This window comes from Martes martes (assembly GCF_963455335.1).
Source record: "Martes martes genome assembly, chromosome: 2".
Lineage (NCBI taxonomy): Eukaryota > Metazoa > Chordata > Mammalia > Carnivora > Mustelidae > Martes > Martes martes.
The window spans coordinates 129757097-129901275 of NC_137889.1; the positions used below are offsets into that span (position 1 = coordinate 129757097).

General features: G+C 34.8%; 1 protein-coding gene across 1 annotated transcript; it reads left to right on the plus strand.

The window, feature by feature from the left end:
• Positions 1-40950: 40950 nt before the first annotated feature.
• On the plus strand, positions 40951-100312 carry PCDH10 (protocadherin 10; the record flags this gene model as incomplete). The annotated part of the gene is made up of 5 exons (XM_080796273.1): positions 40951-43581; positions 45127-45185; positions 45741-45847; positions 53511-53816; positions 100245-100312. 5 exons carry the CDS (start codon positions 40951-40953, stop codon positions 100310-100312), a joined length of 3171 nt encoding a protein of 1056 aa, XP_080652399.1.
• Positions 100313-144179: the final 43867 nt, after the last annotated feature.

Consider the following 144179-nt stretch of genomic DNA (forward strand, 5'->3'; position numbering starts at 1 on the left):
GAACCTGCTCCTATTCACATTTATCTATTGTACTGTTATTTTTGTGCATCTCTATAGGATTTATTTCTGGTCTAATCTTATTATTTGCCTTCTTCTACTGGATTTAGGCTTCATTTGTTTTTCTTTTTCTAGCTCCTTTAGGTGTAAGGTTAGGTTGCAGATTTGAGATTTTTCTCGCTTCTTGAGGAAGGCCTACATTGCTATATAGTTCCATTTAGGACCATGTTTTGCTTCATCCCAAGGTTTTGGACTATAGCGTTTTCATTTTCATTTGTTTCCAAATTTACTCTTTAATCTCCTGGTTGACCCATTCATTCTTTAGTAGGATGCCCTTTAACCTCCATGTATTCGTGGTCTTTCCACATTTTGTCCTGTGGATTTCAAGTATCACAGCATTGTGGTCTGAAAATATGCAAGGTATGATCTCAATCTCCTTATACTTGTTGAGGTCTGCTAAGTGACATAGTATGTGATCCATTCTGGAGAATGTCCCAGGTGCACTTGGAAAGAATGTGCATTCTGCTATGTTAGGATGAAATGTTCTGAATATATCTGTTAAGTCCATCTGTTCCAGTGTGTAAAATTTCCTTGTTGATTTTCTGCTTAGATGATCTGCCATTGATATAAGTGGGGTGTTAAAGTCCCCTACTATTATTGTATTATTATCAATGAGTTTCTTTGTTATTTTTAATATATTTGGGTGCTCCCAAGTTGGGGGTATAAATATTTATAATTGTTAGATCTTCTTGTTAGATAAAACCCTTTATTATGACATAGTGCCTTTCTTTACCTTGTTACAGTCTTTGGTTTAAAATCTAGTTTGTCTTATTTCAGTATTGCTACTTCAGCTTTCTTTTGATATCTACTTGCATGGTAAATGTTTCTACATCCCATCATTTTCAATCTGCAGGTATCTTTAGGTCTAAAATGAGTCCCCTATAGGCAGCATATGGATGGGTCTTGTTTCTTTAGCCATTCTAACACTCTGATCTTTTGATTGGAGCACATATTCTTTTACATTCAGAGTGATTATTGATAGATATGAATTTAGTGCCACTTTATTACTTCTTTCATTATTTTTGGAGATTTTCTCTATTTCTTTCTAGGATTTGTAGTTGTTGATCTTTCTTTCCAATTCAAAGAGTCCCCTTTAATGTTTCTTGCAGGGCCAGTTTAGTAGACATGAACTCGTTTAGTTTTTGTTTCTCTGGGAAACTCTTTATCTCTCCTTCTATTCTGAATGATAGCCTTGCTGGATAGAGTATTCTTGGCTGCATACTTTTCCCATTCAGCATGTTGAATGTATTACTCTACTCTCTTCTGGCCTGCCAAGTTTCTGTGGAGAGACCTGCTGTTAATCTTATTTGTCTTCCTTTGCAAGTTAGGGACTTCTTTTATCTTGCTGCTTTAAAGATTTTTTCTCTATATATTTTGCAAATTTAACAATGATATGTCTTGCTGTCGGCCTGCCTTTGTTCATTTTCATGGAAATTTTCTGTGCTTCCTGGATTAGGAAATCTGTTTCCTACCCCAGATCAAGGAAGTTTTCAGATATAACTTCCTCAAATAAGTTTTCTGTCTCTTTTGTTTTTGGATTCCCGTGATATGAATTTTATTATGTTCGATGGATTTACTGAGTTCCCTAAGTCTACTTTCATGATCCAAGATTTTTGCCTCTTCTGATCAACTCCATTATTTTCTAAAATTCTATCTTCGATATGATTTAATCCATCCCTCTACTTCTTCTATCCTTGTGGTCTTTATATCCAGTAAGTTTCAAGTCTCAGTTATTGCATATTTCATTTCAGTCTCATTGGTTTTAAGCTCTTTTATCTCTGTGGTAATGTTATCTGTGATGTCTTCTATGTTTTTCTCAAGCTCAGCTAGTATCCTTATGATTGCTGCTTTAAATTCTGGATCAGGCACATTACTTGCATCTGTTTCAATTAGATCCCTGGCTGTAACCTTTTCTTGTTCTTTTTTTTAGGATGAATCGCTCCATCTTGGCATTTTGTCTAGGTCTCTCTTTGTCTGTTGCATTGTATGCATGGAGATATCTATGATTTATGATTTATCATGCATAACTGACCACCCTGACCTGCATGTACTTAGGCAGGCTAAAGAATGCTGTTTGTGGGCACTTGGGTGGCTTAGTGGGTTAAACCTCTGCCTTTGGCTCAGGTCATGATCTCAGAGTCCTGGGATCGAGCCCCGCATTGGGCTCTCTGCTCTGCAGGGAGCCTGCTTCTGCCTCTCTGCCTCCTTGTGATCTCTCTCAAATAAATAAATAAAATTAAAAAGAAAGAAAAAGAATGCTGTTTGTGAGACTTGTGCTGCTTGAGTGACCTCGGGAGCCTGGTTAATTGACATTAGCTGGTCTCCAGGTCAGAACTGACCCTTCTGGTCTAGACACCAAGGGCTATAAATTTTGCCTTGTATCTCCTCTGGCTCCAGGCTGGGCTCGCCCCCCAGAATGGAATCCAGGAGTGGAAACAAGCATATATTGCCTAGGCTCCTTAAAGATATAAAGACAAGATAAAAATGCAGCCTGCTTCAAACTGCACATAGGCAAAAACAAAACAAAACAAACAAAACAAAACCCCTGCGTATAGGCAAACAAATGTCTAACTTCAGACCCCATCATTTACCCCATATATAGGGCCCATATAGGGATGGTCAGTTGGAAGTCTCACCTGAGGGGAAGACGCTCCACCTACACCTCTCAATCGGGACTTCAGCCTGACTATCTCCATGGGGCTTTCCCAGCTAATGAAGTTGCGTGTTGTTAAGTAACTGATTTGATGTAACTCTGTCTTATTCTCCTTTTACTGCTTACTATTGCCCTCATCTTTGCTCAGATTTCCCTTTTCTTGTTCCTAGATTTTTTGCAATATCAATAATGTGTTTTTTCCCTTTCAAAACTGAGACTACAGCTGCCGTGAATCTTTCCTAGAACATCTGTGTATTAGTAAAGTCTATTAGGTTTCCTGCTCCTGAGAGTAATGGTTTTATGAAGAAGTCATATACTCTCCAGAGCCTAGTGCTTCAGGGAAGTGTCTCCTGTGTATCCTGTGTGTACTCTACTGCTGTGTTATGGCTGTTCTATCCCTCAAGTCACTCCTCAGCAGAGTATCTCCTCGCCTGCAGTGGGGAGTGTTTGGACTTTGGCCAGAGTGTGGCGAGTTTTAACTAGGAGTGCTCTGGTCCGCTTGTTGAAAGGAACCTGATGCTATTTCCACTAGAGCTGAAGTTCTGCAGAACTCTGTGGTCAGTAGATGTGGTGCATGCAGGGGTTTATGCCTGTCTTCTGGGGGAGGGGCCTTGCTGCACTGGTTCTCAGGCACACCTGTCTGAGAAAAGCAGTATCAGCAGAGCATGGGGGGTGGGAGGAGGCAGACAGGGCTTGATGTAAGCAAGTTAGGTCCCATTGTTGGCACTACACTGTTTACTGAAGGTAGTTTATGCTGAGGGGTGGAGTAGGGAAATGGCACCAGCCAGCTCCTTTGTCCCTGAAGAGAGGAGTTTGTGCGTGCTGGTGTCAGGGAAGCCCTCCCAGAAGAGTAAATAAATGTCCCTCGTGTATCCTAGGTGTTTTTCACATCACTGTTTTTATACTGTTGCTTGCCTGCCTGGAGTGATGCAGAGCACTTTGGGCTCTATCCCAGCAAGGTTGGCTGAATTTTTAAAACTTCAAACTTTAGGGACCTGATGTGAAGGGGACCTGTGCTGGTCTTCTGGGGGGAGGGTCTCACCATGCTGGAACTGATGCAGGTTTGACCCAGAAGGCCAGTCACACCAGAGGACAGGAGTATGGGGTTTGGAGCAAAGCACATGATGGAGTCAGTGTTCAGATTAGTCACCCTCAGCAGATGTCTCCGTGCCTAGGCTGAGGGGTGGGGGAGGGAAATGGGTCCCACAGGCTCCTTTTTCCATAGAGAGGCAATGCCACCTCTCTCAGATGCACTCCAAGAAGGGGGAAACTTCTCTTCTAGTGCTTCTCTGGGTGATCTTCAGATCATGCGGTCTGCCCACCCCACCCCCTCATTACCTGCCTGCCTCCTATACAGGAGCACTGCAGTGCCCTCAGGGCTCTACACCAGCCACACAGTAGACCACTAAAACTCCGGTCTTTGAGCTCCAGTGGTTGTAAAAACTCGGGAAAAACTCAGCCCCTCTCATTTCCCCAGTCAATGGCTTCAGAGAAGTGTTTTCCTTATGTGATCCATTCCTCTGCACTCTCTCTCAATATCGCCTCTTTCTGTTACCAGGGCTCCCTCCCCTCCGCAGCACCTATGATCCTTTTCTCCCCTAAAGCACATCTCCATACCCCCTACTTTCTACAATGTGGCCTCCTCTCTCCCTCTAGTTGTGAAGTTTATTCTGTGAGTCCTCTGATCAATTTCTTTGGTATTCAGGATGATTTCATATTTATCTAGCTGTGTTTGAGGGAAGAGGCAAGCTTCGGGTCCCCCTACTACTCTACCACCTTAGCTGCTCTTTGTCTCTTAATGTAGGCATCTATTACTACAAGTTTTGCTGCATCCCATAAGCTCTGGTATGTGGTGTTTCCACTTTCATTTGTCTCAAGAAACTATTTCTCCTTTAATTTATTATTTGATCCATCAGTTTTTCAGGAGAGTGTTAATTTCCATGTGTTCCTGAATTCTCCAGTTTTTCTCTTGTTATTGATTTCTAGTTTTATGCCACTGTGGTCAGAGAAGATATTTGGAAAAATTTAAATATTAATGAATTTTCAAGAATTGTTTTGTGGCCTAATATATGGTCTGTTCTAGAAAATGTTTCCTGTGCCCTTGAGAAGAATGTGCATTCTGCTTTTGTTAAACATTCTGTACATGTCTGTGAGGTCCATTTGGTCTATAGTGTTCAAGTCTGCTGTTTCCTTATGGATTCTCTGTTTGAATGATCTTGCCATTGTTGAGAATGGGTATTAAAGTCCCTGTTATTGTATTGCTCTTTATTTCTCCTTTTACTTCTGTCAGTTTTTGCTTTACATATTTCAGTGCTCTAATTTGGGCTCTAAATTTGTAAAAGTACAACTAAATTTGTGAAAGTACTCTTACAACTTCCTGATGTACTGACCCTTTATCATTTATAGAATGACCTTTGTCCTTTTCTTAATGCTTTTACTTTAAAATATGTTTTGTCTGATATTAGTATAGTTTCCATCTGTATTTCTCTTACATAAGTACACTTATATATAACTATATTGCCTTTTTGGTTACCATTTGTTTGAAATGTCTTTTTCCATCCCTTTATTCTCAGTCTGTGTGTGCTTTTAAGGCTAAATTGAGTCTCTTGCAGCAGCATATTGTTGGACATTGACTTTTTTTTTTTTAATCTATTTAGCCATTCTATATCTCCTGATTGAAAAATTTAATCCATTTATGTTTAAAATGATTATTTATAAGTAAGGAATTATTATTGCCTTTGTTAATTGTTTTCTGGTTGTTATGTAGATCAATTATTCTGTTTCTTATCTTGCTTTCTCTTTTGTGTTTTAATGTTTTTTAATATCAGTATACTTTGTTTCATTGTGTTCTTTTCTGTAACTACTACCAAAATTTCCCTTATAGTTACCATGAAGCTTAAATAAAACATCTTAAAGTTATAAAACTATTTTAAACTGCTAACTTCAATAGAATTTATAGACATTACACTTTTTTTTTTCCTTCTCCCCCTCACATTCTAGGTTATTTCTGTTACAATTTACATGTTTTTTATATTCTGTAACAATGACAGATTAGTGTACTTATGATTACTTTTGCTACATTCAGTTCCATTAACCTACTGCTTGGAGTGAATGCACCACCATTACCTGCAAAATATAACTATGACCATATATTTACCATTACCAATGAAATGTGTGCTACCTTTTTGTGTTTTTATGATGTTGATTAGCATTATTTTATTTCCACTCAAATAACTCCCTTTGACATTTCTTATAAAAGAGGTCTGCTGCTAATAAATTCTCCCAGCTTTTGTTTGGGAAGTCTTTATCCTTCCTTCATTTCTGAGGAACAGCTTCAGTGAATATAGAATTATTGATTGAGTTATTTTCTCTCAGTATTTTGAATGTCACTCATTCTCTCCTGACATGAGAAGTTTATGTTGAGGAATCCACCTATATCCCCTTGTATGTAACTTCTCTCTATTCCCTTGCTGCTCTTGAAGTTCTTTGTCTCTGACTTTTGACAAAGTAATTACACTGTGTCTCAGGGTAGCCTATTCAGATTCAATCTATCTGGGGTCCTTTGGGCCTCACACTTCTAGATGTCTATCTCTCTCCTTGGACTTGGGAAGTTTTAGTCATTATTGCTTTAAATATGCTTTCCCTTACTCTCTCTTCTTCTGGAAATCCCATAATGTAAATATTTATTTTCATTACATCCTACAAGTCCAGTAGGTTTTCTTCCCTATTTTTCATTCTTTTATCTTTGTGCTTCTTTGACTAGTTAATTTCCAATATTTCTAGGTGGCTGATTCTTTCTTCTACATCATAGAAGTCCACTTCTAAAAATCACTATTGAATTCCGTAGTTCACTTGTATTTTTCAACTCTAGGATTTCTTTTTGTTGTTGTTGTTTTTAATGGCTGATATTTCCTAGTCAAACTTCTTATTTTACTCATGCATTGTTTTCTTAAAAAAAAAAAAAAAAGATTTTATTTAATTATTTGACAGAGATCACAAGTAGGCAGAGAGGCAGGCACAGAGAGAGGAGGAAGCAGTCTCCCTGCTAAGCAGAGAGCCTGCGGGGCTCGATCCCAGGACCCTGGGATCATGATCTGAGCTGAAGGTAGAGGCTTTAACCCACTGAGCCACCCAGGTGCCTCTCATGCATTGTTTTCTTAATTTCATTTAGTTATCTAGGTTTTCTTACAATTCATTAAACTTCCTTAGAGGATTATTCCCTATTCTCTGATGGTTCACAGATCTCCATCTCTTTAGGTTTAATTATTGAAGCTTTATTTATTTCATTTAGAGGTATCATAGTTACCTGATTTTTTGTGATCCCTGATTCCCTACATTTGTATCTGTTCGTTTGAGTAATGGGGCTCCTCTTCCAGATTTTACAGGTTTGTTTTGGCAGAGACTGTTTCTCACCAGTCAGCTCAATTAGAGTTTCTGGGTATGTCTGCTGATAATGTCCTTGGGCAGCTGGGGCCCTCTATCATGATCTATTTTGAGGCTAGGCAACTGTTTGAATGCTGAGGACCAGGATAGCAGGTGTCTCACTGACAGAATAGTTGGATAAGACTGCTGGCTTGGTTCCCTACCCAGGTGAGGCTTAGGATGGTCTCTGTATTTGTGAATATTCTGGTCAGGCTTACAAGAGGGCTGGGACTGGGTCTATAGTAGTAGATAGGGCTATGAATTAGCTTCCCTGCCCTAGAAAGAAAGCAAGCCAGCCTATAACTTGTACAGCTTGTTGTTGGGGTGGCGGGGAAGTTGCTGAATCAGGGCTGAATGTGCACTGAGTTCTTGGGTCAGATAAGGCCACCAGTTTTGCTCTGCAGACAGGAGAAGCCACAGGCTACACTCTGGTCAAGGACCACTGTATGTAGTCCCACTGTTGAATCAGCTATGTAGCTTCCTGTTTGCTCTTATTAAGTTCTCTGGTTAAACAGACTAGAGGCTGAATTTAATAATGAGCAGGGCTATGAACTAGATTCCTTGCCTGGGTGCAGCTGAAGTAGCTCTAAAACTGGTGAAGCTCTTTGTTGTCTTAATTTAGGATGACTTGCACCCCAAGGTCCCTGGCTGTACAAGGCCACTGGGTTTTCTCTATAAACTGCTGTCTCTGCCTGTCATTTCTTTTGGCATGAGCACTAAACTACATACCTTTCAGGTGTTCTTGCCAGATCTTCTAGTTACAAGGGACTGAAGATACTCTCCACAGCAAGTGGGGCTATATCTCAGCCTCTTTGCCAGGACGGGATGGGGAGAAGCCACTCCACACTACTCTCAATTTCCCAAACAGGCTCTCTGTTTCAGTGGAGACTGAGGCCACTCTCAGCCTTCTATGAATTAATTCTCCCACCTGTGCATAGCACAGGAAGCCTCAACATGAGGTACTAGTTTTGCTCTGGGGGCAATCAACTCTGCTTGTCTGCCTCTCAGCCCTATGAGTCACATGTGAGTCTCCATAGTGGGTGGGGCTATGGCTCATGATTCAGCGTCTATATAGACATACTGGGCTCTAGGCTAGCAAACTCTTCCTTTGAAGATCTGAATCAGGCAGATCTGCACCCTTCCAAGTCCCCTGATCAGAGTGCACCCCTGATTAGGTTCTGCAGATGAGCAGATGTGCTCTTTGGGATCACTATTTGGGCACTTCAGGTATCAACTCAGTCTGCCAAGATATAAGTGCTGGTTGTTGGAAATCCCTCCCACTCTTCTCTATGGCAGTCAGATTCTCAGTGATTGAGCCCCACAGATTCTCTTCCAATCTTCATGATGCAAGATCAGAGTGAGGGCTCCCACAAAGACCTGCAAGTTCTCTTTTCCTACTGGAAAATAAAGACGCTCAAGGAAGACCACTCTGTATGGTGTTATGCTATCCTGGGAAAGTGCAATGCAGTCAACATGTAGCTCTTTCTGTTACCCTTCTAATGCAGTTTGTCTTGGTCTCTGAGGTACAGGGGTATGCTTCAGCCTCACCCCATGTTCTAGAATTCTCTCAGTGATATCTTGTTCTTGAATAGATATCAGCTATTATTCTTGTGAGGGGAGCAAAACCAGGATTGACCCATGTTGGCATAATGGTGATGTAATTCTCCAAAACACATAATTTGAAATACAATCTTAGTACCTTAGTTTCACTATTGAAATTCATTGTTTCCAAAATCATTAAATATTTACTTATGAGCTTACTATTCATTGACAATATAGTAAGCTAATAAAAATTATACTACTAAGCTATTAATCTTGAATAATGTGCCATGAACTTGCATTCCACAAGGAGAGAAGACATAGCCCTTACCTAGGAAAGATGAGTTTAAGGCTTCTAATCTCTTAAAAATGTTCTAGAAAATTAATTAAATTACTAGCCCACCATCTATGAGAATTCTTGAAGCAATTCCTCAGGATTTTATTTGGAGAATAAGGCCATAATAAGTCAACTAAAATCCATGAATTTATGCTAGTTGGGAATACACAAAATAAATTTTTGGTTTTTGAAAATACACTGTGTGAACACAAAAGTAGCATGTATGTATCATGCTTATAATGCTAAAAAGTATTCTACAATATTGGTAAGCTAAAATTTAAAAGACAACTAAATGCGGAAATAATTACAAATATGTCTCTAAACAATCAAATAGACTTTGCAGTGTAAAAAGAAAAATAATGGTTCTTTTGAAACATAAATATCAACAAAATTCTAAGAAAGCTAAAACAAATATTTAAAGAAAAAAAATTTAAAGGTTCAAGAGGTCTTCCTGATTTTAATCCCATTACTTAGGAAACTCAACCCTAAGCAAGACAACAGTAGAAGCCAGGAGACCAGGTTCTAATTGATATTTTACCACTATTTCACTTTGCCACTTAAATCAGTTAAATCTGTCTATACCTTAGCTATCTCCTCCTTAAAATTAGGGAATGGATTAGATGATTTCTATAGTTGCCTCTAGTTTTAAAAGTCTAGGATTCTGATTACATTCTGGCTTGAGACCAAAAATCTTTAGAGCAAGATAAAGGCTACCACTTAATGATGATGTGACCTTTATAGATTATATTCTCACAAACATTATAAGAGGGGCAAAAGCTTGAAGGTAATTGAATGAAAGACTTATACTCCCTCAGAGAGGTACATGACTCATTTCCTCACTTCATTCAGGTCTTGGCCAATAACCCTCAACAAAAAGTCTTTCCTGAACACCCCATGTAACAATCCACCCATTGTTCACTGGACACTATCATTTTTATTTTTCTCCCTAGTATTCCTTAGCACTGTGTATTTTACATATTTAATATTTTGGATGTTTATTTTCTCCACTAATATAAACTTGATGAGAACAGTTTTGTTCTTTCTTAACTCAGAGTACAGCTGCCAATAGAATGATACTTAGTATACTCAATGAATGTTTGTTGATTGAATGGTTGATGCTTTCAACAATAAGTAGACCCCCATGACTGAATCCATAATGCTGGAAAAGTAAGCTGGAACATGTTATGGAAGGGCTTGTACAACATTCTAAGGCAGAGTTATCCAATAAAACTTTGTGATGATAGAAATATTTTAAATTGGTGCTATCCAATTCAGTAGTCACTAGCCACAGTAGCTTTTGAACACATGAAATGAAGCTGTGATTGAGGAACATATTTATTTTATTTACTTTTAATTAAGTTTACATTTAAATGTAAAGACCTGAATATGGCTGTGGCTACTCTCTTAAGCTGTGCATTTTCTAAGGAATTTGGAACTTCAAAACCAAAGAGCCATGGAAGATTTATAGGAGGAAAAATAATGGAATGAGAATTATATTTCTGAAAAATAACACTGAAAGTAACATTTAGAACGAATTGGAGTATAGAGAAACTGGAAAACTAAACAGCCAGACAGAAATTGCAAAAATCTGGATGTTAAGGACTGAAGACCTGAATTAGGGCAGTGACAGGATGAATGGAAGGGGAATAAATGACTGGGAAACACTGAAGAGGCAAAATAAACAGGATTTTAACTTTTTTCTTTTTTAAATGTCTGCATGATCAAAGGTTAAGAGAGAGAGACTATCCATCATGAGTCATGTTCAGATTTCCAGGAAGCCCTCTACAGTTCACTCTTGCAATTCATGCACAATATGGATGTTAAGAATTCCTAAGTATTCTCCTGCCTTCCAAAGTAAGTGTGTAAAACAGTCCACATCTTTCAACCTCTCTTACCCAAGTTTTGGTGTCCCTTCTTTATTGGTGGAAAGATACCCACCCCCTTTCTTTTGGGTTGGGTTTTAAGACTGTAGAGGGCTCTCTAGTACAAGTACCATAACTCCTAGAGCATAGAACAAGGATGAAATAATAGCAACAACTGGCCTCAGAAAGAAAAAAGGGAGAGGGGTTTATGGAGAAGAAGAAGACCAGTTTTTTACCAAACTATGCTGAAGCATGTGTATTTCAGCTCATCCAGAGTCTGTTTCTTTAACTGTTCAGGGATCAGAGTTCTCATGATTCTCCCCAGGATCTGGCTTGCATACTTTCAAGCAAATGATAGACGTCTTCCCTATCATTCTTCTACACCTCACTCATGAGCCATCTTCTGGCACTGTAGCACCATTCCAGCACCATTGGGACTTCTCTTTTCAGTCATGCCTGAGAAATCTTGGCTCCTTCAACTCCCAGGCCCTTGGCCAGAGGAGCTCTGAGCCAGGATTTTGATGTTTTTTAACTCTGAATCCATCTTTGCTGCTATGGGTGATTAGAATGCAAACACCACCATTAACAAAAGAACCCAGGTAGCAGAGAAAAACCATACTAGTGTCAAGAAACATTCACTGATAAAAATTCAGATCATTTTGGATACTTTTTAAATCCAAATGCCAAAGTATCAGTCATGGTTCAAAAAACAAATGCATACATTAAAAAAAAAAAAAAGTCTTTGCTTGCTTGCCTAGTTGGTCAAAAACAAGTCCAACTAAATTCTGTGTCCAATTTAAAGCTGATATTAAATCAAGACTTTATCTCACACACATACACACACACACACATATATATAAAATATATGTAAGCACATACACATATAAATTGAAAAATAATTTAAGATTTAAGATGTTATCAAATAAATCCACTTTGTTCCTCATTCCTGTAGAAAGCCATCTGGGACAAACAGGCACAGGCTTTTTTTTTTTTTAATGGAGGAATACATTTTTATTTTAAGTTCACATCTAAACAGTGAAACCCTTTCTATCACAACACAAGGAAGACTTCTCCCACACTGGCAACTGTTTTTATATGGTTGGCAGGTTTCAATGGATCTGAACTCATATGAATAAATTCCAACTACTCCACTGGATGAAAGCTCACACACTTCCGCTTTTACAGATGAAGTAGAAAATAACTGTCAGATGTAAGAAGACTAAAGAGTGATTTAATATTTCATCAACAAAGAAGCTTTGACCCTTATTTGCACTATTAAAATCTTAATATAACAAAGTCATATAATGGGACAGTCAGAATTTAGAAGCAAATAAATTCCTTGGCAGATCAAGAATTCTTGCCACCTGTATCTCAAAGCAGAAGGAAGCATACTCTGCGTTCAGGCTCTGTAATAAGCACATTAAAGTCAAAGGTGTATCTATACATCCCAAGCTAAGTAAAAATGAAAAGAAATGCCTGAGGGCTCATGTTCTGAATAAAACTGTCTACATTTTGAGAAATTCCAATCTCTATGGACTTCTAATAATTACAACAGCAGGAGATTGAGCCAAAGAGACTCAAAGGAAATTGAAAAGCATGATTTTCAGGGAAAACCCCAACACCCAGAAGAATGACAATATAGATTACTCAGATTTCAATCTATATCAACTAGTAAGACAGTATATTTGTGTTTGGACAACAGCAGCATGATAGAATATAATCCATCTGAGAGACTAGCATATAATAGCCACCTTTTGTATTGTTCTTCTGAAAGACAAGTGATTATAATTATAAAGTACAAGAAACTTTTGAAAGAATTAGATTTAAAACCTAGGAACTACTAAAACTTTTCAAAATAAGAAATCATACTAAAAAGCAACCATAAAAGAGCATGTGCAGAACACGGCTTACCACTTAGTGGCTAATGCTAGTCAAGGTCAGTCTTATTTTGAATAAATTTTCATTAGAATTTAGTATTATATGGATAATATAGTAATTTCTAAGAATTAAACAGATAATAAATTATTCATAGCCTTATGCTAGAAGACAAATGAGGATTAGAAAATCTCACAACTGTGAGCATATTTATCTGAAGGTACTATATTGAACTAGACACTACATCTTAGTTTTTTTTCTTAAAATTTATCAATTAATTCTATATTTTCATCACTTTGTTAAATAGGATCAAAAGATAGATATTCCCTTTTTTTTTTTTTTTAAGACTTCCCTTGTCTATTTCATAACCTCAGAGGTATAGCCTTCATCATTGATTTGGATCTAGTAGAAGCATTTGGAATTACTATCTGTTTTTAAAGAATAATTTAAAGAGTATTTTAAAGATATAAGGTTGGAACTTATCCCATTACAAACATCTAAGTGTGATTTTCAAGGTTTTAAGGCAAATAAAACTGTATTAGCTTAACGGGAAATAAGTATGCTCTTAGGAATAAACTTTCAAAATGGCAACCATAGTCAAATCTATTGCCAACAAATGGTAAGTGAACTTCTCTATTTGGATCTTTTTTCTTGTCTTGCCTATCTTGCCCTTATTTCACTTATCTAAAATACTTGCTAAAAAGCAAACAAGGAAGAAAGTCTATTTGCTAAGCAAGTTGTCCTCGAAAGACTCCCTATGACTCACCCCAAAATTCCTCAAAGAAAAAGAAAATACATTAACTAACATGTAAAACAACAGGAATAACTTTTAAAAAGATTATAAATGTAAATAATTTTACTTGAATATGGATAAGGGAAGAATGCTCATAGGGAGAAATTTGGAAGTAGTTTAAATTAGAGCAGGGCTCTTTCACTTATTTTTAAATTGGCAATGTCATATAAAATATGTGAATTTGTAACTTTAAAGTTTGAAAATGCATTTAAGGAGAGACATCAAAGGAGTCTAAAAAAATGAGAGTTGAATACATATTTTAACTCATAATTTCCTAATGTGTCCTTAAGTATAATAATGCCAATCAATCTCATAATTTTCATCAATAATATGATTATAATTATATATAAATATATATTTGTAGTTTTCATGAAATAACTGAAATGTCATATATAAAATATCTGGTAAAGAGGCAACTTCCCATGTAGTCAGATACCTAATCAACATGAAGTAGGACCAACACTGAAATCAGTTGAGGAGATTCTTTATCCAAAAAACACTATCAGAGTAAAACCAATTTCAAACCCAACCCATTTTTATCCATACTTACTAGATAGCAAAGGCCCACTGTAAACAAATCTCCCAAGAAGATGAAAATGAGCAAATTAAGATCGGCCTCCAAGTTAACCTAGAAAAATCAATATACAAGAAATGTACAACACGCCTGAAAGTGACAGAATTGCTCCCAATAAGCAAGACTTGATTATAACCTAAAAATACCACCATCTCTAAAAAAGGAAGTGTCAATCAGAAAAGGTTTGGTTGGTCAAAGAAAAACAGACAAAAGGAATTACGAACAGTAGCACTGTTAGGAAAGAATAGGAAATTTTTTTAAAAGCACTAATCTTAAAGAAAAAGATGGACTGAACTGATGTTAAAAGAACTCTTGCTCGTTAAAACATACACAAAAGGAGAACAAGACAACCATTATATGAAAGGAAATATTTACATTACATAAAATAAAAGTGGGCTCCTACCAGAATAATAAGAAAAAAGAAATAACAAGAAAAGATAAATTGGAAAATGGGATAAAGAACTGAACTGGCAGTTCATAAAAGTACAAATCCAATAAATTTATGATACTCATTGGTAATTAGAGATACTTAAGTGAAAACTATCATGGAATTGGCTGCACACCTATGAAATTATCAGATAATTAAAATTTCAGCCGATGCCATGGGTTATTAAATATGTGAGAGCAACCGAACTCAAATAAACTGCTGATGAGAGGTATATTGCTACAGTTGCTTTGAAAATATGTTATCATCTAGTAAGCATATATCTCACATAAAACTTTGCAGTTACATGAGGATAAATATACAAAAGTGTGCATAACAATAGTGTTTTTGATAGACACAAAAATATAACAAACATATGCAACAAAAATAAAATTTACAAGTTGTAAAGAAAACAAATTAACCACAGCCACCCTCAATGATATCTATGATTCCTATACAGTATTAATTGAAAGAAGCATAACACAAAATAAAATATGTGATAATGTTTCATTTATATAAATTTAAAAAATATATAAAACCTTTATTTCACTACACGAAAAGCAAAATTTTAAAGAAGAGTAAGGAAGTGATTCACTTTAAGTCAGAACAATTCTAATGAACACAGGGAGAAAATCATTAAAGGAAACAGTGTATTTTCAGATTGCTGAGAGTGTTCTATATCTTGATATGGGTGGTGGCTACCTAGGTGATCACTTTATAATTACTAACTATATTGTACATTATGTATTATATATTTTTCTGTACTTTTGTTACATTTCAAATTTTTTTAGCGTTTTAAAAATTTGGCCATGCCCATTGTAATGGGTTGAAAAGTGATGTTCCAAAAGTCTTTCCACCCGGAACCTCAGAATGCGATCTTTATTTGGAATAAGGGTTTTACAAATGTAGTTAAGAATCTCTAGAGACCATGCTGGATTAAGGTGGGTCCTACATCCAATAACAACTTTCCTTATAAGCCACAGAAAAAAAGAGACACTGACATACAAGAAGGAAAGTCTGCAAAGACGGAGGAAGCAACTGGAGTTACACTGTCATATGCCAAGGAAAACTGTAAGCCACCAGAAGCTAGAAAAGGCAAAGAATTCTTCCTTAGAGGCTTTGGCGGAAGCCAACACTTGATTTTGAATTTCTGGCCTCCACACCTTTGAGAGAACAAACATACGTCATTTTAAGCCAGTAAGTGTCTGGTAACTTGTTACAGCAGCCTGAAGCACTAATACATGCATCCTATAGACAATACTGTACACTGAATCCTTTACATTTTGGGCTGTGGAAATGGCCTTGGTTACAATTCTGACTGAATCACTCACAACCCTTGGACAATTCATAATATTTTGTAACCTCAGTTTTCTCATGTGTAAAATGAGAATAATACTATTAACCTTAAAATGCTGCATTAAAGGGTGAACAAAAGCATTTAAAGATCTCAGAACACTGGGCACCTGGGTGGCTCAGTGGGTTAAGCCTCTGCCTTTGGCTCAGATCATGATCTCAGGGTCCTGGGATCGAGTCCCGCATCAGGCTCTCTGCTCAGCAGGGAGCCTGCTTCCCCCCTCTCTCTCTGCCTGCCTCTCTGACTACTTGTGAGCTCTCTGTGTCAAAAAAAAAAAAAAAAAAAAGATCTCAGAACATTAATACATGTTAAGGGCCTGAACAATTACACACATTTATGTAACAGTGTGCACAAATAATAGACTATTCTTCAGAGAAGACCACCATGAGATGAAAGATGAATTAAACAATTTTAGTAATACTATAAGATTAAATTAAATCAACTTGTCTTGGTCTCATTTCAGGAACACCTACCAACTGGTCCCAGAGGAGGCTTAACTACATGAAATAAAGATTTTTCTAGTCATACAGGTTTTTACAACTCTGGTCTCTGTGAAGTTACTCACTGTTGTGGTTAAATACATTCTGCTCATATGCATCAGTCTTATACTGTTGGTCAATACGAAATGATACTAGAGAAACAGAAATAATTTCAATACATTCAGAGAATCAGGTTATTCAGCAACCTTGAAAAATCCACTTAAATGAAGACTTTTTAGGAAATAAACTATTGGTCCCTCCCTAAGAAGTAATCATACCCTTTTTCTACTCTATACACTTATTGAACGTCCACTGCAAAGCACGGTTCTAAAGGACAAAATCATCTAAAAATGTAGTCACCAGGGTGCCTGGGTGGCTCAGTGGGTTAAGCCTCTGCCTTCGGCTCAGGTCATGATCTCAGGGTCCTGGGATGGAGCCCCGCATCAGGCTCTCTGCTCAGCGGGGAGCCTGCTTTCTCCTCTCTCTCTGCCTGCCTCTCCATCTACTTGTGATCTCTCTCTGTCAAATAAATAAATAAAATCTTTAAGAAATAAATAAATAAATAAAAATAAAAATGTAGTCACCAACTCAATGGACACTTATATAAACAAAATTAATTCTAACATTATCACAGTTATCGTAATTGTTCTTTATTTAAATTTTTAAACAAGAGACCAAATAAAACTAAAAATAATGAAATGTAAAACACAACCACTAATTCCCCTAAGGCAATATTTATAGTTCAAAGAGGATTAGTAGTATTAATTTTATTAAAATATGATCATCAGCTTCTGCTTTGGAAACATAATTAGAACATGTACCTTTGGCACCTAATCTAGTTTCCTGGTAAAACTGTTTTGAAATTTCTCATCTTTAGGAAGTTTTTTTTCCACTAAAAGCTTACTCATTCATTCTCCATTCTGACTAAACCTATCCATTCACCTTCACTGAGCTCCTTACCTTCCTAACTAAAAATGCAAGTATTAAGTTGAATGGTGGTTCAGAGTAGAGATCCTGCCTATTTTTTTTTTTTAAAGACTTGTTTGTTTATTTATTTTTAGAGAGACAGAGAGCAGAGGCAGCAGGGGAGGGAAGGAAAGAGAGGGCAAGGACTTCAAGCAGACTCTGCGCTGAGCACAGAGTCCAAAGAGGGGCTCAATCTCTTGATTCTGAGATCAGGACCCTGAGATCATGACCTGGGCTGAAACCAAGAGGTGGTCACTTAACCAAATGAGCCACCCAGATGCCCCTAGGGAGATCTTGCCTAATTAAGAAGAAATAGGTAAACTGTGATTATGAGTTGACAAAGGGTCTCTTACATATAAAATTCTTAGATCTAGTATTTAGCAACTCCGGCTCTCAATTTAAGTCATTTAATTTTTCAGACCTAAGTTTATTCATTTATAAAATGGAGATTATTATACCTACAGCAAAGGGTTAGTGCATATAAAAGCATTCAATACATCAATAGATAGCATCACTTAGTAAATATTAATTGGTCCTCAGCCTCAACACATCCTCCATTTCTGAGTCACCTTTTTCTGAATTAGCTTCATTCTTCACAAACCCTGTATTTTTGGACTACTGTCCTATCTTCTTTCTTATCTCTCATCCAAGCTTTTTGAAGGATTTTTCTGTTTCTCTTTAGTTCCTCATCTGCCATTCATTGCTCAACACACAAAAATCTGACTTCAAAATAAGGTTTTTTTAATATACATGCTATGATTTATACATATCCACATTTCAAAATGCAATCTATATGCCAGTGACTTAATATAGGACTGTGAGATGCATACTCCATCTTCCATTCCCTTATTTCTATTTAAATATAAAAAGTCATTTTTTTGTTTTGTTTTTAGCTTTCCATGTTACCATATAGAGTAAAAGATAATATTTCCAAGGCATCCTGGTAACCTGGTAAGATACAACTAAATCCTTGTGAAAGAGACATAAACAGAATGGGGTGAAAGTTTGGCTAAATCTCCTTAAAAGGGAGGAGTTATGCCTTCTTCCATTTTGCTACTGGATACACCATTGTGATGGAACACTTATACTAGAAATTTTCAATCCTATGGAAGGGGTGCCACACCTTGGAATGGCAGAATGAATATCTGAAATAAGTCTGGATGAATGACTTCTTAGTGTTCAATTCAGCCCAAGTTGACTTTCACTATGTTTCTTTCACAAGTGAAAAAAGTTAAGCACCTGTGATACGGGAGTCTTCCTGTTCTGTAAAGCTTAGCTAATTCAATCAATTCTATATACTTGAACCAAACCTTTCTGATGAGGTCCAGTCCTCATCAGATTGCTGATTGCTATTTAATATTTCAGAAGATTACAGATTACAGGTTGCTATTTAACATTTCCAAAGATCCTCAAGGTTAATGCATCTGAAACCAAAACAGTTGTCTCTCCCAAACTTCTTTCCCATATATCTCATAAACCTACATTCCCATAAACCTACATTCCTTTGGATGTTTCCGCTTTCATTTGTAATATGAAATAGTCAACAATATTACCTTGAATTGACTTGAATTCATCTCCTTCCAGAGTTTACCCCCATTTCAATAGTACACTCTTATCTCTAGCTCAATTATAGAAATGTAATGCTACATATGAATATGCTCACTGAATTTTATACATTTGAGCAGGACATTTTATGACATTGGCCAATGATATCGATATTTTTATAAGCATTAGTGACGTCTGAAACATGGACAACAACAGTAGCAGTTTTTCTAGAAACAACAGATTCCAATATTACTCATAGGATGTCTCATCCATACACTTTTAACATTTGGAACTCAGTACTTTAGAAAATCAATTGAACACTATGGTAGGACTGGTGATACACTTTTACTGATGAAGGAATTCAATCAGTATATAAATATACATATTTTTTAAATCATCTTTATTCCAGTAGAAGATCTGATTTGAATTCTATTGTTAGCAATAATTTCTCACAAGAACATTTCACCATCTCACCTAACATAAAGTTATTAATGTGAATTCACTAAAATAATAAAAATTTTGAATTACCAAATTGTTTTACAAATTAAAATTATTCTACGTACTGCTGGTTGAACATGGTTTCCCTCTGATGCCTCTCAAAACTGTATTAAAATGACATGTAAAAAATAAATAAAATAACAAATTAATTTTTAAGAAGTTACATATACAGAAGAGAAAGAGAAGAAAACACAGCAGATGAGAGATGTCAGGAAATTTTTTGGTAAAAGAAAAGTAGATAGATACATGATAACTGACATAGCATTGCAAACAAAGCCAATGCTAAAGTGCCTTCCAGGGAGAAAGTCATGTCCCTCCTTAGACACCAATGAATTGTTCAGGAATTGGAGTTACCAGTAGAGCAACATGGAGAGAACATGGGATAAGACTGAGAATAAAGAGATTTGTTAAAAGATGGAATAGATCACTTCTCAGATCTTTTTAATCATTCCCCCAGTCCTAAAAGTACCCCTTCCTCCCCTCAACACACATTAACTTTATGGAATTGGGAAGTACAAGAGGCTGTTATTTCTGGGTCATCAGACAAAGGTGACAGAGGTAGAGTTGAGGTACCCAAATAAAAACAAATGTTTTAACACGAAAATCTGCAGAGTCAAAAATGGCATTTCCAGCCCATTTTACATCTTTCTGCAAGATATTAGAAGATCCTGCTTTGTACAAATTAGTCCCAGATAAATGATCCCAAACATTCATTTTTAAGAATCCCTGATTAGATTTTTCCTACCGTGAGGGACACATATTATTCTCACACTGACCCTTGTACACTGAGCAACCAGTGAACTCTTTTATTCTGATCATTAAAGCAACATTTTAGTTCTGCTTTTAAAACTGAATTGATGGTCAATGAGCACCACACATAAAACAATCCTATAAATTAAAAACATTGAACAAAATCAACAAACAGAAAATAGGATCTGAGAAGAAAAGTAAATAGAGGAAAAGAATAATAATTCAGAAGAAAATCTTTTTTTTTTCCTCAGAGAGGTATTAAAAAGGTGCATTAAGAATAAAAAACCTCTTATGAGTTAAATATATGATAGCAGACATAAAAATATCTAATAGACAACCTGGAAGATTAAATTGAGAAAAAATTTAGACAGCAGGCAAAAGATCACAAAGACATAGAAAATAAACAGGAAAATATAATAAAGTTAAGACACTGATTTAATTAAGTTTTAGAACAACAAAATAGAGAAAGTTTAAGAAATAGTATCAAAATATGTCCAAAAACTGAAAGATACACATATATATGTATATTTAAACAGATGTATTTTTAAAAACACACATATTTTAGAATGCAAAATGGTCCAGTGAGTACTCAGCTCAATGAAATGTGTTTTTGTTTTGTTTTGTGTGGAGCAGCACACAGGTTGTATCATCCTGAAATTTCATAATACCAAAGATAAAGAGAAAAATCCTAAAATCTTCTGGAAGATAAATAAGCACAACAGGTCACATTACACAGAGCTAGATTTAGAATCAGAATGTCAGATTTTTCAAGAGCAACCTTGGGAGCTAGAAGAAATGAAATCTTCAACTTTTGGAAAAATAAACATTTCTGAACTAGAATTAGATCTTCAGTCAAAATACAATGTTCAACAATGTTTTTCAGAATTCTATGACCTCAAAAATGTGACTCCCAAGACAAACCCCTTTCTCATTTGTTTCTGGACAACACATTCACCTAAAATTAAGGAAAAACCTAGAAAGAGGATAAATATAAACTGAACAAAAGAGAACACACAGGAAATTTTCAGATGATGGTGAAAGGAAACCCTGGGATTGATAACTGTTTCTCTGACCTGCAGCTCAGCTGCAGCAGAACAGAATAAGATGCTGGCAGTGAAAAGGGAAAACAAAACAAAACAAAACAAAATAATCTAAAAGATTATCTGATATGTATGTACTGAGGGAATTTTATAGCATTTCTGGAGAATTTGGAGAGATAGATATATACAAATTAAAGACATAATTTATCACCCACTCCATATAAAATCCATTGCACAAGAAAGCAATTATATTCATAGTATACGGCATTTAACTCAGATATAAACAAATTTCATACTTATAATAATGTAATCACCAAATAATATTTTAACCAAAATTATAGTAAGATTCCAGTTGGATAATGGAAGGTATAGAAGCATGTTTTAATATGTATGAGTGCATTGTTAAAAGAGCTTCTACTCTGGGACATTAATAGCTACATGCATCCTAAAATTGAGAGGTCAAGAAATAAAAATATCAATGAGGTATTTAGATATATAGCTAGAAATAGCCAAAGAAAAAGCTTATAAAGTTCAAAATACTTGTCCTTGGTGACTGGGTATCTTGGATGGGGAGGGTGGGAGCAGAAAATTCCCGTTTTCTGCACACTGAACTATTTAGTTAAAATGTATGCAAATGTATTACATTTAAAAATTAAAATTAGTTAATTTTAAGCAACTGTAACCTGAAACATGCTAAAATCTAAAATATTTCTTAGGAACATAAATGCTATAATTAATAAATAAGTTGAAACTGTCATGTCAAAGTGATGAAAAAGAATGCTTTCAACAACAAAAAAGAATGTTTTCGACATTTTCAACTATTTTTAAGACTTTGAAAACTGCTTGATCTCTAAGTATGTATACTTCTCATATATGATTTTTTACACTATTATTTGTTTCATATACTCTTTTCCACTGGGCCAAAAAAGTTCAATACTACACCAAGATTTTCAAAAATTCCAAATTAATCAAGTGTGAATTAATAGACGCTAGACAGCAAAATCCCAAATGCTGGCATAATTTCTGCCTTTGAATCAATCTCAAAAAGTAGCAAAACTGAAAATAATCTCCATAAAAATCCAATATTTTACAACACAAAAAAATAATTGGTAAGAAAAAAAAAGCAGTCTTCATCATCTATTCGAGTTGAGGTAGGAAACACAAACAAAATGTTCATTCTATTACTTGTGCATTCAGTTCTGCAATTTATGTTCTCCCTGTCTTGTGTTCATTTTAAGAAAAGTTACCCTGCTTTTTTATTAAAGTGAGAGGGAAAGGAAAACATTAAAGGGACTGGCCTGGTATAATGCATTTGCAAAGGTGAAACCTTAAAGTGAAATCGAATGGGGCACAGGAAATCAAACGAGCTTAAGGATTTAACTATAACCAGGGAATAAAAGGTTATTCACTTTTGCAAAATCAAAGCAGTCTCTGACGAGTCTAATTAATGAATAAAATTATTGTTTCTTTTACAATAGACCTTTAAACTATTTCTACTCAGCAGTCTCAAAATGATTTCACTAGGAGCTACTGGAGTTATTGAGCTGAAATGGCAGCAGCTGTTTTTCTTAGTTTCCTTTATTCCATAAAAGGATTAGTAACTTACATTGGGCTTCAAAACACTTCTCCACTAGCATCTCCCCTTGGCTTTGTTTCTCCCCAAAAAGTTTAATCTAATTTAGAGTATTTAAAGGGGGAAAGAATCGGGTTATTTTTATAAAGTAATTAAAAGCATGATGCTTTGTATTCAATTGCTTCTAAATTAGGACTGCCCTTTCAAAGAAATATTAAGCTGAAACAGGTAAAGTTCACCTTCATAAACACTACAATTAACTGGGGACAGAAGGATCTATATGTAAGCCAAGTTCTCCACACCTATGGTTTACCAATGTCCACAAGAAAGATTAAGCAGCTCTCAAACTACATTTTGAACTATTCAGTAGATGTCGAAATATTAAACCCCTTTCTCTTAAAGATCAATGAAATCTATTTTCATATTTGAATACGTCTTTATAAAAAAAAAACATATTCATGCCTTTCTGGTAACAAAATAAGTTAGATATTGACCCTAGATTTGACCATAGAGAGATTTCAACGAAATATTACTTAGACAAAAGTATACAGTCTGGAATTTTTTAGTGAGTCATTTAGAGTGACTAAAACTAAATCAAATGAGTAGAGAGAAATGTAAAAAGGTGAAAAATCCTCTGATTCAATTAACTAAAGGCGAGCTCCCTCTGACTTTTTACAACTAAAGATTCTTCTGTGGATACAAGTAGGCTAATTAAATAGGTAGCTTTGTGCTGCTTAATTACTCACATTTCTCCCAGAAAGATATTATATGAACTTTAACAATTATTCTATAGAAACTAAAACACATATTTCCAATATGTGATAAAATTATTAGAAACAAGACATACACAAGCATATATAAGATAATTACATATATGGTGTACTGTACTGAGTTCAGTGTATGTAAATGCAAGAATGATTTAAATATGATTCTTTTAACATTTAGGATTACAAAAATATTCATTAACTGCATTATAAATCTGTAAAATAGGAAAATCTTTATATAAAAAACAGGTTTGCAGCAAATCAGGTACAGCAAATCAGTAAGCTAAATATATATGAAGCATCTTTTAAAAAACGTAGATAGATTAAATACAATCTATAATGGTATAATTTATTTACCAAATTCTAAAAATATAATCCACACAAAATAATTTTCTTTACGAAAGAACTTTAAAAATAACTAATCAAGGACTTCACAAACTTCTTAAATACATAAACGTAAAGGATTATTACCATTAATGTAATTTATTATTAACTTTGTATAAATGTGGACCACTGTGTTGAAATCATTCTGAAATATATTAAAAATGTCTCTTTCTTATTAAAAGGACTACAAACAAAAACATTTAACTTTTTCTCTTTGTCTTCATTATGTACATCATCACATGTATAGCACTTAACTGAATTCATACAGATACCTCTCTCTGCTTTCTGGTGTATCTGGTGTATCAGAAGTATCTAGTGATACTTCTACCCATATCCTGCCTGTCATCCATCTCTTCTTATCTCTATACAACTATAAGCCAGAAAGAACTAAACCATGGCTCTCAAATCAGGTACTCAGACTAGTGGTATCACCTTACCACTTTTCATACGAAATTTTTTGACTAAAAAGTTTTTGTAAGCACTGAGCACAATGTCCCAAACATATAGGACTTCATTTCACATTTTTAAATAAGTGAGTAAATAAGTATATGAAGTTAGTAACAAATAAATATGTAAGCTTGGAAGATAGGCATTTTGCTAAAATAAAACTAGGAAATTGAGGCAGCAGGAGAAAATCCTTCAGAGCATTAAAACAAGAGTGAGCATTTTGTAATCAGAGTATGCATTCAGAGAGGACAGGACTTGTTCTAAGACTTCTGCTTGCATAAGAATGGTAGTTTTGCAAAGAGCAATGGAGGCAGGCTCTTGGAGCAGTCAAGTTTGATAAAGTTCTTTGTTGTCAGTTTCCATGTGAAACTTACTTGTTCAAATGACAATAACAACACTTTCTTTTTTGCTTTTAATTTATTTTTATTATTGTTTAGCCATTCCTCATGGAAGATAAGAGTTTTGATAATGTAACCAACAAATTCTCCTAAGGTCTCCTTCTGGGAACTCAAGATCTTAAACCACAGTTTTACCTCCACTGACACATTCTTAAATACCACCTTCCGTTTCTGCCCTGGGGGAAAAAAAAAAAAAAAAAGGAAACCTTCTCTCTATCCAAACAGCCCTTTACACCTTTTCTTTAAAAGCCTTCTTGCCATTAGAATGACAAAGTTATCTTAGTGGTTCTCCCACTAATTTAGTGTTTGGGGCAAATCACCTAGTGGGAAAACATTCAATTTAATGGCTAATGAGAAATCTACTTCAAAGCAACTCCTGAAGGAAATCTTAAAAAAGAACAGCTAAGGTTGTGTTTGTTTTCTCTTCCTATGGAAAACAACCATAGTCACTTAATAATAACACACTCTATCTCATCTCTGAATTCTATAACCCTCACGAATTTCGGAGGTACTTAATTTTAAATTAAAGATCGTCTTAACCTGTTCAGTTTTTCCTTTTCTCCATAGCACTTTTCACCTTCTGACATACTAAATGATTTATTTATTTAATACATTGATTTGTTGTTGTCAGTACACACACACACTAAAATGGCAAGAATATTTGTCTGTTTTATTTACTAATATATCCCAAACACCTTGACACATGGTAGATGCTGAATATGCATTTCTTTAAGGAATAAATGAATGAACCAAAACTTCCTGCCATTTTTTATTTCATTTTATTTCATATTGAAGCATAAAGATGTATTAACTTCTGGGGAAGGCCCTATATTTAATAAATTTGAGTTCATAAACTTGAAATCTAGATTATCACACATATCTATGCAAGCACAACAGAAATAAATGATTTTTTCCTAGGCTCTAGACAAACACGCAAAATAACTCCGCTGTACTCACACTGCAATATCTATCGGCATCTTGAACATGTTTATTCATTTATTTATTTTTATTAAACCTAGGCATCTGTAGTGGGAAAGATTGAGATCTCAACTAATATAATAATAAAACATTTTCAGAAAAACATAATCTGTGGGAATATGATAGCTCCAAGCATAATATGTCTTTCAGGTGAAAAGATACTCATTCTTAACATAACTATTTGACTCAAAAGCTATCTGAAAGAGTAAATTATTCAAAAACAGGGAGGCTAATTCCTGGGGTCCACTGCATTTCTCCAATCCAAATGGGAGGAGATTTGGGGTTTATTTTCATGGTTTCAATTTGTTTTTCAAACGAACTTAGCTCAATACATTTAACAAAAGTCTTCTTACATTTCTGCAAGCCTATGCCTACCTCAGGACTCCAAATGCTCAAGGGTATTCAGACTTTCAAATGCTAGAGAACCACATCTTATCAAAAAACAATAAAACCTGTTGGAAAGTACTTCAGAAACACTAAAGTTTTGAGAACTTATCTTTTTGACCTTGAAAAAAATCTGAAGAAACAGTTTCTGAATTCCTCTACATCTACTTATTTCTTATTAGAATTAATAATGTTTCAGTATCAGCTTGAGAGAACCAAATGATCCTAAAACAATTGCCCAGCATTAATGTGAGCATTTGCAAGCAAGCAAATTTATTTGAAAATTATAAGTTACATATAGGCCAAAAATTGCAAAATAACTGACTGCATTAAAATAAATAAACAAATTATGGTACGGAAAGGGACAAAGCAAGCAAGCGAACAAACATAAAAAATCCCCACAACAGAGAAAACACATATACAAAGTAAATACCACTTATTGGTTAGCAGTATAGTAGCAATACTGGGTAAAGGCAGCCCTACACTGCTAATTATTGACTTGACCCTCAGCAAGTATCTCAATCTACTCCATTGTCAATTTTCTCCTTTATATGTAAGGATTTGGGATTAGATAAAATGGTTTTAGGTTAAACGGTAAAGAGATTGTTTTACAAAGTTCAACATGTAAAACAAAGCAACAGGAAACTTGCAGGGCACCAGAGTTTGACCTGCTTGCCTCTTTGGCTCTCACCTCCACTCTGCCACATCTTCCAACCCTGCATGTCTCTGAGTAACCTTCATAAATCCTTTGAACACACTTTGTGAAAATTTCCGGAAGGGATGGTGTCAATGGACCACTTTAATACCTAATGTTCTTATTCTCCATAAGATGGGTATGGGTATTGATCATCAATTTAAAGTTTTTCTGTTTCTCTACAATATGTATAATTTTATAATCATACTCATGAATATAATGCTTTCAGAGTGGATATGAGGCATAAAGAATAGCAATTTTCTACTTCTTCTCAAAGACAGATATCACACCTCAAGAAAGTAAATCAAGAAAGTATTGAATTTTTACAATTAGCAGTCAAAACACATTTGCTTGTAACTTTTAAAACAGAAGATATAAAGACAGGTTAAAAAATCTCCCCTCACTGGTTTGATATATAATTCTAAGAGGATTTTCAGTTTTAATATTCTGATGTTAATATTAAATCAACTGGTCAGTGAATATTATCCGTTTCTAATGCACCTTTAATAACATTACCAAAAAAAAAAAAATCTTTGTATCTTTCAGAATAAACTTAAGCTTTAAAATACTTCCCAAGAGCATATTCTTATTTGAGGAAGTTTATCTGATATTTTTATATCAAAAACAAAAAGAAGAGGGGAGTTTAGAATGGAAGTTAGAATTACAAAAAGCTTAAATATGAAATTGTTAACTAACTGAAATATCTCCCATCTACCTGCAATAAAACATAGAATTTAGCTGTGTATACTGCCACCTATAATTCACTGAAATAAAACACATTCTTCTCAGATAAAAAAAGAAAATTTGCAAATGTTGCTGAACACAATACAAATTCAGCAGGGATTCTGTGACCATCAGCAATTTAAGAGAACAGCACCCTATTAAAGAGATGTTCTTAAATGTCATAACGTTTAATTTTAATCTATTTTATTCATAATTATTTAAGTTAGAATAAACTATAAAATCAACAGCATTTCTATCCTTATATCTAAGATTCTTCTTCATAAGTAAAATTTCAGAGCACAGAAATAGAGGCGTTCCTGTTATAGTCTTCAATCTATAAATCAGATCTTACGCTCCCATGAGTGTCCTTACTTTAAACATAAAAATGCTACATAAGTCATAAGAAAGTCAGCTAAATCTAAGCCATCAACTTTAAGAGTAAGAATAAAAGGAGCATTTGTTTAAATGAGCATTTATTTTAAATTTGTAAATGAATTTTCCCATCCTAGATTAATTCAGGTGTGCCATTAAAAAGAATCATGACAAAGATCAATAGATTTTTTTTTTTTTTTGAGATTTTATTTGTTTACTTGACTGATCACAAGCAGGCAGAGAGGCAGGCAGAGAGAGAGAGAGGGAGAAGCAGGCTCCCTGCTGAGCAGAGAGCCCAAGGTGGGGCTTGATCCCAGGACCCTGAGATCATGACCTGAGCCCACGGCAGAGGCTTAACCCACTGAGCCACCCAGGCGCCCCAAAGATTAATAGGTTTTTAAAATAAAGCGTGTGTTCTAGGTTGATATTTACCCTTTTTTTTTTCTTTTGCTTTTCAGAGATAAATCTTATATATTTAATTGTAGAAAAACAGTTAAGAAATGATATACTAAAACATGAATGAAAAAACAAAAACATTTTAGACAAATTTTAATTTGAATTTCAGTAAGAAATAACCATAAAATAACCAATAACTTAGTTTTCCGGTCAGAAGACATTGTCAAAGCTGTCTACGCATGTTAGAAATACTCTCCACTTGGGGGATGGGGGCGCCTGGGTGTCTCAGTCGATTAAGCGGTTAAGCATCTGCTTTCAGCTCAGGTCATGATTCTGGGGTCCTCGGATGGAGCTCTCTGCTCAGCAGGGAGTCGCTTCGCCCTCTGCCTCTGCCTACCACTCGCCCAGCTTGGACTTATGTGCCTTGCTCTCACTTCACGCACGCGCTCTCTTGCTCACTCGCGAATGAATAAAGAAAAAAAAAAAAACTTTCCACTCAGAATCTGAAAAACAGGTTATTATTTCAGGATTCTCTAACTGAGTAACCTCTTACGAGTTTCTGGGATCTCAACACCAAAAAATGGGTATTTTTCCAACCCTGGTAATGAAGAAAGGCTAATATTAATTCCCCTCCTCCTAATTTCCCTCCTCCCACATCAATGTCAAAAGGGAACTCACATTGCAGTAAAGAGAGGTCCAAAAAGTTCAAGCCTCGATTTCCCCTTCCAGAATCTCCATCTGTTGCCACCATTAGCAGTTGTGGTTAATTCGGTGGGGATGCCAGGAGTGCCTCGGAGGAGAAGGCTACTGTTCTCCATTGGAGGGCCTCACGTAGTGGGAAGAGCACAGTTTCTGCTCTCTCTCACGTATTTACTCCGGAAGTTTTTTTACTTGCCTTCAGGAGTAAACCCGAAGAGCACAACGTTAAGCCCTGTTGCAAGAAAGGTATCTGAGCGACGTAAACCTGCCGCGTTTGAAAGGATTTCAGTCTAAAACCGAAACCAAGCTTCAGAGGTTCGGAGATGGATAATCTCACGCATGCGCTCTTAGGGAAACCTGGGATACTGATTTGCCGTAAAAGCCCCCTTTAAAAAAGAGGGAAAGTTATCTCTGGGCCAATGGATATCCGCGAAGAATCTCTCCCTCTTCTCAAGCCAATAAATTTACTGCTTAGATTCTGGCTGGACTCCCCACTCTTTGCACTCCTGGTCCACTGCAGCAGCCTGGGGCCCTCAGGGTCACAAAAGCTCGGTAAGTTTTGCCTTCCAATTTGTAGTTCTTTTGCTATTCCTGAATAAACTCAATTTCTGGTAATTCGAGTTTAACTCTTTTTTCAGTTGACAGATGCTATCATAAATCTAATTATCCCATGGTTTTATATCTTTTAATTAATGCTCAAATCCTGCAGGGAATTCATTTTCATTTATCATGAAATATGAAAAAATAAACCTTTCTTTTCACAATAGACATGAAACTTCTCCATTTTAAACCAAGCAAACTTCTACATCATCTGATGTGTCATCTATCCTTTTCCACTGGTACTTTTTTTTAATTTTCCTATACCAAAAACATAGTTTTAACTACTATGCCTTTTTTTCCCTAATGTGTGTACTTTACCTTTACACTGAAACCCTTTCATTCTGGTCAACTAATCCTGACTTTATTAGTCTGTGAAAAACATCACAGGATTATTCTGAATCTTGCATATGTAAAATAGTTGTCAGACTAATTACAGAATTATTTCCAAACTCCATAACATCTAAACTACAATATGGGTCTGGCAGTTATGGAATAAGGAAGCTGGGGAATATGAAAGGAAGATATATATATCTATACACACTAAGGCAACTGATAGCCTTTTCTTGAAGTGACATAATTCCATTCAGGGAAATGAAAGAATAGAGAAGCTTAGAAGCAAGACAGTGTCCCCTCTGGCTTGAAATCCAGTATATCACTTAGAGTCTACAAAATTAATCAACATTTTTTAACTTAATCCTAAAATACTCTTCTAAATTATAGTATTTTCTGATTCTGTCTGAGGCAGCAAATGTCCTCCCATTTCATCTATGTTTACCCTTAACATCTAACATTCTAATCACAGAGGACTCCTTAGTTTGTCATGACCTTATAAAGGAATAAAACAATTCAGAATATTGGCCATTTTACTTACTCTATTCTTATTTGTATATAAGGTCAACATAGTATATATGAAATAGGGTGAAAATTAGAAAACAAAATCATAATGATACATCACTTTTGAGTAGTAATTGGAGAGAGAAGAAATGCATTTCATTAGTTGTAAGCACTTACATGGTGAACTTTCCATCTTGGGTTTCTTTGCAATAACCAACTTAAAAAGACCTTTCTCAAATACAGATTATTAAAAACATAGATTGTGGAATTGAGCAAAATATCTTAGAAATATCTTTTGAGATGAATAATAGTAGAAAGTTAAAAGGTCAATCATTCATTTATTTAATCAGCACATTTTTATGAAGTACCGGTTATGCTGCCAACAAATCCATCAAAAATGTGACCAGTTAGCTGAATGTCTGTTAGGTTCCTTAGACTTAAGTAATACTTCTCTCTCTTATCTGTCCAGCAGAATGAAAATATGTTCTTGTTAAATTAGATACTTAGGTATTCTGAGTAGGAAAGGTTAAAAAATGGTTTGAGAAAATCAGCAATCAGCACTTCATCATTAGATTAACAACAGCCCCAAGGTCCTCAAATATATATGCTAATGAACAAGCAATAATATTACGTTTTATCATAATTCTAAGGCTGATCTTTGGCTATTAGCCCAAACCATACCAAAAGCATTACTCAGGTATATATGCTGAATGAGGATATCACCCTTGTCTGCCGACCTTAAATTAGGACAAGTTCTTGCAGATGGTGATGGAGAGGAAAAAAGTCCAATGAAACAAAATTAAGGCCTTCTGACATGGTAGACTTAAGGAACTGAGTCCAGGGTCAGGATATTGCCCCATAATTGAAAAGATTATTTTGCTCTTTTTATGATCTCTACAGAAAGCTTTTTGCTCTCACTGCCTTCACTTCTCCACTGTGCAAACCCCTCTACCCTGCTTCAGATAGTTTTAAATCATAACAAGAGGCACTTGTGTGGCTCAGAGTGACTGACTCTTGATTTTAGCTCAGGTCATGATCTCAGTGTCCTGTAATCAAGCCCTGGGTCAGGCTCTGTGCTCAGCATAGAGTTTGCTTAAGATTCTCTCCCTCTCCCTCACCCTCTGCCCACTCCCACTCGTGTGTGCTCTCTCTCTCTCTCTCAAAAGTCAATCGATCATAACCACAAATGCCCTTTAATGAAAATCTTTGCTTAACTAATTGGTTTTATTGTAGTCTTTTCTTTATTCGTTATGCACTTGGTGTCATAGTCACTATATGTTTTAACAGGTTTTTTTCATTCTGTTCAATGAAGTTATTCAAACCTTTTAATGTATGTTCTTTATATTTCAAATTGAGTATGAATCCTTAAAAAAATATATCCATGATTTACATTTTTTTCTATTCTTTCAGTATTCTTATGACTGTGCTCCTATCACACTAGCACCCATGCATGTTTTTGCTTCTAAAATTATAAGAAGCTGCTGAAGAGAATATAATACTAATAACAGCAATATTAGGCAGAAAAATTGCAAGGAGAAGGATGCTGAGGAGAAAGTCAAATACAATTGAGGCTTGAGACTCAGAATTGAGTCTAATTCTAACAAACTCATTCTATTTTAAGTAACTGATATTCACTAATTTGTTTTTAATTTTGAGAATTTTAGTACTCATCAGCATGAATAGAATAGTAGGTATGAAGGCTTTACATCAAAGAACTGGAAGAAAAATAAGTGAACCTATCAAATAAGTGTACTTTAATCCTAAAATTCTGATAAATACAGAAGTAAGAAAAACAAATTTTCACAATGAATGAGCATGTTCTTAACAAAATGATTTTTAAAATCTGTCTAGATGTCAGTATTATATAAATTAAAAACAAAATTTTAACTTATCTGGAAGAAAACAAGTAAAAGTTTTAAAATAAAACACGACTGTGAAAATGGTCATTATTGATTTTTATGTCTTGGTACCTAATTAAAATGTTGGTTTAGTCTTTTTCATATATTATTTGCATCCAATTTTCAAAATTATAATTTCCTGTAAAATAGAAACAATGTGAAATTGTTTTTGCACCTCAAAGTAAATAGTTTGTGTTTCATGAAGGAGATAAAATAGTTAGGAATCAATGCCAATTATTCTCAATAAGAATCCTATTTAAGGACACTTTATTCCAAACATCTTGCTATAATAATATTTAACATTTATTGAGAGTCTACTATGGGCCAAGAGTTTTACATAGAACATTTTAGTTAAGCCTCACAATGACTCAACAAGGTCAATATATATTATCATATTTTAACAGGTGTTCAGCATGTTAAATACACTTTCACAGAATTTCAAAGGAGTTAAGTAAAGTGTTCAAGTTCAAATATTTTGAGAAGCAGGGATTTGAGCCTAGTTTGACTTGATTCTCAAGTTTATGTTCTTCATAATTGACTGTATCATTGCCTTCCACAGTTGGGTACTTTTAGAAATAAGTAAGATATAGAACCTACCCTGTAGAGTCTACATTGCACATTCTCTGAGTGACTGGATGCACTTCTAAAAGAAATATGATATTTTCCTCTGTCAATACTTATTATCAAAATAATAATACATATTTTACTTACAGTAGGTTAAGTAAGATTCCATAATCATCTTTCTTTGATTATTTCTTTCCGTATTAAAATTATTTTAAAGTTGTTTCCTTTCATTTTCTGCTGGCACAAAATTGTCAAATAAATTTCTTTAACTTTAAAATATAAAGTTAAAACAATCTTTTCTGAGCAACACTGAAGAAATTAGTATAAAATGATAGCAGAAATTTTGCTTAAAGAAAGTTTTCCTTTTAAATTAAAGACAAGTTCAGAAACATATACAAAATAAACACTAATATTTGAATTGTAAAAAACTTATATACTTCTTGGTTTTTTTCTAGCTTTTAACAAACTCTAATAAACTAAGACAATACTTCTGGGACCATTGATTAACATTGCATTTTTCAGGACTGGATGAAGCAGAACTACCTTCCTTTTGGACACATTTGTTTTATCAATTTCCATTTTCAGTTATTAAAACCTACAATTCACATGTCAGACACTTCTTCATGAGAAAGAGGTGGGTGCTAGAAACCATTCACTCTTTTAAGAAAACATATTCAAGCTTGGGTTTCCTGACAATACTCCCTCATACATACACACACACACACACACAAAACAGCTCCTTAAATTCATTTATGAATTTTTCATGGCTCAACTCAATTTACTAGCCATTTTGACTAGGATAAAACCAGCACTATTGCTGTACAAAATCTGGATGAACACCACCTCTAAATTAGCTCATTTTTTGTTTGTTTCACCTCTTAAATAAATCTAACTCAAACTAGAAAAACATCATGGTATAGGAAAGTGAGCCTCAACATGAGCATCAAAGGGCCTGAATGTGAATTTTGTATTAATTCGAAGAGTTACTTAAACTCAGAACATCCTTAGTATCTTTACCTATAATGTTGAAATTATAAACTCATTCTAAATTCTAAACTCATTCTAATTTCTCATTTTGTCTATTTATAGATATGGGGAGGGATATGATAACTTATGTAAGAATGCTTGGAATACATTGGCTGTTTAAAAGTCATTAGTCAAGGGGCACCTGGGTGGCTCAGTCATCAAGTGTCTGCCTTTGGCTCAGGTCATGGTCCCCCGGTTCTTGGTTCTTGGATTGAGCCATGCATCAGGCTCCCTGCTCTGTGGGAAGCCTGCTTCTCTCTCTCCCACTCTCCTGTTTGTGTTCCCCTCTCTCTCTGTGTCTCTTTTCGTCAAATAAATAAAATCTTTAAAAAAAAAAGTCATTAGTCAATTTCATCTAAAAAGCCTCCAAAAACTGTAATAAAATAAAGCACTTTACAGTGTAGCATTCCTAGGCCCATTGAAATAAGACATCATGAAAATCAAGTTTCTGATTTATAAAGTTATATACTAAGTAGGGTGGCAATCAAACCAAAATAGATAATAATAGATAATAGATAATAAACAGTATCTATTTACTGTTTACTATTGTAATTCCAATTACTAATTACTAATGTAATTCTCAAGTTATGTTTGATATTCTTTGCCTGGTGTCTGTCTCCAATAACATTTTCAAACTCTTCAGAAAATAATGCTTTGGCTTATAACCCTAATCAAAATTTGGGTAATCTCATTTTGTATTTATAAACTCAAGGGGCTTCCGCTTAAGAACACAATTTATACTTACCAGACGAATGCTAGCATTATGCTGACTGTATCATTGTCAAATAAGAAGCAAACACACTGGGGAAGAAAAAAAACACAGAATTCTAAACATCTTTTTTTTCTTACTTATATAAACTTAATAAGGGCTTGCAATTACTTTTTGAAATTGTTCTGAATTGATCTTAATGTTTCAACCTTCATTTCTACCATTGGGCTCCATCAGTAAAACCCACACATCACTTATATTAGCAAAGCAGCTTGCTTTTTAAATGTGATATCTTGTAGTTCTTATTTACAATCCTAATCACTTCATTGATTTCAGTAAACTTGCAGTGAGAGTGATTATTAATGCTGTCAAAAGCAGAAGCTGTGATTCAATTTTTTTCTTTTTCTTTTTTTATAAACCTGGATAATTAAGATTAAGCCTAATAATGTGGCTCTGGAGGCCTCTGGGTAATTAGAAGTTTCCTGTGGTTGAGTACATAATACAGCAAAGACAGTCTTCACTTAAAATTCTATCCATGCCCTAAAATACTTATATAAGCCAAAAATGGTTAAATAAAAGTGCTAGGAGTAGACACTCATCATAACTCAGAAGTAACTAAACTTTTTTTTTTTCCAGACTCAACAAACAAGCACCACATAAAATTTAATCTGATTTTTTTTTCTGTAATTTATGACAGCCATAAGATTTATTCTGTCTACTAAGACCAAAATAAAACCAAGGTATATGACCTTTTTACTAACTCAGGTGTGTCTTTAACACACTAAGGAATTAAACAATGTTCTGGAAAAATAGGATAAAACAAATGTGAAGAAGGTAAGAGACATTTTGGAGAAACCAGATTTTTCAATATCAAAAGCAATGAAAGGAAAAGGTAAAATGAGATTATGCATTTTGATTTTCAGAGAATGAGGTCATGATGGAATAAAGCTTGTCATTCTAAATTAGACCTATTTATTTGCATTCTGAAAGGTGTGGAACAAAACATAAGTTTCCAAAGGACTATTTATCACCCAAAGACACAATATGTGAAGGAGCTGCTAGAATATTAGTATGTTCAATGTTCACCCCCTGCCCCATACTCAGAAAAAATATATATATTTGGAACCCATATCAGACACCATTGCCTAATTTAAAAATATTCCTGGACCTCTTATTGATCAATATCTCTTATAGAAAGGATGAGAGTGTAGCATCTGAACTGAAACAGTATTATTAGAAAATGATATCGTGAGCATTAGGATGTATAATTCATGTTGCTTTCATTTGCTCAGACCATTGTAAAAATCCATAAATCATTTTCTTCTTCATGTATTGCTTAAGTGCAATTTGTCATTTTGCATTAGAGGGCTGCTTCAGCTCATCAGTGCTTTTAATTCACTGTTTAGAGTTTAACAAAACGCTGGCCCTGTCTGATAACTGAAAAGACATTGAAATGTGAAGCCACACCAATATTAACTAGGTTAAACAAAATGGAGAAGAACATTTCTACTTTGAACATAAGTAATGTTTTAACGGAATAGCTAGTATTCCCAATCCCCAAAACATGGATTGGTTTGTTCTCTGTTGACCAGAACATTATAACACAGTATCTAAAGAGTCACCTAAATGCTTATAATAGCATAAGTTATCAATCTTTTCTAGAAACTCTAGTCAACATTCTCTTTCTAAAGTAGATGAACAAACTAACACAGTGTCTTGCCCCCAAAGCCTTGCCTTCCTACCTCATAAGTTAGGTTACACTACTACAAATAAACCTATTTCATGGATACCTATAAGAAATGCAGTAAGGTCCAGGTCCTCTGAGTTTGCTCTCTGCACCCTCCTTGCTGGGAAGACAAATGCCAGGAACCGCCTAGCTCAATCCTGGCAGGGTCTGGTGTTTGAAAGACTTCTCATTGACAATTTAAATTTTTCTCTTCCATTTCTTTAAAAAAAAAAAAAAAGAAAGAAAGAAAGAAAGAAAGAAAGAAACCCTCTCAAAGCTCTGGGCACACTGCAATAATAAGAGGATTTAGAAACAAATTGCTTTCAAGTCAAGTTAAATCACTGCAAACACTCATTTATCCAAACGCTGGTTAACAAACTTGTTTCCCTCCCACCTTTTCCAGAAAAGGGTAGGGAAGAAAGCAACCCTGTTACCTAGTTTTGAAGTTTGTAACTATGTATATAAAACACATTTGTGGGATCCTTAGCGCCCCCCAATTTCTGCTGTACTTAGAGGCCAATGAAATACATGAGTGTGCATTATCATTCTCAAACACCAACAAGGACTTTTATGACAATTGATTTTGATACATCCCTCGAAATAATAACTACTTTCCCCTTCTGGTTTAGGATGAAATTTGTTTTAGCCCATATGGTTGGCTCCCCTGGAGAGGGTGTTGCTGGTGGGGGATAAGGTTGTGTTCGCTAGGTGTTACTGCTCCCTTTGCGGTCCATAATGGGGGAAGGGAGGAGAGTGGGATGCAGTATCACAGGATATTCTGCACTTCAAAGAGGTCGTGAACCTCACTACCGAGGTTCTTATTTTTGTAATCATGGCCTCACTAAATTCCGGGGTTCACTGAAGGAAATGTAAAAGGAAAAGGAATTAAGAGGCCTTTTTAAAAGGCTTTTGTTTTGTGGGTGACGGGGTGGGGCTGTGTAATGGTTCCAGGGTAAAGAGGCAGGGAAGGCTATTAATGCCAGTATCTGAATCTTGCCCTGAACAAAATACTCTCTCAATTGCCCTTGGATGGAGCTACCTAGAGGGAGGAGACGGCTGGGCTCGGGTATGTTCCCCCTGGCAGAAGACCCCGTCGTCACCCCGAAGGTCCCGGGCAGCCTCAGAGACCAGAAGTCAGAGAGACGAGACCTCTAGAGGACCCGGGCCGGTGTCGCCGGCGCGGACACAGGCCTTCGCGACCCAAGAAATCCTGCAGAGCCCCCAACAGGCGAACCCTGCCAAACGAGAAAGCGCCAAAGAAAAATTCTCTGGCTTGCCCTATGCTGCTTTCGCCGCTAGGAGACGCCTGTAACCCACGTTTGCAGAGAGAATTCCCGGCTCAAACACAACAGCTACCAAAAAAAAAAAAAAAAAAAAAAAAAAACAGCTCAAGTGTTACAGTGGATGTAGTGATTATTTACAGGCAAATCTGGCCATCTCTCCACGTTCTCATCTTCACCTCTGGAAGCTCTGTGGCTCTCAGCGAACGCCCCAAGTCGGCTCAAACTTCATCTACATTTTGAAAACACAAACCCTCTTCCTCAAACAATTTCTGGATCTGCATTGTCATTCAGCCACATGTCTCTCACATGCAAACACGCGTGCACTCGCGCGCACACACAAATGTTTCCAAACGTATAAATGAAAACATTAGAAAATTACCGTCATTTTAAAAATGCTCCAGAATTCCGATGAGTCAGTTGGAAGAGCTCAAAATATTTCATTTCAATCCTGCAGATCTAAAGAAAAGGGGGGGGGGGGTAGAAAATACAGATGCAATGCCGTTATTAATATTCAGATACACTATAATCTCCTTTTCATTGATCCACAGGTCCTTTTTATAAACTGCCACTCCATTCTCAGCAGTAGACACGATGCTAAAATCATTTTAACTGCAGCGGTTTTCTCTTGGCTATGGCCAGTAGTCAATTTACTGCAGCTGAAAAAGGATTAGCCATTTTTGCTGGCATCTTTTCCTTCTAACCGCTCAAAGGCAGGACCCATCTCCATGAAAGAGCTAAGGGTGGAGGTGTCAGGGCACTAGACACGCACTCACGGGACTCACAGAGCCATGCCTCAGTCTGTAATCACGCCTGTGGACACTCGCTCTCCTTAATTCCCTGCCACGAAGAAATGTCGACGTACCTCGGGATTGGGTAAAGGGCTCTCCTTTTCTCGCAGGTTGTGGCGGTGTTACTCTCGGGTCATTCATTACCAGGAAGCCGCAGGGGACCATTCTATATTGTGGCATAGGAAGAAGACTGAACAGGGACAGCTGTAGTGAATAACAACCCTCTACAGCCCGTTAGTTAATATAAAAAATACGCTTTAAAAAATCTTTTTCTTGGAGAATTGACATTCATTCCACTCTCTAGCATTGAAGAGTTCGCGCTGTATTTTAACTTCACAAGAACTGGGTGCATGGATGCGCTGCTCTGCCCCCGCTTCACGGCAGTGGGCACTCGGAGCTCCTCAAGCGCATCCTTCGAGATCGGGGTGTGTGATTTGGCGCTCCGTTGGGGCTTTGCACAGACTTGTGCACCGGGCCAAGGAGAATGGATGCGAGCACCGATAAGTGTGCAAGCGCATTCTCTGATACCCGGAGCCACACAGACTAGGGCACTGCATGCGCTCGGCCACTGCCCACCTACCCATCCTCACCCCGGCCCGTGTTCTCAGCCGCTCCGCTGTTCTCACCCAGCGGTCTTGTCTCAAACTGGGCAACAATCGGTGCCCCGGTTTAGCATGGGGGTGAGGAGGGGAACCTCCAAATGTCAGAAAAAGCAGAAAATAGCCTGAGCGCGCCGCCGCAGCGTAGCACTTGGCGGGGTGAGGCGCAGGGATATCCGAAGCGCCTCACAGCGCCCAGCGATGCTCCGATGCCAGCGAGTGGAGCGTTAGGCTGGCGTGCTTGAAGGCAGTGCTCAAATGAAACTCCTCAGTCATTGATCAAAGCGCTCTCAGTTTGAACTAGGTCCCCAAGGGAATTAATCTATTTGGTAAGAATGTCGTGGATATATATACACCGAGGAAGGGAACAGGCAAGTCTGAGGGGTCTGCACATCTATAGTACCTGTCCTCCCATATCCCTTGGCGTGAATCCCTGGGCGTTTCAGGACCCACCTCCGCCCCACAGTCCAACCGCTTCACTCCTTTCCACACAGCCCCTTCAGACGCTCACGCTTAGTTTTACACAATCCATATCTCTTAAAAAAAAAAAAAAAAAAAAGCCAAACTCTGCCAGAGTCCCTTAATTAGGTAACCCCTGTAGTTAGTGGCCCCTCTGCAACTTTTTCCCTTCCCGGTGATTTATTTCCACGAACAGTAGTAAAGGAAAATACCTTAAAGGAAAAAGAATGTTAGCGTCATTGGAAACCCCGCTCCGGAGAGAGGACACCGCTGCTGTTGCTATTATGTTTTCGCATTTGCTGATGCAAACAGGGAACCTCTTTATTCCCTCTCCATTACCTGCGGCTGGGGACTGGGAACTTTCCGCGGCAGAGTCCCCAGCCAGCGCCTCGGGACCTGCGGGGCTGTTCTCGCTCTCACACTCACACTCACCCCGGCCGCCAGCCCGGACGCGGGTTCCATCCCGCCCCTCCCGGCTGCCGAATGACGCACATGCTTGACAGCCAGGTTGGCCAATTAGCGGCGACTCGGTGGGTGGTGCTCCTCAGCGATTGGTTGGCAGAATGAGGGCGCTGCGCAAAAACAGAAAAGCGGAGCGTTCGGAGCTCAGAAACTGCCAGCCGAGATCCAGGCTCTAGGGCTGAAGCAGGAGGGAAAGACTGGAAGGAAGAGAGACAGGTTAGAGGGAAAGAGGCTTGGGAAGAAAACAGCAGGAAAGAAACTGCTCATCACACTTATAGAGAGGCAGATGATGGTGGAGATGAGAACAGAGGGAGACAGAACTATGAAAGCCAAAAAATACAGATAGAGCGAAAAGAGGAGAAAATGCCAAGAAGAACATCCATCCGGAGAAATGAAGAGAATGAAAGTTTTATGCTGCAGAGCCGTTCTATGTTTTTCCGGCACAAAATTCTCTTGCTGTTTTTAAGCCCTTTTGCATTTGCCAGCCGTTGACATTGAGGCATGTTCAGCGGTGCCAGCAGCATCTCCTCTTCCTTCTCCTCTTCCTCTTCATCTTCCTCCTCCTCCTCCTCTTCCACCTCCTCCTCCTTCTCCTCCTCCTCCTTTTCCTCCTCTCCCTTCTCCTCCCATCAGCAAGAAGACAAAACCGAGGACAGTCTTGAAATATCGAAATTTCCTCCTTGGGATTTGCCAGCGCCGCGTTGCGCCAAGACTGTCGGAATAAAGGACGCTGACTATTGTATTATTATTTTATTAATTGGTCAGTGGGAAGATTACAGATGAGGAAAGGGGATGCCTGTCACCCTTCCTGCGCTAAGATTGAAAAATGAGGCTGATTTGGGGGAAGCCCTAAAATGAAGCTAAAGGAATAAGATTTTTAAGGACAGAAAGCCACAGGAGCCCCCCACATAGCGCACTTTTATTTGTATTTTTTTAAGATTTTTTTTTTTTTTTTCGTGGTGGTGGGGGAGGTGATTGGGTGGCTGGCTGGCTGCGGGAAGCTGCTTCCTTTCCCTTTGGAGATGATTGTGCTATTATTCTTTGCCTTGCTCTGGATGGTGGAAGGAGTCTTTTCCCAGCTTCACTACACAGTGCAGGAGGAGCAGGAACATGGCACTTTCGTGGGGAATATCGCTGAAGATCTGGGCTTGGACATTACAAAACTTTCAGCTCGCAGGTTTCAAACGGTGCCCAACTCGCGGACCCCTTACTTGGACCTCAATCTGGAGACCGGGGTGCTGTACGTGAACGAGAAGATCGACCGCGAGCAAATCTGCAAGCAGAGCCCCTCTTGCGTCCTGCACCTGGAGGTCTTCCTGGAGAACCCCCTCGAGCTGTTCCGGGTGGAGATCGAAGTGCTGGACATCAATGACAACCCCCCCTCCTTCCCGGAGCCGGACCTGACGGTGGAGATCTCTGAGAGCGCCACGCCGGGCACCCGCTTCCCCCTGGAGAGCGCATTCGACCCAGACGTGGGCACCAACTCCTTGCGCGACTACGAGATAACCCCCAACAGCTACTTCTCCCTGGACGTGCAGACCCAGGGGGATGGCAACCGATTCGCGGAGCTGGTGCTGGAGAAGCCGCTGGACCGAGAACAGCAAGCGGTGCACCGCTACGTGCTGACCGCGGTGGACGGGGGAGGAGGGGGCGGAGGAGGAGAAGGAGGGGGAGGCGGCGGGGGAGGGGGCCTACCCCCCCAACAGCAGCGCACCGGCACTGCCCTACTCACCATCCGAGTGCTGGACTCCAACGACAATGTCCCCGCCTTCGACCAACCCGTCTACACTGTGTCCCTACCAGAGAACTCGCCACCCGGCACGCTCGTAATCCAGCTCAACGCCACAGACCCAGACGAGGGACAGAATGGCGAAGTCGTGTATTCCTTCAGCAGCCACATTTCGCCCCGGGCGCGGGAGCTCTTTGGACTCTCCCCGCGCACCGGCCGGCTGGAGGTGAGCGGCGAGCTAGACTATGAAGAGAGCCCAGTGTACCAAGTATACGTACAAGCCAAGGACTTGGGCCCCAACGCCGTGCCCGCGCACTGCAAGGTGCTAGTGCGAGTACTGGATGCTAACGACAACGCGCCGGAGATCAGCTTCAGCACCGTGAAGGAGGCGGTGAGCGAAGGCGCCGCGCCGGGTACAGTGGTGGCCCTGTTCAGCGTGACCGACCGCGACTCAGAGGAAAATGGGCAGGTGCAGTGCGAGCTGTTGGGGGATGTGCCGTTCCGCCTCAAGTCTTCCTTCAAGAACTACTATACCATCGTGACTGAGGCCCCTCTGGACCGAGAGGCTGGAGACTCCTACACCCTAACAGTGGTGGCTCGGGACCGGGGCGAGCCGGCGCTCTCGACCAGTAAGTCGATCCAGGTACAAGTGTCAGATGTGAACGACAACGCACCGCGGTTTAGCCAGCCGGTCTACGACGTGTATGTGACCGAGAACAACGTGCCGGGCGCGTACATCTACGCGGTGAGCGCCACGGACCGCGATGAGGGCGCCAACGCCCAGCTAGCCTACTCAATCCTCGAGTGCCAGATCCAGGGCATGAGCGTCTTCACTTACGTGTCCATCAACTCTGAGAACGGCTATTTGTACGCCCTGCGCTCCTTCGACTACGAGCAGCTCAAGGACTTCAGCTTCCAAGTGGAAGCTCGGGACGCCGGAAGCCCCCAGGCTCTGGCTGGTAACGCCACTGTCAACATCCTCATCGTGGATCAGAACGACAATGCCCCTGCCATAGTGGCGCCCCTCCCTGGGCGCAACGGGACTCCAGCGCGGGAGGTGCTGCCCCGGTCGGCGGAGCCGGGTTACCTGCTGACCCGCGTGGCCGCAGTGGACGCGGACGACGGCGAGAACGCCCGGCTCACCTACAGCATTGTGCGGGGCAACGAAATGAACCTCTTCCGCATGGACTGGCGCACTGGGGAACTCCGCACCGCGCGTCGCGTGCCGGCCAAGCGCGACCCCCAGCGGCCTTACGAGCTGGTGATCGAGGTGCGCGACCACGGGCAGCCGCCCCTGTCCTCCACTGCCACACTGGTGGTGCAGCTGGTGGATGGAGCTGTGGAGCCCCAGGGTGGGGGCGGGGGAGGTAGCGGGGGGTCAGGGGAGCATCAGCGCCCCAGCCGCTCTGGCGGCGGGGAGACCTCGCTGGACCTCACCCTCATTCTCATAATTGCGCTGGGCTCGGTGTCCTTCATATTCCTGCTAGCCATGATCGTGCTTGCCGTGCGTTGCCAAAAAGAGAAGAAGCTCAACATCTACACATGTCTAGCCAGCGACTGCTGCCTTTGCTGCTGCTGCTGTGGCAGCGGGGGCTCGACCTGCTGCGGCCGCCAAGCCAGGGCGCGCAAGAAGAAACTCAGCAAGTCGGACATCATGCTGGTGCAAAGCTCCAATGTACCCAGTAACCCGGCCCAAGTGCCGGTGGAGGAGTCCGGGAGCTTCGGCTCCCACCACCACAACCAGAATTACTGCTACCAGGTCTGCCTGACCCCTGAGTCCGCCAAGACCGACCTGATGTTCCTTAAGCCCTGCAGCCCTTCACGGAGTACGGACACTGAGCACAACCCCTGTGGGGCCATCGTCACCGGCTACACAGACCAGCAGCCCGATATCATCTCCAACGGAAGCATTTTGTCCAACGAGGTAAGGCTGAAGCGAAAGGACCACCATCTCTCATCTCCTCCATCTGAAAGCCTTCTCTAGCCCGGCCCTTGTATCTCTGGTGCACTGTGTATTTATATTTAGGATATTAACTTATTTGTATCTTTGTGGGGGCAGGAATTGGGGGAGGCTATCCCACCCCTTCGTATGTAACCTAAACTTCGTGTTGTCCCTAATTTTCTGCGCTCCACCCTTCCACATTTACTTTCATTTCCTCCCCTTGGTGCTTTGCCACCTTGGACCCTCCTTCTTCCTTCTGGCATCGTTCCTTTAAAATCCTAACCCCTTCTCAGTCCTTTCCCTTCTCAGAATTCTGAGGGGAGCGAGGGAACTGCGATGGAGGGACTTTTTGGTACTGGCAAAGGTCTTTTTGCGTTTGTCCCAGGCATTAATAAAGTTAATTCTGTTTGCTTTGTTTATCGATGCTTTCAGTCGCGTGTAAAGTAAGCTATAGATTGTTTAACTTCGCACAGTTGTCTAAACTCAAATGCATGTTTTAGTGAATAAGTTATCAGATCCTTGTCCTCTGAACTCGGGTTGCAGAAAAGCCTTCAGTTTTGCTCTGGACAGCATTTACAGACGCTCCTCAAGTCCAATGCCCACACAGTGTGAATTTGAATGAAGTTGCTTTGGCACAAATCCCTGTAAGCGTAAACTAACAAAAGGCTTAAACAATTGTTACCTTAAATACATCTTTTAGCTAATAATCACCTTTTGCCACTGTTCTTGATAAATCACTGCTGTTGGCTTTCTTCCTTGAAGAATTTGGCTTGTCAATTCCGATTTCTTTTTAAAGATGGAGAAGTGGCAAAGTTGGAAGGAGGGAGGGAGGGGGAGAACAGAGTTGATTTATGTACAAGAAGGTTTGGAGCAGAAAAGGTGTGTGGATGGTGGAGGTGGGGAGGAAAATGCAGAGGGTGTTGGAGGGGGAAAAGTTTTGGAGGGGTATTATGAATTCCTTTCTTGGCAGGTTATTTTATTTATTTGAGTCTTAGATATTATTAATTGACTTTCATGAATATTTGTACAGCTCATTTGTATCTTAAGCACATTTTGAAAATAAACAACAAAATAATTCCATAAAATATCCAAACTTTTTGCTTATTGAGCGTGCTGTTTTTCTTGTGTCAACCAGTATGCACCTAAACACTTTTTTAGGCCACTGAAAGAAAGACTGCAGAGTATACCTAGGTTGACTCTATTAGGGACAATAGTTTATGAGCCCTAGCTATGAGGTCATTTGCATTCTCTCCTTAATGACACACACACATGCACACACACGTTTAAAATTGGCCTTTTATTTTTGCAATTTTTTTTTAACTTTTACTGAAAATCTAGACTGACATGTCCTCTGCATATTGCCCTTACCTTACCCAGTAATCACTAGGAGGAGGTCTTAGAACAACTTGAAAATTCATAAAACTATACACAAGTACTTAAACTAGACTCAGTTCCTAACCTCAGAAGAAGACTATTAGTTAAGCCCTTAGCATTCAAATGCTCTTGATTTATTTATTTTTTTTCTAGACTAAACACCAGAGAGCAGAGCTCAGCTATCTAGTTGACAGACCTCGCCGAGTTAACAGGTATGGACTTTTTTTTTTCCCCCTAGCCATGTGTGGACAGTTTACTACCTACGAAAATTAGGAATTAGATGTATTGTCCAATATTAAAATATAAGATGTATAAAGCATCTCCAGCTAGGTCAGAACATAAATACTGATTATGTTGGGGTTCCTAGACAATACATTAAAAATATGGATATAATTCATCTATATAAAGCTTACTGAATATATTTAAATATTTTAATATTTTATCAATTTATACTCCTACACTGCTTCTGATAGCCTCCCTATTCCAGGTGAATATATACTCTCTTTTATGAAAATGATATACACATATACATAATGCTAATCATAGAATAATGACTTAAGTGACATGTCTTAAAGGCTCAAACTGACTGTTCTGCTCAGTTTTAAAGAATTAGGCTTAAGGTGATGAAAACTAGCTTTCTGCAGAAATAAAGCCAACTGAGAGGTTTATGAATCTGCAGCACCATCGGTGACCATGTGGTGGCAGAAGAATGTTTTCTGTGTTTCTTCACATTTTTTATTCTAATACTCACGTTTTTATACTTCTAGTTCTGCATTCCAGGAAGCTGACATAGTAAGCTCTAAGGACAGTGGTCATGGAGACAGTGAACAGGGAGATAGTGATCATGATGCCACCAACCGCGGCCAGTCAGCTGGTAAGTGTGTTCAAAAGGCAATGCTGACTTTTGGTTTGTTGTTGTCGTTGTTGTTAAAAGTAAATCTAGAAAGAATGGTGTCCTGGGTAATTTTCTGTAGGTTTAAGGTTGGTAAGTCCACAGGAAAATGGTGTCATCCTATGTTGATAATTGTATATTCAAGGAGGATTATAAAAATCTAATGTTCCTTTGGGTAAAGTTATAGATTCGTTGTGAAATATGATAGAATATGAGCTATTTCTTCCTTATATAATGTTCTTTAGTGTAATCATATTGCATAAAAAAAAAACCCTATAGATTTCTCACCTGGTCAGGCCTCGGTCTTCAGTCAAGTAAGGTATTATTAGACTTGTTTATGGATGAGGTAACTGAAGATGAATGAAATTAATTGACCTGCACAAAATCACAGAGAATAAGTGGATGATTGGGACATAGAATCCAAATTTATTCCTTCCGAGAGCAATGCATTTTGTAAGCCACTGAGTATTGAATGAGAGAAGGAAAGGTGATTAAAAGTCATGAATAGGCTGAAAGCAAGATTTCCAATGCTGGGTTCTTAGGCTTCAGGTCATTAGTAAACATTTCATAATGTGTATTTTCTCAAGCATCCTAGGTTTCCCCATATTTTCAACGGGGTTCCTGACCTGTCAAGTGTTGAATCCCATGTGTATTTGTATGTAAGGGTAATGATAGCCACTGATGGGGTTGCAGTATAATGCATGTATTTTACATTGTTTATTTTACTTTTTTCTATATAAATTTAACTGTTAAATTTTATAGGATGCTGATAACTCTGTTTACTAATCCTTAAAGAAAACACTTTTAAAAATAAAACATATACCTTATAATGATGAAAATGATTTCACAATGGTTGGATTTTCTTCTCCCTTCATTTGCATTTCAACTAAGAAAGGTGCTTGTTGATTTTTTTTTTTACTTTTTATTTTTTGATTGAGTTTTTTGTTTTTCTGACATATAAAGAAATAGAAAGGCAAGTTAACCTTTGTAACTTATAAAAATGTCCATCACTGGGCCATCTCTAGATTCAACTCTGTTCACTTGATTTTGAGCTTCATTTTGGTTAATGATGTAACCACAAAGAGATAGAGCCCTCATTTTCAAGGTAACCTTGGTCCTAGAGAGCACACATTCCTTAACACACTTGGTGGACCTCTGAATGGTGCTGAGGCAGTGTGTCAAAGGGCAGTACCCGCCCCATGGTCTCCTGGCAGCAGTGGTTACTGCAAGCCTCTCACTTGGCTAATGTGTGCTGTGTCTGAGGCTGCCTTAGCCTTGGGAAACACAGGCAGGAGGAGGGGGAAAAAAGGCTGCTCAAGGGTCTCTTTATATTGCTGCAAGTCATTAATATGCAGACCTAATGAGACTTGAGAACTGCCAAGAATCCCCGGAGGTCCCTGCCCCTTGCGGGCCTTCACGCTAAGTGAACAGAGCATCTATTTAGTGTCTGGGAACCTGACAACAAACCAGATCTTGCCAGAAGTTTATATTTGAGTACAAAGTCCCTTTCATTTTTGGCCTATATATGGCATATGATTTATTGTTATCTTTAAAAAGCTGTATGTTTAGAATTGTTCATTCCTATTCGTTTTTCAGGGTTTCTAATTTAAGTTAGCCTTTTTAAACTTTTAAAACGAAACGTTTAATATTTAAACAGTATCTGCTGCATGTTTCCTTGGGTGCATTTTATTCTTTTCCCACTCCCCCACCCCCTGCTTTGTTTTTTTCTGTAGCACTCCAGTCTCAATGAACATTTCAATTAGTTTAGTCCCTCAGACATAATGAGCTATAATAACCTAACCAAAGAAAGAGAAACGAATAAACATCTGCAAAAAGTGCTAAATTTGTAAGATGGTTGGGAATAGATTCTTATCAATGCGCCTTCCCAGTACCTATTTTATTTCTCAGAGACTCAATGTTGCCATTTTGGTAATGTTTCTTTCAAATTATTTGAGATGTCAAAGATTTAAAAGGAAAATGAAAATGCCAAATTGTGTCCTGGAAAACATTTTTAAAAAGCAAGGCAGTTTGTATTTTTCTTTATCAATAGCAAAAAAAAATTCCCTATCCCTTTACATTCTTAAACATGAAAAATGTTACAGAATTAATTTATTTCTGTATTTCATTGGTGGTTCCAGGGCAGTTGCAACACTGAGCACAATAATTGCTGTTTGAGAATTGTAATGACACATTTGTGTTAAGAAGTAATCTCACCTTTGTGTACTGAATTGCAATCAGATTTAATATGTCTAATTTTATTGTAAGAATGATTTTGAAGTGTTTTCTTTTTTAAGTATAAAACCTAAATGCAGAGAATTGAAACACATTTACTTTTATGACTTTCTCCAGTTCACACGAATGTTGTGTACCATAAACTTTATAGCAAGCAGCTGTAATATTTCCTAAAAGTTAAACCCATTTCAGGTGAACAAGTACCTCTGTTTTATTTTCTTGTAAAGCCAGGTATTGATGACCTTCCAATTTTGTAATATTTAGGAAATATTATTCACAGCACATCTATTTCCAGGTTTACGATATGGAAAAAATTCATACCATGGCAAATTTTACTTGGGCAGTTTTTAGGGGGAAAACACCAGGTTATCAAGGAAAAATAATACTAGAAAGTCATAGACCCTGAATTCTGTCTTTCAGTCTGTACCTCATTCCATATTACATACATTATATATACTACTGAGCTTAGTGCTTCACCTGTTTAAACTTACTTACTGTTTATTCTCAATTTCTTTTTCTATGTTAACATTATTTTGTATTTATTTATTTAGATATGCCTTCTATTTATTCTTCTATGAATAGTTTTCTTTTTTGTTCTTTCTCCCCTACCCCCATGCTTTTCTCCTTTCTAAGCCATTTGCAGTCACCAATCTTGTTCATAGAAGGGCTTTAAACACGGAGGCAGCTGCACAGAGAATCACATAAGCTTTTTCAGTTTTCTACTGCACCTGGCTCCATGTGTGAAATTCTTCGGCTTGACCACTGCTCTGTGGCATTTTCTTTCTATAGCCTTGTCAAGGTGCTTTCCGTTTTTTTCAGTGCACTATTGATGTATTGGTTAGATATGGCAGAAGTCCAGGGAGATGTGGTAAATATATGCATAAAAGAGGAAAATCACAAGAGGAAAATCTGATTAATCACAACTCTAATAGCCAAAAAAAAAAAAAAAAGAAAAAAAGTCAAAGTGTACTTAAAAGAAACATAGTTACACTTTTGTTTAGTATCTTATTAGATTAAAAGAATTTTTTTTCTGATTTGCAACACTGATACAAACAGTTTAGTTGTATATTCTTAAACATTTTAACATTATTGCAGGTACATCTGAGGAGATTTATTCAGTTGTAAGAATGTTTTTTGCCTCGTTTTTTAAATATTTGCAATATGCATACTCCTGGAATTAATTGCTCCTTCTTAAAAAGTATATTGAAGAAGATAACCCTAATAAGTGATTCTGTTAATGTTACTTGTTATGGTGTACCTGAAAGTTGTCAAGTCACTCGTTCTTATAAATTCTTCTTTCAGCTACAGTTAGCTTCTAAGTGTGTTTCTTTTTTAATTAATTCTTGAGCTTGATACATGATACATGGTCAATATTAGGCTATACGTAAAAACAAATAAAGTGATTTGAATCGTCAGTATCTTCAAACTAGTAGGTAAAGTATATCATGAAATGTGTTCAGCCATTGCACAACTACTACATTATCAACAAGACAATTTTTGATTTATCGAAAGTACAAATTTCCCTTTCCCAACTCCAGTAAGAATTTAGATGCTGGTTGATTAGTGTCTGGACTTAACAAATAAAACGAATTTACATGATTGTTTGCAAAAGCTTATTCAGGTTTCTGGTGAAAACCTGAACTAAAAATTGATGTTACAGAAAGATTTATAATTAGAAAAATATATGACAAAATATTAGAGAAAATAGAGAAAAATATAAACATTTTGAATGATAAGTAGGGAGAAATTTTGATGTACATGTTTTGACTTTTTCATGAGTGAATTATGTTGATAAATATCTGACTATGAGCTATATTTTCCTAAAAATTATAGCAACTTTTGTGGTTGTAATTAATATCTCTCCATTTTTTTTGGTGCTAAGTGGTTAAAGGAGGACTGGAAATTTCTTCAAAAATTAAGTATTGATTTTCTTTAAAATTAATTTATCATGTTATGAAAAATTAAACATTTTTATGAAGCTTTGATGCATGAGGAAGAAATGTACCCATAACTTCATATTATTACATTCATCAGAAAACAGCACAAATTGAATACAATTATAATATTTTTGAAATGACAATTCATTCTCAGTGGTACTATTACTGCCTCTGACTATAAGGAACAAGTTACTTGCTGGTTAAAAAATATGTATTTTAAAATTGGTCTAAATATATCTTTGCATTAACAGGCAGTCTATCACGTCAGCTGTCATGCCTTGTAGAACAGATTATTTCTGAGAAGTTGTAAAAATAAATAACTAGAAGAAGAAATTTCAAATAATATATATATGTTGATATATTTCTTAGAAAATATCAAAACTTCAAAACTGAGGTTTGGTTGGCCTGTATTTTTCTGCTGTACAAATCTCACATGTTCTATAGTAAGGGCATTTGAATAAGAAAAACTAAAATCAAGTTAAATTTATTTTCTCTTGGGACTTCAATTTGAGCTTTTATAAATTCCAAGAGCAATGTGAAAGGCATGCATTTTAATATGTCACCTGCCCTATAATACCAGGCATTCCTGTATATCATGTAATTTATCACAACAAAATTGAAATATAATTCTGTTTATTTGGTCATTAAATAATATGTTTAATGGGCCTGGGGATAAATGAAAAAAAGGTAAATACTGTTAGTCTTTCAGAGACTCCCTGAAGTGAGGAATGATAATAGGAACATTTATCTGCTTCTCAAACTATACATCTAAAAGACAAATGATTTGAAATTTATTGATGTACTGTTTGTTATTTTTCTTTTAATTTTGTTGCTATGTCTGATATTTTTTTCCTCATGAGAAATCTTGTTTTATAAGTAAAACTGGTGAAATATATTCATGCACAATTTGTGGCACCAAATTTCTCATTCTGGTCATATAAAGCTGTGTGTTATTACTATGGGAATCACACTTTAAAAGTACTAGTTCATAAATACACTGAGAACATTATTTACAAGTGTTTTCTTTCTTCTGTCAAGTAAGATTATTCTTCCAACAAAAACTTTATCATATTTCACATTTTTCTTCTTATGCACATGACATATTTTCTGTACAGTTTCTTAACTCATGAGAACTTGAGTACATCATCTAAGGGAATTTTAACTAGCCTTTAATAACTAAAGAAGCCAAAAGCCAGAAAAACCATTAACTTCAAGAAAAGAAAATGGGCACAATTGCATATACACTATCTATAAAAACCAGTCCTACTGAAAGTAACTTCTAATAGAGTCAAACATCTTAATAATGTTGAGAGACTAGTTTATTACAATTTTTCTATAAGAGACATGATCTTATTTAAGAATATGAGTGTCTTTGGGTACAGGTGCTTGAAAAGACATTGACGATTATTAATGGTTCTGTGTAGTATATTTAAAATGATATTTATCAGTCCATGTGAGGAAAAATTGCATTAATTCCAAATTTTGCATTATATACCCATCTTTATTAGGGTCTAATAATACAATTTGATCTTACTATTTGAATTAATTCCACCAATTTCAAATTTAATGCCTTGAATTTAATTTTCAAACAAATGATTGCTCATAGTAATTGGACTTTTAACAGTAGTTCCATCTATCAAAAAATCATTTTTTCTCTATCACGCTGCAAATACAGAGCAGTTCTAGTACAGTATTCAAAATACAAATCTCTCTGGTTCTATAGCTTCTGCCGACTTTGTATGTCAATGTGTATCAGGGACATTGTCCTTCCCTTACTCTTTTCCTTTATACATAGCTCCTTGAAGAAATTGGATAAAAAAACTGAGCTACTCTGGTGTCTAGAAAAACATTGACTTGTTTTACATGCTTTTTTAGTCTGGTTCCTTATCCTGGTTTCAGCTCACGTTTTAAGTTCCTCAACAGTTCACTGATCAGTAATTTATTTCCCGGTTTATGCATGACAATTATCAATGGAACATTATAATCGAAGTCAGACTTGGCATTATACATAGTTTAATTTAAAATAAAAAAGTCATAAAGTGAGATTAATATAGGATAAGAAGCTTTGTTTTATTTCTTTAAACATAATTTACATAATTCACTATTCTGAACTCCAAAATACTTGTGGATAATCTAGAAGATTAATACTCTGAAAAATTTTTTTTCTCTATTTTATTCATACAGATGTTAACATACACACACAAACAAGTAAAGCAGTTTGTGACACAATACCATCAGGAATTTATAAACTAAAACTGACTCAAGAGTTCAAATCGCTCATGGTATTTATAAGAAGAAACAATCAGATGGGTTCATTAAACAAATATTAATCTGTCAATTAAAAAAAGAAATCCATGCTCATTCGAGAGTTTCTTTTATACAGAATAATCACACTCAAATTACTTTAAATTGATCTTGTTTATAAACAAGCACAATAAATGTGTTGGCATGTTTAGAAAAATATTAAAATGCGATTTGGGTTTATGTAGTTGTTTTTCTGCATGGGGTATTTAACAAAATAAATATCAAAAAGTATTCTATAATGCTCAAAAATTGTTGTGCTTTGCTTAAGAAACTGAACTTTCTTGAGTCATAATCAGATAATGTTGAATAATCTTGTTAATCTGTGGGAGACAGTGAAACTTGAAGATTTCATTTGAAATCTTAATATTCTCGGATTAGTAGGGAAACAGTTCTGTGTTGACTAGGACAAGTGTTTTTCCAATATGGAACAAGTAATAAAGTATTTGTCAATAGTATCTGCACCTGACTCACAATACACTTGATTACCCTGGTTTCACTAATTACAGTCGTTTGTTCTGGGTTTGTCTGCAGTGGTAAATAATAAGTGGTTTGTAGTAATATGGGCTACCAGAATGTCATTGAAATATACCTTTTAGGGTCATTTTCTGAGAACCTGAGAAAGCATGCTTTTGGCCACTCATGAAATGTTTCATTCTTGTTATTTATGAGTTTATCAATATGAGTGCTGTATTTCTGTTGAATTTCACTTTTTATTTCATATACAGATTTCATAATCTATATATCATCATTTGTGCTTCACATAGTTTGATGTTTTTGTCTCTAAGGAAGAAAAAATGTTGGATGCCTTATCATCATTAGAGATTATGGATTATAAAAGATTTACACTGTGCGTTTTTCTCTGTTATGAATTTCACCAGAGATTTTTAAAAAATATTTGTCCTTTTTCTACTCACCATTCCCTAGTTACTTAAATAATTTAGAGTCAGACCTTTTTCCCAATACTCTGAGAATTTTAGAAACATCTACGTCAGGGTCCTCTTTGCTAAAAGTCTAACCCTTTGGAAAATAGTACAAAGACATTTTTGGTTCCTATGAGGTTAAGGCAAGAAAATTTGGGCAAAACATGTTCATCCAGCCCTCTTTATGTTACCTGTAATCTCTCACATTAGTGAAACCCGAATCTGGAGTCTCTTTTTTTTCCCTGGTTACAGGTATGGATCTCTTCTCTAACTGCACTGAGGAATGCAAAGCGCTGGGCCACTCAGATCGGTGCTGGATGCCTTCTTTTGTCCCCGCTGATGGACGCCAGGCTGCTGATTATCGCAGCAATCTGCATGTTCCTGGCATGGACTCTGTTCCAGACACCGAGGTGTTTGAAACTCCAGAAGCCCAGCCTGGGACGGAGAGGTCTTTCTCCACCTTTGGCAAAGAGAAGGCCCTTCACAGCACTCTGGAGAGGAAGGAGCTGGATGGACTGCTGTCTAATACACGAGCGCCTTACAAACCACCATATTTGAGTAAGTATTACATAAAAGGCTTTATCAAAGTATTCCCTTTGAGGGAATAAGTTCAACATGCCATTCTTCTTAGTAAAAATAGAGTTCAGGTTGTTTTCCGAAACGAGATAAAAGTGACTCTTGGATGCAGGCAGCACTTTACTATGGAAAAATGAATATACGTATCAGGAAGACAGATTCCTGTGTTAGGATATGGTTGTTGACAACAATCAAACATAACTTTTGATGTTGAAAACATTTTTCAAATGTGCTTCATATTTCCTTTGAATACTGATCTCTTGTTTACTTGATTTCCATGTGTTTTGAAGGGCTTAATTAAGATGGAAAAACATCTCTTGACACTTGAGTCACTGGGAGATTTTATTTATTTATTTTTTTGATGCCAGCATTATCACATAATCATCCTTTTTCCATAGTGACATTAAACATTTTAGGCTAAATTAGGAAATCAGTGCAGCCATCACTTTGGCCATTAAATGTAATTTAGAAATATGTTCATATGGAGAGAGTCTCTGATCAGAATCAGAGAAACTATGTGATAGAAACATAGAAATAAAGCAATAATCTTCATTTACTTAAAATAATATGTTCTTCTAACATGGAGACATTGAAACCTGTACTCAGCTCTTTCAATATTGGGACCATATTCTCTAAGTGGATTATTTTATACAACCATTGTGAAAATAAAAATGCTTAGAGATTTTGTAGTGTATTTCCTTTGAGGATCTTAGCAATGAAACAATCCTATGTTCTCTGCTACATAGTTATCTTTTCCTTTAGTTAATGGGTAAATGCCACTGACAATTCAATAGGTTGGTCAAACTGTATAAACAAATGTTTGATAAAGGTGAAGCTCATAAAAACTCAGTCAAAAGATGACTTTTATCTTAAATAGCAGATCCAACATACATAATGCTTTCTTTCTTTCCTCTTTAGTATAAAAAAATCATAGAATCATAAGCTAGGAACAAAAATGAGACAGATTGCTGATGTGTCATTTCTTTTATGATTTATGGATGGGAGGGAAATCGAAAAAAATACTGAAAGGAAAGAAAAAAGCTAGAAGAACATATATTTTAGCTCTTGTGAATGTAAATATGAAAGGCATGGATTGAATGCATTGGGGACAAGATTGCTACTCTAGACATTGATAAGTCCTATGAATAAAGGAATAGATCTGCCACTGGATATATGCATTGTGATGGCAACAATGATTAAACTGTTTTATGAAGGATTGCCTTCAACTTTTCAAACTACTCAGAAATACCATTACCCCACACATGATATAGTAAGTATTTTAGCATTTCAGAACCAAATAATTGCTCCTAAACTGTTAGGAGTATAAATATAATTGTATAAATACAATATGTATGCTGTATATTATATTGAGTATAAATAATTGTTCCTAAACTATGCTCTCTATAAACTATTGATATTTGTTTTGCTTTATCTTTTGAAGTTAAAAAATACAAGAAAAGCACATATACTTAAGGGAAGTGTTGAAATGTCAAACATAGTAACTATGATGAAATTTGGATGCTTGAGTCCTAAAGTTTAGCTCACACATCTACACACATTAGTGATTTCAAATAGCCTAAAATAGTTATATGTGTTGCTAGAAATAAAAAAATGTGTATGTTATTTAATTAAGAAAATTTAGATTTGTTGTGTATGACGCAGATATGGTAAAATAATTTAGTTTTTAAAAACTATTTTATTTTTTCTGTGTTAGCCAACTCACACCACTTAAAATTTAGGGTTTGGGATGAAGTGTGACCTGGCTGAAAAATAAGCAGAAATGAAAGTATTTTGTTGTTTTTACTTATACTATCCTTAGTTCTTCATAGAACTTCAGCTTTTAGGGTTTAATGCTATCTTAGACTCACACAATTATCTTAAAAATTATATCATGGTTCTGATTTAATAGACATAGACAATTTTATGGTTAATTTGATAGTACAAACTACAAATAACATCCCTGACCATTTTGCCCTCCAAATTCACACGAGGATATTTGTTAATACTTGTGCTATTTATCATCAGGAATGGAAATATTCTCACCTTCTAAATTGAAAAGAATGTCCCTTACATAATTAAACTAAGAACTTGGCACCTATAACTTGTTTTTAACCAGAATGCTTAAATAATTATTGGGGTAGTAGTTTTCTTTTGTTGGACATGCATTTAGTTTTTTAGTGAATGTAAAGTTTACTTAATCTGAAGAAAGTAGCTGAATATTTATTTATTTTTGTAGCGCTCTAAAAATAAAGCCTAATGAAGCTGCCACTGTCATTTATAAAATGATCAGGAAATGATAATATGCTTAATAATACACATGAAATCATTGTCTATATCCAGGAACTTCCCATTTCTATACTTCTGACTATTAAATTTAAAATTAAAAATCACAAGGAACCAACTTCTACACAAAAGTACATGTATGCGCATGTTAAAAAAGTTTGTGTTTTTTAAAATGCCCCAATACAACTATGTTTCCTTTTTTTTTTCAATGTGTAAGGAAAGATCCACAAAGAGCATGGATGATGCATTTAATGAAATGGAAGTTATTTTTTAAATCAAGAATAATTTTGAAAACGTCAATTCAAACTCATTAGTCATGAGCACTTTATGAGCATGCTTGCTCTCATTTTTGTTATAATGTTGTAGTTTGTTAATACTTTGATGAAAACCAAAGGGATGCACTGAAAGATTAAAGAAATAAATATAAACATGTAAAAAATGGTTGTATTCAAAACTAAGTGTTTTGATTTATCTTAAAGTGCTAGTGAATTTTAGCGTAGCTTTACTTTTTCAGACATAAAAAATACTAAAATATCACCTTAACTTTTAATAAAAATTAATCAGTGTTTTTGATACTTATTAAAATAAAACATGAAAAAAATTATTACCTGGAGTTTAAAAATAATACCACATTTTATTGTGAAGAATTCAAGAATTTCTTTAGTATTATAGACATCTTATTTAAAATAACAGTATTTCAAATGACACAATGTTATACAGAAAAAAATAAGGAGCATAAAAATGATTTAAGTTCAAGAATATAATACATAAAAGCTATATTATTAAGAAAATTTAGAAAAACCCAATTGTTAACACAACACCTAAATATTACTTTTGCAATCATTCTTGCTTATGATTTTGGCTTCACATTTTGAACATCATTGCTTACAACTTTTGTTAGTAAATAAGCATATCTTTTGGTTCTAATCAGCATAAATAGTACAATAGTAAAGGTGTAAGGATTCATTGGAAACTTGCTGATTTCTTGTCAATAAACTTAATCAATGTCTAAGAATTGATAACAATCAAAAGACAAATAACCAATGAAATTTCACCTAAAATACATTTGTGAAAAATCCTTCTTTCATTTAAAGGGTCATACAGTAATAAATTATACTGAACGAAATGAAAAACATACATTGACATAATAATTTTTTAAACCTTTAATCCATGAAATTTTCTAGACTCAAAGGGCTGTAGGGAACTATTTATTGAAGTGTCATGGTTCATCCTCTGTTAACATTACACAGCATTTAGACTAGTCGGTGTGTGCCAAAAAATTACTGGTTTTCTCCTGACCTAATTTTATTTTTGCTTACTTTTTGAGTCCTTTTGAAACTTCAATTCAACTCAATCTTAACATAACACAAGAAAAGATGTCAGAACTTTGAACCATCCCATTTGAAAAATTGCTGACATTTTACCTAGACTTTTTTCAATAAACGTCATTTTGAGAAAATTCTTTTGGGCATCTATGTTATTTCTATGGTGCACTTCAAGTTTTTAGATGATTAAAATTGTAGAGCATGTTTTGTTTAGACACATCTCTTTCAATCCCTTCATTGTCTCGATCTGCCTTCTGTGAGTTTTTGTAATTTAACTCAATAGTGTGGTAAGAGCATACATAAGATTCAAAATAAAACAACTTTTCTTATTGGTACACATTACCCTCATATTTATGAATCCTTGTGTATGTTTTCTCTGGGATTTCTATATTCCTGTAACGTCATAAACATAGCAACAGTTTATCAAATAATGAAGTCCATAAATAAGCATTATTATACAGGGCCATTTTAACATCTGTCTCTAGGTCCATACATCACTAAATGAATGGACATCTTTTACAGGATATTTTTTTCCTAGTACGTATGTTAATTTTATTTTATTTTATTTTTTTATATGTTAATTTTAGTACATATGTTCCCTTTTTCTCCAAGTTGTGTTACTTTTTAATAATATCTTATTTCTGTGACTTTTCCTTCTCTCACTCTTCTTTATAAGAACAGCTCTAGATTTGTGAACCTAACTTTCTCACGTTTTTAGTTTAAATCTTTGTGACAAATCCCTGGTCTTTGAATCACACCAGTCCTTCTGTTTTTCATTAAATTCCTTTGTTTAGTAATTAAGAATTGATCTCTCATAATTAAAGTAGTTTACTCACCTCAGTTTTGTGAGCAGGAAATAAATGATAACTCAGGGCCAGGAAAAAACCCAATCCCAGTTCATATTCTCTGTATATCTACTGTTAGATTTAATGTTCACTGAATTTTACGATATTTTACTTCTTTGAAAAATGATAATCTATTCACAATTTGTATTCTTACTGCAGTTAGCTGATGCAACAGCTGCCTGGAACCTTCCTGTAACTCCAGATAACTGAGATATTATCACATTATCTTATTTCTTCTGTAGTTGTTCAGTAATGGTCTACCTCAATTAATATGACTTCAGGTGAAAGCTATAAAAATCCTTCTGAGGTGAACGTTCATTTTGCATCTATACATCTCGCAATTTCTGTAAGCAATTTGTTCACTTTCAGACATCAGTGCTTCTTAGTGACTTATCACTTGTCATTTAAAATTTGTGCCTTTGGGTGCATTGGAACTGGTTAGTATCTAGTACTCTCTTGGCGTAGACTCATTATCCAGCTATGCATATTATAAATGCTAAAAAATTATGTGATAAAAAAATGAATGAATGGCTGAATGAGTGTTTTTGAAGTACCCAAATAATCTTTAATGCTGTCGTTATACTTTCATTCACACACGTCTGTACACAGTTTTGTTTTGTTTTTTCATCTCTAAGCTAACTTTATTTTCTTCCAATTTTTAAAATATGTTTTAAATTAGTTATCCTTCTCTCGTGGCTATTACAATACTACAAGTTTTTATAATGGGAAGGAGATTGTGAACTCATTCAAAATATTGATATGCACATATCCAAGGTGCTTTGTAAAATATGATGGAGTTTTTCAGTACTTGAGATTTTAAACACCTTTTGATTCATTCTAAGAACTTATATTCTAAAAAGGAGTTAAATTTGTTTCATACTTGTTAACTCTCTTAGAATTTAAATACTCCCTTTCGTACCAGATCTTTGAGATAATCTTTCCTTGACATATTTTATTTACTAGCAGCTTTCATAGTTTAGGTCTTATCTTTCACTTCTTTGTAAAGCTAATAGATACAAATTTTCATCTAGTGTAGTTACTTATTTTTCTTATATAATTCCCATGTAGGAATTATTTATTTGCATGTTATTAATTATATTTTTGAACTGACAGACACTTGGCAAATAAAAAATATATTTAAGGTTTTTAGAGAAGACAGTTGAAAGAAGTAATTAATATCTTTACTCAATATTTTATAATCCTTAGTATATGAGTCTCCATCTACTATTTAAAGAAGTTTATTTCATGCATACTTTGCATTTTATTGAGCTAACATTTAGCATGTTAATATTATTTATATACCTCATTTTATATTACAGATAATTTCCATCTTCATTCTTATTTTGTAATTGGAAGTAAATCCATATAAGCACTTGTCCATCATGTGAGCCTAACAAAGGAAGATTATCAATTAAAATATAAATAGAATTATTCAATGAAAAGGATTATCTACTTGGGATTTTTTTCCCTACCTCATCATACTGAAGATGTGTGGGTCAAAATTCAAATGCATTAAGTAAAGTAAAGAATCTGGAATATATAAATTCAATTGCTTATAAACATCATTAAACATTATTTAATACTCAATGTGCCAGACATTTTTTGGGTGAGTCTGCATCTTCTAAAGTCCTTTTAATAGGAATTAGATAGCATCATTTAGACAATATAGCTTGGAAATTGTTTTGGACTGTGAGGTTCATTGTTCAGGATTAAGTAATACTATCAAATTAGGACTAAACTCAGCATAATGGGAGTCAATTTAATGTTTCCCCAAGTATAATAAAAATCTTGGAAGTTTTCTATCGAGGTCCAATAAGACTCCCTAATTACTTCATTAGTAGTCCCTAATCACCTACATCAGTTTAGGTGAGGACAGTATGGAGGATTTGAAAACATTGAATCCCAAATGTAATTACACACAAAAGGACATGGATAAGGACAAATTATAAACTAGAAATTTTCACAGATAAAAATCAGGGTTTTATTTCTGAATCTTTCATCAGTACATTTATGACATTATACTTATACATTATACCTTGGCACATACCATTTTCTTTTTCCTAGGAATATCTTTCTTTTAACTATGAGATTGAAAAGATTATATGTGAATTTAATTTCAACAAAATTTCCATTATCAGTACAGTAGAGTGTTAGTACAAAATTTCCATAATCTGTAGAGTGTTATTAAATTATCAGTGACAAAAAAATTATCAATAATAGCTTTTAAGTCATTGAATTTGACAGGTGATTGTAAACATATTTTCTGTGTTCCATTTCATGATTCTGTTGTATGGATACATTTGTGCATATAGATATCTCATATAGAAACATTATATTTTTAATATGATTTAATTTTTAATTTTATCTGCCAATTATTTTAGCATGATTAACTAATGGCTCCTTCATTATCAGAAGCTGCTAAACATCAGAATATAGTGTTTTTTGAGAAACAGATAAGTGATGTAATAAATTTTGGTCTGTTTCTTTATTTCTAAGATACTGATGGTACTTTTTGAGGACCAGTTCACACTGCGTATTATAGTACAGTGACAGTGTGGAGGAAATAGAGGCCTGTATTCTGAGGAAAACATTATTGTTACTGTTTGTAAAAATGTTATAATAAGTAGGACTTTTTTCCTCTTTTCATGTTGCTATTAGACCTAGGTTCCAGTATTACCTGTGTTGGGTATTCAATGGTGTATTTTACAAGTACTAGACAAGTGAGTTAGTTTGTCATCTAGTGGTGTAAGGTTCATTTTATGCCAATAACTGTATTTCAGCTGCAGGTTAGATAAATACTGCATTATTCATAAGAAGCATATTTGTAAATATTTTTTGTTAAAATTTTCAAATAAGTGTCTTAAAAAGGAAAAAAAGACCCAAGCCGAGGAGAAATCCATAAATAAAATCAATATCAAATATATATTTCTTGAGTTTAATTTTAAATCATGCTGGATAAAGAAATAGCCATAATGAAGGGATTCTTTGCGAGCTCACTAAACATAACATTGGTTTTTGTCTCAAAGTGCGATACATGGTAGAAAGTTCTGAGTCAACAATGACAACAGTATATAAAGTGTACATAATAAGTTTCTGGGATACACTTGATAGTGTATATAAGATAAAATATTTCTCATGTAGGTTTAATCAAAATAGTGTTAGGAATTGATCCATAGATATGAAGGTGAATGTTAAATATAACTGTTGCTGTCGTTTCATTCTTACAAAACATATAGAAAATCTGGAGGCTGTCTTGTAAAATTAATATAAAATTATTGTGTTCTTTCTTCCCTACTGTTAATAAACCTAATGCCAAAACTAGTCCCCTTGCTAGTCACTGGTGGTGTGGGTTTAAGATTTATTTGCCAGAGAACTACTCATCAGATGATTATATTGAAGGTCATGAAATCAATATATGTCTTGGTAGCTGTATCTTGATTCTTGAATTACCTCAATCTTTTTGATAGAACAAAGGTAATAGAAAACAATACTATATAGAACCCACAGAGTTCTACTAAATTATACTTTTAAACATAAAAATGATGGATAATTTCATGCATATACTAAACTCTCCATATTCTCCAGCCTAAACAGTGATCAATTCTTGGCCATACTTGTTTCCTCCAAATGCTAAAACACTGTCTTTTTACTCAGATTTTTCAAGCAAATCCAGAGATCCTACAGCTTACTCCATTAATATTTCAGCACATGTTTATTAAAGATTAAGTTTATTTTTAACATAATCACAAGAACAGTATTCCTCTTTAAGGAAAGTTCTTACTATCATTGGTTGTCTCATTATTGTTCAAATTTCCTTATTTTTTTAAATAAATATTATTTACTTTTACATTTATTATTTATAATTTTCTCATAAATATTATTAATATTATCTACATTTTATTAACTTGATTCATGATTAAAATAAGCTCCATACATAGCAACCCATTTTTAGTTTTTTTTATTTTTAAATTTTTATTAAAGTATAAAATACACGTAGAAAGGTTCAGAAATCACAAATGTATAAACCCAAGTTTTCACAAAATGAGCTCAGTTGTGTAATCAGTGATCCCAACATTAACTTGGTACCATGTCCAGTAGCCAAAAAGTCCTAGTACTTCAAAAAGTACCTCAAAAAGCCCTGTATTCTGTCCTTTTCCAGCTACTACCACCCCAGGAGGTACCACTGTCCTGACCTCTAACCAAAAATGAACTTTTCTGGGTTTTTGAATTTATATAATTTGAATAAATGAAATAGAATAATATTTTTGTTTCACTATCAGATATTCTCTCTGATAATATAGGGAAAGCAATCAGCAGAGCCTAAAATACATCAATATGTAAACTAAAAAGACAAGTTAGTTAGCATGTACTCCCCTTGAACATGATTGCTCTTAACTATTTTTGGAATTCTTATCATGTCTAGTCTTTCACAAATGCTTGGTACCTGTCTTTATATCTTTCTTATTTATGGAAACATTATCTGTTAACTTAGTGGTGTTTTATAAAAGCAAGTATTTAAATATGTTCATTTGAATACCAGATTGTATGTCTGTATTTCACATTTCTTTGAGTCTAGGTTAGAGGATTGTGGCAAATTGGCACTCAGGATGCTAAAGGGAGACTTACTAAAATGAAGAGATTAACCTTTTGGAAAATGGCATATCTAAAGAGAGTTTAAAAGGATTGAGGGACTGTGAATTGAGAAGAAAAGGGGAGAGGTGACTTAACAAATGTTAAGCGTTTAAACAAATACTACATAGATAAGATAAGGATCAGTTAATCTGCCTTTATTGAGAGCAGAAAGGAAAAAATGGATCTATATTGCATTCTGAGAGATGTAAATTACACATTATGGGAAATATCCTGACCCTGACATTGGTATTTGCTCTTGAGAGACGTGGAAACGCTTTACCTGGAGAGCTTTACAAACTACAAACGTAGGCATATGTCAGCTGTGATTTGGTGGAATGGCACTTTCTAGCCCTGATATGTATTTCCTGTAGAACGCCTTTCCCAGCACTGGGGCTGGTGAAGGAGTGAAGCGAATGAGGCTCAGTGTTACTGGAGGACAAAGGAAAGGCAAGTGAGAAAGCCTAGATTTTTATACATTCCCTTCCCTTTCTGTTTCTGTGTAGATGACTTCTTGTATTTCTGAAGGATTTTGAAAGGAAAAAGATTAGATTCGTAAAGCTGTTTTTGTCCCCCTCACATTGAATTGCAATGGATGATTAAATATCCAGGACCAGAAATTAAGAAATCATAGTTTTAGAAGGAGATTTGCAGACATGTGTACAGGGCAAACGTTGAGTATAAAATGTCTATTACATTTATAAATGTATAGAGAGATAGATACGCAATATATAACATAGATCATGTCTATTGAAAGTACGTGTTACAACTTAAAAATGTATATAATAATCAATAAAAGGAAGACAGATGACTAGATTTTAAATATCTGACTTTGTCAAATACTGAATCTTCATTGAGCTGCTTTATTTCTCTTATAATAAGAATTCTCCACTTGTGGTATCATTTTATCTTCTGCTGAATTTTAAGGAAAATCCTTGGTATCAGTTACTGTGAAATGGCTCACAATTAAATAAAAAAATGAAACAGACATTAATAATGATTCAACGTCAAGTTGCCTCCTTTTTTTTTTAAGATTGTATTTATTTGAGAGAGAAAGAGATAATGAGAGAAAGCAGGAGCAGGGAGGAGAGGGAGAAGCAGGCTCCCTGGACCCTGAGATCATGACCTGAGCTGAAGGCAGATGTTTAAACCGACTGAGCTACACAGGCGCCCCAAGTTGGCTACTTCCTTAAACCTAGTAGTAACATGTGCTTTTTTAATTATTTCAAAGATATTGCAACACACTGTATATGATCATTATATTTTGGTTACTTTGGAGAGTAAATTAAAATGTAGCATTGGCCTGAAAACAGAAATCATGAATTAATTACATACTTAAGAAAAATAAAATGAAAAGAAAAATAATCAAATGGGAAATTGTATTAGCTAAACATTAAGTCTAAATCTAATAACAGTAGTAGCTACTACTGAAGGTCCATTTTATAGGCAAGAAAAGATGAAATAAGACACGATAAAGGCACTGATTTCATAAATACACAACCAATGTTATAAGGTGATAGTTATTTTTATCTATCAAGGGTGATGAAGTAATTTTTGAATTAGATATAGGAATAATTTGTGATTATATAAATATACTTAATTATATAGTGCCAAAGGGGTTGTTTGGTATTAGGCAATGTAAAAATGCCTTTTATTGATAGACTGGAATGAATTCTATCTCCTTTGAACTTTACTAAGCTAAGTATTTGGGAAATCAGTATTTTTTAATTATATATGGGATGGTGTGAAGATAATTATTTCTCCGATTATAAGAACAAAATATTGACTCATTGAAATTACTGAGAAAGGTAATTTTTTTTAATGCAGGCTTACTTAGAATTATTTTTAGGAAATACCTGATATTAAATAATTTAACTTTCATCTCTCTCATTTAATATTGAGCTTGGAATCTAGGGACTTAATTCTTGGCAACTTAAATTGCTTGCTTTGTAGGAATTCTTCATAGAAATTATATTTTCATAATGCTTATAGGGAAGGTGTGCTAATACATCTAAAATGGGGAAATATCTTCCCCTTAAATAAAAACATTTAATGTAGTTTATAAAAGATATATTACATTGCTTTGAGGTTAATTTTAATTCTATGCCCTTTATTAATCTTTCAGAGTTTTTCATATTTCAATGGCTTTCTAATTTCAGAAGGATGTTGATAGGTCCTATTATTTGTAATACTATTATATATTGTAAAGTAGTGCCATGGCAATATAGAACTGTAAGGAAAGCGTTTAGCTAGCTGCTTTAGGCATGTCTTCCCAAGCTACTGACAAAAACCGGGTGACCCACATTCAAGAAAACTTATTGTTGAGAACCTGTTATATTCCAAGCATAGTGGTTTTCAGTTTTGTTTGCCCTAGAACTATATTACATAAATGTTCTCTAGGCCAACTATTTTGGAAAATGATTATGGCTCATGAACTCATCACCGTCACATGCAAAAATAAGATTAATATCTTAATTTAAATACATATGTAATAATGGAATCAATTGAAATACTGGAGAGATATCCAGGAGGAAAACAGAAATATGAGAAGTTTGGTTAAAAATGTAAAGGGCATCACATCAGGTTCTTTGTTAGTGATCATACCTAGCCTTATGCATCATCATTAAGTAGAAGGATACAGTATCTTCTGCATAGATCAACATACTCAGATCAGGTCATCTCAGTGTCACCTGCTCTGTGCCAATCTAGAAATATGCAAAAACATTTTTAATTATTGATATCTCCCACCCTATACCTAACTACCAGCCCTCTTTTGAGGTAATTTTGGGGAAAAAAAAAAAAAAAAAGAGGCATATTACAACACTAGTAAAAAGTTCTCAACTCCCTCTTTAAGATGTACATGAAGCACAACCTTACTTACCTAGTTGAATTGTGGTCTTGGCAATAGTTGAAAAATATTCTAGTTTTGTTTTCAGGGTAAGTTTCCCCAAGCATCACCAATTTTATCCATTTTGACTTTATGATAACTCGAAATTACTTTTAGCAAATACCACTTTCTGATTTTGTTCTTATGGTATGTGTGTACTTCCTTTGGACTTGTAGCCCATGACATAGTTACAAGAGTAGGTCTTTATATCTGTCCTCCTATCAGAGATGTGATGTGGTATAGTTAAGAGCTCTGGTTACAGGGCCAATCTGCCAGGGTTCCAATACTGATCCAGCCACTAGCTGGGTGACTTCTATAATTTCTTTAACCTTCCTGTAACTCATTTACCTCATCTGTGACATAGATCCTCAAAAGCTCATTGTAGAGATTAAATTATTTAATATATCTGAAGCAGTGAGTGTTTGGGCCCAGAGGAAGCACTCATTAAGTGTTCAAGGCAACCATATATTCAGTTAAAATTGGAACAATGACATCAGCCTGAGTATGGAGAAAATTAAAATTCTGGCTCAAATAGAACTAATTATGCTTTCTTTTACTCCCAGAGAAAAATCAGACTCCAAATGTTCTTTTCACAATATATCACTATTTTACATCTGCAGTATATATTCTTTCACATGATACATATGTTTTAAAAGTACAGTATCCCTATTTTTCTCTTATATCTCTGAAATCAATGAAACCGATTGAATAGAACCAAAGGTGTAATGACCAGCAAAGACTAGGTTATATTCATTTTATGGTGATGTTAGTCACAAAGTGTGATTTTAAAATGTCATGTTCTCATTATTTTACTTCCCTTGTGCATTTACAGTGAGTAAAGATACTTGATCGTGTACGACAAACAGTAAAAATAATCTGACAAAGAATACACTTTTGAAATGATAGAGTCTTATTTCAGTATAAGCAGCGGCATATTGTGTTCGAAAATAAAGAATTTATATTTCTTCAGGCCAAAAACAAAAATTTTAAGTGATACAAATAGATGCCCGTATCTAATTTGATACAATCTACATTTTGACAATCGTACTAACACATTAGAGTAAATTCTGTCCTTAGGCAGGGCATTGTTACTCCAAAGAGTTCTGATATCCTTGTATCAGAGACGCAGATGCCCAAAGATCATCACAAAGTAAATGTGAAAATTGAGTCTTTCTATAGGATATATGATAGATATCTCTGTCTGTCATAAATCAGTATTTGAGCATGCAGAAGCTCAGATATTTTCTTGCCTCTTTTTCTTCACTAAAATTCCATTTGATAAACCTAATTCTCTGAGGCAGCATTGTATATTTATGTTTTTGTAACTTTGTCTTTAAAAGTCACATAGAACTAGCAAGTGATGTCAGAAGCTCATTTGAGAAGTGCCTAAAAATCTACCCAAACTTTACTTTTTGTTTATGGTTTTTTTCACTGGGCTCTCTGTGTACTGTCCATGAGTATGATTCTATGTGTTTTCTGTCTCCTGCCTTCCAGGTTGGTTTTGCATGTATATCACTAATCTGTCCGAATAACAATAGCCCTAACAACGAAGTTTTAGTGCCTGATTACAATTCAGCATTATATATTCTTTTTATGTGCATATAAAAACATATTTCATATGTTTTCATATGAAAATAAAAATTTCTCATCTTTTTGTAAAATGGTGAAAATTCCTGCACTTAATAGTACTGTTGCTCAACTATGGGAAAAAAAATGAAATTTTAAAGCAGATTTAATTGTTTTTTTCATTTACATATCTGTGAATGAAATCACAGCGTCAACTGCAATTAAGCGTTTTCTCTCTTCTCAAAATGCACTGTTTTTCAATGATTCTACTTTAAGTTTCTCAGCTCATTAACAGATACAGATACACAAGATATTTACTTTATTATAATAAATGCCTTTGGCTATCTTTGGAAAAGATCTCTCAGAGTGTAACCAAGGAAGGACTTATAGAATTCTATTTTGGGGCCATTATTGGAGCACTATCTGAATGATTTTAACTGATAGAGAAAAAAAGGTGTTCTCAGAGTACAGAATTGAACAAAAGTGCGGAACTAGAGAGCAAATGTATATGAAGAAGTGAATAATATAGGTTGCTAAATCTATAACATAAATCCAGGGGGAATAGTTAGAAATAGTTTGAAATAGTTTAGGGAAGAGGGAATAGTTTGAAAGTTATGTTTTGGAGAGATTAAGACTCATTTTAAGTAATAATACCAATAGTAATAGTAGCTAACAATTGTTAAGAACTAATCAGCCTAGCACTTGTGATTCTAAAAACTTTTCAGATATTAATACATATAAGCCTTACAATAACCAAATGAAATAGGTATTCTGGCCCATTTACAGATTATAAAATTAAGAAAAAGAAATGTTCAGTAGCTTGTCCGTGGTCTGATGGCTAGAAAGAGAGAGCTAGACTTTATTTGAGACCACCTGATTCTAGAGGGAGCGTTTGTTTGTAACCCATTCACTATTTGAATCCCAGGCTTAAGAAAGTGAGCACTGTTCAGAGGGGATCAGAAAGGATGTGTTGTGTGGTGTTTTTGGTTTTGTTTTTTGTATCAGCAGAGTGTTATTGGCATTGTCAGGCTTTATGGCAATAAGAGCCTGGTGGACAATGACAATGAAAGGATTACTATTAGAGAAATTTTGAAAAAAAAAAAAAAGAAATAGAAAGTATTAGAATTATCAATGTAGCAATAAAAGATAAAGAAAATAGTTTTCCAGGACCATTCTGAAAACTTTAGACTGAATGATTGGGAAAAGTTTGCACCCCCACTATACTACTACTGAGGATCACGTGCTGGAAGGCAATACATGTTTTTGTTTTTATTTTCTAAGATTTCATTTATTTATTTGAGAGAGAGAGAGAGTGCGAGTGCGGGTGAGGAGCAGAGAGGCAGGGACAAGCAGACTCTGAGCTGAGTGCTCAGACCTACAAAGGGCTGCATCTCACAACCCTAAGATCAGAAGCTGAGCCAAAACCAGGAGTTGGTAGCTCAACCCACTGAGCCACCCAGGCACCCAGAAGGGACTACATTTTGAATGGAAAACTAATAACCAACTAGGAGCACCATTGATATTACGTATCAGTAAGATGGAGAAGATGAAATATGTGTACTTCATTAAGTTAATATTTAATATTTTTGGAAGTGAAAAGTAGATACAAGGAAAGATGATAACTGAAAATATTAGTAGGCTGAGGTTATTTTTGGATAGGAAAGATGTGATCCATGCATGTGACCTTTAATCACTTAAAATATGTTATTTTAAATGCCATAATTAAAATTGTCCCTGTGTTTTCACTATTTCTGTGAATTGCCAACCAGATGTTCCCAGGATGAGACTTACTTGTGTGTCTCTGTGAAAGAATAAACCAGAAGCTATATTTTATTTTTTAAAAAATCAGTTTCACAGTTATAAAGTAGATTTAATGGTCATTTATGATCATTATCTGCCTTATTTTTTTTCTTTGTGTGGGAAAAAAATGTTCCGTGCTTTTCTATAGGTATTTAGCTTTTATTGCTACTGATACTACTCGAGGCTTGAGATTTGGGACAGAATCACTTCTTTGAACAGCTCCTTTCACCCCTTTTTTCTTTCACAATTACCTTAGTATTGAGTGATCAGCTCCAAAACACCCAGGTAATCATTTGATTGCAAAATATTTTGTTAAATTTGGGAGATTTAGGGTGATGGAATGCAAACTATTTCCAGATTTGTAAAGTATAAACTCTGGGTCTTTGCTGGGCTCTGTGAAGAGATGCAAGTGTACTTACTTTCTTCTGCATTCCCCAATCCGAGTCCTTTCTGACTAGCTTGCCAAAATTAACGAAGACCCCTCTGTTTTTCCATCTGGATTCTACTGCCAAGTAGAGTATTAATTTATATTTATAGACATTTGACTTCAATAGCCCCTCTAAAAATTTTGAGAAGCTCCCTGTTGTGACCACAATAATGTTCTCTAGCTTTAGAGATTTTTTATGTTTAAACCCTGACTACAGTCTTTGCTTTGATTGTCACCTTCTTGATACACCATTTTCCCCAGGTCCTTATGCTTTGACACATCCTGTTCTCCCTCTGGAATGCTCTCTCTTCTCCAAAACCACTCCTCATTACATCAGTGTGGCCACCTCTTGCTCATTAATCAAAATTCAACTCATTTTACCTTTAATAAGAAGCCTTTCCAGACAAAGACAGATACACCTTCTTCTTATAACTTCTAGATTTTTATACATGATTGCTGTTTTTAAAATATCTTGTAAAATAATTGTTTTTACTATTGGATTGTTAAATCTTTTAAAGCAGAATCCATGTGTATTCATTTTAGAGTCTCAAGTCCCAGAATTTTGTCTGGAGCAAAGTAAACACCCATAAATGCTTATAGACTATACCAATGAATCAACAAATGAAACATCCTAAAGCTAAAGAAAGCAAGTGCTATTTTTTTTTTCTCTTTAGTTATCTAGGTAGGCATCTTCCCAACTTTCACAAATTAATATAATTATAATAATGTCTTAATGCCAAAACAAATAATCAAACAAACCCCCAAACCTAACCATTTTGATTCTTAACATAGTCTTCCCTGTTTTCACCATCTTTCAAACTTCCATTATTTCCATGTCCTTTTTATTCTGGCCTTAACTATATTAGTCCTTTTATTCTTTTTTTCTGATTGATCACTTTCTCTTTAAAAACTCCTTCAGCCTCATGGTGACTGGGTGGCTCCCTTGGTTAAGCATCCAACTCTTGATTTCAGCTCAGGTTATGATATGAGAGTCCCTGCAGCAGGATGTCTGCTTAAGATTTTCTGTCTGTCCCTCCTTTTGCCCCTCCCCCATGTGCAGGATCCTGCACAAGCACACCTGATTTCTCAAATAAATCTTAAAAAAAACCAAAAAAAACCCTTAAGCCTCATGTTTCACCATCACCACCTGCTAATTTCACTAATATATTTTTTCAATGGTCTGTTGTGTGTCATTTGCAAACATATATGTAAAAATTTAAGTAAATATAAGGTAATTAGACATGAGCATAAATGGAAATCCATTGTAATACATGTTTACAGGCAGGGACAGGAGATTATTCATAGTACAGGATAACTATGGCTACAGGCAATTTATCTGACTTTCCTTTAGCTTAGGGGAGTTTCAGTGTAAGAATTTTTAAGTGTTTGACATTTTCACTCATCATCATTATTGCATAAATTATTTCCAGATTGGTTCTTAGACAGTTATTTTTCTATGGTCTCGTGGCAACTGAATATCTCAGATACTTTTTTTTTTGAATAAGACAAAATTTTGATTTTTTTGTGTGTGTGTTGAGAACTTTATTACATATGCAGGTAGGTTTGTACATTTATCATGTTTTAATATGTTATAGATATCCTATATATAAACATACATTGTCGATACTATTTAACTAGAATCTGTTATTGGCCTCAGCAAAGGTTGATTATTTAAAATTTGAACTCTTTCCTAGATTTATTGCGATATTTTTCATAAATAGTAAGTGTATAGCATGACTTTTATTTATTATGTGGTTAAATATTCATAGAAATTAAGACGAACTCTATTGAAACACAAAGTGTAAAGTCATGAGAAGTAATTTAACTATTTAAGGATCCAAATCTTGTCACTTAATCAGTACATAACTAAACTTTAACAAGCGTGATATAATCTTATTTCAATATTTAGCATTTCTGAGATTTTTTTAAAGGTGAATTTGGTTCACTATCAGTTTTCAAAGATTTTATTTATTTATTTGAGAGAGAGTGAACATGAGAGAGCAGGAGTGGGGGCAGGGAGGCAAGGAACAGAAGGAGAGGGAGAAGCAGGCTCCCTGCCCAGCAGGAAGCCCAGTGCATAGGCTGAGATCCTGACCTGAGCCTGAGGCGGATGCTTAACTGACTGAGCCACCCAGGTGCCCCGCCTATCAGTTTTCAAATCTTTATTTATCTGATGGTAGGTTAAATTGAAAGGGCAAGGGAGAGGTGGTTTAATGAGTTTCTAGGGGATAACTAAAATTAAAATCTACACAAAGGCTTAGATTTTAGAGTAAAGTATTTAAAATTATGTTTATTATGCAAAAGAAGAACATTTTATCTAATATGCTATATCTATCTCACAAAAACAAAGATTTCATTCAAAACAAGGTTAAAATTTAATCCCGATACAAAGAACTAATTTAAATGACAATTTAGATTCATCTATGTATGATATTTAATTCGTTAAATATGAATTTATATTGTAGATAATGGAGTTTCATTTCTCTATCTTTTTTTGAATTTTATTTGTATTTTTATTTACTTCTTTTGAATTTCAAATCTTAATTTAAATTTGCAAAATTTTTTTGTATCTTAATTTTAAATCATTTTAGATGGAAAGACATATAGAATATATGAATTACAGTGTTATTAAATAATTAGAAAACATAATGCAACTTTTTTTTTTGGAAACACTGTAATATTGGCCTCAGTGGTAACCAGTGTCATCTGCGGTGTCATGAAGCAGATGCCTTAGGGTAGGGTTGCCAGGTTTAGCAAATAAAAGACATGACACCTAAATACTGCATGGGACATATGTATACTACAAGATATTCATTATTGATTTAAAATTCAGATGTACCTGGGCACTCTGTATTTCCTCTGCCAACCTTGCTCAAGGGGTTTTGGAAGTCCATACATAGTCTTGGGGTTCCTAACCTGTTTTGGTGTGAGTGGTTAGCCTTCCAACCCCTCTCTGAGCCTGCAGTTCCTGTTTTTAATTTGTTATTTGTTTTGACGTAGAAGCAACTGAATCATGTTAGGGGAAATCGTATCATTAAGAATATTAAATAAACAGCCATTTTTACACAGAGTTTCTAAGTCGTGTGTATTTTGTGTGTCTTTCTTGAAAATAAACTTGTATAAATTGTGTTGTAAGTATTTTAGTGACCAATCCAGAAGATTTTCCACTTATTTCCATGGCTTAATTATCTAAGGTTTTACTTAAATTATTTTGAAATTGTATCTCTGTTTCAGTAGGTTATTAGTCATTAATAAATTAGATGTATGTCTACACATTTTTTGAAGGAAGGTATTATGTATTTATTTTTGAAGTTTTTCCTATCTCTGGCTGGAATTTATGCTTGGTTTTCATATAAAAGACAATGTTGCATACATCACTAATAGTTGATTGAATATCACGGTACAATGATGTTTGTTGCAGATAGATCTATATGATCCCTATACCTGTAGGAATGACCAATCCCATTCAGTCATTTTTTTCATGCCTTCTGCTTTGAAAATTAATGCTAATTTCAACCTTACAGAGAAATAACTAATTTGATCTTATAATGTTGTTTTGAAGGAAATTAGTTGAAATACAAGTGTCTAAATGTCAGTTAATGTTATCACTCATGATTCTCAAAGAAAAAAGAACTATTTATTCTTTAAAGGAACATACAGATATCTTGTTAGAATTCTAGATACACAGAATAATGTTATTTATTTAACTTGAAAGAAAGTATTCTTTGTCATTACTAAAGTCAGATAGTTGAGTGGATTGTCTTCAAAAGAAATTTCAAGGATACTTCTTCACTGCCAGTATAAGAAATGTGATTTTCAAATAGTTCTGGAACAAATCAGTGTTCATATTTTAGTGGATTATGATTCCAGGAAAATTTTAACGATATCATAAAGGGCCACATATGTTAGAGTTCCATTGCCTCATTTTATACCAGTGTAGGGTGGAAGCATTTAAAAACTAATTCAGTCTCCAAACTCCATATTAAGACACCAATGAGGCAAGGTGGTTTTGTTCATCAAAGAAAGCCTGATGGAGTGGCCAGAGTGTGCTGGGTAGGGTCATGTCCTATTATTTTTTCCCTTCAGAGAAAATTTGTTAAGCTTCTGAATCATAATTTTCCACATTTCTAGATGAGCTTGGAATAGATCCCTTCAATCTATAAAATTTTATGCAATATCTTGCTATAGTAGGTTTTTACTTTTCCCCAAATATTTTAACTTTAAAGTGTAATGTTTTCAGCACTTAAAAACAGATATTTAGAATATTGACAACTCTTGTGTTTAGATGGAAAAATTATGCATGATTATTGTTTTTAGCTATCTTGCTTAAATCAATTTAGATAATGATAATAATCAAAGTGTATTGTCTAATTAAAGGAACTGATACACTATCACTGGTTTTTGCTATAGAGTTCAAATCACTCTCAATTAATCTAGTTAATTGGAGTCAACGATTTTTAAACCAAACAAAATTGAGTTACTATAATTTTACATCTACCCTGTCAAAAATATTAGTGGTAGTTGAGTGGTTGCAGTAACCCACAGACCAGAAACTTTCTAGTGAACCAGTTGTAAATGTACCAATACCTTTGTCTGAAGGTAATTTTAAATTACACATCACACATACACACAAACACATGCAACTATATAGAAACTTCTAAAAGTTTATGGATTCTCTATCTAGAAGGAACCCATGATGTTTCAGGGGATTCATTTCCTTATGCAAAGCTATGTGAGGGTCATGATATATTGTCACAGTTGTGGATTGTACTTCTGGACAAATGGAAGCTACTATTTTCAAGGTTGTTAAGTCTTTTAATTAACAATAAAATTTGGCTTGAAAATAAACTTTGAACAATAAATTCTGAAATTTTCACTGATAGTAAATTCAGGTCTTTGCATAGTGCATCACTCTACTTGATCTCGGGGGGCACATTCCAGCTTACAAAATAAATTCCTTCTTTGCACATACCATTCTTAGTGAGCAAATTCATTTTTAATCCGTAGTCTCAAATAAGTATGCGGTCTTCATCATAACTAAAATAGAGCAGTATGGGTTATACTGACTATTGTTCAGTAACAAAAATTCAACGGAGTACATTTTAAAGATCTAATTGGCTTTATTAAATGATTCACAATCAGACGGCATCCCTTCTAGCAAATACAAGAGCCCTCCGAGGAATTTTACAAAATGGAAGGTTTTTATAGAAGAAAGGTGGGGCAAGAACGTTATTAGCAAAAGTAAAGGATTGTTCCAGGCAAGGCTGCTTTCCCTTGGGGGAATAAGATAGGGAGGGGTCTTAATATGCGGATTACCTCATCTTCCTTTGGGGAAGGGAGAGGGCACTTGTGTCTGACTCACTGGTGCTAATCGCTCATCAAAAAGTTTCTTCTGACTGGTTAATACTACATCTCTCGGGGAGACTGAAACTGCATTTAGATTAGGTATGAGGCTCCAGTTTGGGAATTTGATCTAAGTGATGTCATTTTGAAAGATGAAAACGACAGGCAGTGGTTTTCTTTTTAATGGTAGTTAAGGGTGCTAGAATTGCTAGAGCTAGAATCCAGTCTCTGGAAAGAATGTGCTCAACATGCTAGGCTCCTCTCTTAGAAGAGATCCATTTTACTCATTCATTCCTGTCAATTTCTCTACCACAAAACTACGCTTGCCAATTTCTTACCTCTTCAAATACACATGAATTTATCTTTTAACAAACATTTATTAATTGCAAATCACATTGTAAACATTACCTACACATATAGACTGACCTGAACACTTGGCTTTAATATGTATCTTTCTTGCATGTGTGTTCTGAGGGATTATTTGAGTCATTTATTTCACAAAGTTTTCTTTCTAAAAGACTAATCAAGTTTACATATGGGAACCACTTTCTCCAGATGAACCCTTGTTTTCTAGATATATCTTATAATCCCTTATTGTTTGACGGAAGGAAGAAGGGAGATTTAGCATGAGGATGTTGTGAATGTTACGAAATAAATGTAAGAATACAAGTTTATGCTGCACTAAGCTAGTACTATTGGACAAAAGACAACATATAGTAACTGAAGGCTTTCTTTTTAGAATTCATAATAAACTATAGCATTTAATCAATTTTTTCATTGTATGTATCTTAAAATTTAAAATCTTTCTGTCATTTTTTTGTAGAAAGGAAACATCTACAATATGAACCATGTACAATTATATTTTAAAACATAAAAGCAAATCTAATACTGTTCAAGGGGGAAGGTAAAAGACAAATCAAGCAGTGACCCACATTTAGTAGTTACCGCTACTATGCTTATTGCTGGACTTTACAGTTAAACAGTAACAACAACAACAACAAAATTAGCAAGATTTTGAAAGAGAATCCTCAAAAATGTCTCAAGAATAAGATAGAGGAAAGTTAAAAGAATTGATTATTCAACTGGACAGACCTCTAATGGAGGCTTGCTTTTAAACGATCTTTCAGTTTATGATATGCTTTTACTCAGGGAACAGAGGGCAGGTGTTTCTGACTTCTCTAAGGGTAATGGGCTTTAACTCTTGTCTGCTAGATTCACTTTACATATAAAGAAATATCCTGACCGTGAGGCTCATTAAACATTTTAATGTGCTTTGGAGTAGGTTACTGATCTCAGGCTCTGGAAGTTTTTCACTGCAGTGGAGTCTCAATCATCTGGGATATTTGAAGGCAGTTCTTTCTTTCAGTCACAGAAATAGGTTAGGTCCCTTCACATATTTATATATTTCTTTAGCTTCTGTGCTTCATACTGTCATAAAGTACAAAAGGTATTTTGCTTCCTGTTATACAAGTACAGAAATGTAAATATTTAAATTATTATGTTGTCATTTTAATATATTACACCAAACTATTTTTCACCAAGCTAATTATACTATTATACATGGTATAAAATAGGATATCAGTACTGATATTTTTACTATTGTCTTTGCAACATACATGCTTATAGTCATCTATCAGAATTTGTAGAGTCCCAAAGTTTAATATTATACTTACAAATTATCAAAGGCAATAATAGGAGTCCACAATATGAGGAAAAATATGCATCCTCGAACTTTGATTAAAAAATATGTTAAATATATGCATACATATGTATTAAATATATATACATGTATATGTACTAAACTACAAAAATGTAAATATTTGAGTATCTCTTTTCCTTAAGAGTGATTTTTTTCATCCATAGTTCAAACAATAAGGAAAAGCTCTTAAATGTGAGATTTCTGTGATTTACTTTGAAGAATAAATGCAGTGAATGAGTAAGTAGAAATAAAAAGAAATACTAACAGTCCTTTTCCTATTACTTTAGATTTGACTGAAAAAATCTTTCATCTCTATCAAGTGACCAGTTCCCTACATATGCTGATGAATAGCTAGGGGAAAAAAAACGCATTTGTGAATTCAAAAGAAAAAGCAGAAAATTTTCAAGTATGCTTTCATAATTCTGAAACATATGTAGAATACATCATAAAGCATAGAGATTCAATGTATTTGACCCATTCTCTATAGCCTGAAATGCTTCAGCAAATGCATAGCCTTAACATTTAACGCTGTGGAATAGCTGTCTTTGGCACTGACTCTAAAATGTAATAACATTGCTTTTTTTATATATATGTATATATTTGTGTGCTACTTGTCCAACATTAACCCAGACAACCCCCAAAGATAATGAGTATTTAGTATTCAAACTCAGCTCTTAAAAGCTTTGAAACAAAAATGTGTGTGACTGTAACTGTAGTAATAATATTTCATTTTTTTCTAGTTTGTCTGGCAGTACTTCACATTTGGGAAATTTGCTTCGGAAATGGAGGAAATCTTTCCTCCTTGTCCTACTTTGTTCTGACCTTCAACTTCAGCCCTTAACACTTGTCCTATTCAGATTTACGTTTCTGAATTAACAGATAGGTGGGAGAGGTAATTTAACAAAAAGCGATTATATATTTCATACAACTGCTGGAAAACGTGCACTTTTAAATAAAAGCAACATACCCGTAACTCTAAGTAGTAATTAAAATATGCATTTAAGCTTATGTTTAGACTTAAGATATCAAGTATAATGTGTGTTAAACTTCTGTGTTCTTAAAACTCTGGACTATTTTAATAATATAATTTCTTTTTGTATCTTGCTTGAAACAAATGAACATATAATATCCATGCTAATAGCTTTTCCTATAAGCAATCTTTTAACTTAATTAGAAATATTTTATTGATTTAAATATGTATTGGGTTGGCTAATTTCTACACTATACTATGATGTAGTTTTTCAGTATATTAAGTTTTGCACATAATAAACTACTTTATAGGTTAAGGATAGGTCACTCTTGAGTTTCTTTTGTCCTCGAACTGTAAGTGTTCGAGATGTTTCCTATAAATTAGTTTCCTATAAATGAGCATTTTAAGATGCTTCCTCTAAATGAGTATTTTAAGAAAAAACTTCATCCTATAAATAATATCTCTAACTTGTTTTTAAGAAAAGTAGTATTTTTTTAAATATTTTATTTGTTTATTTGACACAGAGAGATCACAAGTGAAGTGGGCAGAGAGGCAGGCAGAGAGAGGGGGGGGAAGCAGGCTCCCCGCTGAGCAGAGAGCCCAATGCGGGACTCAATCCCAGGACCCTGAGATCATGACCTGAGCCGAAGGCAGAGGCTTAACCCACTGAGCCACCCAGGTGCCCCAAGAAAAGTAGTATTTTTATAAGGTGTTCATATTTCCTGGTTGTCCATGAAAGCATAAGATTATGTCTTATGTAATTAATAGTGTTCCCTTTTACTTACAAAACTGTTCATCTTGGACAATAAATTATTTGGTCACTGTAATTATTTGTCCAATTCATTTTACAAACCTGAATTTCTATGGTGCTTCATTATTTGAATTTACTGAAGAATTTTAAATTCTGATGGGTATAAACCAAATATATTTAAATCAGATATACTCAAGTATATCATGAAACAGGAAATTTGAATTCAACAACATAGGAAAATAGGATTTGACTATTTAAAAAGACCAAATTTATATTTGCTTTTATAGAATATTCTCTGTAGCGTTATGACCAGGTAAGTTATAATAACTACCATGTTAGAGCTAACTCGTTTTATAATTCATGATATTATTATATAATATTACAAACCAAAATATGTTTTGATTGTTTTTGATACTAGTTACTATATAGTACATGTGTATATTCATTTTCCCTTTATTTCTGTCAATGGGTGGTGCCTGACTTTTACAATTTTAATTGATGTGTCAGCTAAACAGTGGCCTAGGGAAGAAATGTTTCATAGTCTGGTCACAAACTGAGCTTGTGAGGAAAAATAAATGAGAGAATCAGGGAAACAAATTAGGAAAAACATATAACCAGATAATCTACTTGAAACTAATGGAAATAGCATAGATGAGGAATTGATCTGACCTGTATGTTCTTACATTTCTGTAAAGAAACTGCAAAAAGAAACAAGAAAATCCAGCTATTCACCAGATTGAAACAATTCAGTTATGCTCTTTAGAGTAGTTCTTAATTTTTAATTCTCTCTCTCTCTAATATATAATTTTATTATAATTGATTTTATGCAACAAAATTGCCTCATCACAATTATACACAGTTTTCAGTACCTTTTTATCATATGTCTGTTATGTGCCAGATACTGACCTAGGGGATGCTGTTTCTGTTCTCATTGTGCTCATTGCCAACTATAAAGATTATGGATAGGTGGGAAGAAATACCCATTCTCATTATAAATAAATTAAATACTTAACATCATAAAACCTAAATGATTGAGTTTAGAAATTCTCCTTCATAACTCAATACATTTTATAAGACTGGCCCAAATTCATTATTTTTTTCTCTTTTCACCTTTATCTTCTTTATAAGAAAACTGATTCCTTTTAGGGGATGAATTTAGATTTTTTTTTTTAATTTTGTGGACATAAATAGGTTTGGTTTTTGCATAATTTCAAAGATGAAATAAAGTAAACCTAGAAAATGTGAAATATCCTTTAGCTTTTTAACTACATAAACATTTTCTGGTATAGTTTTCTGTATTATATATTGATTTAATAAATATAATTTAGAATTTATTGCACCAAATATAAACCAGTTGTTCATAGTAATGACTCTAGAATGTTTAAGAGCCACACATATTTTTCTACACTCTGATCATGCATAAGTAGTGAAGGGAAGTAAGGATTGTTTAGTATGTCACTTTAAAAGGTTAGTCTGCACATTACTGGTGGTTGATATATAAAGTATACATCTCCCACACGAAACTGATTTTTTAAAAATCAAAATTGTCATTTTTAGAAAGCCAAGCACCAGAATGACTTGACTATTAGAAACCAAGTTTACCACTGAAATTTTGACACTTCATGGGTCTGGTATAGGGACACAACTTATTTCCAGTTGTATTTGTTTCTTTTACAATGACATGCACTTCTAAAACTCCAAAACCCAGGCTCCTTTTCTTAGAGTATTTTTCTTTCTTTTTCACAGCACGGAAAAGGATATGCTAGTCAATTCTACAGGATTTACCTGAAGCAGCATGATTTGCACAAAGTCGACCAACAAAAGCATCAACTTTTCAACTTCATTATCTTGGCCATCCAGTTAGTTGTGTGTAACTGAGTATTAGATTGCCGGCGGAGTCATCGTGGCCAATTATAGGACCTAATTGCTCTCAGCAGGCCTGAGAAATGAGTTGAAATGTGCAGAACTGTAGAAACTTTAGAGGCAACTGATTTTGCCTCTCCGATCAGTGTGTGCCTGTTTACAGCACTATATATCTTTCTCTCTCCAAATGTCACTGAGCCCTTTAGATGTTTATATTCACCACGAGAAGCCAGTCATAGAGATAAAGGAAATTTGTGCATTATAAATGCAATATCACTGTTTTAAACTTGACTGTTTTATATTATTTTTGTGTGATCAAGTGTTCCCCAAACTATTCCAACTTTACAAGAGAGATTGTGATTATGTTCTTTTCACCTGTGGGTTATAAAAAATGTTGTATTCTGAAGACCCACAAAATATCAAAGACATTCTGTAGTTTATACACCGTGTTGCAAAGTGTTTACTGTACTATTTCAAAGCTTCTAAATAAATATAAAATATATATATTATATTATATAATTTTCCTAAAATGTGGTACAACTCAGTTGGTTTTTAAATGGATTCATACAGTCCACATCATACAGTAAAGTAAAAGGTAATTCAGGGTCCCAAAGATAAACTTACTAAGAAAAAAAAATCATTAATAATTTCATCTCAATTTTCATATCTTACTCAACCCTGTTTTTCCTTGTTTAAAAGAAAATGAAGCTCTAAGCTACAAAATTTTGTCAAGAACTCATACTGAATTTTCAATGCCAAAGATATAGCTGTCGATGTTATCAAAAGAGCACTGAACATGTAATAATATCAAAATCTCTAACAATCTACATTCTTTCGATTCTATTTCTATGGCTTTGAATTTAGAATCATTTAAAGTTTTTATAAGGAATCTATAAATTCTCCTGTATTTGTTGTTAGAAAAAAACAAAAGCAAACATTGGGTGTCTTTACATTTTGTGATGTGAAATCTGACATTGAGATGACTATTTTAAGAAGTCCTCAACAATAGAACTCACACAGAATTTTATTTTACACAGTTTTACATAGTTTTGTGTCTCCTAATAACACATGAATATAAAATCTATAACTCTATATGAATATATAGAGATATATCAATATCTGAACTGGTAAAGACTAAGTGTAAGATATAAGGGATCTCTAAATTTAAAATAAATAAATTTGGAGATAGAAACATGATACGTTATTGTTTCAGTATTATCTTACATGTGAAAGTTTTATAGCTTAAATATAGCCAGTGTTTTATTAATGAAACAAATTCTTCCTGAGTCAACCTTGAAAGGTTAAGCTTGCCTCTTACTTTGGGGTCAATGAAGTTAATTATTTAATCTGTTAAGATGTACTTCTCTTTCTTTTACATATTTTTCTTTTTTTTTCTGCTGATGTTTATTGTTTAACTAAGAGAGAAATTAAGAGAGAAAAATCAGAGAATTTGAGATAATCTTCTTAGCAAAAACCAGAATTCTCATAGCTCCCCTCTAAAAAAGCCTTCAACATATCTGAATGTTTGTCCAATACAAATTACAGATGAATTTGGCAATATTTACCTTAATTGTCAACTGATCTTGTGAATTCAGTGATAGTTTGAGCTGTGCTATAATATTAAGGAACAGACTAAAACTTAACACATAACAAATGTTTCCCACCCAGTTTTATGGTCATTTAAATGGGAATATATTCCTTCTATTTAACATTAAAATGCATACACATATTTATATGTCCTTGATATGTATATATTTGAGTGGATTTTGGCATCACTCATTTGACTTATTGAATTATAGATATTAATATATCATAATCCCAATCATTTTATACATTGAAATAATATGTGTAGTGTTCCAGCCTTTTGGGGACCCTTTAAAATATATAAAACTAATCCATCACATATGACACAAAAAGCACATGCATTCACATAAGTGCAGCAGTAACATTTTCTCAAACTTTTGGCACTACTACATTAATATTTTGAATGATAGACTATTTTAGTAAGGTTCTGTTTCTATATAATTTAGCTGGATAAACGTCTGTTTGTTGTAATTGCTTTTTAAACAAGAAAATGATTTTCTTGTTGAGTCACTCTGCTTTAATTAAAACCTTTCATTCATCATTTTACAATTATGGGGGAAAACACACATCCATCTGCCTTATCACATGCATTAAAAATAAGGATATTCTCATTTTATGTATTACAGTTATATTCATTCGTTCAACCTTAAGAAAGTTTCTTTAATTATTTAGCCCTTTATGTCATTATATATAATCTCACTTGAACAAATTTTTATGCCATATATTTATGCATTAGTTTTTTATGTCATAGTAACAGTTCTTCTAATTTGCATTTAAATTCTTAAATTATATCATTAATCTACAAAAACAAACAATAAGAAAAAACAAGGAAACTTTACCTAATATTTGGGAAAAATAGAATTATTTAAAACAAGATACTAAATTTTAGTTATTAATAAATTCTCTATTGCATCCAGAATAAATCAGAAATTACAATTGAGTAAAGATATAATTTTAGCAAATTGACTAAAATGTTATCTACCAATGATGGTGGAACTATAAAACAGAAAAATGCAATCCTCCAATAGTAAAGGTTTCCAAGTTAAAGTTTATTAGAGTAGCATGACAAGGAATTTTAGAATAGTTTTTCTATTTAATCCAGTTGTCCTAATATCCAGTCTTATATAACTTCATACTTATCAAAGGAAAATGATATCTAAATTATTAGACAATATTTCATCAATAAATTATTTCCAAAACAAATAATCATGATATTTACTCCTTGATAACATGGTTAGTTTTAAAGTAGTAAGAATGTCAAAATATTTTCCTGTGGAAACAGTATCTTAATGTTTCAAAGGTATGTCAAACGACAATTTTTAGAAATATTTTATCCACATGTGAAATTCTAATTTTTACCTTATAAACATAATTCTGTGAAATCATTTTAAATCCAGTATTTAAATATCATGTTAGAATTACTTAACAGATATAATGGTGTCACTATAAGTGTATCATCTTTCTTGGGAAATATGAAGGGAATATGTATATTGTTTTTTGAAGATATTAAATGCAATGCCTTTATCAAACATTGCAAATTAAGTACTATAGGAGAAGATTTAAATATTTTAATTACTCATCCTTTTGCTTTATTTCTTAATAGTGTTATAATTTGACATCAGATCTTCCGTAATGTAGAAACTCTCCTATTTCTCCGACAAGAGGAGGAACAAAAATCATCACAATTCTCAACAAAAACTTTAATAACTGCATATGCATTGTACCATTTCACCTTACAAAAAGTATTTGCTAGAGGAAAGGTAATATTTAATATAATTACCCAGAATATTGCAAATGTTAGGCAGGATAAAGAAAATTATGATACTGAAGGATAAGAGCACTGTTAGTTGTCATTTCATGTGGTTTTCTTTCTTCCCCCTCATATTTCTACGTGTGCTTTTAATACCCCAGGAAGTCAAAAATATTTAAAACATTGGTATACTTGATAATTTTTCTGAAAATCCTATATTTTTCATATTGCAATTTCTTGGGTTCTTTATCTTTTTCAGCTAATTTTGTAGTGGTAAAGGCTTTGCACTTAACATCCTTTTTATGTTCCTTTTTAACAAGGAAAAACAGAAAATGACAAAATTCCATATTTTTTATGTCATGGAGTAGTAAAATTATTTTATATATTGTTAGCACTTCAAAGAATTTCCCTCTGCTAGGTCCAACAAAATGCTAATATAGTAATTTGTGAAACTACTGTTCAATAGAGTATTTTTTTTCCTTCTAAAACTTGGCATAGGTTTTAGATTATAGCATTCTATGAGGATGCTGGTAGATGGGTGCCGCCAGAGTATTGCAGGCAATAATATGACTAAAATTCTAATACCTTTAGTGTGCATGCATGTATTTCTAACCACTGTTATTTTTTAAGTATTTGTAAAATTAGAAAAATGACTTTTATTTCTTGAAAGCTTGTCACATGCTTCGTTTGAAGTTTTACACTCCAGATGTTTTTGAGTTGCATGAAAATTTTGCATTAATGATGCAATATTAAAATTTCACATGAGACTCAAAAATTTCTGAATGATAGAACTCAGACTTCCAATACATCCGTACATCGTGGAGCTGAAAGTAAGCAGGGAATTTCAGCTCTGAACACATTTTGAGACAGTTATCTGTGAGTGAAAACAGGGTATTATAACAAAAGATGAGTTTAAATCTTAACTATAGTGTTTGTTACTGTGAATGCTATAACAATACATAAGTAAAATGAGTGTAAATGTAATATATTATTTTATACTGCTGTATACATATGAAATAAATAAAACTAGGATACATATTATGCCATTTTTCCATGCATGGATCTTCCACTGACGCCCGTGGGAGCTTTGAATAAAAATCAGTGGCAAAATATGGCCCTACGTTTAAAAACAACTAATGCTGATTTAGTAATTTTAGTCTTAATATAACAGGTCTAAGGGGACATCTGTTCAAAACTGAGTCTTATTCAAAGAAACATATGCTAGGTTTAAAGGATTTCATGATATTTATTCTTCTGAAAGTAGGCATTTAGTTCTATATGATTCTCATGATTCCTACAATGAATATTTTAAATATATATATATATATATATCCATCTAATGTTATTTTTTTTTTAATTTTTTTGATTTGTAGCAATACCAAGGGTCCACAGGGAATGATATAGAGAAGTTGTACACAGGATATGAGTGCCTTCAAGCAATAAGAGGAAAACATTTTATCTAAAATTTTAGAAACTATTTCATATTTAAAGTCAAAGGAATCATAAGAAAAAATAAAATACAGATGGGTATCATTATTCAAGAAGAAAATATAAATTATGGAATAGATTTTTTTATAATGTAAAAATAATCTGAATGAATCTTACAGAAATTTACAGTCTGAAACAGCTAAAAGGTAATAGAAGAAATGTGCTTTGTAATCTCATGTGTGGTTTATGTAACTAATTTTCTTGAGTTCAGACTACACGTATCTGGACAGAAATTCATTTTATGAAGCAATGAGAGATAGGACTAAGTACTTCTCATATTTGGACATCAAATAAAGCCAACCCTATGGTGGAAAAGTACTAATTGAAATACATAGGAATGATGATTCTCAATGAAACGTTGACAGCTATAACTGCAAGTTACTTTGTTCCCCTAGACCTGTGTCTCCTATCACTTACTTTTACCCTTTCTGGGAATCATATCATGGAATCTTCCATTTAACCAAGACTATGAATTTTCAGACATAAAAATTAAATTTTATTAAATTACACACCTATAGTAAGGTCCAACAATGAGGGGAGGTAAGGATGGATGGAAGTAATATCTGCCTTCACGAAAATTCTAGTTTGCCTTGAGAACCAAAGAACTCATAGGAAAATACTGAATAATTAAATGGTCAAATAATTAAGTAATCAAATTTGTGGTCAAAACCCAACTGTGGACACGAGAGTAATTCAATATATTAAGATGAGAACATACAACAAAACTATAAGTAAATAGAATAGTAAAAATGTAGAATAGAAGAGTATGAAAGCACATCACTCATGGTAAAAAACAAATAGTTCTTTGTGAAACATTTTTTCTGATACATGTGTGAAATAGGTCACAATGTGAAATATATTTCTTGCTGTGAATCATTGCCCAAATGTTTGAAAAGCACTGCACCATATGATCACTATTTCAAATTAAATTTATTTAATGCTGTAGAAAGTGAGGGAAGATCTTTTCAAAAAGTTCTTTCGCATCTGAATCTTGATCTTTATCTTTGTAAAATATGAAGTACACTTAGCTGTAAAAGTCTTATGAGAATTCAGTAAACTGACACATGTGAAATGCATAGCACAATGCTAATGCACATTAGGTAGTGTATTTTACTATTAATATCACTTTCATCCTTTTATCACTATTCTTGATTACCAGAAGAATGGAATACAGTCTACAAATGGAAATTGTTCCTTTCTCAAAACTCCAGACTGCTTTCAAGTTGTATTTAAGCAGTGCTTATTGCAAAATCTCAACATGCAAGCTGACTTGCCTTTGGTATCCGCTCATTAGCTCAGTTCACCTTTGCCTCTCTATTTATTGGTGGTTTGGAGTCCAGGAAGTAAAACTCACAGCTGCTGAGTTCCGGTCATTTCCCTTTGCAACTCTCAAATAGCCCTCTATTCCTACTATTGAAAAATATATGTGTGTGACTGCACTAGGATATATTTACCTGATTTTTCCCCCTCAACCCCTAATGTGTTTTTTGAATAACTTTCTATTTCCATGCAAATAAATGTTTGTTGGAATTACTGAATAACTGACAGAATGATATTTTTTTGCATATGACTTATATTATGAAATGAATTTGGGCAGTGTGAAATAACAAAAATTCAACTGAGTAAATTTTAAAGATCTGACTTCATTGAATAATTCATAAATCAGGCAACATCCCATCTAGAAAGTAGAAGAGAGCTTCGAAGTGCTACAGAAAGGGAAAGGTTTTTAAAGCCAGGACAAGGGAGTCATAAACAAAATAAAGGATTATTTCAGGAAAGGTCACTTCCCTTTGGGGAATAAAAGGATCTTATTATGTGGGTTACTTCACTGGTGCTGAGCAGAAAATTCCAGACGGACTAATTAAGATTGCATTCCTGGGGAAGGTTGAAACTGCAATTAGGTTAGGAATAAAGCCCCCATTTGGTGATGTGGGCCTAGCAGAAGTGACTTCATTTTGGACCTGTGGCTTCCTTTTTAACAATTCCTTCCTTTTGATCAGACTGTCAGCTTGACTGAGAGACGTGATCAAAATTCAAGGCATTAGCACCACTCTCAGCTACCACTTGGCAGTTTCTGTTGTTTCTTTTTGTGGTATCCATAGGTCATGGTTCCAGGTTCACAGTCCTTAAATTTGTCATTCTCTTCGCTTCATTTCTGGAATTCTAGTTTTAGGGAGATAATTTTCTTGGTGGTTAGCAGCTGTGAACATGCATTTAAGGCTTTTGAGTGAATACAATGCACTAGGGAGATTATTACGATTATAATAGGCAGGATATTTTTAATGTTTGGAGTGCACTTTGGAGCCATGGTCCCCAAAACCCAAGCCAATCAAAATCAAATGAGTCAAAGACCCCACTAAAGGGGTCTTTTTAAGCCAAGTGGCTTGCTCAGGGATCCAAGTGCCCAAGACTCCACTTCCTCAGAAATGTTAATCCAGGTTCAGCAGGTGGTGGTGGCCACAGCACAGATACCTCCTTACTCAGCTGAAAGAAAATCGAGGACTTTCTTGTTATCAAGAATGACTGTGTTCAGAAAGTCTAAGTCTGAGTTGTTGGGTAGCTATTGTCTTAGCAACAGATTCTACACTATCTTCAAAAGTTGAAAGGGTTCTGATCATATTCTCATTTACATTTATTCCTAATCAGGGAAGTATGGCCCTGCCAAAGGAAGCAAATTCTGAGTCAAATTCTGAGATGAATACATTTGCCCCTTCAACCCAGGGATGTTAGGATTTCAGCACATTCAGAGAGTAAATCTCATAGCCTAAAATAAAGAGTCATTCTGAATACCTTACAAAGATGTGTGCTGCTGGAGAGATCTCTTAGTGATTAGGAGCAGATCCGATCTAGATACTCATGGGAATGTGAGAGTGTAATCGTACAAAGATCTACATAGCTATATGAGTTGAATTGTGTAAGTACAGTTATAATTGGAGGAAGGAAAAAACAAGGCACTAGATGTTCTGTCATAAAAGTTGAACTTGGTAAAAGACTTCTAAGAGGGACTGACTGAAGCTCACCACCATTAGCGTTGTCTGGGAAGTATGGATGACGGTGTTAGATTTCCAGGCCAAGAGTAAAGGAAAGACACAGAAGGAAAAAAAAAAAAAAAAAAAAAAAAAAAGCTTTCATGATCAGTTAAAGGAGGAAGTTTTAATCTGATGTGTTGGGTGGAAATAGTCTACCCTAATGTCAGCTACTTGTATTCTTTGTCAGTTTGATTTAGGGGTCTTCAGTGTCTGTATAGGACCAGATGTCAGGTAAAGCCTTCTTTAGCTGTGAGCTATGTATGTACCATAGACTCAGTGCCTTCCAGTTTTGCAGCAGTGTTGGTGGTTCAGAGTGCTTGGTAACATCCCTTCCAGTGGGGTTCAAGAGGAGTCCTCTGATGATGATGTTTCCAGAATATCTAGTCACCAGGCTTCAGACAATGGCCAACAAACAGGATCCTTTGAATTGGGATCTGGGAGGGGTTCTTTAACCAATTGATACTCTTTAGCATAAGGCATTAAATACTTACAGTAGCTAGCCATACTAGCAAGACAATGAGGGAGCACCAGAAAGTTGTATACCAATAGACATTAGTGTACCAGTGACTATCTCATATAGAATTAGTTTATGTTTCCCAAAGGGGGTCTGAGAACAGTCAGCAAGGCCAGAGGCAATACTGTAGGTCAAGGGAGTCCAGTAGTTTCAACAAGCATAGCGATTTTGAGTTTGACAATACCATTAGTTTTCTTGACCTTGCCTGATGATTGAGGATGATAGGGCTAGTAATCATTCCAAGAAGTCTGCAAGGTTTTTGTTAAGGCTCAGATGATTCATCCAGTGCAGTGGGTGCCTCTATCACTGGAGACTGCAGAAAGTAATCCCCAAGTGGAAACACATTCTCTAATAATTTCTTTGTCACTCTGAGAGCATCAGCTTTGTAGCAGGGGAAAGTTTCAACCACCTAGAAAACATGCAGAAAATAGCAAGTACATATCAATAACCTACAGTAAGTGGCAACTGAATGAAGTCCAGCTACAGGTGCTTGAAAGGACCAGAGGGAGTAAGTCTGAGGCCTCTTGGGACAAAAATAGTTTCTCTAGGATTATAGATCTGACAGGTTAGATGTTGGTAGTAAACTATTTGCACAATTTTATGGTAGTTGCTACACCAATGTCTATTCATAATTTCAGTAATGTTAAAGGCACCGTGGTGGATAAAGGAATGAAAACCTGAAAATTGGGGCTTACTAGAGGGCCGGAAAAAACCAACCTCTTGGGTTTCCCATTGCCCCAACTGTTTATTTAATTTACAGCCATTGTTTGCCCATCTTATTTTTTCTGATTCAGGATCAGACAATTGCTATGTTACAAGCATTTCAAGATGACAAAAGTCTAGCAATGAGGGGTTATTTTTTGCTGAAGCAGGAGTTCACCACCTGAGTTGCGACTTTTACAGATTCCATTGTTACTGACTCTGCGTGAAAGTTAACTAGATTTCCCTGATGTTCAATTTCAGTCTTTTTCGTGTGGACCTCAATTTTGATGACAGCAATTTCAGAAGGTAAAAGAATAGCAGTAAGAAGTTCTTTTACTTGTGGTCCTTTTTTGATTAGGGTCTCAGAGGACATAAGAAAATCCCTTGGTTTCCATAACATCCCCAAATCATGGACTACCTCAAAGGCATACTGGCTGCCAGTATAAATATTAACAGTTTATCCTTCTGATAACTGGTATGTTCTGGTAAGGGCCTGGAGCTCTGCTTGTTGGGTTAACTTAGCTTGTGGGAGATTCCCCTTTCAAGTAGTCCTTGATGGATAGTAACAGCATAAACAGCTTTGATTTCTTTCTTCATTTCTACAGTATGATCTTTAAACAAACAAGATTAAATCAAGATAATAAAGGAGTGCCATGTAAACCTTCCGTATGCAGTATCTGTTGCACTGAATGGATTTTTTCCCCCCCAATGATTGTAATTGTAGACATCTTGAAGTTGTCATTTCTTAGCTTGGCAGACCCTGTTCCCTAGATCTGTCCTTGGGTGGTTCAAAATTATTTTATTTTCTTCTTTTCTCTTTAATTAATCAAAGCTTTTGTTTCCTCATAATGAAAACTAGGTTTTTAAATTTACCACCAAACTAAAGCAGCTCATATTAATCTGTGACTAAATTAGTGTTTCTAAAGGGGCACTTAAATTTTAAAAGAAATGTAATTAATTATTAATTAATCCATGTAAAAATTCTATTGAGAATATTGTATAGATGAAAACAGTTTTTAGTTTGCTTCATCTTACATATTTACTTTTCTTTGAGAGAGTAGTTGCTAATCATTGGATCATTGCTCACCTAGTCTGCCTGGGAGTAAGAAACATTTAATGAATTTTACAATTATCTAGTTTGGAACACCATCTCCATCCACTTGCTCCTTTATCGTGATGAATGACTCTTCTCTTAATCATGAAAAGAGGGATGAAAACAAGCATTGGTGTGTTGAACTACATAAGACTGAAACAATTTTATTCTAGAAGTGTGAGAGTTTTTAATATTCTTGCTGTGTTTCCTAATTAATAATGAAATGAATGGCCAACTTCAAGATTTTCTGGCAATATACTTCTCTCAAAATTGATATTTGTGTGTGTGTGAGTGTGTGTCTGTGTGTCTGTGTATGTCTCTGTGTATGTGTCTGTGATGGTGAGAGATATTAACCAACACAAAGAGGCTCATGGAGGAATGCATGGATAAAATCATATTATAGGCAAACATATATTCTATACACCCTATTAATTAATCTTTAGACTATCAGAATGTCTGGTTGGAAGGTAATGATATATTTGATCTTCAAGAAGCTGGCATGACCTTTTCCACATGTGGAAAATCAATGATCCAATTTCTTCTGGCAATTTGTGGTCACATCCTTATTTCATACTGGCTACATGGACCACAAAGAGACAGCACAATAGTTATAATAAAATATATTAAGTAAAGTTGAATTAGAGACAGAAAGTGAGAAATAAGAGGGAAAGAGAGGGAGAGAGAATACAACCATTGCCTTCCTTCATTCTCCAGTAAGCTTTAAGAGACTGAGAAACAGTTATGATTTTTAAAGTTTATGTAGTCATATACATATGTAAGTTAAAACAAGGAGAAAGCTACTGAAAATAAATGATGGTTGGGTAATTCTAATTAAAATATAATAAAGACTGAGGTAAAGTGAGAAACCTTAAAAAGGAGTAAAAGAGGAGAACCTGGGTGACTCAATTGGTTAAGCATCTGCCTTTGGCTCAGGTCATGATCCCAGGGTCCTGAGATTCAGCCCAGTGTCAGGTTCCCTGTTCAGTGGGGAGCCTGCTTCTCGCTCTGCCATTCCCCCACAGTTCATGCTCTCTCTCTCTCTCACTCTCACTCTGCTGTCTCTCTCTCTCTCAAATAAATACAATCTTAAAGAAAAAAAAGGAGTAAAACAGAGAAAGGATATATAAATTTTATTTTAAAATATACAGATACCAAACTATTTCATTGGAATGTTTCTGTAGAAGTGTGTTTTGTGCCCATTGTTTCTCTGACAAGGATGTATGGATTTACATGACAGTGTTTGCAAATATTTTAAGTTCAAAGGTGTCTCAATAATCTTGAGGAAGTCCACTTGCAATTATAGGGACCAGAACAGGGGAGAAACTGGAAATGCCATTAAGAGATCTTGCAGAATCATGTGTACTGGCATAACATTTCCTGAGTTAGAAGACAAGTTTACAGCATTGTGATTGTTAGTCAAGAGTATTGCTGCTGAGGTGGTAAGTATGTTTTCAATTACAAGTCAGGTAGGTGGGGTGATCAAGGATATTAAGTATTTTTAAAATTTAGATATGTAACATAGTTTTAGTTTGAATATAATACTTCCTTTAACACTCTAGAAGAGTCTATTCCAGTATTAGATATAATAATAATTAAGAGATGAAAATAAATGCTGCAAATAATGACACTTTATGATTTAGATGATGTTATGAGATAACGCATAACAATAAAAACAAAAAAAAGAGAAATTGGGATAATGAGAAACCTATTGTTGTTGTAAATCTAGCTAGGAAGCAAGTGAGCACAAGTAACTTACAGACTGGACTAGTAAAAATGGAGGTGGAAGGACAGAATTGAGAGACAATTGAGAAAGCAAACAGATGGTACTTCCTCCCTGGTTAGGTGGTCAGATGACTGATGAGGGAGAGGGAGAAGTAATTATGACTGGGAGCTTTGGTTTGTCTGAGTGGATCATGCTGCCTTCAAGGAAGACAACATAAAAGAAAGAAAAGAGTAATTTTATTTGTAGGAGAGGTTGTTAATTTTCTATCATTCAATTTTTGCTATGCTTGCTGTCCAGCTGGAAGCCAAACTGCATTATATTTAAACATATTCAGAATATTTTAGATTTTTACTCTTATAATCAAATGACAGTCTCTACTGTATTTTACTTCATTTTCTCTGTGGTAACATTATTATTATGACCATTTAAATTAAAACTCTTAAGTTGAATTTTTTCTTTATGATTATTTGGAAATAATTCTACAAATACATAATATGTAAATTAGAAATATTTTGAAATGTTTTCTTTTTTTCCCCTGTGCAACTTTGGCTAGTGTTTATGCCAAAAGTGATCTTGACTAATTTAAAAAGGATGCAGATTAAATCAAAACTCTGGCTCTTTTTGTGACATGCCTGACACTACATAATGAAGAGGAAGACATATAAATAAAAATAAACAAGACATGATAATTGTAAAGAAGTTATTTATCTTTTATTTATCTGTTTATCTTTTTTTATCTATTTATCTTCTATTATCTGTTTGACCTGTATTCATCAACTCCTTTTTAAACTCTATTAGCAATTAGTTTTCTTTTCTTTTTTCTTTTTAAGTGGACCCCCCAGAATAATAAACTTTTAGTGCCGAGCAGGTCCTTGAAAATATTCTCGTCCTATGAAGCAAATGAGACAAATATAGACCAACTGATGGAAGAACATAACCATAAATGTAAGGTCCAAACTCTTTCTCTTGACTGAATTCTTAACCTATGCCAGGCTACATCTCTAGTCTCTGTGTCTTATTTTAACTTGAAATTCTAGGAGTAACTATATTTGAAAATATAAAAATAAGCTATAGCATCTAGAACTTCACTTTATATTTTTAAATTTCAATGCTCTCCCTATGCCACATGCTCATTTCTAAGGATGATTCCCATGTAGAAGGCACCATGAAATGTGGCCTAAGAAACTAAAGACAGTTCTGACTGTCCTTTTATGATTTATATTTAGAATAAACCGTTTTAATATATGCATTTTTATTCCTCTTAACCACCATGTTATGTTGGCAGTGAATAAGCAAAACTAGAGTCAAATAGGAGTACATCTCCCAGAGAAATGCTATTAACAACTGCTACTTCATTGAGAATAGGTCTGAATAACCTGACTTTACAAAATCATCATCATCCCAGCTAATAAATTCACCCAACCTAGCTCAACTTACTTCAACTAATTTAGCCAAAATAAGAAGTCAAGTAAAGGGTGATTTTAATCGTCAGCTATCCACCCTATTGGAGAGGGAGAGATTTCCACCTTAGGGTTTTGGAGATGGGGAACACGCAACATCTGACGCTAGAGAGACAGATAAAATTGACAACAATTTATGAACCACATATTCTCACAGACCAGGGGAGAAGGACACCACACAAAATACAGGGCCACACTATAGGAGGTGGGGTGGGGAGGCTCTAAGAAGCAGGCTTTTTTGGTATCAAAAGGGAGGGGTTCTCCCTGGTTTCTGCTGGGGGATGTGACCAGGGAGAATTCAATGGAGCTAACAGGGAAATGAAACCACACCACTTAAGAATTAGCTGTAATCTGTCCCCTTGATAGGCAGAGCTATTTGGCCAGGGGATCATATCTTCCCAAGGAGAATGAGGAAGGTGAGGTTAGACCATTCAAGGTACTTCTAGATAGGCCTGATGTCAAGGTAGAACATAATATTGGGCTTTAATTTTAGTCCTTATACTTTAATTGACTCCTCGCTATCTTGATACCAATTTTTACCTTGGTGATGAACTGAGATTTCTAGGTAGTAGAAGTACCTCTCCAGGACATGAAGTAGGCACTTGACCAGGAAGAAGACAGTGTGAGGAGAAAAATAAATATTTTGAGTTGCTTCCTAGGCATTTCAGAGTATGATAACCCTATTCTTGCAGAGAGTCTGGATGTTTAGATAAGGACCTGAGCTTAGGATTCCCACCAGAAGTTCCCACTTTGCTCTTCCTGGGACACCTTTTAAACTAACCACTTAGAATTAAGCCAGCGAAAAGTCAGTGACGTCCACTGCAACCCCTTTTTAAGTGCTTGCTACCCCGTTCTCAATCGCCTGCTTACTCATGGCCTGGGACAGGGATCTGCCTTTCCCTGGCTCTTTGCCCACAGTCCTGAGATTTGTAAGTAATAAATCTTGTGACTTGACTTCCTTTGTGTGAGTATACTGAAACTGTTTTTTGTTTTTGTTTTTGTTTTTGTTTTTTTCTGAAACTGTTTTTGATCAAAATGACTGTGGTTTCACGTTCACAAAGTGGGAGCTTAGATACTGAAGGAGATATCTGCCAAATTTGTGAGGATGGCTTATGCCTCTTCATTCAGCAGATCATAATCTGTATATTTTCAATTGAATGCATCAGCCATGGGTCTCCCCAACACAGAGGGCCACATAGTGAGGTGAACTTCAAAAATACGAACTTTAGAAGTTTTTCCCTTTGAGGTTTTTCCCTTTATGGCCAATAAAGGAAATTGAGGAACATTTGTGGCATTAGTACAGGGAGTGCATGTCCCTAGGGAATGTGGATTTAAACTAATTCATGCCTGTGGCAATAGCAGAGTATTATTTGCTTTCTTTGGAATTCTTTGAAGGAGCCATTAAACCTCTCAACTAAACTGGCAGCCTGAGGCCTATAGGGGACATGGAAGTTGTATTGAATGTCTTCTTCCAGAGCCTAACAGTGTCTGTTTTGAGAAGTGAAATGGATGCCTTGGTCACTATCAATAATCTCCAAAATTCCAAAGGGGAGAATAGGAATGTTCTGGTGAGGCCAAATTGTGGCCTTAGTACACACAGTGACATCTGTTCCTTTGATTTATAATTTAGGTCTGTGTGAAACAAGATTGCTAGAGTCCTTTACCTCTAAGGGAGAAATTCTTATAAAATATACCAAGAGTTTAGAAAAATGTACATATGGAGCCATTTTCTGGCCAGGGTATCTGGTGCTAAGATGTCTGCCTGATATATGGTTAACTGTGCTGACCCTTAGATCCTGCATTATCTGGGACATCCTGGATAAGGAATAAAAAGCAGAACATTCCACCAGGTTCCATCATATATAATGGCGGCAATATGTTCCATAAAATGTATAAACTCCATTAATGATTCACTTACTCGCTCCTATGGGGCTTTCCATGTTGCTAAGGGGGCTGGGAGAGGGTTGACCTCCTCTAACACTGTGGTATCTAGCAAGGATCTGAGGAGAGGTGAGGCTACCTTCCTGCAGATGGTATATGTCAGAGGGTCAGATTTGACACCAGCTTATAAAATGGAGGTCTTGATAACTATGCAGATCTTGTGAGTGCTGGTTCCTTGACCCAAGGCATAATGACCAGCGTGGTATGGAAGAATAGATGCTCAGGGTCTGTGAGAGACTGTTTGTAGAGGAGCTCGGTATGTGGCCAACAACTACCACTGCTAGTCGGTTTGCTAGTTGAGTGGTCAAGCCCCATGATTAGACGATTAACCATTTGGCCTGCTGGTAGCCAGCAGCACGAAGACAAGTCCAGGCACATTGGTTAGGGACGTTTCATTGAAACAGCAGTTGTGTCACCTCCTCTATTATTTGGGGAGAGCCTGGTACCCCATGTCCTTTCCCCTTCTTCTTCTTCTTCTTCTTCTTCTTCTTCTTCTTCTTCTTTTTTTTTCATCAGTGCCTGGTCCATAGGTTGCCTGAAATGTATACTTGGGATAGCAGCAAGGCGAACAGCAGCACAGGAAATGGGCAAGGTATCTATACTCGCCCAAACAACTCTTATTAAGTGACTTAGGTGTCATGATTAATTCTCGCTAGAGTGGTGGTCTTCTTCCTTTCCACAAACCTCAAAATGAGCCACCCTTTGACTTCCCCTGAAGGTGGACAACCACAAGAATGTCCAGATGGCTGCGCCAAGTAGCTAGTGATGGTTTTCAAGTTAGATGCAGTGACCGGAGAGCTCTAGCTTATCTTTGTAAGTGGAACTGAAGCACCAGCTGATTGGGTAAGGTTTTGTATTGTCACTGCCATTACAGGCAGAAGTCCCAGAGACTCTTGCTAGACATAGACTGACTCCAGTAGAACATAGGCTGAGGAATCGTTAATTAACAACCAATCTCCTCTTGAGGACAAGAGCATTCTGTGGTGGGAAGGGAGGGCAGTATCTGCTGAAGACAACACAGTGGCCAATAGGCCAAAGTGCAAGTCCACCAGCAATGACAGTTTGGTCCCAGGCAGCCATGCCTATATCATGAAACCATTTAGTCATCCAGGAGCAGTTAATTTTAGCTGACCGGGTGTCCTCGGTCATGGTTGCATCATCTTGTAAAGAGTTGTTTTACTTACCTCTTCATCTCCCCTTTGAGGTGAGGGAGAAATTTCTGTCCTAGAATTATGGGGTTGGAAAATATGTAGCACCTAATACTGGACAGAAGAAACCAACAGCAATTTACTAAGTCACAGCCTTGGGGTGGAAGGTGGCAGGAAGGATGCTGCACATGGCCATAAGGGATTGCATTCAGTAACAGAGTGAATAGCCAGGGGCTGCAGGAGGTATGCTTTGTAGTATCAGTGGGGAGACATTCCTTGGTTCTGGTGAGATAGGATTGGCTTGTTTGAATTGGCTTGTTCTATAAGAGAGCAAGGAACTGACACCCACCTTCAACTGGTCCCCCTGATAAGTAGGGTTGTTTGGTTAGGGGATCTTATCTTTGGGAGAAGAATGGAGTGAGAAACTTGGGAGTTAGGTTATTTGAAGTCTTCCTAGTTGTGCCAGATGTCAAGGCAACACATACATTGGGCTTAATTTTGTTTATACCATAAGAGTGAGTGGTATGCTGTTGGAGAGAACCAAAATCTTGAACAATTTAAGTCTTGGTTAGGCTTGCTTCAAGCCAAATTTGTCAGATATGAAGCTTAAGTTCTTTGAGAGGTTTCCTGCATTGCCTTCCAAAGTAGAACATTTTCCAAAGTAGAAACTAAACTTTTTATGAGCATAGGTCCCCCAGCTCCTATGGAAACTTATGGGAGGGTCTCTTTGTCATCAAGTTCTGAAATTTCATAGTTATCACATGATTTTTTTTTTTAAGATTTTATTTATTTATTTGACAGACAGAGATCACAAGTAGGCAGAGAGGCAGGCAGAGAGAGAGGAGGAAGCAGGCTCCCTGCTGAGCAGAGACAGCCCGATGCGGGGCTCGATCCCAGGACCCTGGAATCATGACCTGAGCTGAAGGCAGAGGCTTTAACCCACTGAGCCACCCAGGCGCTCCAGTTATCACATGATTTGATGTAGATCTGTTTCCATCTGAATTTTGGATACTTAGTAAACTCTTTCAGTCTTTACACCCAACCTTTCAGTTTTTGGAAATTTTCTTGAATTATTGCTTTCATCATTTCTTCCCTTACTTCTTTTCATCTTTTTTTAATCCCTTAATATTTAGATATTGAACCTCCTCTACTGACCTACCAATTTTCTCCACTTTTTCTTTCCTACTTTCTACAGTTTTTTAATCTGCTTTCTCAGAGATGTTCTTATCTTTGTCTTTCAAACTTCTACTGAGCTTTTTATTTCATTGTATTATTATTAAGACTAAGAGTTTTTTTTAATGTTTTCTCAATATTCCTCTCTAAAGGTATTTTGAACTCTTTTCATGTATACAATATTTTCTCGTATTCCCCTGAAAAGATTAATGATAGCTTATATTACATTTTATTTTCTTGCAATAGTATCTCTTTCCAGGAATCTACAGTAGAGATTTTTTTTTTTTTGCCAGTGTCTGGTGATGCTTAGCTGTGTGTCCATAATTAAAAATGATACTCTAAAAGGCTGAAGGTAAACTCTGCCCTTGTGTGGAAAGCTTGTTGAGTATGTTTGTCTATAGGGTGATCTTGCTGGATCATGTAATTAAGGAAAACCCAAAGTCAATATGTTTGGTATATTTTTCTTCTTAGACTAGTTAGAGGTATCCAGAGAAATGTATTCAGATCTTCTGCCTAGAAGTATAAGCCTTTGTACTTGCATTCTAAAAGTTAATTGGGGAAAGATGTCTGGGAGACCCAAGAGTCTAAGTTTTCTGGGTATGATGATCTCACATTAAACCGTACCTACTGTCTTCCAATGTAGGCACCTCTGTTTTAACCTCCTTAGAGAATAAATTTCCTGTCTTCTAACCAGAGAGGATAATTGATCACCTACATATGCACAGTCGATGAAAGAATCCTGGAGTCTAATTGCTTCTCAATGACATTTTTTGATCCTTCTTTTTATTTTTATATTCACTCCCACTTCAGAACTAATTTGTTCTATTAACTCCTTAGCCTTTGGAATATTCTGTGGGATAAATCAGATTTCTTTCCTCATACTCTTAACTTCCAGCTCAAGATTACATATTTTTAAAACTAGTACTTTGATAGCATCTTACTGATCCACTTCCAAACTTCCAAAATGTTGTTATAGCTGTTTGCTCACTTGTTTCTTTGTCTTTTGCTTGTTCTTGTAGGCTTTTCTGCAGAAAATGTTCTTTTCACTTATGTGAGGTTTTATGAAAAGCAAAGGTTTGTGCATGAATTCATCTCTTCTCTCTCTTTAAATGGAAGCTTAAAAATAAGCTTTCACATAATGAGCTAAGTCTTACAACACAAAGTCATGAAAAAATAAGCTCTTAGATTATGGAGAGTTTGTGGGATTCTTGCTAGAAGTACATATTTGTTGTTAGAATCATATAGAAGACATGAATATGCTTCACATTGGGTTACATTTGGGAATTAATATTTTAAATGTAAGATATACACATTTTCTCTTTATATATCAATAATTGAAATTATAAAAAATGATATGCAATTTCTATTTCCCAAATGTGACTATTACAATGATTTATTTTTCTTTTGGTTTGTAACAAGTTTAACATTATTTTGAGTTTTAAAATTGATAAACTTTAAACTTGAGCTTTAGATTGATAACGTTAAAACCAAGTAGATGATATGCATTGTTATATTTGATATAGATTAGAGTTGTGATTATTTATTCAATTGTTTCTAAGATTATAATTATGTATGAATATACAATTTGAAACCTGATAGTGCTTTTCTCTTACATTAGTTTATTCACCATATTATTCTATTTTGAATAATGCCTGAAATTAGTGTCCAAAAGTATCAGGCAACTTGCAAGCTTTAGTACTTGAGGTCAATTTAATTACACTGTGCATGACAGAAACTAGGCCGTTTGGGTATTGCCTTTGCCACCAGCAATTGACACCTGAGTGTTAATGAGCCGGTAATTAAGAGCTGGCACATACAGACACATTTTACTGTTTGGGACTAGGATAACCATATGCTACATAACTTCTGTGCTAAGTATTTTGCTAGCTTCAGAATTTACACAATTATGTTTGTGAGGTGGGTTTTTTTTTTTTTTAATCTTTCTTTTGCCATGGTAAAAAACAAAAAAAGATTAACAAAGAGTTACTTTAAAGATTTAAAATAACCGTACTTGTCATTTTCTAGTTATGAAACGTTTGAAAACTACTAAAACTACTAAAGGCATATTTGGAGAGTAGATATTTGGAAAAAATAAATTTGTGGAGTGGCAACTTTCAGTTTAAAACCACAACTACAGGACTTACATTTTCAAAAGTCTTCTGTAATATAACAAAATACCAAAAGCAACTTAACATGAATGTAATATGTAGGGTAGGCAGCCTCTAGGATGGCCCATAATGATTATCACCTCCAGGTATTGAACTCTTGAGTACCCCCTTCTCCTGAAAGTAGTTGAGCTATGGAACCTACTTCTATGAAACAGAATTTGGTTCTGGTATTAGATTATATAAAGGTTATGTTTTCCATCTTGGGACTCTCCTTGTACACTTTCTCATTCTCTTCTGAATTGCTTGCAGAGATGTGGAGGCAGCTCTGTGGTGAGACCCATGTGGCACGAGATCGAGGCCCTTCAACAAACACATGAATGAACTCTGAAGCAGAAGCCCTTTCCCAAATTGCATCTTCAGAGGAGACCACACCTTCTGCCAACAGCTTGAGTGCAATCTCAAAGGAGCCCTTAGGCAGAGGTTCCCAGTTAAAGTGCACTAAGAGTTTTGAATCATACAAATTTGGAGTATAGTGTTTTCCAGCAACATTTAACTAGTACAATATGGAATTGGCAATCCTATTGTCTGCCATAGCAATATGAATTATTGATTTTTCTGATGTGATGTGTATAATCAAACAATATGTATAATGTACCTGCATCATGTTTGTGCTGTCCTCTCCAATTTTCCTTTCTTACTCTACTCCTCCCTACCTTACAAAAAAAGTCCCCAACACTTTCTTGATTAATCTTCTATTGGTTTAAAAAAAAATAAAACTGTTCTCATCAGATGAAAAATGTATTAACTTTTGTGAATTTTAGTTGTGGGAATTACTTCTAATTTTCTTCTTTGAAAGAGTTTGCTTTTCCATCGAACCCTCTGTAGGACATAGAGCCTTTTATATGCAGATTGATATAATTATGCTTTGAAATAGCTTTGAATTCCCTGTAGCTTAAACTGAGAACATGAAAGGCCAAATGTTATATCGAACTGAAGGATATAAAAGTGCACGTACATCAATCCAAAATGAGATATAGAAATGAACAGCTCTTTACACTGTGATGTCAGTTTTTGACAGATTATTGAAGGATCTTTATAACTGCCGAGACTGCTTTGGGTAGCATGAAAACTCTGCCTGGGGATAGTCTTATCAGTTTGTATTTTTTATTCTTTCAATACCAAAAGGTGAGTAGATGTTAAGTGAAACAAGAGAAATACTCTCTGACAAAAGCTTTAACTCTCTTCCCCAAAGATGACATCTGGCCCCAAGTGGTAAAACATAGTGTGACGCGATGATGGAATCATCCACCCAATCTGTCATGCTAGAGCTGGCAGCCTGGATGAGGAGGTTACATTTTAGGAAGTCGACAGAAAACCCACTTGGCAATCGTCACCTCCGGAGAGATCCCAGTGACAGACAAGGGTCTCTTCTGCTCAGGAGAGGAGTTTATTGTGCTGGTGACAGACATGTCAAGAGGATTTAAAGCGCGCACATTCTTTCTTATAACTAACAGGAAGATAAAAGGACAAAAGGAACCCAGTGAATTTTTGTACGTTCAAAACCTTGAAATCAATGCCATGTTTATTTACAAGCAGATTCTAAAAAACCTAACTTTTTTGTTGAAAGAGTATGTACTGCTCACTTTTAATACCTTAACTGCTTTGCGTTAAATAAAAGTACATCTTAGAATTGTTCTTTATGTAAGTCATGAATAGACCTTTTTTTTCTGCTTAAAGGGCAGAAATTATAATCCAAACAAAAGAATGAAATATTCATCTCATCTGGGTTTGTTAGTAAAGGGGAATAGGTCTTAAAATTGAAGATGAAAATCTCCTAAATTCTGGTGTTTCTAGAATGTGCAGATATTAAGTAAGTATAATTGAAATCAGATCAAGGGCAAAGGGTAAAACTTTGAACAAAATATATACTTTGATACTAATACTGATTCAAGCAGAACTGAGTGGATGATGAATTTAATACTTTTGTATTCAATCTAGGCTAGGGAATTGTACCGTGTTTGGCACTTTGCAAAGCTTGCCACTTATTAATCTGCAAATTGTATATGAAAGGAGATGATGATAACTTAAACAATAGTTGTGAAAAAACATAATCGTTAATTAGCTCTGATACTATAATCAAAAAAACATATATACACATATACTAAAATGTCTCTTTTCAGGAAAAGATTGACATGAATTTAAAAGAAAATTTAAAGGCTTTAAACATGTAACTTAATGTATATATTTGATTAGTACCACTCTTAACTTTGATACTATAGAAAATATACAAACAATATGAAATGGACAGCATGATGCCTCTGAAATTATTTCAAACTAGATTATCTCCTAGCTCTACTACTGAAAATCTTATGACCTTGATAGAGTTCTGCAGTTGATTTAGAGACTCAAATCAGTTCTCATACCTAAATTAGGGTCCTGAGTCAAGTTTTAGTTGGGAATAATTTAAGACCAAACAATCTCCATTTTATAGAGAGAATATATTATGACCTGCTGGGGAGGAGGGTGGAGCATGGCATACTCATTCCATAAATGCATGTGAAATCCCCTGTTCAGTAGAAGTTCTGGGTAGGAATAAAAAGTAAACTAAAAAATTCTTGCAATACTGTGAAGGACCTACTAAAATGGTTCTAATTATTAGTGATAAGGAAGGAATAGTTATATTTTAAGTTATATTGGCAGGTGTGACTAATAATCTTTTCTTGATAAAGGTGGTAAAAGGCCATCTCTACCATGAATTTTTTTTTAAAGATTTTATTTATTTATTTGGCAGACAGAGATCACAAGTAGGTGGAGAAAGGCAGGCAGAGAAAGGGAGGGGAAATCAGGCTCCCCACTGAGCAGGGATCCTGATGCAGGGCTCAATCCCAGGACCCTGAGATCATGACTTGAGTGGAAGGCAGAAGCTTAACCCACTGAGCCACCCAGGCACCCCTCAACCATGGATTTTTATACAATTTCAAATTGTGGCACAAAGCGAAGTTAACACAGAGGACTCACATTAAAAGCAAAACTAGGATAATTTTAAAACTATAATAAAAGCTAATATTTATTAAGTATTCCGTCTGTGACAAGTACTGTGCTATTCATCACAACATTTATATGAAAAGTGATACTTTTAATCAATTTTCAGTTGATGAAACTATGATAAGTATGTAAACTTGATTATTTCTTAATTATAAGGCTAGTGAGTGTTGAAGCTTCAAAATGACTTCTGACATATGGATCCTACTATCAGCTGCTTTAAATAATATGGCAGAAGAAAAGATAAAATGAAGCAATTAAGCAAATAATGTTTCATTAGAAATGCCCATAATAGGTATATGCTGAATTTTAAAGGTTAACTAAGATATATACATTCCTTTCACATTTAAACCACATGGTCTTGTGGTCTAAAAAAGCTTATGGTGCAAGTACTAGAAGTGATAAAAAGACTAACAGATTTAAATTGTAGGTTGTATGCTTTTTCCTACAGCTTCAAACTACATTAATGCATCTCACACTATCCTGATTCTGTGTGCAAGTGTGTCTATATGTGTGTGAATAAAATGAGGTAGGAACTTGGTCACAATATCAGACATGAATAAAATAGTATACAATAGAGTACAGTTGAATATATTGCAGTAAAATGTGATTTAAAGATTTCCTTGCCTAAAGTTTCCCAAAGCATGTTACATGAACCTTCAGTGTCACTTGATCAAAGGTGGGGAAAAAGGGAGAAGTTAAGGAATTTTCATTTTCAAATGGATATTACATGCTACATCCATTTCTGAAAGATTTATAATTCACCTCACTGTGTTTAAAGTCTCCCAGGAATCTTTTAACTTAAACAGGTCCTGTTTAATGCTTTTTAGCCTAGTGTGTATATATGTATACACACACATGTGTATATAGGCAGGTATGGTATATGTATGCTTATATACATAATGCATGTACATATATAAAGTTTAATAGACATTTCACCTCATAATCTAAAAGGGTGTGTTCATCCTTCAGATATGCTGTGAAAAACAATGCTTTTTGTTTAAAAACAGATTATTTGATTTGTATGAAATCAAGGCTAATAAGGAACACTTTAAGACACTGATAAATTGCATTTATTATTTATTCTTAATTAAAAGGAATGGAGAGAGGGGAATTAATATAAGCATTGGGAAAATATTTTGGAGATATCTATTTTTTAGCCTTTCTAACAGGAAGCTTTTCTAACATGATTTACCTGATTAATACTTGACGTGCACAATTATCAGTAATACCAGATCATGTCTACTTTTTCAAGTTCAAATAGTTCATCTAGGATAAGTATACATATATTCCCAGTTCAAGAACCAAATGATATGAAAATTAACATAAAACCTAATAAACTTATTTTTCTGAGAAATACTTTCTAGTAAATTGAAAATTTGACAATACCTTCTATAGTTAGTTAAATTTCATCAAATCAGATTGCACATAGTCTAAGCATTGCAATGTAATCTCATTTCATACTATTTTCTATTCCTTTCCTTTTCAATATTAAATCATCACTACTTTCTTCAAGCCTGAAATCCAAGCCTGAGTCACCCGTTGTTTTCAGTGGATGACCTTGCTTCTTAATTCAGAGAGATAGTTTAGTCATCAGAAAGGATGATATAACTTCTAAAAGTCTCATAATTTCCACATCACCTTATCTGTCCTTACATATTAAAAAGAACATTTTTTTCACTGTTTGTATTTGTCAAGACTCCTCATAAGCAATAGGATGTCAACTTATAAGGGCTTAAGAGGAAAGGATTACATTCTTATCTTACTTATCTACAGATGAGTGTATTCAAGGATCCAAATGTGAAGACGAATTCTTAAATTCCAAGGTTAATCTATCACTGATGATTTTAATCCCATTGCTTCTATCTTGCCTCTTGGACATCTTGCTCCATTCAGTTGTCTCCTCCTTTCCTTCTTCCTCTCCACTGTTTGTTCCTCAGTATATAAACATGTTCAAACTACCCTAACTTAAAAATTACATCTTTACACAACATCTTGATTCACATATGTGTAGTCTCTCGCTTTGTCTCACTAGCCCAACCACTCTGATGTCCCTTCACTTCAAACCCTCATGTTTTTCAGGCCAGTTCCATAAACACAATACACCTGAATATTAAAGCCTCACTCTGGACCTTGTAGAACTTGTCCCAGTATTGCTGACTTTCCCCTGCCACAAAAGTGATCAAGGTACTCTCCAAAGCTAGAGCCTACACTTCATTCAATCTCTGAGAATTCTTGCTTTCCAGTTCTTCTGTTCACTCTTTAAGGTCTCACTTCTAGATCACATGAGCCAAGGCCTCCTCTTACTAAGGTAATAGTAGGCATATGTTGCTTTATTGCCCTTCATGTAAGTGCATCTTTTACAAATTGAAGATTCGTGGCAAGGAACTCCATTGTGTAAGTCTTCTGGTGCCTTTTTTTCCTACAGCATTTGCTCACTTCATATCTCTGGGTCACATTTTGGTAATTCTCACAGTATTTCAAATGTTAATTATTATTGCATTTGTTATGGTGATCTGTGATCAGTGATTTTTGATGCTACTATTGTAATTGTTTTGAGGCACCATGAACTATGCCCACATAAGACAGCAAACTTAATTGATAAAGGTGTGTTCTGCTTGCCCCACTGTTGGGTGATTCCCCCAACTCTCTTCCTCTCTTCAGGCCTCCTATTCCCTCCCAATAGTTCACCGATATTGAAATAATCATGTGAAAGGAAGAGTCACATGGCTCTGACTTTATTTATTTATTATTTATTTATTTAATGGCTCTCACTTTAAATCAAAGCTAAAAATGATGAAGCTTAGTGAGAAGGTATATTGAAAGATGAGACAGGCTGAAAGCTAAGCCCGCTGTAATAATTACCCAGGCTGTGAATGCAAAGGAAAGGTTCCTGAAGGAAATTAAAAGTGCTATACCAGTAAAGGCATGAATGATAAGAAAACAAAACAGCCTTATTGCTGATTGTGGAGAAAGCTCCAGTGATCTTGATAGAAGATCTAACCAGCCACAGACATTCTCTGAAGACAAAGCCTAAACCAGAGCAAGGCCCTAAATCTCTTCAATTCTATGAAGACTCAGAGAGGTGAGGAAGCTGCAGAAGAAGAGTTTGAAGCCAGCAGAGGTTGGTTTATGATGTTAAGGAAAGAAGCTGTTTCCATCACATAAAAGTGCAAGGTAAAGCAGTCAGTGCTGATAGAGCAAGTTATCCAGGAGATCTAGCTAAGACAATTAATTAATAAAGTAGATCTAGCTAACACTACATTAAACAACAGATTTTCAAAGAAACATCCTTCTATTGGAAGAAGATGCCACCTTGGGCTTTTGCAGTTAGAAAGGAGAAGTCAGTACCTGGTTTCAAAGCTTTAAAAGACAGACTGACTCTTGTTAGGTGCTAATGCAGTTGGTGACTTTAAGTTAAAACCAATGCTCATTTATCATTCTGAAAATCCGAGGGACCTTAATAATTATCTGAATCTACTCTGTGCTCTGTCTCTGTGCTCTGTCAATGGAACAACAAAATCTGGATGACAACACATTTGTTTATAAGATGATTTACTGAATATTTTCAGTCCACTGTTGAGATCTACTGCTCAGGGGAAAAAAAAAAAAGAAAAGAAAAAAGAAGATTCCTTTCAAAATAAGACTTCTCATAGACAATACATCTGGTCAACGGAAAACTATGATGGAGATGGACTGTAAGATTCATGTAACATCCATTCTGCAGCTCATGGACGGAGAAGTAATTTCTACTTTCAAGTATTATGATTTAAGAAATACATTTCATAAGGGTAAAACCGCCATAGATAGTGATTCCTTTGATGGATCTGGATAAAGCAAATTGAAAAAAACTTCTGAGAAGGATTCTAGATGCCATAAAGAATATCTGTAATTCATGGGAAGAGGCCAAAATATCAATATTAATAGGGCTTTGGAAGAAGTTGATTCCAACCCTCATGGATGACTTCAAGGGGTTCAAGACTTCAGTGGGAGAAGTCATTACAGATGTGGCAGGAATAGGAGGAGAACTAGAATTAGAAGTGGAGCCTGAAGATGTGACTGAATTGCTGCAATCTTGTGATAACACTTTAAGAGATGAGGAGTTGCTTCTTATGGATGAGCACAGAGAGTGGTCTCTTGAGATGGAAACTACTCCTGGTAAAGATGCTGTGAAGGTTGTTGAAATGACAACAAAGGATTTAGAATAGTACATCAACTTAGCTGAAAAAGCAACAACAGGCTTTGAGAGGACTGACTTCAATTTTGAAAGAAGTCCTTCTGTGGGTAAAATGCTTTCAAGTTGAAATCATTCATGAAAGGAAGAATCAATAGATGTAGCAAACTTCACTGTTGTCTTTTTTTAAGAAATTCTCACAGCCACCCCAACCTTCAGCAGCCACCATCCTGATCAGTCAACAACCATCAACATCAAAGCAAGACCCTCCAGTAGCAAAAAGATTATGACTTGTTGAGAGCTCAGATGATAGTATTTTTTAGTGATAAAGCATTTTTTAAACTGGGTGCCTGGGTTGCTCTGTCAATTAAGCATCTGTCTTTGGCTCGGGTCATGACCAGAGTTCCGGGATCAAGTCCCACATTGGGCTCCCTGCTCAGCAGGGAGTCTGCTTCTTCCTCTGACCTTTCCCCCTCTCGTTCTTTCTCTCTCTCACTCTCTATCTCTCAAGTAAATAAATAAAATCTTTAAAAAAAACCTCTATTCAAAAAAAGTATCTTTAAATTAACATATGAACATTTTTTAGATATAATGCTACTGTGCACTTAATAGACTCTAGGGTAAACACGGGGCAACCAAAAAATTCAGTTGACTTGATTTATTTAAATATTGGCTTTATTGCTGTGGTCTGGAACAGAATCCACAATACCTCTACAATATCTCTGAGATATGCCTGTGTTTGCACAAAAATAAAGCCACTATCTGAACACAATAGAATATACTTAAAAGATCTATCACTTGTGCTGGGAAATGGTGCTGTGAGAGAAGGATAGACAACAAAAATTTGGATATTTGGCCTGCCCTTTCAACTACAGACATTCCACTTTTGTTTATTTTGGGTCTAAGATAACAGATAATATTTTAGAAGATGTTTACCGGTAAAATATTTTAACGCCATTAACTTACAGGATAAACTAGAAACAACTTCAGTTCATACCCTGACCAATGAATTCAACCTTTCTTCTTCCTAAGTTTGCCTCACATTTTTCAGTCTAGGAATGCCAAAATATATTTCTTCTTAGTTGAACAAACATTCCTCAATCTCTTTGCTCCTGGCACTTGGTATTCATTTTGTGTGGAACAGTCTCAGTCACATTTTTTTGTCTAATGAATCCCTAATCATTTTTCACTCCTCAATGGTTTAAATGTTAATTTCTCTGTGACATCTTTGACTTACCAAGATAATTGTCTACACTTCTTTTACTTGATCTTTTTGTTCTTCTTCTAGAAGTGACTTGAAAACAAAACAAAAGATGACTTTTGCCTTCACGGTGTTTATAATCTGGACATATCTGAGAGTCACATGAAAAAGGCTTAAGAATGTGGAAGATAATTTACAAATCGTTGTTTAAGTAAGATATGTTATGAGGTAAGAAATTATGGAATAGGTCTCTGTAGAGTTTATTGGAGAAGACTTATTTATAGAGATTAGTTTTAAAGATTACATAGGAAATTATGTTATGTGAGCTCTATTATAACATCAGTAATAAGCTGTACGTTCTTTATAAATGTGGTAAAGGCCACGCCACTTTATTTTGTTAATGTAATAATGCGTATGTATTAAAACAATGTTGAAAAATTGAACAATTTAATATAACAGTTGTGGAAGGATTCTATATTGCTGTATAAATAGTTAATTTTTTTAATTTATTTTTTTTAAAGATTTTATTTATTTATTTGACAGACAGAGATCACAAGTAGGCAGAGAGGCAGGCAGAGAGAGAGAGAGGAGGAAGCAGGCTCCCTGCTGAGCAGAGAGCCCGATGCGGGACTCGATCCCAGGACCTGGGATCATGACCCGAGCCGAAGGCAGAGGCTTTAACCCACTGAGCCACCCAGGCATCCCTAATTTTTTTTTATTTTGTTGAATATAACAGTTACCATCTTATCTGTATACCGTCATCAAAATAAAGCCTAGACTTTTTAGAACATTAGAACAAAAGGCATTTTGAGGTTTCTTTCCCATTTTCTTTTTTTTTTTTTAAGATTTTATTTATTTATATGACAGATGGAGATCATAACTAGGCAGAGACAGGCAGAGAGAGAGGGGGAAGCAGGCTCCCTGCTGAGCAGAGAGCCTGACACAGGGCTCTATCCCAGGACCCTGAGATCATGACCTTAGCCAAAGGCAAAGGCTTAACCCACTGAGCCACCCAGGTGCCCCTTCTTTCCTATTTTCATCTAAACTATTTGGGAAGGATTTTTCTATGTCCAAGGTTTAGTTTGACAGTGGTGTTATCATTATCAGGAATAAAGAATTCATTTTATCATCCCAAGAGTTTAGCATTATGGCCAATATTAGTATATATTAAATATTCATTGTAAGTTAAAAACCTTTATGAAAGAAACAGCTCAATTCAGGTTGATGTTCAGCATCAATATGAGAAGTAATGCAGTTACCCCCCCCCCCAGAATGCTATATAAGTTTATTTTGACAACAGAAGGAATATGTGGACATCTTTCCAACTCTTTGAAATTGTTTCTTCATAGTATGACTTAATTGCCTTTAATGAAATGATATGAGTTCTCTGAATAACTGTACCCTCTAATTTTATAGAGAAAATTATATTTAGTTGACGTGTACAACATGAGTTTGAACTGCAGGTCTGCTAATACATGGCTTAAAAAAAGACAAATCCAATACAGTACTGGATTTTTTTCTTTTCTTTGTGATATTTTTACTAACATTTTTTTCTCTAGCTTACATTATTGTAAGAATGCAATGTATAACACATAAAACACACAAAATATGTGTTCACCCACTGTTTGTGTTATCAGTAAGGCTTCTGGTCGACAGTAAGCTAATAGTAAGAAGGAATTCCTGTAGGTCTGTTGTTTTTGTTTTTGTTTTTTCCTTTAAGACAGAGTAGAAAATTGAAGAGACACAATAGTTTCAGTTGTAGAAGCAGAAGAGTCAGTAAATCCCCAATTGTGTTCAGTTGACAAAAATGGTAGTTGGGGAAGGCAAATAGTAACAATGTTTCATAAATCCCATAGGGAAAAAAATGATATCTCACACTGAAGTAGCTCTCTATTATTCACAGGGTCCTGTGTTTGAGCTCCACATCGAGCTCTCTGCTCGGCAGGGAGCTTGCTTCTCCCTCTTTCTCTGTCTGCCTCTCTGCCTACTTGTGATCTCTCTCTTCCTGTCAAATAAATAAATAAAATCTTTAAAAAAATTTTTTTTTGACAAATCTATGTTCAGTGTTTGGTTTTGCCACTTTCTGTCTTGGTAATTGTGGGTAATCTCAGTGAGCCTCAGAGACTTCATGAGTAAATTTGGGTTGGTAATGCTTTTCCCCCAAGCATTTGCTATGGACAAGCTATATATAAAGTGACAGTAATCAGTAGATATTTTTTGTTGCTATGATGTTGATGGTGACAAGCATGGTGATTTTTAAGTGAGCCACCATACCAACCCTGGCTAAGACTATGTGATACAATGATGAGTAAGACAGTTCAGAACTTCATATTCAAATGTTCCTATGTTGCACAAGTATTCCATGATTATGAAAAAAAACTATGATGCAAACTGGACAAGACTGACTGAATTGTGTTCATCTGGTCTGAAGATTTCACTTTTTTTTTTCATATCAGATGGAGCAGAGTAACATCTTTTTTACTTAGAGATCAGTACTTAGATGAGTAAACTTGGAGGATATCCAAAGAGAAGTTGTATTCCTTCATTCAATCATCAAGTATATCTTATGTTCTGGACTCTGTTTAAAAGCTATCATAAACAGTTTTACAGAGTCTCTGAACTATAATGGAGACATCAGAATTTTCACTTATGAAGGTAAGAATAAGGTCAACACCCCCAGATTAAAGTAAATTGCAACTGACAATAAGGAGAAATTGTAAAAGATAGCCAGAGGTATCTTAAAATTCCCAGGAATTTGTTTTTCTTTTAACTTTGTTCAAAAGTGTATTTCATCACTATAACTTAGTTTGTACCTCAAACGTACCTGAGGACTCTTCATTTCAATAATTGTGATACTCACTACCATTTGTTGTGTATTAACAACATCCCACTCATTGTGTTAACCAATTTACATTACATTTAATTTTTACGCCACACACTATTGGTCAAAACACATTAGAAAGAAAGAAATCCTCTCTAGGTATATTAAGCAGGAAGAAATTTATTACATAATCCTAGGGAATGCCTCACATAATCCTAGGGAAGGTTAAGGAAAGGGATCTTTGGTTGAGAATTCAGGAATGCTTGTTAATATTATGTGGCAAGACCAAGTTCCTAAGAGAACTACCGCCTTGTCCATGATCAGAGGGTGTCTCAATACTGTCACTGCCATTGTCAGGAAACTGCCATTCTCAAGAAACCACCACTACTTTGGAGTAGGAAACTTTAGTAAGCAGTATAGTTCTCTAAACTATATAAACAAACTAATATACCCTCTGGTTTATATTATACATGTAGACATTCAGAGACTCAGAAAAATCTGCCCTCTGTATAGTCAAGGATAGTATGCTCATTACCTGTTTTCCTAATCACTGTGGAATACGTTTCTTGAGCATATTCTCTGGTTTGAGTTTTGCTGTGAGCTCCATAGTACACAAACCATCTTTCAAGTTTGAAATCAAGTTTGAAATGAAGCAAAATATGAGGATTCTAATGAAGCTTTTATTAAATTATATGGGCAACAAATGCTGAGTTTATTTTCCCATCAAAGCAAGTTAAACATCAATGGTAATTGATCTACATACTTAAAATGCCAAAAGAAACCTCTGATAATGATAAATTCATTGATTCCTTTAATAGTTAACTATGGTTGTTCAGAGACAGATTTTATTTATTTATTTATAGAGAATCTACTTCTCTTTTATGTATTTGTATATTACAGATAACTTAAACTACCAATGTCATTTTACTCACACACTTTAAATAGTACAACTTTGATATTTCATTACTTGGTATATAAATATCCTGGGCCATCCAATGAATTATAGAAGAAATTATGTGCTCAACAAGGGAGACTGCTGAAATCTGTTGTGCAAATCTGCTGCTGATCTTATATTTGTCATTTCATAACTGCATTTTTTAAAATTTTCAGACATTGTATCAGACTGCATGTTCTTGGCAAATAAATTTGATGGGTTATATAATACAAGGTCAACTTGAATATGTATAAAAATTTACAAAAGAAAGAAAGCTGCCATATGCAGATTAATAACTTGGTACCCTTTCAAGTTAATATTCTTTATTTAGTGGACATTATTGGAAAATTCCTAAAGATTTTTATAGGAGAAATATATTAAAAAGTTTACATTGTATAGTCTGCCTGATTTCTCGTGAAAAGCCTCACTAGCCATATCTCTCTATTATAATAGCTCGCTACTCTGCCTTCCAATCTTCCTGTCTCTATTTCCTTTCATCCAGGGCTCTGTGTTCTCTGTGTGGGTATCCCTTTATTTATAATGAAGATGAAGATTTAGTTTGTGATCCTCTGTGTAATTAACTCTGTCCTAGGTTTCAGGATGGAAAGGTCTGCTCTTACTGCAACATTTTTTTTCCTTGTTAAAATTGTAAGAAAGTTTAAAAGGTTTAAGGTTAATAATTAAGAAAATTAGTTGTATAAAACATAGCTTTAGAATTCTATTAATGTTGTACAAGTAATATATATAAGCACATATGTATACTTACATATATATACACACAAAAGCACATGCATACATACTCTTACCTTACATCATATAAAAAAATTGATTGTCGATCGATTGCGTATTTTAGAAGAAAATATCATGCAATATCTTTGTGACTTTGAAGTAGATAAGATTCTTAAACAGACCTAATGATAAGTGAAAATAATTTGGATTCATCAAAAATAAGAACTTCGACCTTCACGGGACACCAGACACTCGGTGAAAAAGCAACCCATAGAAGGGAAAAGATTTTACAGTACATATTTTTAAATAAAGTCTTTTATCTAAAATAAAGAACTCTTACAAACAGTGAACACACATACACCCAATAGAAAAGTGGGCAAAAGATTTCAACAGATACTTAACAAAATAAAAAATGTGAATAAACAAAATCAGTAAACATATATAAGTGGCTAACTGCATAAATGCCAATCAAGACCACAGTCAGGTACATTATATATTCACTGTACTGGCTAAAAGGAAAAACTGACACAACAAATTTGGCAGCAGGATGTGGAGCAGTAGGGACTCTCACACAGTATGGAAATATGAGTAATATTTACTTTAGAGCATAAACATTTTAAGAGCCAACCACTCCAAAGAAGGGTTTACATGAGTACACCAAAAGACATGTTTGAGAATATTTCCAGAAATTCTATCTGTAGTAAACATACACTCAGATATACAAATACACAAACAAAAAAATAAAGCCTGGAAAAACAAACAGGTTACTCTGAGAAATCAAACAGAATAAAACTATTCAAATGGCCATCAAAAATAGGTGGCTAGATATATTTTAATTATAAGTATATAATGAAATATAGCAATGAGAATGATTCATCTATAATTGCACATAATGATGTGAGTGACTCTCACAAACAGAATGTTGAGCTAATAAAATATGACACAAAAGAGTACACATTGTAAAATTCTGTTTATCTAGCATACAAGAAGAGGCAAAATTATATACGGTGTTAGAATTCAGGGCAACGGTTATAGTTTGTTTAGTAATATCGAACAAGCGTAAGGAAGGATTTCAGGATGTTGGTATAATTCTATGGCTTGATTCAGGTGATGATTATTCAGGTGTGCTTAATTGGAGAGCAACTCTATTATTATATGTGCAGTTTTCTGTTTGCAGTTTAATTTCAGCAAAAATTTAAAGACACTAAAGAACACAATTATTCCACAGACATCTGAAACCAAGAAAGCCCTTCTCAGAGATGTTGGAGAATTCTGTTGTGGAAATAAACTGCATCTGACACAAAAACAGGTAATATCCAAGACAATTTAAGGGAAAAAAAATGACAGAGCTAAATCATCATTTGGGCATGAATTGCCATGTAACATGGAGGTACAAATGTAGCTGTTACCACGTAACTCTAAGTTAGAAATAGCTGTCATTAATAGAGGAGTCTTTTCTCTCATATGAAAAGAATTATGCATTCCACTGTTCCCAACTCAGTAACATTTACTACCACTTGTCATTTCAGATTACCAATAACTGAAAATGGTAAATTAAGAATGTATAGTTTGTTCCTGATGGAATGATATCCACCAACAAGTTGGATTCTACTTATTGTTCACTAAGTAGTCACGGCTGTATGGTTGGTTTGTGTGCTATAGGTACAACATGCTGCAGAACATATGTGTGCCAGAAACAGTACATTTTATGATTTCCCAAATTAAATTGTATTTGACTCTCCTATCACATTTACCAGAGTGGAGAGATGTCCAACTAATGTAGATTCTTCCTCTTACGCTACTCTTCTTTTGACAAGAGCAAGAAGTTGTACATGTATACTCTTGTCAGTAGAAAAAGATTTATGTGAGACAGAAGCTTTTCTATTGCTCCAAAAGTAAAGATTGTCTTAATTACTAAATTTAGCAAGCATTTTGAATTTTTTTCCTAACTTGATATATTGGTGGCATTTAAAATATTTTCTCACCAGATGCTTATCTGTCCTTTTAATTGTGTTCTGAAGAATTATTCTTTTCTGACTTTCTTAGGTTTCTTCATTTGTTTGTTTTTTAGCTATAATTTCTCCATCTTATTTTCCCCCTCCTTTCCCATTTAATATTGGGTTTCCCCAAAGGTCTTTCCTGGACTTTCCATCTCCCTCTACATTTTCTGCAAGGTATCTATCCATCTCCACGTTTTTAGCTACTACCTGTATGCATCTTCAGGCCTGACAACTTGTCTTAGCTCCAATCCAGGATTAGCTACTGTTAGCTATTGTTCTGTAGGCACTTTATAATCAAGATGAATAAAACCAATTGAATTGTTATACCAAGCATGTTCTTTCTTCTGAAATACTGACATGAACTTAACTTTTTCTTAAAATTTATCATTACAGTATAGGTTCTAGCTCCAAAATCTCCTCGATATACCTGTCCTCTTCCATCCCAATATATTTAACTTGACTGAAGCTTTTTTGTATAACTCACTGCAGTTTTTTTTTTTTTTTAGTAGAACCAACTTTAATCTTTTTTTCTTCTGATACACAAGGCATCAAACTTTTCTTTCTCTCACATTACTTGCTTTACTAAATTCAGTCAGAGATTCCCCATGTTATAGCAGGTGAAGTATAAACTCCCACCGATGTGACACCACCATTTCAATCTCACCTTTACTACTTTGGGTCACACACTTTCCACTTGGGAAGAACAGATTGTCCTCTCTTCATGTTTCCTTGTCTTTTCCCATATCAATGTTTCTTGCCTAGAATATTTTTCCTTTCTAGGTACATGGAAAATTTCTTCTCTATCTCTTAGGTTCAGGCAGTTTTCACTTGCTCTGTGTTGTCGCTCTGATAAGTTTAAGTGCTGAGAATAAAAGGATACACAGAAAGACAAAGTCCCTGCTCTCAGGGAGATTGAAGTCTATCCAGAGCTGGAGAGAGACAATAAACAGGTGAACAAACAAATACATGAGAAAATAACATATTATTATACACGCTTGGAAATAAATAGAAAGTTTCAGGCACTTGAACATAACTAGTTGGGGAAGGAATTTTAGAGAACAGCCTCTATGTTTGAGCAGAGAACTTGAACTGGGGCTTTGTACCAATCAGTAATGGCATTTAACTATAGTAGCATAAAAAAGAGCTTTTCCTCATTTGATAATTTGGAGGTAGGGGGTTGCTATGGTGGTTTAGCTAGAGGATGATGAAACCAGAGACATACTTATTCTCAGTTTGCTGGCTTTCTCCCTGGTGCTTGTTTCCTCATGGTTACCCAACAGCCACTGCATTTCCATCCATCTTGCTTCTGTTCAAAACAGAAAGAACTAGAGAATAGTACATTTGTTGCATGTCTTTAGGGAAAGGACAGATTTCCCAGAGAAGTGTCCAACAGATTTTTACTTACATTGGATTGCCACAACTGGGAAATATGTATATGTACTAATAGCAAAGGAGTTTAAGAAACAGGACTATTTTTGCTATATTTGGCTTTGAATGAACATCATCTTTGCCTCCATGCAAAATTTTAACCAAAAAGAAGGAGATAAGCACACAGATTTAGCAACTATTTCATGAATGCCAAAGACCTTAGGTTGAGAAATAGCTGGCTGGTCATGTCAAGCATCCCAGGTGGAGACAACCTCCAGCATAGGCACCTGAGGTGGGAAAGTCTTTTGTGCATCTGAAGAATAAAGGCAGGCTATCATGACTTGCTAGGAGTGAGGACAATGGGGTGTGGTAGATGATGGATTCAGAGGTACAGGATCCTCAGTTACTTAAGTCAAGGAGCAACTTTTTATGCATTTCTTTATTCTAAATACCTTGTACAGTCTTAGGCTGATAGTAAGTTTCTTTCTTTTTTTTTTAATGAGTGAATTAAGGACAACACTTTATATAAATATATGAAAGAGCTCTGAGATTTCCTTGTTTATAAATAACTTTAACTGTATTCACAGGAACATACATTAATAGGTCAAAATCATCTCATGACTGGTAATCTTCATTTTCAGCATCGATTTGTCTAGAGTTAATCATGTCATTTGAAACCATAAAGGCCTAATTTTAATTGTCAATTACATCAATTCCGTAATTCCTCTCTACATATGTTGTTTTGGTTTGTTTTGTTTTGGCAAAAGAAGTCATATGAAAAAAATATACATAGTGGCAAGTTAGTCTCAAGTATCAAAATAATTTCATAAATTTTCTATTTATTTTTAACTGTGGAGTTATGTTCATATTTGATATTTCACAGCTGTGAAAAATTCACAAATAACTTTGTTCAATAGTATTTGATTAAGAAATTACAGACTCTGATTTTTAAAAGTGGGCACTGAAATTTGGGTAAATGGTCTATTTAACCAAATGTTACATTGAATATGTGATGTATTAACCCTGATTTAAGTGGTGTACAATTTTTTATCATATGAACTGAAAAGAAGTGATTGACCCTGTTATTTTCAAAAGCATTACTCTAAATTGTAACTAGTGTTACACCTTACATCAAGTAGTACATATTTCTTTCTTTGTTATTATTCTTTTGAATTCTTTTAAAATATAAAGCACAAGTTCCAATGAGAAAAATATTAACCATAATTTTCCTTATAGTCATAATAGAGAGCTATTTGTGGAAAAGTTTACAGTATGCTATAGTTGATTAAATTCAGCACCATACTATGTGTTACAACATTCAGAAAGGTTTTGTGATTTTTTAATAAATTCTACAAAATCAGTGAATCATTTTCATTTTGTTTCACTTAATTAAGAACAAAATATGTTTAAAGTGTGTGTGTATATATGTACACACACAGAAACGTATATGTCCACACACAGAGTATATCCACACATGTATATATCCATACACACACACACACACACACACACATGCTTTATTTAATTTTTTCCATGTGACTCCTAACATAAAGTGTCTTTGGCAAATTTTAGTGTAATTAATAATAAATTTTTTCTAAAGCACGGAGTTATTTTCCAGGTTCCCATGTACCTTATACTGAATTATTTTGAAAGTCTAATTTTTGTTTCTTGTGTTTCCCATCTGGTCTTATTACATTATCATCCTATGATCTGTTTCCAAAATAATGCTGGGAAATGGAGTGTTGATTTCTTCTTTACTAAAATATATTTTCATTATTTTTAAAGTAATGAAAACATTTCTATTTTTGTTCAGTTAGCTGACAACACCTTTTTCCATTATTTTATTTTTAGCTGGCTAAGTTTAAACTTGACTGTGTGCCTTTTAAAATTCAAAGTGAAATAATCAGACCATTTTACTTCCATTTGCCATCAGCTGAAGGATTAGTTACTTCAACTAGAGGACAATATAATCAATAATGTCTAAATTTATGCCTAAGATGACCATCCTTGAAGATATCCTTTTCTTTCTTGGAAGCATAGTAAATTCCATCATAAATTTGGCCAGGAAAAAGACCCTTGATTCCTTTTAAGTGTCTGTCACTCTCTTACAGTCCATTTTTATGGAAGGGAGGTAAAATGATAAATCACAAACCATTAGTCATGAAAGGTCAATCATATCTACCTAAAATATACTATTCTACTACTTAAGTCCCAAATAGTTTTTATATACAGCTAAGCAGACTATTTCTTATCATTTTCATATTAGAGTGATCACAAAAAAATTGTACACTCAAACTTGGAATTATCAGGATGATTTAGATCTACATTATTTTCTTGGATTAAAAAAGAAAATTAATTTAGCAGGTTTATACTTCCTTTTTTTACTGACCTATAATTTCTATCTTCATATGCTTTCAGAAAATGCAAGCTACAGTACCTAATAAAGATTAAATAATGATTCTAATACTTAACAATGCTTTCCAGGTTTCCAGGTTCACAAACAATTGAAGCTGAAAGCAAAATTTTACTGTGCTTACCATACTTGTTCTAGAAACATGAAACTGCATCAACAATTGATATTTTGAGAAAATACAAAAAAATGACATAGTATATAATCTCTTATAACTGGAAGCAAAATCTGTTTCATCTCCATAAACTGTTACGTTCGGTTAGTCTGTAAAAAAAAAGTCATATGTATTTATTTTTCTAATAATAAAACCACGTAAGTAAGATATTATTTTCCTCAATTAAACATTGGCATTCCCTTAGGTACCATACTATATATCTTTATAACTTCTCCCTACCTTTTTCTATTCCAAACAAATTCAAACACATAATTTACTTCATTAGTCACAAACCTGTTCTATTTTTCCAAATTAGAATTCAGCATTTCCCAGTGAAATATCTTTCTGGTATTAGCTTCTTAATTTCCATAGGTATGTTCCAGAGAAGAGTCCATGTAAGAGACCTTTATTTAAGGACTACTTGAAGAACTACATTAAATTATATTTTCTATAGATTGAAGACTTCTACTTTCTTTAATCTATCATTGCTGTGTCAAATCTTATAGTATTTTTAACTATCTTTCAAACTTTCCTGTAAGAACTTTCTCTTGAAGTACATTGTTCAAAAGTCTACACATTCTCTTAGGAAAATTATGACCATTACTCTTGATAGCAGACGAATTGCTATATTCTGTTCCTTCATCTTGCATCACTATATCAGAGTGTATTTAAATGTTATGCTTCTCAATCATGTATGCTCTGACACCATTAATTTTCCACTCCTCACAACACATTGCTCTCTTGGTTTTCATGGTGTTGTATTCCATTACTTCTTTATGTTTACCTCTGTATCGAATCAGTTTCATATATACTCCCTTTTCCCTTTATTTATATACTTCTTTTCTTGAACTCTTCCTTTGATATCAGTCTCTCTTTACTCTTGTTGGGTTTAAGACTCATGTCTTAAATGATTATTGATATAACTATTCACTATGGATTGAATTTCATTGTTTCTCCATATCTGCCTATCCTTTAGACATCCCCACAGGATATCCTAAGATCTCCCTCACAGTTTTTCCTTAGCACCTCCAGGCCATGGTATTAGCTGTCCCAAAATGTCAAAGTCTGAAATCTGGAAGCCATTTTGTATCCAAAATGTCCTTGCCTTAGTTCAGAGAGTTCCCTTAGTTTACTCAAACAGCTTCCTTATCCTTTTCTCTGTCCGTAATTTCATATCTACTTCTCTTCCCTTTACTGCTGACCTTTCCAGTTTATTGTTAAAAATATTGACAGAGTATTTTCAATAATGTGCCAATTAGATGATACGCTGTTCCCCTTGCCTACACTACCGTTTCTAACTCTCTGTTACTAGTTTCATGTAAAATATTACATAATGTTTCCTAACTTCCAGGAAATCTCTCCAACATCCCATCTCAGGTTTCCATAATGACTTTGATTGCCATTCTCTTGAAAGAAAAGTGTTGATTGTAATTTCTGGAATATGTCTAGATTCCAGTGGTGGACCACAAGGCAGAGACGTTGCACTTCCATGTGAATTCCTGTGACTTAGTGGAGTGCATGGGGCAAGGTAAGGACTCAATAAATATTTGTCAAAATCAGTGAAGTGAATGAATGTATAAATGAATACCTGCATTCTTCACAGGCAGAGCTTGTCATGGGAAATAGCTATGGTAAGGCAGGTAATGCCAGAAACTTACATTTCTTAGTTATTCAGAAGTTTTATATGCTAGGTAAGTATTAATGCTGTCTCAATTTATATGAAATATTTCATTTTAAGAATTTATTTAAGGAACCTTGTTTCACAACTTTGTAAATCTCTTTAGTGTCTGCCTATTAGAAGAAAGTTGGATTTTCAGCCACTCCTTCCATATTCAATCTCTTACTGTATATTTTTATGTCTAACGAATATGAAGTAAATGTCTGTATAGGGCACACAGATATGTAGTTGAAAATGAAGGGGAATTTCAATAGTCTTTTGGGATAATTATGGGTATTTTTCTTTGACACCATACTAAAACTTGACAAATAGTTGTTTCTAAAGGTTAGTGGTAATGCAGAATCTGAATTAGTGTCAATAAACTTCTTCAAATTCTATTTTTAAGAAAAAAGCTTTGACATTGTGGACCCCACTAAAAGTACCTCAGAGACCTTGAGAATTCCTGGACCATTCTTTGAGAACCATTAGCATATAGAATCACAAAATTTTAAAGCAGATTGTACTATATATAAGGCATGGTATTAGGTCTCCAGAAGATTACCATGAGGAAGGCTAGCTAGTTGAGACACCACAATATTAATGTAGGAGAATGTTGGTTAGGACAAGGGCTAAAATAGTGAAGGTTGTGGAAAGCTGGTTTTGATAGGTTTTGACTTTGTTGGATTTAAAGAAGAAAAGAATTACCCTGAGATCTCAACATTTCATTACCTGAGATATTGTTGCCGATTTCAGTAAAAGGATCCCTAGTTTCCAAAATTGCCTCTCACATGTTGTTTCCTCCAAACCTCCTGCATTTTGATCACACTTTTCTGGAGGAATGTTAATTTGATAGTGTTGGAAACTGTGGTCCTTAAAAAACAAAAAAACAAACAAACAAACTCCAAGTAAGTGGATCAGTAGAGTATCAGTATGTGAGATCATTAATAATGGGAAGAAATTTGAATATGTCATTGATTTGGAATAAATTATTAATTGTGTCCTGGAATTAATAACTTATTCCTGACTTACTTTTTTCATCAGTAAGATAAGTTGTACCTAGAAATTACCTTTAGGTCCTTTTGGTCTCTTCATATAATACTATGATAAAATCCTACCATACTATTAGTATTACATGCTCCTTAATATTAATATAGTTTAATAATTTGTTATACATTACTGAAAAATCATCATTAATTAGTTGAACATTTTCTTTAAGTTACAATGAATATCACTTCCTGTCAGTAATAATATATTAATTAAGTTGATTATATTTCAGGCATTATTCTCTTAAACAAAATTGACTCAAAAATATCTGTGAATGAAGTCAAAAGGTTAACACATTCAATACTTAATTGACATTCTTTCTAAAATATCATGAATTATTCCATCACTGATCAAGATGAACATTTATTTTATTTTAGTTTCAATAACCTACCTAAAACAAAAATAGAAATAATAATTTTTTTTAAACAATTAAGCATACAGGCATTCATTTTCCCAACTTGTAACAACTCAAAGTCTTCTCTATTGCTATTAGAACACTTATTCTGGCTCTGTTTAAGTATTTTGAGTGAAAGATAGTTTAGGAGAAACCCACTCAATTTTTCTTTATTAGTTATGCTATTAAAATTTATATTTGGAGTCAAATTCTACCTATTTATGACTTCCACTCATTACTCCTAGTGGCCTTTGGAACTTCCATGGATATCTTCTTCTAACAAAAGATTCTTCAACTATTTGTTGATACTTTTTAATCCTTTACACTTAACGTTTCTGACACTTAGGACTTGTTTTCTTTGTTCTTCAAATTAATTACAGAATATGAGTTTTAAACATTTTTAAAAATCAGGCCAGCTTCCTCTGAAATAAAATTATTCAGAATTATTCTGAATAAAATTAACTTAATAAAATTAACTTAAAATTAACTTAAATTTAACTTATCCACATTTCTCCTAAATCTTGGCCCTCCAAATTTTATGCTATTAAAATTTATATTTGGAGTCAAATTCTACCTATTTATGACTTCCACTCATTACTCCTAGTGGCCTTTGGAACTTCCATGGATATCTTCTTCTAACAAAAGATTCTTCAACTATTTGTTGATACTTTTTAATCCTTTACACTTAACGTTTCTGACACTTAGGACTTGTTTTCTTTGTTCTTCAAATTAATTACAGAATATGAGTTTTAAACATTTTTAAAAATCAGGCCAGCTTCCTCTGAAATAAAATTATTCAGAATTATTCTGAATAAAATTAACTTAATAAAATTAACTTAATAAAATTAACTTAAATTTAACTTATCCACATTTCTCCTAAATCTTGGCCCTCCAAATCGCCCTCCAAATCCAGAAGTGGCCTTGCATATGCTAGATATCATGATTTATACAATAATAACTTTTGAATTATGATGTGAAAGAAAATATTTTATTTTTCATGTAGCTCTTAAAATTAATATTAAATCAAGAAAAATAATAATTTTGAAGCCATGAGTGGCTCAGTCAGTTAAGTGTCTACCTTTGGCTCAGGTCATGATCTCAGGGTCCTGTGATTTATTGGCATTGGGCTCTCTGCTCAACAGGGAGCCTACTTCTCCTTCTTGCTCTGCTCCTCCCACCCCACCAAGCTTGTGCTCTCTCTCAAATAAATACGTAAAATCTCAAAAAATAATAATAATTTGGAAATCATAAACAGAACGGACAATTTTTAAAATATTGTCATTTCCTGAGTTTGTGTGTTTTAAAAATGCTTGACTTGATGATTATGATTGTATATTATTATTTTATGGCAACAAAATAAAATTGTAAGTACTATACTGTATGAAAAAGATATTAACTTTATATATCTCATAGAAGGCTGTAGAAGTTTTAAATACCTTAGTTGTAGAAGATGTAGTAATTGTAATTTTTATTTGTTTGTTTATTTTGTCTGCTTATCATGGTTTCCCATACATTTTCTTCTAAAATAACCCACCATGTTTCCTTTAGAGAATTTTCCCACCATCTATGGTATTGTGGGATTATCATTCACTGAACCTAGACTTGGGGTGTAGCCTTTGGCGAAAAAGTAGAAATTTCCCACTGTCTAGATTTTTCTGAAATGTGATGAGGTTAGTAGTTAGTAGTTAGAAAAGTTAGTTTCTTTTTCTTTTGGGTTTTTATCTCATAAGGGTGTTAAGGTGGGCTGCTGGAAGTCTACCCTCCCCAGAAAATAAGTGCAGCCTATTTGAAGAAGGAAAGAGTGCAACCAAGAGATAGAGAAAAGAAAGACAGGCAAAACTAAGCAAATGAGAGAGAAAGATATCTGATGACGTTATTTATTTGCATTTTAGAATCCAGATGAGATAAATGATTTTTTTTCATGAATTACTTTGCAATGGTATTCTATTCTTTGCAACAAAACACATCTTGATTAAAACAGAAGGTACTTAATAACTTTTCTTCAAATGCATATCGAATAAATTAAGTCAATTTTGAAATGATCTATGGCAAATTCTTACTTCTTCCACTGTATAGGATTTGAGTATCTAAGAAATATTACCTGGTGGAGATAATGGAAGATAATTCCATGTTCCGATTCTACCTTTGTAGTACTATGGGAAAATCTTCTAATGTCTTTTATAATAGGTCATCATCTGTGCGTTTTCTTTTGAAAAGTGAATATTAACTCTGTCATTTCACTTAATATTTGATGTATAGAGTTTCCCAAATGTATTCTATATTACTTTTTTATTATGGAATAATTAACAGTAGGAGTAAGGAACAGATTTCTATTGAGAGCTTATAGATCACTTCTAAGTTTCTAAAAATATTCAATACTTTGTCTCTGTTAAGATTTGGCCACAAAGCCGACAATTAGTTCCTTTTTTAAAAAAATTGATTACACTGATAATGAGCACTTATCTTAAGTTTGGCAAATTTACTTAGTGGTTAGTACTGAAAATGAAGTTTTCTGTGTCCTTTCCATGGGTTCTGAAAGAGAGTAGAAGCTCTTCTAAAATAAGCTTCTACACAATGAGACATTAATTGGTGCCATTTAGCACACTACTGCTTCAGTGGGCTAGTTTACATGTGGCAATAACATTTCAGAGCAAATGTGCCTTTTGAAGTATCTATATTTTTACTAGGCAGTGATTTAAGTTTCAGAATGAACAGAACACCCTATGAGCTAATTTCCATATATATTTTAGGTTTTCTAATATAACATGGTGTTAAAATAACTTTATTTTGAAAAATCCTCTATTTATTTAGAAAATACTTCAGTGGGAAAATTAAGTTTCCGGAGACTGCCTCACTAATACTGAAAGGAAAAATGCGTTTTTTTAATTGTTTAACCTATTTTGTATGTACCACACAACAGGAGGAAAAGTTATCTGGTAATATTTTGGATATTACTGCTCTCAATCTGATTTAACAGAGACTGGCAGAAAAGACTTCATGCTTTGTTTTCCATTACATGAAGTTAGAGATCTAAAAGTTCTTTCTTTTGCACCCTGTCTCTTTTTAATTTTGTTCTTTTATTTTATAAATTCTTGAATATATAATATCACATATCTTTTATGACATTGCTGCTATTTAAATGATTATTGTATAATTAAATCCAGAAGTTTGTACAAAAATAATAGATCTGTTATTCAACATTGGACCATACACCTTGGTTATGGGCTAAATCGCTCTTAGTTATTGTTATTGCCTACAAAAAAAGTTTACAAAGTTCTATTTGATAGAGGTTGCTCCCAATTGTTTTCCAACTTTTATTTTTAGATATAAAAATATAAATTATTAATATATGATTCTTTAGATCCAAGATCTAAATTTGCATATCTGTGATTAGATATCTGCCTCTGCATAGGAGGACCATTTATATGGTCAGATAGTACACTGCACAGCTCTAGAGTACTCCATTAACATAGCCAACATGGAAATGATGCCCTCTAAAGATGTAGAAAGCACAATTTACACAAAATGTCTGGCAGACCTGAATGGATCATGGTACGTTCTGCTCTTACCCTTATCTCTTTCCTTCGACTTCTTGCTCAGGCCTAATTTCTTGAGACTGGAATTTATGTCCAAGTATCACCATCCTGATTGCTCAAACTTTTGTGGATTTTTGGTCTCTTTTTTTTTTTTTTTAAGATTTTATTTATTTATTTGACAGAGAGAGAGATCACAAGTAGGCAGAGAGGCAGGCAGAGAGGGGGAAGCAGGCTTCCCTCTGAGCAGAGAGCTCGATGTGGGGCTTGATCCCAGGACCCTGAGATCATGACCCGAGCCGAAGGCAGAGGCTTAACCCACTGAGCCACCCAGGTGTCTGATTTTTGGTCTCTTAACAGTGATGCTGACAACTGACAATTGCTCAGTGTGGAACTGTAGTCTTGTCTTTTCTACTCTCTTTCTGGCAATGCTATGCTGTATGACAGAAACACAGCTTGAGTAGACATAGAAATTTTCTACCAGGAATATATGAGATTTTCAGTTGCTCCACATCTCTGCTAACACTTGGCAGTATCAGACTTTTTAGCTAATTTGCTGTGTGTCATTATATATAAAGTAGTTTTAATTTGCAGTTTTCCGATGACTGTTGAGCATCCTTTTAGATATATCATTTGTCTACTAGACTTATCATTTTTATATTACCCTCTTGGGGTCTATTCCTGAGAACTCCTGCCATCTTTTGAGAGCTCAGAAGTATGTATTTTGTTAGCACGTACAGTTAACTGTGAATTTCACCTGGGAAAACTAATATTACGTTCATTAACTTTGATAATCAGACAGAAGCTATTCACCAATGTGGTATTTTGAGTGTTAGTCCACTACATTTATTTCCACTGTTAATTCTATGTATTATTTATTTCATACCCTAAATAGTCTATTGGTGGAAAAAAGAAAAACCACTGAAGTTGGAATACTACAATATTAAGATACAAAGATCTTAGAATTTAAAAATTAGCCTCAACATAAACTTCAACGGACCTCCAATTTTTATTCATATGACCAAACAAAAATATTTCAAACAAAAATATATATATATCAAACATATATATATAATATTAATATTTTATACATGTTATATATAACACATATAAATATAATATATATCATATATTATATATAATACTAAAAATTAGGGCAGAAAACAACACTGTATATAGATGAGTTTGATGAGTTTGTGAATGGCCGTGGGGCCATAATGATTCTCAAGTGGATAAGTAGCAGAGGGAACGCTATAACAAATACACACCTACTGATGTCAGTCAATTGTTGCCTATTTTCCCACAGGAAAAAGGAGAACAGCCTTAAATTCACAAAGAAATGTAGAATATATTTATTTATTTAATTAAATATAATACCCTTCCCTTCCTGAGTATGCAGTGCATGAGTTTATCATATTAAAAACGATAGGTATACAAACTATAAGAAATATTCTAGAAAGGTAAGTTATGATAGAACTAGCAAAGTGGTACTGCAAAAATACTGAATCACAGGTGAGGTGGATTATAGGAAAGGACTTCAAGCAAGCCTGAAGCCTATTTCTTTTTCTCCAGTTAAATTGCCTCATTTCCTCCTGAATGAAGGTAAACATAGAATGTGCTAGAGTTTAAGGGCTTGGGAAGGTTATCTGAAATGCAATGTACTGATCTGTCCTCTGTTTTGTCTGTATCATTTCTTTTTTTCAGAAAGGTAAAAAAAAAAAAGTCTTTATATTAAAAGGACTTCCAGCCTTTTATTGTTTTTGTTGGTTTCCTAAATCAAGTGCTGTCATTCCTATGACAAAGTTGCTATCAAGAAAATAAAACAGAATGACATTCTAAATAGTGACTGGCGTTACAAAAGGAGATAGTACTTTAGTTTGGAGAGTAAAAGGAAAGTTTCTCAAAGGGAGTGTCATTGGAGCTAAGACTCGCTCCTAGGCAAGCAGGCGAATTCAAAAGTAAGGAATTAAGTAAATAATTCAGGATTTCATTTAGTTAGTTATAAGGCAACAATAACAGCACTAACATAAAAAACTATTGCCTCAATTCCCCACAGGGAATTGGAAGCCTGAGTGCATATATTTTAAAAAGCGTAGATATGATATGTTAAATTGTATTTAAAACAATTTTGTTAGATAGCTAATATAGCTAAAGTTGTAAATGCTTTTCTGAATGAACTGTATTATTTAAGTTTATCTCCTGGTCATGAGCTAAGTTGTGTGTTGTAATGAATGAGCTTTTATATTCTGTATGCCCATATAAGTTAAGAGCCTTTAAATAACTTCTGTTTGTTTTTCTTTTTTCCTACGACTCAGATCACAAGTTTGTATTCTCTTTTCAAATCAACACGAATTTTTATATGAATGCTAAAACTTTCAAGCTTATTTGCAGGAGAAGTAAGAGATGTGATTTTTTTTTTTAAGATTTTGTTTATTTATTTGACCGACAGAGATCACAAGCAGGCAGAGAGGAAGGCAGAGAGAGAGGAGGAAGCAGGCTTCCAGCTGAGCAGGGAGCCTGATGCAGGGCCGGATCCCAGGACCCTGAGATGACCTGAGCTGAAGGCAGAGGCTTTAACCCACTGAGCCACCAGGCAACGCAAGAGATGTGATATTAACGAGTATTTGTGAAAATTAGACACTATATCCTATTGATGTTTTCAAGACTGACTTAATATTCAAATTTAGTGTCTTTCAAATAAAAAAAACTTGTTAAGAAAAGGATTTACACTGCAACCTATTATGCGTAAATACATATATAGAGACACAGAAATAAACATAATTGAAACACGAGATTCCAAGCACTTTTTGGCTTTACTATATGTGATACACCCTGACATCTATTGGTGCATTTTCTGTTTTATAATTTTTTATGCTGAGGAAAAACTAGGTAATATATGGCAGACCCGTATATTTGAAAAAAAAAAAAAACATGTTTTTTCAGTTTGAAAAACTGTTTGAAACTGTTTGAAAAAACATGAACTTAATAAATGCCAAAAATGAGGACACTTTCAATTAAAATGGATTTATAAACTGCATTTACACTTTTATTTTTAACTGTAATTATTCATCTATAGGGTGGATAAATTTTTATTCCTTTGAAAGAAAGAGGTCTTTCTTCATGAAGCATATCATTGTCCTTCTGAGTAGAATTGCATGCCAGGCTTTAATTAATGAGCGGGTTATGGTTAACTCTAATACATGTTCTTAGACTTATGTGAGATTCATTTTTAAATAATAAACAAAAATTATACAAAAAATATTTTTTATTCTTTTCAGAATAACAATACCAAAAAAGAAAAAAAAAACAAACGTCTGGATCAACTTGCAGAAAGTAGAAGCAAATTCTGTGTTACTATCCTAGAATCCTCTCCTTGTCCACAATTAGGAGCCCCTTTTCATCTACCATAGTCACCTTACTCAACCCATTAAATTTTAGTGACTTTTGATCAGATTGAAATATCCAGTTAACCTCAGAGGACAAAGTTTTGCATTACTTTATATTTAACATTAAGGATATTAAGAAACACTGCAGGCCCTCAAATGAGTTAGAAAAAAATAGTTTTGAAAATGTTTGAATCAATTCAGTAATATTAAAATAAGTACCTTTTCCTTTAAAGTGCTTCATGAAACATTATATTGGCTTAAATATCATATGTTTTTATACACCATACTCATGATCCCTAAACATATATTACAGCAAACATTTCTTCTGTTCTATGACTTTTTCTTTGCTGTATTTTCCTAGCAACTAGACCTGCACTGGGCATATACTATGTACTCAATAATATTAATGAACAAAGTGGCTCTATAATAGCCTTATATAATCATGTTTTCATAAATTATGACATATGTTAAATGTTATGTTGACCAAGAGGAAATAGCCTTTCAGGAAAATGAAAACTTTAAGAAAGAAACAGTGCCATTTTAATGAGTTATTGATGAATTGCTCCAGGATAGCAGAAAAGCATTTATACACTGGAGCTAGTTTAAAGACAGGTGACCTTTTAAGAGATTAGTTAACCTTTCAGCAATTTTGGAGAGTTACTGTTTTGAAAGATAAAGGTCAGAGTAGAACTCAGAATGCAGTTATTGTCTTCTCTGTTTGTCTCCATGCCTTTAATTTTCAATAAATTAATTCCAACTGTAGAGTCTGTCCACAAATAGATTTAGTTTTAAAATAAAAGGACAATATAGGTTACAAGTATTTTTCAGGTACTCGATATGAATAATCCAGACATGAAAACTCAAAATCTTAATTTATTTGTAAATTTCACCTTTCATCTTTGTCATGCTAAAAGTTACTAAGACAAAAATGCTTTTGAAGAAAGATCCAAGATGCTTTTAGTTATTTTTTCCCTCCTTAAGAAAAGTTCATTTCATTTTTTTGTTTCATGCAAAAAAAAAAAAAATTTCTTTTTTTCAGATTTAGTCATTCTAATTCTCTTCATCAAAGCCCTTGTATTCCTAAACCTGGTGTTATATATCTCCTTAGATGTATTAACACCAAAAGGAAAATTGGGCTGAGTGCTTAGAAAACAGTTTTTCTGTGCAGGATTTCATATACTTTGTGCAGAGAAAATAACCTAAAAATATTTTACCATTTGTAGATTTTGGTCAGGTTGTGATAAGCAAAGGATCATTAACCTGACCTACATGCTCTCTTTCTTCTTTGTAGTTTCCTATATCCATATTTTAAAATGCATATGATTTATTTTTTGGCCTATTCATTTCAAAAGAAACTACCCTATAGTTTGGAAATAAAGAAAATGTGGTTTTCTGCAAGATTTGATGATATTTACAAAGAGGTTAAGGCAATTTTATATTACCTGGACATATAACTTAGTTTCTGATGTTTTATTCATAGTCAACCATGAAACAAATATAGATGATACAGTGCCCAGACTTAAGAAAGCGTAAAAAAAAAAAAAGGCTAAAAGTCGTATTATAACAACTGTAGTCCTGTTTGAATGAACTAGCACTATATTGAGATGGCAATAAACATACAAATAGAATTTTCATGTGTTCAAAGATCTATCAGTACTCTTACAATACATTTCACTTTATGTGGTAATTATTGTTCACCAGTTCTCATCATTTCAACATCAATGCATTCTTAAAAATGAAAGAAACCCTGATTGACATTTGAATTGTCCAGTCATTCAGTAAAGTAGAAAGTAAAATGAGAAGAAAATTGAAGTTAGGTGAAAGATGTTTTAAATAAATAAGAGGTTTTTTTTCTTTAATGTGTAATTTAGCATTGACTTTATCATTGCCCTATGTGAAAGTCTCTTTGGGTGGGGAAATAACATTGAAAACATGGGCATAATCCTCATTTGTACACCATTCTGTAAGAGGGCCATACCGAGGACACCAACCAAGTGTTAAAAAATAATAATAAGAAGTCAGGAAGTAGTTTCTGGTTTGGTAACCAGCTTCTTTCATCTCACCATTCTAATATTTCTGAATGTGTGAACTTTGTGCTTATGGGTCAAGATGACTGCATTACTTTCTAAAATTACATCACATAGTAGGCAGCTCAATGGAGGAATGCACAAAGACAAAATGGGAAGTGGTGTGCAATATGTATCTTTAGTTTTCAGTTGACTCTAAGTGTGCATTGTACTTAGTTTCAGTTTTTTTTGTTTCTATTTTTGAGCATTTCTAACCATTCATAGTGATTAATATATTATTTTCTTTGGGGTCTTCCAAAGATCGGAGGAAAAAACATCAATTTCTTTTGTATTACAATCAAATTTATTGTATCTGGCAATTACTTGTCTGTGTCCACAAGATCCTCTTATCAATCTTAGGTACATTACGTTCTTAACTTCTTTTTGCTATGTCTTAAAAATTTTTGCTATCTATCATCTTAGGAATTCTTTCATCACTCATCAATTATTCCAAGCCATGCTAAGAAAAAAAAGATGGTATATGAAAAGATGCTATAATAGTGTCACCATCCTTCAGTGTTCTTTTTCAGTTGTCCCAGGTATTGTATCATTATTTCAAGAAGGTATAAAGAAAGTTGACAGTCTGCTGTTACCTTTTACTGAACACAGTTGAGACTTCAGATTTGCATTTCCCACTTATAATGACAAAGAGAAGAAACTTGGTAAAGTTAGATGTTTTGTAATTATTGGAAGATAGGCACAAGGAGAGAAAGAGTTGTCTTAGAGCTATACTATCCAACATGTAGTTATTAATAGTCACATGTGACTCTTGAGTGTCTGAAATGTGCTCAAATTAAGATGGGTTGTAAGCATAAATTATGTACCATATTTTGAAATCTTAGTATGAAAAAAAGGATGAAAAATACATCATAATTTGTATTTATTTCATGTTGAAATGGTAATATTTGGAATGTATTGGGTTAACTAAAATATATTATTAAATTAATTTCACCTATTTCTTTTTACATTTTTAATGTGACTATAAACTTTTTAAAATTATATATGTGATTCATAGAATTCTATTAGCACTCTTCTAGACTCTAATAGTGATAGTGAAGCATTTTTGTCAAAGATTCTAATCCAAAATTTGAGGGAAAAATGTGAACAGACCCTTTGTCAGAGACTGGTGTATGTCTACTCCAATGTTTACTGTCCTCTATTGCTTTATAAATACAAACCTCTAAGTATTTTAATGAAATACAGTCATTCAAAATAAATATTGCAGTTCCCGACAACCTGCTTACCTGGGGTGTGACTAAGTTCTGGACTGTAAAATATGTGAATTATTAAGTGATACCTTCTGGAAAAAATTTATTAACCAGGTCATCACCAGTTACAATATGCTTCCTGTGAACATTCTGAATTCTTTCTTTCTTTCTTTCTTTCTTTCTTTCTTTTTTTTAAGACAGCTCCATGCACCAAGTGGAGCCCACCTTGGGGCTTAAAGTCATGCTCCTGAGATCAAGACCTGAGCCAAGATCAAGAGTTGCTTAACCGATGGAGCTACCCAGGTGCCCATTTTGAATTTTTTCAAGTCATTTTATAAATAATATTCTAGACAAAAAAGTAAAAGAGTTTTTTAAAGCTTTATTAGAAATTTTAATAAAAAAATAAGTTCACCATGAGTATAGCTATCATCTTTCACCATACAACACTCTTATAATATTATTGACTATATTCCCTATGCTGTGCCTTTTAATCCCGTGATTTATTCATTCAAAAAAACTATTAAAAGTAATAAGTGAATTCAATAAAGTTACAGGATACAAAATTACTATCCAGAAATCAGCTGTGTTTCTATACACTAATAACAAAGTAGTAGAAAGAGAAATTAAGAAAACAACTTATTTACAATTTCACCACAAAATATACGCCTGACCAAGGAGGTGAAAGACCTATACTCTGATAACTATAAAACATTGATGAAAAAAACTGAAGATGACAAAAAGACAAATGAAAAAATTTTATGCTTGTGGATTTGAAGAACTAATATTGTTAAAATGCCCATACTACCCAAAGTAATCTACAGATTCAGTGAAATCCCTATTAAATCCCTATTAAATCCCTATTAAAATACAAACAGCATTTGTCACAGCACAAATAAATCATTTGTCACAGGACAAATAATACTAAAATTTGTGTAGAACTGAAAAAGACTCCTAATAGCCAAAGTGATGCTGAGAAAGAACAACAAAGCTAGAACTATCACAATTCTGGATTTCAAGATATACTGCTAAGCTATAGTGATCAATACAGTATGGTACTGGCACAAAAATAAAGGCATTCTTAAACTTTCCCTTAAGGTATCTTAATCTATTATTTGAGACAGTATTTCTGTGTTAACCATTCTCTTCATAACCACCTCCATCTCTCTCTCCCTGTCCCGGAAGGGGTTTGAGTGTGAAAGTTTCCATAAACCATGGATGGAGGAGGAGACTCCTTGACATAATACAGAGCTTTTTCTTTGTCCTTGAGCTGGACTCAGCTGCAAGGCTTTTGGCTTGAGTGGTCTCTAAATTGCTGGTACTTTTATCTGTCAGGATGACCACTGATGACATTTTCCATTCTCTTGTTGGGTGAATGCCCAGTGCTTTCTCCCAGCCAAACCCAGATTTAAATACACAGAGTCAGCAAACTCCTCTTGAGTTTTAGCCATGGCCTCCACCTGGAGTCTGGCTTAGGATGTCCATCTGTAATCACCCTCCGGAGCAGGGTCATCTCTCCCCTTGCATGACAGACCTGTGGGTCTCAACTCAGCCTTGAGATGTACTGAAAATTGGAGGATGTTCCTGATGAACAGAATTTGTAAGAACTGTTGGAGTGTTTCTCTGGTCCTCTCTCACCCTGCCATGTCATGATGCATTTTTGGTTTGTTTTAGACCCTCCTCCAACCCCCACAGATTTTTTGGGAATGCCTGCTTAATGGTCACCTCCAAAATTCCAAAAGTGGATCCGGGCACAATCTTTTGCCTTACTATCTAATTTATGTAGCATCTCTCTAGGATTTTGTCATGGAGGATAGCAGCCAGAACAAATTTGTTTAATTATATGAATTCTCCCCATTTTTTCTCTCTCTCCTTACAAGAATGGAAATATCTGTTCTACTCTTTATTTGTATCTGGTATAGACATCCTGTATAGCATCATAGCCTTCTCCTTGTCCCATTTGAATTCATCTCTTTTATTTCTTGCAGTTAAAAACAAAACAAAACAAAACAAAGAACAACAACAAAACAACAACAACAACAACAACAACAAATTCCCTAAGCAGGTTTATGGTAAAATCTTAGCTAAAAAACAAAAATTATTTTTTGAGAATGTTTTAATCCCATTATGAAATTGCCTATGATTAATTAAATAAAGTCAAGAACAACTAAGAGAAAGTTAGGTTTTTATCAGAACATCTATGTCCAAGGTGATTGGTAAATACTCTTCAGTACACAAAAAGTTTTACTCAGTTCCAAACCTCAAGTCTCAAGTACATGGCCAAACAGCGACATAAAGCATTAATATGAGAATCTTAGACAGCATGTGACATGACAAAGGAGTTCTATGGGAGCTTAAAAGAGCTAATAATGGCTTCTGGTCCAGAGCAGGCAGCACAAAGGTGTAGAGACTCAAAGGTGGCCTTAAATAAGTGCTCATATAGCTAAATATAGAGTAAAATTGGAAGTTATTTGGATTTGATTATGACTGCAATTAATAACCAGTGTTCAATCTATTGAGAGCTACATTGGATACCTATTTCTCACTAGGAACATATAAGAAAATGGTATGTAAATTATTCCATCTGGTCCTGATGGTTTTTGGGAATGGCCACCATTTACAGTGATGTGGAAAAACTCTGATATGGCAGGGATCTGAAGAACAGACTGAATAAGGAGATACTTGAGATAGACTACATACTTAAAGAGTGCCTAAACATTACATAATAAGAGCAGTGGTAGGGGACAATAATGATGTGTTTGAGATCTATATGAATGCTGTAGTTGTTAAAGCATAAAGAACATGGGTGACAGTGTCAGTCACTGATAGGAGTGAAACTCACACACATTTCCTAGTTATATGAACTTGGGGACTTTCTTTAACCCTGCTTCTTTGTTTTCTTACTTCAAAAATGAGAATAAAAATAACTAGCTGACACATCCATTGTAATGATGAAGAAAAAATTTGAAGAGAAAATGTAAACATAATATCTGGAAAATTTATAAAACCTCGAATTGTTTTAAGTATTGATAATACTAACTGATTAAGTAGAAATGAAAAAGGTAATAAATTTGTGGATCTAAAATTAAGGCACTGCGAGACTGTTGAAACTATTGTGAGTCACAAAAAAGTAAACACACTTTTGAGATGGACGTGGGCAAACCAGCAGCCCAAATATCCATTCCTCTACTTTGGGCAAAATCCCAAACCAGAAATGGGTTTGTGAGGCATTATGCCCTGGCAAGCCTTTTTATTTGCTTTCACTCTAGCCTAGGACAGGGATAGACATAGACATGCCTTTCTGCTGCTTGATTGTGTGCAACTCCCCTGTGAATGTCAGAAAGTAATTTTGCCAAAGTATAATAGTTTGTTGTCAGGCCAAAGGAGTTTGGACTGTAGAAAGAGAACAAGAAGGAAGTCGCTTTTATAAAAAGTTTTACATGGATGTATTGACTAATTCTAGTTAATTTTAGATCACTTCACAGAGAAACAGCCTTGGTTCTTCCCTTGATATATTGACATAATTATGCTCCTTTAGAAAATATTTTTCAGAAAAATGTCATAGGTTTATCTTTGCCTCTTTCAGTTCCTATATAACCCAGCATGCCCTGTGAAATGCCATCTATAGTTTTTCTGACAAAAACAGCACCCCCTGTGTCTGGAAAATTCTCCTAAACATGTGTTCAAATGGAAGCTTTTACCTTCTTAGAGTCTTTGGTTTGGAGGTGAGTATTTGATTTAGGCTAAGGTGGTCATTCCCGCCTCCATTCACAGCTGCTTAGCCCAGGCATGGGGATCTGGCTCAAATAGTGTGAATCAGCAAGATTTCCCAGGACAGTGACCTGCACTTCTTTTCTGGTAGTAAAGAGATGGGAGGTGCTAAGGGCTTTTGGTAGTCCTGGCCCCTGTCAAGTTAAAGTATCTGGTCTGCTGATACTTCAAAAGAAGGACATCCAGAAACACAGACAACAGAAGCAAAGGGGGTGGGGGATGGGGAGACGGATGAGGGACAGAAAGCAAACTGATCAGATGGATAGAGTGATGCGTGGAGGGGAGGGAGAAGAACAGTTCTTTGAAATTCCTCCCCCCCCTTTTTTTTAAAGAACATATTAAGTTAGTTTAATCTCACTTACAGTTGAATAAAAAAAAATTTTACAATTACATCTCTGTTTTCTGAAATTTATATTAATATTTCCACAGTGCCCATGATGATTTTTTTTTAATTTTTTGGTAAAGATTTTATTTATTTATTTGAGAGAGAGCGTACACACACAGAGCAGGGAGAGGAGCAGAGGGAGAGGGAAATGCAGACTCCCTGCTGAGCAGGGAGCCTGGGGCCATGGGAGGGGCTAAATCTCAAGACCCCAGGATCATGACCTAGGCAGAAGTTAGACACTTAACCAACTGAGCCACCTAGGCGCCCTCCCCATGATGCTTTTTAAATGACAGTTTAGCGGACATGTTATTTTGTGAGAGATTTATATAGTGTCCTTCTTTCTAAATTGAATTAATAATTTGGTCACAAAGAATTACTAAGCACTGATTTCAAGTATTTTTTTACCTTTTTACAGATGCAATATTTATTATGTGAATAAAGAATTAGTCACCTCAAACCACTGAGCTAGGACCTGCATTTGAAAACAAGTTGACATAATGATATTGCTGGAATTTTTCTCTCTCGTTTTATAAATCGCAACCTATTTAAGTATTTTCTGACTGTAGTTTTCTATACTTTGTGTCTTATGTTCTCAGTCTAATGTCTTCTAAATTTCATATTAGCAAGATAATTTAACTTGCATGTTTATACAGACTATCATCATTTTATCTCTGAGATTTTCAAATTAGTGTTCTCTTACAATGAATCATGCAGTTGAGCAAATTACTAATCTGAATATGAATCTCATTGAATTAGTAAAAGTATTGAAAAAATGAGCAAATATATTACATGTTTTAATATTTTGTCAGCTCTGTTCAATTAAATACCTGATTATAACATTTAAAATAACAAAGTTTTAGAACGTTAAAAAGTTGTAGTGTTACTAAGAAAAAGATACCTAGCAGATTGTTTTCTGTTTTTCTCTTGAAATGATAGTTCTATCACTTAGAATGTCTTTTTTTTCCCCGGCCAATGAATTGGATTAATGCATTTGCAGTTTAACAGATTCTATTCTATTTTATTTTATTTTTAAAAATATTTTATTTATTTGACAGACAAATCACAAGTAGGCAGAGAAGCAGGCAGCGAGAGAGGGGGAAGCAGGCTCCCTGTTGAGCAGAGAGCCTGATGCGGGTCTTGATCCCAGGATGCTGGGATCATGACCTGAACCAAAGGCAGAGGCTTTAAACCACTGAGCCACCCAGGTGCCCCCGTTTAAAAGATTTTAAGAACAATCTAAAAAAAAAAGTTATAACCAGCTTATAATTTTCATATATTAAAAAATGTCATTAGTGGTATTCCTAGAACCTCATATTGAGGAAAATGAAAATATGTTTATTTCATTGAACGTGGTATTATTTTTACTACAGTTGAATTAATTCTTGCAAATGAAATACAGATTGATAACTCAGCTAAATACTTCTTATTTGATTAAAAGATTACTTTCTTGAGGGTACTGGGGTTATGGACATTGGGGAGGGTATGTGCTATGGTGAGTGCTGTGAAGTGTATAAACCTGGCGATTCACAGACTTGTACCCCTGGGGATAAAAATACATTATATGTTTATAAAAAAATTTAAAAATTAAAAAAAAAAGATTACTTTCTTGCTTTTCTTCTTGCTTTAGCCGTTCTTTTGTCCCCTACCTCCTTTCCTCACTTTCTGCCTCCCTTCCTCCCTCCCTTCGTCTAATCCCTCTTTCTCTCAAAAACAGTATTAAATGTTCACTCTGTGCTAAAGACTCTGCTAGAAAAAAGGAATGAGTACATAAGAAAATGCAAACAGGGCAATTTCTCTTACAGAATAGGGACTTGGTCCTAAGGTTGGATAAATTCACATTTGAATGTTCCAGACTTAGTGTTCTGGGAGTCAGAAAAGGCAGTCTCAGGGAAGGAAAACTTAAACTGATGGGTGAATCATGTTGGTTGAGGAAAAGTTGATGAATGTGATAGAAAAATATTTCCAGGTAGAAGACAGTTTTCTCAAAAGGTAAAGAGGTAAGTTAGGACATAATGAACATGATACCTTAATGGCACTGAAAATAATTCAGTAAGGTACTTAGCATGTAAAACTGGCTCTTGCTCATGAAAAACTTGCAAATCATGTTAAGAAGTTTTGACTTAAATCAGAAAAATTTAAGGATTTAAACAACACATGAGTATGGTCATACTTGGAGTTTATAGTGGTTTTGGTGACTGGGTGAAGGATGGATTGACTGGTAGGCTTGAGATAACTATAGGGTCCAAGGAGACCAGTCTAAGCTTGTTGCTCTAATACAGCTGAGAACATGGCCAGAATAGGATAGCAACACAGACACTGAGAAAATTAAATATTGTTGAAAGTAATTTTGGAAGTAAACTTGAGAGAAATTAATAATTATTTTTGGAGTTAAGAGCATGGAGACAATAATTTCAGGTTTGATATCTTAGGTAACAGTAAGTAAAATGGTCTATAAATAAAACGTATATGGGGACATGACACTACACATTTGATAACATTTAGGCAACAGATAAACATTGTTTAGAGCATTCAGATAGTTGAATATCCTATATATGTCTTTATAGGCAGTGTACAAAGGCCAAGGCCAAGACAATATAGGAGTGTTAGTAAAATCCTCACTAAAGATTTCATCACATATTTTATTTTTCTCTCTATATGACAAGTTTATGTTGGCTTGATTCTCAAGTTAAAATTGAGGCTCAGTACCGATTGCTAATCTGTGTCAGGTAAGCAAGTAGAATACAAAACCACATCGGGACATGAATGGGGAAACAGGAAACAGAGCTAAGAATTCAAATAAAATTGTATCATTGAACAAGGGATACACCCATTTCAGTTCTTGTCTAGTACACAATAAACCAATGGATGGCACTGAAAAGGATGTGGTCACAGATCATAAGAGTTGGAGGAGGCCACATGAGGAAGTCATCATCCTTTTTTATCCACTCTTAGAATCCTGACAAATGACTAGCCTGTGCATTTTTTTTTTTTTTCCCCTCTAGAAAACAAGACCTACTACATCCAGGACTTCCTTTTGATTGAAAAGTGGAAACTCCATCTAAAAATAGAATCTGATATCTATTTTCTGGCTTAGGTAAAGTACTTAACTTTAAGTTTATGAGAGATATCCTATTTTAGTATCCTCATTTTACATGCGAAGAAACTAATGATCAGAAAGTTAAGTATCTTGCCCAAGGACACAAAGTTATAAAATGGGAGACAAGACTCCAAACATAGTGTTTTTGTTTTTTTTTAATTAACATCCAGTATTATTTTCTATAATAATTCTGTTGTCTTAGTAATTACTTTTTGTGAGTCATATGAAAATTAGAGTGCCAAATTACTAATTTTTATAAATGACAATCATTAAATGAAAAAAAAATCAGTGACTAATAAGTTCTTTCTTTCTCTAATAAAGACCCACTTTTTTTTACAGTAATGTACTGTATCTATTGAAAAAAAATCCACATATAGTTGGACCTATAGTTCAAACCTGTGTTGTACAGTGGTCAGTTGTATGCACAATATACCTAAATATAAGGTCATCCTGATAATAAGACAATCCCTTGTGTCAAATGTTCCATTTTTCTCATTTCATTTTATTTTATTTCTTTTCTGTGTTCCAGCATTCACTATTTATGCACCACACCCAGTGCTCCATGCAAACATGCCCTCCATAATACCCACCATCAGGCTTACCCAACTCCCTACCCCCCACCCCTCCAAAACCCCCAGTTTGTTTCTCAGAGTCCACAGTCTCTCATGGTTTGTCTCCCCTTCTGATTTCCCCCAACTCACTTCTCCTCTCCATCTCCCAATGTCCTCCATGTTATTCCTTATGCTCCACAAGTAAGTGAAATCATATGATATCTTTAGGGTAAATACCCAGTTGTGCAATTGCAGGGTCTTAATTCCTTAGAGGAATCTCCACATTGTTTTCCAAAGTGGCTGCATCAACTTACATTCCCACCAGTGGTGTAAGAGGGTTCCCCTTTCTCCTCATCCTCTCCAACACATGTTGTTTTCTGTGTTCTTGATTTTGGACATTCTAACTGGTGTAAGGTGGTATCTCAATGTGTTTTTGATTTGAATCTCCCTGATGGTTAATGATGATGAACATATTTTCATGTGTCTGTTAGCCATTGGTATGTCTTCTTTGGAGAAGTGTCTGTTCATGTCTTCTGCCCATTTTTTGTCGTGTTTGTCTCTTCTGTGTGTGTTGAGTTTAAGGAGTTCTTTATAGATCTTGGATATCAGCCCTTTGTCTGTAGGGTCATTTGCAAATATCTTCTCCCATTCCGTGGGTTGCCTCTTTGTTTTGTTGACTGTTTGCTGTGCAGAAGCTTTTGATCTTGATGAAGTCCCAAAAGTTCATTTTCTCTTTTGTTTCCTTTGTCTTTGGAGACATATCTTGAAAGAAGTTGCTGTGGCCGATGTCGAAGAGGTTATTGCCTATGTTACTCCTCTAGGATTTTGAAAGATTCCTTCCTCATGTTGCGGTCTTTTATCCATTTCAAGTTTATCTTTGTGTATGGTGTAAGAGAATGGTCAAGTTTCATTCTTCTACACATAGCTGTTCAATTTTCCCAGCACCATTTGTTGAAGAGAATTTTTTTCCCCACTGTATATTTTTTCCTGCTTTGTCGAAGATTCTTTGACCATAGAGTTGAGGGTCCATATCTGGGCTGTCTACTCTGTTCCACTAAAGACCCACATTTTTAAAATGTATTATTTTAAGCAAACTCTGCCCTCAGTGTGAGCTTGAATTTACAACCCTGAGATCAAAAGTTACATGCTAGACCCACATTTTTTTTCTTTTAATGGCTTAAGAGTACTAAGTTTCTAGAGATGTTTTCATGAGATAATAGTAAGTTAAACTTTCATTTTTTCTTTATAGAGATATAAGTGTCTAATCAGGACCATATACTTATTGTACACTACAGTAAATAAATTGATATAGTGTTTTGGGTAGCTTGGATTCCTTTTCAAATTATATATTTTTTGAGTAATAAATATTGCATATTATTTAAAAATCTATTCATCTCTTAGTCTCTTCATAATTCTAAAACACATAGTATAAAGTAGTTGTGATCATTAATTTTATGTGTCAGTTTGACTGGCTAAGGGATGCCCCGATAGCTGGTAAAACATTATTTCTGGGTATGATTGTGAGAGATTAGCATTTGAATGACTAGACCAAGTAAACAGTAGCACCCTTACCAATGCAGGTTTATATCATCCAATCTGTTTAGAGCCTGAATAGAACAAAAAGACAGAAGAAAGTCAAATTTTCTCTCTTGTTGAGTTGGGACATCCATCTTCTTTATCCCCTAGACATCGGACATCGGCACTCCTGACTGTCAGGCCTTTTGACCCAAACCGAATTTCCCACTGGTTTTCCTGGTTCTCTAGCTTGCCCATAGTAGATCATGGAAGTTTTCAGCTTCCATTAAAGCATGAGTCAATTCCTATAATAAACAAAGAAACATGAATTTTATCTATCTGTCTATCCATTGGTCTTTTATTGATTCTGTTTCTCTGGAGAATGTAGCTAACTTATCAACTTTTACAACTATGCTCTTTAGTTCTTTGAAATTTTTCATTGTTCCTAGAATTATTTACTGATATTTGATAATACTTGATTGGGTTGTTAATCTCTTGTGGAGTAGATTTTGTTGATTAGATATATGTTTTGGATTTATAATCTTAAAATCTTTCAACTGGATTAAAGATCTACTAGCAACACTTTAAAACAAAAGTCCAAAAGCTATATAAAAGATTTTAATATTGAGGTGTCTGGGTGGCTCAGTCTGTTAAGCGGCTGCCTTCAACTCAGGTCCTGGGATCCAGACCCACGTTGGGCTCCTTGCTCAGCAGAAAGCCTGCTTCTCCCCTCCCTCTGCCTGCCTCTCTGCCTACTTGTGCATTCTCTCTCTATCTCTCTGTCAAATAAATAAAGAAAATCTTAAAAAAAAAAAAGATTTTATATCCCACTTGTGGAAACTGCAAACAATCTTTATGGTTATCTATGTTAAAATAGAGCTCAGAAAATTAAATTTCTCTTCCTTTCCTTAACTGTGTAATATTTTATATTTTAGTAGTTTTCAGTTAAATATTACAAAACAAAAATGTTTCAAAAATTATTTCAAATTATTTTTCATGTATGATGATTTAACAATTTTGTACAGTTTCTACTATAGGAATCAGCGATTTTTTAGTTAATGAAATTTATATAGAAATTACATGAAATTGCTAAGACATTTTATAGATATATACTATCTTGACATTTTCATTTGTTTGAATATTCCAAATTGATATTATACAAGATTATATGAAATTTCCAGTTCATCAGAAGTTAAAGTCATTATCTTTTTAAAATTCTATCTTGTACTCACTGAAATTTATTCTAAATCACATCATTAGATCAAACACATTCCCTGAAATCTGGATAAGAAAAAGATTAAGCAAGTAACACTGAAAAGCCTAATTAGTGTATTTCACCTTCATCATCAAACATAAGTAGAGAAATGATCAAAACCTTTTAATAGTCAGAAGTGGGCAAGTTTGTGGGCATTATCTTTCATCTGAAATAACTCTTTCCTGCATTATCTCAGAAGGTTAGTTTTTTGGCCTTGTTTGGAAGAGGTTCAAAATTTAAGATTTAAAAGGAAATTATGGAAAGATTTTTTAAACCTTATTTCATGCACATATTTTTCATGATTAGAAGTTTATGAGGTGGGAGAAATTAATGATCCAAAATTATTAAAAAGAAATAATTTGAATTTAATTGAAATTAAATCATGGCTATATCTATAGTTATTATTTTATTTTTTTAAGTTAACACTTTTTAAAAATTTTTTGATACAGAATAATTTAAGTTACATTTTCAAATGGAAAGTTTGGACTGTTGACATATACTTGAATCCTGAAAAAACTCAAGTTAAAATGAAGAAAATTATGAACAAATTAAATATAGAGATTTTTGAAATATATAGATAATTGTGTAGCAAAGAATTTTTCATAGTATTAGTTACTAAAATTATTGTTTATTGGTTAAAGGAAAGTTCAAGCATTTCCTCTGTATAAATTAACTCATATAATTATCTTGTATTAGTATTTCCTATATTTACAAGTGAAAAAATTGAGGCAAAACAGTTATGGGATTGGTCCTAGATAATTGTAAATGCCAATATTTAAATATGTGCTGTTTGTGCTTCTGTGAGTACTTTTAATTGCTTTATAAAGTATATAAAATATACAAGAAGGTATTAAGAGTTTATAGCTGAAGGAATTGAACCAATACAACCATCTATGAGGAAATAAGACACTACCAATACCCCAGAACCTCTGATCTCAAGCTGCCATAGAATTATTAGCTCTTTCCTCTCACTGGTACATATTACTAAATCTTCTAATAAACTTTATTAGATTTGCCTGCTTTTGGATTTACATAAGAAGGATTATGTAGCATGTAGTCTTTTAGTCTTTAGTCTTTTGTGTTTAACTTCTTTTGTTCAGCACTGTGTTTGTGAGATTTATGCATTTATGCTGAAGTAGTTTATTCTCACTGTTCTGGAGTATTACATTGTGTGACTATGTCAAAATATATTTGTTCATTCTACTTTTGATGACATTTGAATTCACAAGAGCAGTTATGAATATCTTAGTACATGTTTTGGTTTTATTTGTTTGGTGAACCTATGTATGTAATACTAGGAGTTAAATTCGTTGCATTATAGGTTAAGCGTATTTCACCTGAGTAGATACCTCAAAAACATTTCTTAAAGAGTTGTACCAATTTACACTCTCACCAAGAGATTATGGGTTATATGGGTTTCAATTGATTTTTTGTGTCACCATTGTTTGATATTTTTAATCTTTTTTGTTTTAACCATTGTGGTATGGTGACTTCTATGAAATGTGTTTTTTATTTGCATTTCCCAATGACTGATGAAGTTGAGTGTCTCATG